At 32.1% G+C, this 113,797-nt stretch overlaps 13 protein-coding genes and 2 pseudogenes across 23 annotated transcripts in view; 5 read left to right on the top strand and 10 right to left on the bottom strand.

Annotated features, from left to right (window-relative positions):
- Positions 1–14,866: 14,866 nt before the first annotated feature.
- On the top strand, positions 14,867–16,387 carry LOC114421133 (zinc finger CCCH domain-containing protein 20-like). Its single transcript, XM_028386941.1, has one exon. The coding sequence runs from the start codon at positions 14,936–14,938 to the stop codon at positions 16,001–16,003; it is 1,068 nt and encodes a 355-aa protein (XP_028242742.1). The 5' UTR covers positions 14,867–14,935; the 3' UTR covers positions 16,004–16,387.
- A 6,204-nt stretch (positions 16,388–22,591) lies between these two features.
- Positions 22,592–24,037, top strand: LOC114422903 (annotated as a pseudogene).
- A 2,943-nt stretch (positions 24,038–26,980) lies between these two features.
- Positions 26,981–31,534, bottom strand: LOC114421132 (vacuolar protein sorting-associated protein 32 homolog 2-like). 7 transcript variants are annotated; one of them, XR_003668492.1, is made up of 8 exons: positions 31,292–31,534; positions 30,531–30,630; positions 28,890–28,975; positions 28,177–28,268; positions 27,859–27,973; positions 27,525–27,720; positions 27,381–27,443; positions 26,981–27,276 (listed from the first exon to the last, which is right to left on the bottom strand). XR_003668492.1 is itself a non-coding variant. In XM_028386938.1 (7 exons), the coding sequence occupies exons 1-6, from the start codon at positions 31,361–31,363 to the stop codon at positions 27,529–27,531; spliced, it is 657 nt and encodes a 218-aa protein (XP_028242739.1). In that variant the 5' UTR covers positions 31,364–31,534; the 3' UTR covers positions 26,981–27,276; positions 27,525–27,528. The 7 variants fall into 7 exon arrangements, 4 of the variants coding, with proteins under 4 accessions (XP_028242739.1, XP_028242740.1, XP_028242741.1 ...); XR_003668493.1 differs by having other exon boundaries at positions 27,381–27,436; XR_003668491.1 differs by having other exon boundaries at positions 27,381–27,720.
- Positions 31,535–35,306: 3,772 nt separating this feature from the next.
- LOC114421130 (asparagine--tRNA ligase, cytoplasmic 1-like) lies at positions 35,307–38,114 on the top strand. The gene is made up of 6 exons (XM_028386934.1): positions 35,307–35,936; positions 36,170–36,763; positions 37,013–37,269; positions 37,357–37,486; positions 37,563–37,621; positions 37,724–38,114. Exons 1-6 carry the CDS (start codon positions 35,457–35,459, stop codon positions 37,905–37,907), a joined length of 1,704 nt encoding a protein of 567 aa, XP_028242735.1. The 5' UTR covers positions 35,307–35,456; the 3' UTR covers positions 37,908–38,114.
- A 481-nt stretch (positions 38,115–38,595) lies between these two features.
- LOC114422964 lies at positions 38,596–40,849 on the bottom strand. Its single transcript, XM_028389539.1, has 7 exons — positions 40,642–40,849; positions 40,465–40,526; positions 40,294–40,377; positions 39,944–39,998; positions 39,610–39,745; positions 39,217–39,267; positions 38,596–39,126 (listed from the first exon to the last, which is right to left on the bottom strand). The coding sequence occupies exons 1-7, from the start codon at positions 40,733–40,735 to the stop codon at positions 39,027–39,029; spliced, it is 582 nt and encodes a 193-aa protein (XP_028245340.1). The 5' UTR covers positions 40,736–40,849; the 3' UTR covers positions 38,596–39,026.
- A 2,567-nt stretch (positions 40,850–43,416) lies between these two features.
- Positions 43,417–44,373, bottom strand: LOC114422373 (60S ribosomal protein L31-like). The gene is made up of 3 exons (XM_028388690.1): positions 44,227–44,373; positions 44,011–44,104; positions 43,417–43,863 (listed from the first exon to the last, which is right to left on the bottom strand). The coding sequence occupies exons 2-3, from the start codon at positions 44,088–44,090 to the stop codon at positions 43,584–43,586; spliced, it is 360 nt and encodes a 119-aa protein (XP_028244491.1). The 5' UTR covers positions 44,091–44,104; positions 44,227–44,373; the 3' UTR covers positions 43,417–43,583.
- Positions 44,374–46,834: 2,461 nt separating this feature from the next.
- Positions 46,835–54,441, bottom strand: LOC114421129 (zinc protease PQQL-like). 2 transcript variants are annotated; one of them, XM_028386932.1, is made up of 21 exons: positions 54,095–54,441; positions 53,742–53,988; positions 53,527–53,652; positions 53,244–53,381; positions 53,029–53,163; positions 52,663–52,920; positions 52,405–52,542; positions 52,256–52,325; positions 51,936–52,149; positions 51,198–51,303; positions 50,363–50,596; positions 49,829–49,993; positions 49,599–49,748; positions 49,428–49,519; positions 49,039–49,120; positions 48,806–48,889; positions 48,607–48,723; positions 48,414–48,524; positions 48,072–48,152; positions 47,396–47,590; positions 46,835–47,284 (listed from the first exon to the last, which is right to left on the bottom strand). In XM_028386932.1, the coding sequence occupies exons 1-21, from the start codon at positions 54,301–54,303 to the stop codon at positions 47,186–47,188; spliced, it is 3,051 nt and encodes a 1,016-aa protein (XP_028242733.1). In that variant the 5' UTR covers positions 54,304–54,441; the 3' UTR covers positions 46,835–47,185. The 2 variants fall into 2 exon arrangements, with proteins under 2 accessions (XP_028242733.1, XP_028242734.1); XM_028386933.1 differs by lacking the exons at positions 53,742–53,988; positions 54,095–54,441 and having other exon boundaries at positions 53,472–53,598.
- A 2,598-nt stretch (positions 54,442–57,039) lies between these two features.
- On the bottom strand, positions 57,040–59,802 carry LOC114421127 (F-box/LRR-repeat protein At4g29420). Its single transcript, XM_028386931.1, has 2 exons — positions 59,264–59,802; positions 57,040–58,574 (listed from the first exon to the last, which is right to left on the bottom strand). Exons 1-2 carry the CDS (start codon positions 59,724–59,726, stop codon positions 57,670–57,672), a joined length of 1,368 nt encoding a protein of 455 aa, XP_028242732.1. The 5' UTR covers positions 59,727–59,802; the 3' UTR covers positions 57,040–57,669.
- A 369-nt stretch (positions 59,803–60,171) lies between these two features.
- LOC114421126 (40S ribosomal protein S15a-5-like) lies at positions 60,172–64,094 on the top strand. 4 transcript variants are annotated; one of them, XM_028386927.1, is made up of 4 exons: positions 60,182–60,392; positions 60,791–60,951; positions 61,084–61,211; positions 63,659–64,094. In XM_028386927.1, exons 1-3 carry the CDS (start codon positions 60,263–60,265, stop codon positions 61,180–61,182), a joined length of 390 nt encoding a protein of 129 aa, XP_028242728.1. In that variant the 5' UTR covers positions 60,182–60,262; the 3' UTR covers positions 61,183–61,211; positions 63,659–64,094. The 4 variants fall into 4 exon arrangements, with proteins under 4 accessions (XP_028242727.1, XP_028242728.1, XP_028242730.1 ...); XM_028386929.1 differs by having other exon boundaries at positions 63,648–64,094; XM_028386930.1 differs by lacking the exon at positions 63,659–64,094 and adding an exon at positions 62,622–63,145.
- LOC114421125 (probable caffeoyl-CoA O-methyltransferase At4g26220) lies at positions 62,389–63,954 on the bottom strand. Its single transcript, XM_028386925.1, has 5 exons — positions 63,831–63,954; positions 63,672–63,751; positions 63,352–63,496; positions 63,145–63,276; positions 62,389–62,919 (listed from the first exon to the last, which is right to left on the bottom strand). Exons 1-5 carry the CDS (start codon positions 63,873–63,875, stop codon positions 62,629–62,631), a joined length of 693 nt encoding a protein of 230 aa, XP_028242726.1. The 5' UTR covers positions 63,876–63,954; the 3' UTR covers positions 62,389–62,628.
- A 2,213-nt stretch (positions 64,095–66,307) lies between the features above and the next one.
- LOC114421606 (probable caffeoyl-CoA O-methyltransferase At4g26220) lies at positions 66,308–67,684 on the bottom strand. Its single transcript, XM_028387624.1, has 5 exons — positions 67,550–67,684; positions 67,380–67,459; positions 67,027–67,171; positions 66,830–66,961; positions 66,308–66,732 (listed from the first exon to the last, which is right to left on the bottom strand). The coding sequence occupies exons 1-5, from the start codon at positions 67,601–67,603 to the stop codon at positions 66,442–66,444; spliced, it is 702 nt and encodes a 233-aa protein (XP_028243425.1). The 5' UTR covers positions 67,604–67,684; the 3' UTR covers positions 66,308–66,441.
- Positions 67,685–73,338: 5,654 nt separating this feature from the next.
- Positions 73,339–76,738, bottom strand: LOC114421122. Its single transcript, XM_028386924.1, has 3 exons — positions 76,584–76,738; positions 75,673–75,883; positions 73,339–73,758 (listed from the first exon to the last, which is right to left on the bottom strand). The coding sequence occupies exons 2-3, from the start codon at positions 75,852–75,854 to the stop codon at positions 73,572–73,574; spliced, it is 369 nt and encodes a 122-aa protein (XP_028242725.1). The 5' UTR covers positions 75,855–75,883; positions 76,584–76,738; the 3' UTR covers positions 73,339–73,571.
- Positions 76,739–84,153: 7,415 nt separating this feature from the next.
- Positions 84,154–86,269, bottom strand: LOC114424448 (1-aminocyclopropane-1-carboxylate synthase 7-like). Its single transcript, XM_028391299.1, has 3 exons — positions 85,845–86,269; positions 85,456–85,745; positions 84,154–85,332 (listed from the first exon to the last, which is right to left on the bottom strand). The coding sequence occupies exons 1-3, from the start codon at positions 86,019–86,021 to the stop codon at positions 84,477–84,479; spliced, it is 1,323 nt and encodes a 440-aa protein (XP_028247100.1). The 5' UTR covers positions 86,022–86,269; the 3' UTR covers positions 84,154–84,476.
- Positions 86,270–98,158: 11,889 nt separating this feature from the next.
- LOC114421121 lies at positions 98,159–103,812 on the top strand (annotated as a pseudogene).
- Positions 103,813–111,861: 8,049 nt separating this feature from the next.
- The window catches only part of LOC114422953 (protein NDL1-like), a 3,841-nt gene continuing 1,905 nt past the window's right edge, over positions 111,862–113,797 (bottom strand). The window contains exons 5-11 of the mRNA XM_028389522.1: positions 113,651–113,711; positions 113,439–113,525; positions 113,279–113,356; positions 113,134–113,190; positions 112,924–112,979; positions 112,679–112,814; positions 111,862–112,369 (exon numbers count right to left, since the gene is read on the bottom strand). Coding sequence (XP_028245323.1) covers positions 112,148–112,369; positions 112,679–112,814; positions 112,924–112,979; positions 113,134–113,190; positions 113,279–113,356; positions 113,439–113,525; positions 113,651–113,711 — 697 coding nt within the window. The 3' untranslated portion in view covers positions 111,862–112,147. The remainder of the gene's footprint in view (positions 112,370–112,678; positions 112,815–112,923; positions 112,980–113,133; positions 113,191–113,278; positions 113,357–113,438; positions 113,526–113,650; positions 113,712–113,797) is intronic.

Raw genomic sequence — 113,797 nt, 5'->3', positions numbered from 1 at the left:
AGAGTTTACTAAAAAAAGATTTTACTTAAGAATTAAGTCATAGAAAATAAGAAAACTCGTAAACTCGTAAAAGTTAAAGAGTTAACTCGAAAATTTGATAATCATGAGTCGAACACCCTAACAAGTTGGTGTAGAAATTTATTTTAGTAGTTTTTAATTAATTTTTTAGAAGTTATTTTAAGTTGTTTGTAAAAACAAGTTAGCCTATAAGTTTTTTTTTCATTTTTATCCTTATTAATCTAAGTAAGACTTTTTTTAGCTTTTTAATCAAATAATTAATTATCTTTTTGGTAAAATTGCAATATTTATTCTCCTATTATTTTAAACTTGTAATTTTAATCATTTTTTTTAATTCAAGACATTTAGTCCTTCTATTTAAAAAATAAGTAACTTTAGTCCTTTTGTCAATCAATCATTTTAAATCAAATATTAATTTTGACGTGATATATTGATATTAACATAAAACTTATATAAACTGGCGACATGATGATTATGTGAAAAAATATTAAACGAAATGAAAAATAATAAAAAAATGTCTTAATGAGAATTGAACTCATAACTCTTTATTAGTAAAATAAAACAATAAATCACCAAGACAATTGATTTGTTTAGTTTATTATATTAACATTATTTTCTATGTATCATTGGTCTAAGAGTTATTATTTTTTTTCTTCAAATTATCAAAACTTAAAAATTAAAGATATTTAATATATAAATATTTTTAATTTTAAGTAAATCATTAGAGTAAAAATAATTTGTATACTAAAATCAATTTACAAAAAAGTCATGTAAATAATTTACATACTAATTTATGAAATTTAATCATAAACGGGTAAATAAAAATTGTAAAATTCATTTAAAATAAAAACATATAAATAAAATTAAAAATATTTATATATTAATTTTTTAATTATTTTTTATATAATTTGAAGAAAAAAGAATTAACAACTCTCTCTTGACTAATGATCTATACAAAATAATATTAATATAATTAATTAAATAAAAGAAATATGTTAATGACTTATTGTATTGCTTATGAACAAAAGATTATGAGTTTAATTCATATTATGACATATTTTATTAATATGTCACATTAAAATGAATTTTAATTTGGATTAACAATCAAAATTATTTATTTTTTAAAATAAGAGGATCAAAGTTACAATTTAACTTATATTTTTTAAGTTAATTTACATTTATCAATTAATTTATGGATTAATCTTATTAAATACTTTCAATTCAATAAGTTTAATTATAAGTTAGTTTTACTGACCACATAGGTAAGTTTATTAATTTTTTTGTAACGACTACTTAAATGTTATATTAATGAAAGTTTTTTTTATTAATTAACGGTGTAAAATATTTATAGTAACATAACCATTAATCTTTTGTGCAGTTACTTCACACTCTTCTGTTTGCTATAACCTTTTGTTAATATTGTATTTGAGCATATGTACATAGAACAACAAAATTAGACTGAATGATTTCTGTTTTTGGTACATAGACGATGAAAATGATACCTTAGAGCAATTTTAAGGGAAGAATGCATAAAACTTAAAATCCCCCTCTCAATATGCTATGAAAATGTTACATATATAAATATTAGGTGTTAATAAATAATAATTTGATGCAACAAAAAAAATTGTTGTTTGGTTTTCAATGTTTTCTTTATATTTTTAGTAAAGAAGTTCTCAAAAAAGCTTATGAGTTGTACTCAACACTAAATCTGTATTTATATTACTTATTTTGAAAAGAATTATTTTTTAATTTTTAAGATAAATTTTGAAAAAATAATTATTTTGTCACAAATAATTCCACTCTAATATGCATTAATTTATCAAGTTAACAAATAATCGTAAAATATAAATAAATAAAAACTATGCTTAGTAATTACATGTTCATTAAAACTTGCTATATATCATATTTTATGTGGCTAATATGAAATTCTTTCCTAGACGAAACATTGAAACGAAATTGTAGCGTCAGTGCGTCTACCACTTTAGACGAACACAAGACCACGCACCCACAACCCTTGGCCGACTGGTCTATTTTATAGATTTTTATTTAGATTTATAAAAACAATTTGAAGTTCGTTATAATTATTTACTTATTTTATTAAATTTACAATCGATTTTACTATATATTTTAGAGAAAAAAGGTTATACTATAACAATATAAGAAATTTTACACAGGCATTAAATTACAATCCATCAAGTATAAAAAAATTGTTAATTTTTAAAATAATTATTTTGATGACTATATATAATTATTTTATATGCATAAACATTAACTCATATTTTAATATAAGAATCTATCAAATAAAATAATTTTCTAACCGGTATCAAATGAAATTTCAAAAGAATCAGGCAAAAATACATATATTTAGATATGTTTTAAAAATAAAATTATAATTTATCATCATATTTTGATGTGTATGTTAATAGTTTTAAAATTTAAATGAATACTTAAGTCACCACTTGCACTATCGATCAAATCTACATATATTTATATTTAGCATATATTATCTCTTTTATAATTGATGTATTATGTACTAATATGTATCTAATTATAAATTATCATAATAAATTTTTTAATTTTATAATAATTATTTTAAATATATAATTAATAATTTTTAATTAATTGGCATAATATTTTTTATATTTATAATACTCAAAAATTAAATTCAAATTAAACAAACATATATATAATTGAGCAAATCATAGTAATATTTCTTAAGATTTTATGTAATTATAGAAATACTCGTTTTTTTAATAATTACTTTTACTTTTATTGTAAAGAGTGTAAGGTTTAAGGATGTTAGTGTAATATTTTTAAATTTAAAGAATAATTAATTTAAGAAGATTCATAAAAAAAGTATGTGTAATTTAATAAAAACTTAGAAAGTATTGTAATTTGGTGCATATTGTGCTTGACTTTGCTTTGGTTCAATCACTTTCAGGTGGACAGGTAACGAGATCTTCCAAATCCCGCGAATGTTGACACCCCACAAGTAGCAAGTTACTCTCCCCACTGTAATATCGTCCAAAGGTCTCCCAGTTATTAATTCATTTATATTTTTATAAGTCAGAAGTTTAATTTCCATATCTTCAATAGAAAAAATATGGTTTATATAATACACAATTTAAATTAAATTTTACGAATAATATAACTATATTTAACGATTTCACATTAATTTTATTGAAATTAATTCTGTTAAACTCTAATTAATTAATTGAATCATAAAATGGGAATGAATAGGGACACATAGAGAGGGGATTTAATTTTTGAAAAATTATATACGTAAATTATGGTTTTTCTGTGGCTGCATTAATTTTTTATTTATTTACGTATGTACTTTTACTTTAATTTAATGAATCCCAAATTATCTAGTTATTAATTCTAAAAATTTCCAAACAAATAAATATAAAATTCATGAGTTTAATTTTAATATATTATATTAACTTAAATGATGGTTAACATAATTTATTTTAATAATTTAATTATCAATTTAAAATTTTTATCTCTTAAAATTATTCGTATTATAGTTTATCTCTCTAATAAAAGAATGCCTATACTATTATTAAACTCTGTTCTTCTCTCATCGTTTAAAGCTGATAATGTTTTTAATCTATATTTTGAATGTTATCTAATTTTAAAAATACATGAAACAAAACGAGAGGGATTGAGTACTAAAATAAACTAGTTCTTCGTAAGACCTTTTTTTTTATAATTTTTAAATATTACAGTGACGGATAGTAATAATTAAAAACTACATGCAACTATGTCAATTACGCTTAATTGCCAAAATAATTTCATACAAGTAAGGTTTTTTTATCAGTGAGTATATTTTTTTTTATCAATATAGAATGCCAGTAAGTATAGTTTTAAGATAATTTTTAATTTTCATTATGTTAAAATTATTAATAACGTTAATTTTAAATTTACGAAAGAATCAAATTGATATAAATTTAAAATATAAATGATTAATATTTTATTTTTAAAAGGAAGGACCGCCTATTATCTTTGTAATGCTTGATTCTACACACACATATAAGTTATCAGAATATTAATTATTTTTAAATAAATCCTTTTAAAATATATACATTTTTTCTCCTTAAATAATCTCAATTTTTATTACTTTTCATCTTTATATTAATACTCATTCCAACAAAGTTCAATATATAATTTGTAAATAGTTGAGTTGTTACGAAGAATTTTGTCACTTATATTATTTAAGTCAGATACGATTATGTGTCTCCAATAAAAAATACATATAATCTATCATTTATATTAAAAAAATAGTTGGATTTTTTAAACATATTATCAGAAATTCTATTAGTTTATATTATGATTATGTGAATAGCAAGAATTTTTGTTAGAAGAACCAAAACTTAATACCATAACATTTATGTCTAAAAAAAATTATTCTCCAACTATTGATTGAGGAATCTCCCTCATGCAAACCATAAAAAATACTCAAATTATTATTTTTTAAATGTTACTCTTTTCTCCTTATTCCTTAAGACCACTTACAATTTTACTCATTTATTTAAATTAATTATTTTACATAATAATTTCAAATGTTTTCTTTTAATTTATTTTTTAAATTATGTTAAAATTTTAAAAATATTCTATAAGGATGCATATATTTTTTAATCCAAACTTCAATGTATTAAAGTTTCAGTGGCAAGAGGAAAGCTATATTGAAGTAAGCTACAAACTGTTATAATTTAATAGTGTTGTACTTCATCCACGCAAAGAAATCCGATAAGAAAATTTAATCTAAAGCATAATCAGTTGATTCCATTCGATTTTCGATTTCTCTTCGTGCTTTGAAAAGTTTCTAAAAATTAAAAAACTTGCATAGATATTGTAAATTGATACACCTAAACCTGTACATATCTGCATGGTTAATTTATTTATTTTGGGTGCGGTTTAATTTATACCTTACCTTACATAGCAGGTAAGCAAACAGTACCCAATTAAAGCTCATCTCGCTAATCAAAAGTTAGGGTTCTGCATGTTTATTTATACCTTCCATAGTAGGTAAGCAAAACAGTATACCCAATTAATGGTGCATGTTCATATCTTTTGTCTGCGTTGAAATAAAGATAAGCTATATATCCAACTTACCAAGGCTACGTGAGCCTATGCTTAAATCTAAATCACAAATTAAAAATGGGAAAGCTACTCCCTACTATATTTAGACTCATAATTCAAGTCATATAGTTTGATAAAAAAACAAAAAAAACATAGGGCTATCAATCTGTCATGTTATTCTATCTTCTCGTGATACTATATTAACATGCTAAATATATATGTGTGCAATATGCTAAATAAAATGAGATTACATTAATTAAAATAAAATTGAGTTAAAAACAAATCATACTGCAAACACACCTCATTAATGATAACTCTAAAAGGTTCTTCGATCTCTAAAAAAAAATGATAAGTATAAAAGATTTAGTATTCAGTTGCTATCACTTTAGATGCAACCTATTTTAGGGTTTAACTTTGGTAGATTAAGAAAAAACTGTCAAGCCTTATCAGTGAAGGCAAGTGTAAATAAAATAATAATAAAATTATTATTATGGTAATTGAGACACTGTCCATTCTTTTTCATGTGGACGATAATATCAAGACGGTCAAACGAGTTTTTTTCAATAAAAAGAAAAAGACTGATTAAAAAAGAAAGAAAAAGAAAGATGGATAGAGTTGGGCAGTAAAAACAGAATTCACGCGAATCTCGAGAGCGGGAAAGAAGAAGATGCCGCGTGGCAAGAGTATGGACAAATGATGGGAGGAGTGGGGAAAAGGACAGGCCACACGTGTTTGGTCAAAAAAGGACGCGTGGATAGGGGATGAATCCGTACATGTGTCGCAATCGAAATCTGAGTTCATGGTACGGAGAGGGCTTCCATGTCCTTCGCAAAGGCTATCTGTCCCTTCCTCACGTGACTTCCTCCTCTCCCTCGCCACTATACACTCGTTCCAATCCAACCGTATCATTTTTATTTCTTTTCAACAAATGTTAGTCACCCATATATTTTTAATAAGTGTTTAATGTATTTTTATAATATTAATATTAATGTAATAATTTTTTGTTAAAATATTCTAGTTTTTAATTATTTGAAATCAGTTGAGGTACTGACGTTATTAAATAACCACGGACGTATTAAAAAATTAGTGTATATCATTTTATAATTTTATAGGCGATTTGATTCGTTTGTCAATGATAATTATCTTGTTGAAGTCATAATTTAAGCCTATTCAAGCTATGCACTTGAAGATGAGAAATTATATATCACATTGGATAGTGGTCAACCAACTTATTATTTTGACTATAGTCATTTCGTCTTAAACACCTGAGGTTAATGGATTATGTATTGTGTTGGTAGCTCATCGACCAATCCTTCAATCATCGTGTGAATGGTGACTCACATGTCGATTGTCATATCTCTAATTTTTTAATTTTTTGGTGACTCTTATACTATGACACTTGACACGATGAAATTTCATTCAACATTTTTGTTGGTCAGAATCCTTTATAGGTAATCATTTTTTAAACCTTAAAAATCAAATCGTCTGCTTTCATAATCAATGTGATCTCACAAACCTAGATAAAAAATTTCGACGTGTTTTATCCTTACTTACACGCTTTTTAGGAAACTTCCCAAAATGTTACTCATCTCATAATTACTCTAAGCAAAACACGATTAACTATGTAGTTCTTAAGTGATGGATTATTGAAAAATAAATGCATCTTGTTGGTATAGTACTACCAATTAATTCCTTTAAGTCTTCATCAATTGTACAGTCAAATACTTGCACAGCCTTTTAATCCCACTCTTTCCAGTGTGATTTGTCTGGAGTGTTACATGCCCACCAACTTCTGTCTGGCTCGTCCTCGAACCCCACCGTACTAGAAGAGAGATTTGCTTTGATACCATCTGCAACTCCCTTGATTGTCAACTTCTCGACGGTTCTTACACTACAATACTTCACGCGATGATACTTCATATAACATCCTTGTTGGTCAAAATCCTACACCGGTCAAGACTCTCCGTAGGTAGCCATTTATGAGATCTCGAAAATCAGTTATGTCTACTTTCATGATCAATAACTTACCTCACAAACCAACACAAGACTTTTTAGTGTGTTGTGTCTTCATTCACACGCTTTTCAGAAAACTTTTCAAAATGTCACTCATCCCATAACTACTCTTAGCAAAATACGCTTAACTATGAAGTTATTAAGTGATGAGTTACTAAAAAGTATATGCATCTTGTTGATATAGATAATAACAATTAATTATTTTAAGTCTTCATCAATTATTTATTTGCATACTTATATAGCCTTCAGATCCCTCTCTTTTTTATATGATTTGTTTGAGGTGTTACATCAGTTGTTTGAGGTGTTACATCAGTTATGCCATGAACATCATCTCCAATCATATTATACAACTCATACAGAACCACCACAAGATACATCAAATAATTTCAGGACCAACAAGTTAGATTAGGTATTAAAATCGTTCCTAGAATATCAGAATGTTTTTGGGGTACCATACAAGGTATATATAATCTAGCATTTAACCCTAAATTACACTTTTACACTTAATGTTTTTAGACTATATCTGATTATCCTAGGTACATCTAGCTACAATAACAACAAATAAAAACGGACGATAAATTAAAGGGTGTAACGCGAAGGGGTAGGTGGCGCTAGGGAGTGAAGACATATACTCTGCCACTGTTTATGGTTGCTGCTTCAAGTTTGGCAAAGCTATTGATGCTTAGCCTCCCCTACACTACTTATTCCTCCTTCAATTCGTCCTTTTTCACATGCCTAGCTGATGCTATCGCATTTCATACTCCAAAGCTGTCCACACAGTTGGATCCTCAATTCTAGAGCTACACATACACTTGTGGATTATCCTCCACGTCTGCAGCAACCCACACCCAGCATGATTCTCTTATTTATGACATCAATCATTATTCGTCACCAAAAGAGAATCACAAACGTATAAAGGCATACATATGAAACATTGTAAATGGAACAACCAACCTCCAATGCAAAGCGTAAGGATAACCCCCTAAAATGGAAACTTATCTCCTTTTATCATCACTGTATCTCTATGCTTTTATATATAATGACTATGACTAAGTTTCTTTTATTTTAATTTCAAATGTTATTATATTGTATTTAAGAGTTTAATTTTGATAAACATTTTTACATTTTTAATCAATTAAAAACCACCCTAAATATAATCTCTTAGTAGTGCAGTGTCTTGTGTTCTGTCTTCTTTTTTTTTTTTTTATCATTCTGAAATACCCCAAAAAACATACAATCTCTACAATAGGTACTACCTTTTTTACTTAAAAATTATAATCTCAATCCATTTGATTGATACCAATATTAAGTACGACTTAGTATTCACGGAACAGGGATAAATGGGACTTGGATATAAGTAGATCGATGATTTGGATAATTAAGGACTGGAGATTTGGAGTTGGTGTTGGATTCCAAATGAGAGGCAGTGCCAGTATCTACAATTGGAGGGTAGTTTTCTTGAATTTCCGAGTGCTCAGTAAATTACAATCACCAATCACAACAGATCACACACAAGCTAGTTAACATATAACTTTTGTATTGAGAATTGCAATTAACAATATATTTCACCAGCAATTCTAATAAGGGGTGGACCTACTTGCATGTACTTCTAAACATATTTTTTAAATTACTTATTGTATATAATTTCGTAGCACGTCCCTCCTCAAACAGAGATAAAATTTGCTCATTCTTAAAAAAATCTATTATATTTGCGTGAATAAGTTTGTATTGAACAGAGTAACCTAAAAATTTATAATTCCACCATATCTAGGGTGTTCGAGGATTAGATAAGAACTATTTTAAAGAAAAAACATTTAATTCAGTCTAAAATATTTTAGCAAATTCTTTTTAGGTGAAATTTAAGCAAAGTTATGTGTCATGAATATGTTACGAAGTAAAGTCGTTTTGGAGTATAAATAAAAGAGTAAATTGTCTGTGGTGTTGAGGTTTTCACTTATTACATTCAGTAATTTTCCATTTTGTAACTAAAAAAAAATCTTAATTTTTTCTCTCCTATAACACCGGACACCTCTCTAAGTACTCCATTTGCATCCCTTATGATTTTTTTGAAATGCATCCAATACCCCTTTGTTTTTTATTTTTTAGCTTCTACATTAATTGATGGTGTAACAATAATATTAACAATCCAATGACTTGGCATGTCACCAAAGACTTTTCATGGGCTGTTATTTTTTTGATAAACTTTATTTTTAATTTATCATTTGTGTTAGAACAATTGATGATGCAAGAAAAGTTGCTAAGCAATTAATTAAAAGCAAGTTAAAAAAAATCTGACTATTCTGTTGGACTTCTTAATAATATAATAAGTCAATCAACTCTTAACGTGATTAGTTGACATTGTTTATTAATAGCAAATAATAATGAATGGGTATCAAAGGCAATGTGCAATAAATAAAGGTGTGATTAGAGAGAGTAGGGGTGCCAAGAGTTATACTAAACAGAAAATTGTAGAGATTTTTTTAAGGTTAAAAATTGAAGAAGAATAAAGTGTAATAAGTACAAATCTCATCCAATATGTATAATTTACTCTATATAAAACACAAATTTAATGAAAAACACCTTTATAACCTTTTTTTATCATTTTATTTTTGCACCTCTTAAACTTTCCTTATTTTTTTTTTATGGATTATGGTGTTTTTCTTTTCTTTTCTGAACTGATGATGGCGCCCCAAAAGGAAAAGACAACTACGGCAGCCCGTCTAAAAACACCAAGCAGAGCTTAAGCACGATACTTTCTGTGGTTGATAAATTATGATTATTTTATTCACTTTTTCTTTTTTATTTCTTTCCTGTCTTGTTGAAAAATAATAGTCTTTTTTTTTAAAGCACATTTGCTTGTTATAAATCATTATTGTATTAAAAATTATTTTGGATAATTTGTATTTTATCCTTAGTCCTATCATTGGTTTAGAGAAAAAAAAATGAATTAAAGAGAAAAAACCTTTTTTAAAATTCATATTTTCATATAAAAATGCATCATTGTTTATATTTTTCTTTTTTCCTATCTTATTCTCACATAAACAAACTACATATCTTGCAAGATCTGGATGAAAATCAGAATGAGGTCAAGTTAGAAGGAGAGAAAAGAGAAAAAGTTGAAAGCAGATGCAATGATTTAACTCCACTTCCTCCTACGAGTGATGGATTAATAAAATAAAGGGAAATATAACAAAGAATATTAATTATCATTATTTAAATTTATTAAACAAGATAGATTAAAATTAAAATTATATTCCATTTCATTTTCATCTTAACAGTATGAAATAAAATATTAAAATATGATAAAATTACCAATTAATTTTTTACAATTTAATCATAAAAAATATTTTTATTTTATTTTACCTACTGTTAAATATTCGAACTTTGTTCTTATACAATAGTCATAATGTCCGGTGTAGTCGATTATAAGAGCAGCCATCACGAGACAAAGACAAAAATAAATAATAGTAATAATATCTATCCTAATGATAAAGACAAAATGGACGATTGTGAGGTAAAATTGAAACGATAAGATCGACAAGGTAAGAGGCCAAAGTGACTATTCATATGAAAGTCAAGTATTGGACTTCATCTCATATCATATGGCGATCATGCCCTCTAGTTTCCATCCTGGGAGGTATTGACCTGAAAAATAATTCCCACAGTATTTAGGATAATTTTATAAGATATATAAGTTATATATTTTTAATTTTTACTTTTTTGAATTAGTAAAATATATTGTATTTTAATTTATTATAGTATAAATAAATTTTTTTAATCATAATAAATAATCATAAACAAATATGTTTATCATCATATTTGTAAATTCGAGTAATATTTAACTTGATTCGATTTAAATAATGTCTCAAATCAAATTTTGTGAATGAAAAAATATAACTAAAAAATTAAATTATCATACACAAATTAATTAATCATCAAAAAAATCATAAATACTTCACAAATCAATGTCATGGTAAAAAAATATTTTTTTTTATAATTTTTTTAGTGTCATTGATTATTTTGATTGGATGTTGAGATTTGTATAATTCTGAGATTAATTTTGAAATTGAGGTTGATAGTCAACTCATTGAAAAGAACAGACTACTTTTTTTCTTCAGGTTTTTAAATATTTTATAGATTACAAGACTACTTTTAGTAAATATAAAAAATGATTAAACATTTAGACCGTTGTCACAAATATTGTGTTTAGGATTCCTTCAAAAAAAACAAATTGTTTATATTATTAACTATTTGTTTGCATGCACGTCATGGGAATGGGAATTTATCAAAATATCCAATATCAAAATACAGTGGATAAAAAAAATGCTGCTTGACGTTTTGAATATTGCATATACAAAGGTTTTGTAAAAATCAAATTATGTTATGATTATATCTTAATTTTTGTGGCTGTCTAAATTAGAAAAGCAGTTCTTCTCACATTTGGATCATTAAATTCAAATTTGTTATGTGCAGATTTCATCACTAGTAATTGATACTAATTGATGAATGTGTTGAAAAATTTATTTTAACAGTGAGGGAGTGTATCAATATCAACCAACCAAAGAGAGATGAGCAGGATAATAGTAGAATATTTCCAAGTCTCATCATAGCAAGCGTTACTTTCCAAGTCTTCAAACAACCCAAAGAAATCCAATAAACGACTTGAATGCCCATAAATAAAAATATACACTTCCTTTGCCCATCGGATTTTATTCACCTATTCTCTTCGCCCCACGGGTTTTCCCCCACTTTCCGGATAAAAATTAAGAATCTGACTAACCAGATCCTTAGAATATTAGTTAAAAATTAAAAGAAGAAAAATATTTATTATAAAAATTATAAAAAAATGATACAAAAGTCATGAATAATATAATTTTAATATTTTTATTTAATTTTTAATAAATATCTTAATACTTGTTAGCATTTGATAAAAAAATTAAAAACTATAGATCAAAACTATGTCCATTTATAAAGTTTTTTCATTATTTTATTTCAGTAAAATATTCCACTATTCTTCTTCTTATGTATTATTTTTTTATATTTTTTATACTAAAGATAGATTAAGATTTTATGTATACTAGCAAAAATACAGGCGGTCTCACGCTTATAAGTCTACATTTTTATTTTATTAATGTGCTTTTATGTTTTAAAATTGATATATTATTATGAATTCACATATATGCTAATTTTATTATTTGTTTTATTTTTTATTTGTTGTTTCCTTTGATTTATTTGTTGACTGTATTTCTAAAAATAATAAATAAATAGAAGTCAATTTGAAATTAATTATCTTTATTACTTTTTTAAGGGACTTAAGGGAGGCAAATAATTAGAAAAAAATGTTGAATAAACTGAAAATTTTTCAGTAAATTAAAACAATTATTTTTAAAGTAACACATAAGTATTTTTTACATAGAAAAAGGCTTTCAATTTTAAAGTATATATATTTTTCCACTTAAAAGTAAGTATCCTGTAATCTATCTCATTTAAATTGAGGATCCTTACGAAAAGAGCAAAAATAATAACAAATAACACTATAAACCCAACAATTACACATGAACAATCCCTACAAAATTATCTATTGAATTTTGTCACATGCATTGCTCATTATTTAACAAAGAAATTAAAAATAAATCAGAATTTTTTGTGTTTAAAAAAGTTGATTTCAAATTATAAATTAACAATAAAAAAAGTAATAAAAATTAGAGATTTCAAATTGAAAAACAAATTTTATTGTTACGATTTAGTAATATATTAAAAAAATTGATGAATATGAATAGAGGCCATAAAGTTGATAAGATAAAATAAAATAGATTAAGAAAAAAGATAAAATATTATAATAGATGAAGAATAAAAAGACATCAGAAATTTTTGGTGATAAAACAAAGTTGATTTCAAATTTAAATGAGAATAAACTAAGATTTTCAAATTAAAAATAAATTTTAAAAGAATAAAGGAAACTAAGATTTTCAAACTGAAAAAAAAATGATTATTATGAGTTAATAATATATTTTAGAACAACGTTGATTAATATGAGGAAAAAGAGTTGGAAAGTTGATTAGATAAAAAAAAGAAGAAGAAATATGACAATATATGATGATGAAAAAGATTAGAAATATAATAATAGATTTATTGAATAGAATGTTTTTTAATAAAATGATAACAAAATAAATGATGGAAAAAAATTAAAACAATAGGTCATTATTTCCTTCTTGTTTGAAGTGCAGACTTGTCTTTGAATACGAAAAAGAGTAAATATGTGAGATCTCAAATGAATTGCTTTGTTTGAATTATTCTTTTGAAGTTTATCCTCTTTATCATAAATTATCGGATTATTACGAAATGGCTTTATTCGATAGAAAAATCACAATTTATTAGATCTTTCATCACAATCAAATAGAAAAGCCCTAAGGACACCATATCCTAGGAGCCCAATCCATGTGATTGAAAAAATTATCCTCTATTTGGTCTCAGAACTCTCCCCTTCTTCAAACTCTGTTTCATATTTTTCATAGATAAATCTATTATCAATGATAGAATAATATCCATTTTAAATCATATTTAAGTAATTCCTTGGTTTGGACCGATCACGTATAAAAAAAATTATTTCCTTTACTACTTCTTTTTTGTTTGAAGCATAAAGTATGTAACCACATGTGATCATGGATGGATTATAGAAGTTTGAGTTGTATCGAATAGGTTGAGTTGTTTCCCACCATTCATCAATGCGATATCTAACAAACACGAAAACAATAGTAAACAAAATGGGTATTGAATGCATTGTTATAATTGATGCATTACAACTTTCATTCTTTAGAATCTAAACAAAATGAATTTTCAAATGACAATGAAAACCAAATTACAACCAAAAAGATAAAGTAAAAACATGAAGATACAATAAAAGAAAAAGAAATACAAATAACAAAAGTGAGAGACGAATGAAGAAGAGAGAATGACGTGTGCTCTTAAAAACAAATGGTTGCTTTATTTTTATTTTGTTTTTTGTTTTTGTGAGTAATTTATGTTTGATAGTAGAATTGTGGGTAGTTCAGAATAAAAATAAAATAATATTGTATAACTATAAGCGAGAGAAAAAAGTTTTTCAAAAAAGTAAAGAAAAAATAATAAACTTTTTAAATTTCTACAATTGTTTTAATTTCTAATTTTTTTTATTAGAGAGAAGAGATAAATTGAAAGTCAGCATGTATTGTGGGATTGCAAAATTTAAAATAAAAAGATCATAATAATTATGGGTAGTTATATATAAAAGTGACGTATTTTTTTTTTAAAAAAATTATTTATTTTATTTTTCAATTTGTATTCTTTCACTGGAGTTGAACTTGAGAGATATATTAAATTTTTTAAGAATAAGCAAGGGATAAAAATATGTATGTAAAGATGAAGATAAAAATAGTTTTTTTATTTATTTGGTATAGATATATGCCCGTCTTTTGTTTAGCGTATCATACGCTCCACCGCTTTGGGAAGACAAGGGGCGTTTGAAGAAAAAAAGGGGTGATCAGGAGCACGTGACAATCCAATGGCTCGTGCCTACGATTTCACCGCAGCAACAGCTGTTCACGTACGTGGCAAACGAGGACGCAAACCGTGAGTCTGTGACATAATTTGGAAGACGAGCGCGGTGAGTAAAGGAAAGCCCGCAATGGAGTTGGAATTCATTGATTTTAAAGTAAACCATGGTAAGAGTAAACCCAACCAGGGTTAAAGGCATGTAGTGAGGCAGTTTATAAAGAGGCACTAACCATGCCGGAATAGGCGTAAACATCGAATCCAAGTAAAACCGAAAACATCCATCAACACCATGATGTTGGGGGAGACCCACCGCGCAAATCCAACCGTACACGTGCCACCGTGGACGCCGGAGATCTTCTCACCGTACACCGGCAATGCCGATTACTCTCCGTACTCATTGCAAGAAGCACTGAGTGCGCTTCAGCACTACGAATCCACCGATGCTGAGTCAGACTCGGAGTTTCCGTCTCGGGAACCGGAAGTCCCGGTGGACGCTTACTCCTGCGACCATTTCCGCATGTTCGAGTTCAAGGTTCGGAGATGCGCACGTGGCAGGTCACATGACTGGACCGAGTGTCCGTACGCCCACCCCGGGGAGAAGGCTCGCCGCCGTGATCCCCGGAAGTACCATTACTCCGGCACGGCGTGCCCCGATTTCCGCAAGGGGAGTTGCAAGAAGGGTGACGCGTGCGAGTACGCGCATGGGGTTTTCGAGTGCTGGCTCCACCCCGCGCGTTACCGTACTCAGCCCTGCAAGGACGGCACCAGTTGTCGCCGGCGCGTGTGTTTCTTCGCGCACACGCCGGAGCAACTCAGGGTGTTGCCACAGCAGAGTCCGCGGAGTGCTGATTCATACGACGGGTCTCCTTTGAGGCATGCAATTGAGTCTTCGTGCGCCAAGACTCTGGCACCGGCACCGTTTGTGTCTTCTCCTGGGTCGGTGTCGCCGCCTCTGGAGTCTCCGCCGATGTCGCCGATGACTGTGAGTGTTAATGAGATGGTGGCGTCTTTAAGGAACTTGCAACTGGGGAAGGTGAAGTCTTTGCCTTCTTCTTGGAATGTCATGGGGCCTTCCGGGTTCGGATCTCCGAGAGGACCCATGATCCGACCCGGATTCTTCAGCCTTCCGACAACCCCGACCCAGGCTCCGACTCGCGGTGGGGTCAACTACTTTGACAAGTGGGATCAGAGTTGCGAGGAGGAGCCTGTTATGGAGAGGGTGGAGTCTGGACGAAACATAAGGGCGAGGATGTTTGCAAAATTGAGCAAAGAGAATCATCTGGACGGGTCGGATTCTGGATCGGGTCAAATTGGGGATCCGGATGTTGGATGGGTTTCGGAGCTTGTCAGTCGCTGATTTCATTTTGTTGCACTTCTCTCGGTGTGTATAGAATGCGGGGGAGAAAAAAAAAAGTAAGATTTATTTTGGAAGAAGGATATCATCAACTTGTGTTTTCTGTAAATAGCTCATTCTCAAGGTATGGTATGGGTGAAGAACAAGTTAATTAAGTGAAAGAGTAGAATCTTTTTTTTTGGGGGATTTTCTTGGACGATCAAGAAGTGATTTGCAAGAATCAGGATCCTAAGCTTTTGTATAGGTAGCAGCGGATGATGAAATTATATTATTCCCACGTGTTAACTACTGTGTTTATTATTATCACTAATCTCATCTCATTCATGTATAAATTTGAAATATTTCTCGGATATGTTATGAAGAAATTCAAACTTGTCTCCCTTATAATCTTTCTTCTTTACATATGTGCTTGAATCTTTCCTTATGCTATCAACGGTACGGACTATAATATGCTAGTATTTTGTTTAGGGTAATGTATGGTGATGCATGTTCAAATGCAATCTTAGCAGCGTGATTTTTAAAGAAGTTTTTTTATTTATTGATTTTTTAACTTTATTTCGTTAATCTCAATATAGTAAAATATTTCTGAGGGTTAATTGGAATGATCAAGAATGAAGATGAAATAAATAGGACGTGGAAATCAGGGGGTTGCCAAGTTGCAAGGCACAATCCAGGTGTCCAAAATGCTAATAAGCGTGTTGCGAGGTGCACGTATACTATTTGGTGTGAATCACGCTACGCTACAGAATATGCTGAGTTTGTGTGTCATGAAACTATTGAAAATTGTTAATCTGTAAGATTTGGCAGAGTCTATATCTATAAAAAAGTAAAATTGTGTTTGATTAATTTCATTATCTTAGTGACTGTATTTTAACATGAGGTCCACTTTGAAAGAGATTTGGAGTTTGGGTTGACAGCTTGCGTGTTAAGTGTGGCAAAGGCAAACAAAAGAATGGAATGGAATGGAGCAAACTACCATCCTTCTTCAATTGACATTAACGGCTGATGCAAACATTTGCCCTGATAAGCTATTTCAGGACACATGGTCCCCCCCATTTTGGTGCTTGTAGTGTATGACCCTTTTAAGGACCTCAACATTTTTTCAATTAAAAGATAATTTTGCTTTTAAAAAATTATAAACAAATGCAGAATATTAAGTACCGCGTAAAAATCAACAACCCTGGAAAGGGGAAAAAGAAAACGAGGGTAAAAATTACAAGTCATTGAGATTTTCTTCTTTTGCATCAAAGAGTATTTTTCAATCTATCATTGAAGATTATTTTCTTATAAAATAATTAAAGTGAATTTTATCTTTGCTGGTAAATTAATACACAATAGAGACTAGTCAATTATTTTTTCTTATTTAGTCTTGTCGGTTGGATTCCCCCCCTTCCCAAAAGTAAAGACTTCACCTACTACTCGGCTTGTAATTTGTATATTTTGGTATGTAGGACAGGTTAAGGACAGAAATATCCTAACTCACTGAGCCTGAATTAATTTGACCTGGTTTGCTGAATCTACCCATTCTAAGGAGTGAATTAATAAGAGTTTAGGACAGCATTTAATAGTCAATTATTTTTAAAAAAGGGGTGGTCAAACTTAACTACTGAAACCCAAGTTTTACATATTTAATATAAATTTTATTGGTAAAGAAAAGGATAAATGTATCCTTAATACATGTATTCACCATATAATTTAAGGTGTGCAATCACTCCCTAATATTCTCCGTCTATCTGGTGCATACTGACTTCAGTGTCAAAGAGTATCTTTATCCACTCCCTCGTCCGGGTGAGGAGAAAAATACTTGTGTTACTCAAGGAGAAGACCCTTGGCAACACTCAGTAGTAAAACAGCATTATAAATCTCTGAATTTGGCTTCTCTAACATAAGAGGATTATTTTAGAAAATAAAATACACGTGAAATCAAATACATATATAACACAATCTAAAGTTAATTATAATTTATCATTTAAACTAGATCGTCTTCACTTTAGAAGAATCAATTCCTAGATTTCTACTCAAAACTTATTTTACCATACAATTTTATTCATTACTAGTTCTATGTACAAAACTATAATAATTTTTATGAATATTAAAATCATTATAATTTTTTTTTAATCCCCAACTAATAATGGATGCATGGAGTTAGAGTAGGGAGTGGGTTAAACGGGAAGGAAAAGCTTGGTAGCATTCCCCGGGTTGAGGGAAGACTGTTGGTTCCGTGCCAACAGGTTTTTGCTTAGAGAAGAAAAGATATTGTTTGAAATTAATTATTAATACCACTTCAACAACAACAGACAAGATCATGGGGGTTGTTGCACTTTGGAGATAAGATTCTGATGGAATTGACTAATAAAATATAATACATTACAAGTGTATATTAATCTAAGTCCGTCACAGATTACCCTTTGAAACTTGAAAGAGAATATTAATATTCTTTTCATTATCCGAAAGACACAAGCCCCACTAAGATAAAAACCACTTTCTTGTGTTTTGGATTAGATTGAAACCTTCATATCGCTCTATGGAATTTACTGTACCAGCCATCATTTTCGCCCCCTATTCTTTAAATTAAAAACCAACACATGATGTTAAGTTTAATAAAGTAAAATTACCGAGTCAGCTCAGTTTGTTAAATCCTTGGATATGATTTATAAATGTTTAGGTTCTTTTCTTTCCTTTCTTTCTTGACATACGAGATAATTCTATTTGAATATAATATCATCATTATTGATATCAATTTTTTTTAATATTTAATATAATTACACACTTAAAACTGAAATTTAGAATTATAATTAAATTGAAATAATCTTTTGCTAGATAATTCACATGCTCAAACATGCGTAAAAACTTAGGTTTGACCATTTGTAATGCACTTCATTCCTTTTCCATTCACTTTATCCTTTCTCTTTTTATAATAGTAAAATCTATAGTGAACTTCATCTTCAAATAAATAATAATAATAAAGTTATCTATCACATACGAAGCCATATTCCCTTGTTTTTTTTTTTTTCCATTTAGGGAGTTTGTGAATGACTTTATTATGGAAATTGTTCTTCCACAAGAATATCAATTTACTATATGCAAATTATCAAAATTGCTAATGCTCTATAAATTATTCATTTGGCTTTTAGTCGTAAGATACATTGTTTTTCTGTTGGATTATCTTTTTAGATTTTCTGAGATATTGTAATCTTGAATTTTCGCTTAAGATAAGTATAATAATAAATAAATCAAATTTACCATGTTTACTTATAGTTTGCCTCTCCTTTCTTTCTTGTCATTCATTTACCATGTTTACCTGTAATAATTAATAAGTAGTTAGCTTTTTCTTATTGTTCAATGTATAAAAAAAATGCAAATCACTAGAACTTGAATCGCAAACGAAAATTGAGATGTTTGTCCTCAAATTATCTTCAAAGGTTTATCTATGTGGTGCGCAAGTTTTTAAGATTTAGCAAGTTTTTTCCAAGATAATTAAGGCAATAGAACTAGCAAGGTTTAATCATCAAAACCAAGTAACTCAAAATTTTAGAGGTGAGAAGAGACGAAGATACAAATGTCTTTGGAAAATCGGGGTTTGCGAGAAAATGAGATTTTATAAAACATTTAAATAAAATTTGAAAATAAAATATACATTCTCTGGATATTTTTTTTTTAACGTTAGAGGAGTTTTAAACACTTTCAAATAGGGGAATACTAAGTAAATAAATGTCGACACAAATATCTAAATTTTCTGGTAAACTTGAAACTTTGAAATGTAAACTACTTTTACAATAATTAATACAAAAAAAGAAGTTCGTGAGTCCCTTTATTGTGTGGACGAGGAGTGGGGGATCCACCGATTTGGATTTGCATTGCACCAAACTAATTACTGTTAGAAAATTAAAATAAAACAAAAGAAATAAATGAGAAGAAAATATAAATTTTTAAATTAAATAACAAAACAAAAATAATAAAATAACTTCAATTGAGAGAACATAAATCCACAATGCAATATATCATAAAATAAATATAAAGAAAAATAATTTAAAGGATAAATTTTTAATTAGTCTGATTTGAAATGCGATCCTTAGTTGTACTTCTCTTTCCTAAGTACAACAAGCTATTGATTTCGATCGTGTGGAGCGAAAGAATTTTTGAAACTTCTAACACAAATACATTTGCTCTCAAAATAATTTTTTTATAAGAAAGAAAAAGATAAAATTTAGAGAAAAAGAAAACAAAATGTTTATTCTGCTTTTGCAGTATTTTCTAGAGAGGAGGGAAGATAATATAAGGGTAGATCCATTTTACAACAACAAAAAATCTCTTAAAGTAAAACTATTTGATAGTTTAAATCAAATAATATGTGATTTTGATTTTCACCTTTTAAAATAGTCACATATACACAACACTTATCGTAACGTGAACATTTTTTTCACTATTTATTACTCTATTATAGAATTTATTATTGTGTTGGTCTATTTCTTCCTTCAATATGATCATAGGTCAAATAGTTCTCCGTCTTATGAATGGCCAAAGTGAATGTTGTAATGGTTATTTGAACAATCTAGGCAATAACTAATTGAAAGGGTTGGAGCCAAGATTGGACCTGATCCATTTTGGTTTTGGTAAATAATGAAAAACTTAAAAAGTTAAACCATTTCGCTCTAGATACTCTCATCATGGCCATCCTAACCAAAAAGGAAGGAGGGGTGACACGTGGAGGCCTGTTTCGAGCACTGGCCACTCTATCTTCTGTAATTGTAAACGTAACAATGCTACACTCTTGTTGTGCAGAATTCAATGTGTCTGTGTGTTTTGAAAACTCAAAATATATTAAACACGACACAAAAAGGCATGGATGGAACTATATAAAGAAACAAACGGGGATTGAAACATGATTCCATTGATAATCTGTCACAGAATATATTCAAACGACACAAAAAAGGCTAATTTATTTTAAAAGGTTTCTGGTTACCATTTTATTAAAATAGGCAATGGTAAAAAATGTAGTTTCATTTTTTAAAATTGAACGAAGAAAAAGAAAGGTTGTCAATAAAATAAAATAAAATGAATTTTATCCTATTTTATTTTTAAACTATGCATCCAACGAAATTCTACGAACCGGATCCAATGAAATTCTGCCTTATTTTATTGAGTTTTGTTAAAGAGCAATGATTAAAGAGAATTATATACATGATAATATTAAATGTTTTGAATTAAGTAGAGATGTTTGTTTTACGGATAGACTTTTTAGTCCACACAATAGAAAAAGAACAAAAATAATTCCATATTTATTACGGAATAATAAAATAATTAATTCATAATATATTTTTTACTTTGATAAGCAATATTTCTACCTTTACCCCATATTTAAGTCTGGTAGAGGGATTAAAATATCTATTTTCATGAGACAAAAAAAAAAATTGAGTAAAAATTCACTTATACCCTCTTTCTCTTCCTATCCAGTGTTACACTCTCCTTTCATCCCTTCAAGTTCTATAATTTTTTTCATTTTCAAAGTTTTTGTTCATGTATTAATCTTTATTTATCGTCAATCTTGTAAATTTTACTCATAATAATTTTTTGCTTTTCCTCTTATTGTTCCTTGCATGTATGATTTGGTGTGGACAAATATTTCTATATTTTGGGTGATACTCTAAGGAATAATAAATGAGTAGGGATATATTTTGTCATGAGAAAGTGAAATATATAACATTTCGAATTCAATTTGTTTGTCATTTGTTGGTATCATAATAAAGCTATTTGTTTTATGAAATAAAATATTATCTTTAACATAATAAGAATATTTTAGTAATTATAATATATATTTTTAGAAAAAAAATTTAACCAAACATATTTCTTAATTATTTCTCAGAATATAAAAAAATATTTCTAACTAATTTTATTATTAACAAATACATTGTTTTTATTAAATACCCAAAAATAACATTCTCATGTTTCATTCATGAGTTTAAAAAAGTTATCTGTCAAGTAAATATTCCCTTAATATTTTTTACTTGTAGAATAATATATAAATCACTCTTCATTTTTAACACTTCATCAAGATTTCTCATTTATGTTTATATCTCTTTTATATTACATCATAAATTTTATTATACCTATATATATATATTTTTTTCCTTTTTCCTTTTTCTCTCTAGATATAAGATAATATGGTGTGTATCAAATATTTACCTTTTACTTTATTGAGTTTTGTGAGAGACTAATGGTGAAAAAGCATTTTCCAATTTTAATAATCTGTCATAAATATAAAAATTACTCCATATAACCCATGCTAAGTTGAATGTAATCTTACATTTCATTTTCTTGGCCATAATTATTAATCTCGTTATTATTGGGATAGGTTAAACAATCCCTCCAAAAGATAGTGTTATTCTTATGGTAAATAAATGTGCACACGAATAGGACAGGTGGAATTGGGTCTTGGGCAGGGTTAATTCCTTCATCTTTGTTTGCTATGTCTGTGCAGAACGCAACCTGCAGCGTTGGTCCCAGTTTGTCTGTCCCTGCCCTTCCACATTTTCATGTTGAGCAAAGGACAGAACTAAGTAAAACAAAATCACAGAGGAAATTAAAAGAGCTTAATCAGACAAAGTCAAACGTTCCAACTTCCCTATCCATTCTAGTCTTCTTAAAACCATATTTTGTGGACTGCAAATTTACTTCTCTGTGAGTTCAGTGTCATGGGAAGAGCTCCATGTTGTGACAAAGCTAACGTGAAAAGAGGGCGTTGGTCTCGTGAAGAAGATGAAACCCTCAAAAAACTATCTCAACAAACATGCCACGCCACAAAAAGCAGGTTCATTTAGTATCAATATCATCCTTTTCTTCCACTTAAATATAGCTAGGTTGTTATTAGGTATTCTATATTCCTCCTATCTTGGCTTATTCAATGTTTTCTTTAATTTTAGGCCTTAAGCGCTGTGGAAAGAGTTGTCGTCTGAGATGGCTGAACTATCTCAGGCCTCATATCAAGCATGGAGACTTCACTCGTCAGGAAGACCAACTTATCTGCACCCTTTATGCCACCATCGGAACCATGCACGTTCATTCTTTCCTTCTATATCCTTAAATTTAACTCTCTCAAAATCAGGTTTCTAAGGGTAATAATTTGGTGTGATATGATAGATTTACATGTAAAATATTACTGTTTTGCTTGTTCATTCCTTATTAGTTATTCCACCAAGGGAAAATGCTAGCTGTTTTGGAAGAGGAATTCCGAATCCTTACACGGATGAGACTGATCAGTAAAAAATTCTGCCACCAATCATTTACGTATTACATCAAGAATTAATTGACAAGCGCATTAGTTTTGTAGTTGGCTAGGTGTCCCTTATTGCTGCTCAGCTACCTGGGAGAACAGACAATGATGGGAAAAATCATTGGAACACTAAGTTAAATAAAACTTTTTTGGCAGCAAACACCAATGCCATTGCCAGTACTGTTTTCTCAACTTCCACTTCTCAGCCTCAACTTGAAGACTACAGTGTCTTTGATGATCACGAGAACTCAGCTGAGTATCTTGTCTTGGGTTTGGAGCAAACACCATTGCCTTTAGGATCAGATGTTTTTGGTCTTGGAAGCAGTTGTAGTGTACGACTATCCAATGAAGCAGTTTCAGCTTCCTTGGTAAAAAAGGAAAATGAGAATGAGACCCAATGGTTTGCTGAAGATGAATCATTTTTGCTTGATTTTGTGTATGAAGATAATGGGTTTGTTTCTCAAGAAAATAGCAGCGAAGTTCCACCTCTCTAAGGTCCAAACACAGATAACAGCACCATTTCAGAAAAGAAAAAGAGACAATTAAGTCAAAGTGGCAAAGATTGATTTCATCATTATTGATTATATATAGTATTAGTACTAGTAATTAAATACCCTTCAAATGTGGACCGTGATTTGAATTTGATTAATTAGTTAGGTGTGTAAGAAATTATGTGATCTTTTTGCAGTTGAATTTCAAACATGATGATAGGAAGGATCACTGAAGTTACATTTTAGTCAAGAATTCTATGTATTGCCTTTTTACTTTTTAGAGGAATTGAAATCTTACCGATGGAAATCTCTATATGTCACGATGTAGAGACCTTAAACTAACATTCAAAGGTTCATGAGTGTGACAATGGGATCGCACGTAGTATTCTCAGTGGCCAGCTGTGGTCACGAAAGTTACGTTGGCTCTTGAAGAATTTCTAAGCGGAGAGAAAAAACAAATTAAGGGGTCCCCATCTGACAATAACAACTACATACATGAATTGTGATAGTGTGTGTCTTTTTCGCCATTATCACATACAATATATAATATGGTGAAAAAGAAGCCTGCATGATTTCTTTCACAAAAGCTTACGTTTAGTTGTTTACTGCAGAAGTTACTTTTTCACAAAACCATTTTTGTAGTAGGATCACATGAATTGGTCTCGGTCTTATGGCTTCCGGAATATTAATAAGATATTTGTACTAATATCATTTGATTAAATTATTAACTAAACACTATAAAGTATTAATATATGTTTTGTTAATTTATATCATTTGATTCACCTATGCATATCCCGTATATATATGTTAAAGATCATGCATCTTGGACCTCATCTAACGGGGAAGGTCCACAAGGAATTAATCATCGGCAAAACAGTTTGCGTAGTTTATTTTCTGATCCCCCAAATTGTGTTAGAAACACATGTTCCTTTTCATAACGTATAGTTGTTTCGGAAAAAGATGGGGTATGAAATTATGTTTACACAGGAAGCTCGCGAACATGCAGGTGGAATTTGGGTTCTATCTAATCGATGGATATCAACTTCACTCTTCTCCATTCGATGAATCAGTGTATTACTTTCTCCTTGAAAAAAGCAAATGCTATATGGGCTGGTTCAACAATATATGCCTCTCCTATACCAACAGTACCAGAGCTACTTTGGGATCATTTAGTTCATATCAGTACCCAGGTAACTAGCCCCTGGGTAGTTATGGGTGACCTTAATGAGATTACTCATCCTTTAGAAGTTAGAGGGAGGGTTTTCCATCAGATGGGAGAAAATCATTTCTATGGGACTTTGACGCAATTTGGTCTCATTGATTTGGAGATGATAGGAGGCGGTTTACTTGGCGGCGGAACATTCAGGGGGGGTGGTTATATCGACAAAAAACTTGACAGGTGTATGGCAAGCGCTGATTAGTGGTATTTGTGATAAGATTGATTCCCTCTTATACGATGCAGAACTTATAGATTCCCCAAGGTATTTGTGATAAGATTGATTCCATAATTAGGTGCTTTATTTGGGGTGGTAACCACAACCATTGGGTTGACTAGGGCACTGTCTCTAAGTCTTGGCAATATGGTGGATTGGGTTCACAAATGCAGACAAGTGAATAGGTAAGCATGTGTTGGTGCTTATGTTGAATCTGAATGTGTCTAAGGGTTGCTCCTATCCATGGTCCTCTATTATGAAAGCCTTGTCTGCTCTTAGATCCGGGTTCTCTATTCAAATAGGTGATGGGTCCTCTTCCCCCTGGTTCGAACCATGGCTTTATGGGGACACTTTGTATAATGGAGTTGAGGATATTCATGATAGGAATTTTCATCTACGGGTCTATGATGTATACTTAGATGGTGAATGGCATCTTGATGTTCTAACCACCAGCATTCTCGATGACATTCTGGATAAACTCCCAATCTTGTTCCTTGAATATACGATGTCAGATACTATCACTTGGAGTCATTCCTCTTTTGGGGAGTATGATACCAAGTCCGCTTATGTGTGGTTAAACCGTGAGCTCGCTGGTCATTTTACCTCCGCAGAATACTGGTCCTGGCTTTGGAAAACCAAGCTTCTTGAGAACATTAAACACTTCCTTTGGCCAACATATAAGGGAAGCCTTCTAACTAACTTCTTCCGCTTTACACAGCATATTTCATTTGATTCTTCTTGTTTCAGGTGTGGAGCAGCTACAAAAACGTGAATCCATACTCTACGTGATTGTCCTTTTGCTAAGAGTACATGGCACATGGTACACCTAGATTCAGAACCAACTTTCTACACCATGGATGTTGCCTTATGGTTACGTAAACACATCCAAGGAAGTAATCATCTCATCTTTGGCATCAAGTGTTGGTCAATATGGTGTGCTCAAAATGAAAGTGTTTTCAACGACAACAGCTGGCCACCGTGGAACATTCACAATCAGATCCTGACATTGTTGGTTTCAACGCAGAAGGCTCAAATGGAACCTCATCGCATGCCGACGTCTATCCTGGTTAGATGGATTCCACCACTACCCCAATTCGTCAAGGTTAATACAAATGACAGTTCTTGGTAATCTTGGGCCTTCCAGGTTTGGGGTGTGATTCGGGATAGCTTGGGACACTGGATATCAGGTTTCTATGGCAGTTGCGGTTTTACCAATAACTCAACAGCTGAGCTTTATGCTATCTATCAAATTTATCTCTGAAGGAATTGCAATATATCATCCTCATGCTACAGACGTTGCTGCAATTCGTTCCCCTGCATGCTTGTCCTGCTGGTCTTTATCATAGTGTTGCTGTGTTGCTGCAGATGCAGGGGGAACAATGTTCCCTAGGCAAGAGCCTCTTGTTTGGTTTTTCTTGCTTGTGTTTTTTAATGCTTTCTTACTCATAAAAAAAATAAAAATAAAAAGCTTCACCGGTAAAAAAAATGTTATTAATGAAAGAAGACGATCTTATTCCATGCACAAATATCAACAGAGGACCGGCGCCTAAAGCACCCAAGCCGAAACCTCTAATGTGATTCTTCTTAATATCAGAAAACTTTTCAATCAATTTTAACTAATTTTCTCTGAATCCCAATCCAACTGAACACACACTACACGTCAATACTTGTTCATTATTCAAATTTCAAACTCGCTTTTCGGTCAAAGCAGCCTAAAATACTATTGCATTTTTATTTCGGGACTAAAATATTTTTCCCTGCTTCAATGGCGCTTGTGATATTCCAATAAACTAAAATAATCTATTACTCAAGCATTGCCTCTCGATCAATCTTTTTCATTCGTTATTCTCCGCTGATCAGTCTGAATAACATTTAAACTAACAAACATTCCAGGAGAAAGTATAAATTTTGAAGGGCTATTGAATTTTTATAACATTTATATACATCCTCTGGTCTGTTTAATAATTTCATAGGTAAGCAAGCATGAGAGGGGGCAGAATTCTCCGTGTCACTCTTGATTTTAAAAGAGGCCACTTATAATGCACATCAATGCCTGCAAAATTCTGGCCTAACCAAAGCCAGCTGCAAAATCAATAAAAACAGCATAAAATAAGATTGTCAAACTTTTCCTGACAAGCAACTTTAGGGAATTCATTCCAAACTATTATTATACAAGTGAACTCAACTGTGCAAAGGTTGATATTTAACAAGAAACTGGTGCACACACAAACCATTCACTCAACTGCCACCTTAATTGCAATACCAACAAACTAGAACAGATTAATGAATAGATAGCATAAATCAATAGTGTCACAGCTGAGAAAATGGACCTGCTCAAAGTGCCATCTCAGCCTGCAAAGCCGCCAATTCATCTTCCTCAGCAGTGAGCTTCGAAGACACAGGGTGAGTGGGTTGCCGCCCAGCGGGAACATGCACTGGAGCAGCTGGAGCTGTAGTTGCAGGCTGAAGAAGCTGTTCTTCCAATTCAGCACCCTCCAACTCTTCAAGTTCTGCTTCCAATTCATCCTGAAATGGCAAACAAATTCAGATTTCAGAATGATGCCTAGATATGTGGCATACTTTATAGTTAGGCTCAATAACTAAAAGGATAAAAATTTCTCATTGGCATAGAGTACAAATAAAGTTAAAATTTGAGAAAATGACCTCATCAAAGTCGGCGGCTGCACCAATTGGAGTAGACAATGCTTCCTGGATTTGTCTCATGTTCTCTGTCTGTTCGTTGATCTCATCCATAGTCTTGTCAACATCATCAATATTCCTGAAAAATAAGCACCAAAACTCAACAATGTCACAATCAGCAGCCCATTAAGATGCATTAAACAATACATCTGTATATCCATGAAGATTTTCACATCACAAAAAACACAGTAAACCTGTCAGTTTTTAAAACAAGCCTAAAACAAAGATGTAAAAATAAAATATAGAAGAGCATTTTAAGGATGAAATCACAAATATACATACGTTGCTTTTTGCATAGCCCTCATAGCAGCTGCTCCAGTTCTCAATGCATCAACAGTTTCTGTGGTTGCCTTGGCACCTTCCAACATTATCATCTGTAACACAAATTATCAGCTTAAGATATAAATGCTACTCCAAACAATGAATTCATTATAATACTCATAATTGTCAGAACTAGAGAAAAGTGGCTGTTTGGACTAGAAAATCATCCAACCAATCCTCAAAGTTAAGATATCAAAAACAGATAAAAAAAAAATGGAAACACCAGTCCTGAACAAACTGATCCATGTGAACTAGTCACAGCGTACGTGACAGATTGAGCAGTCCCTTTTATTTTCTTTTGAAAAATTTTAAAAACTTTCTTTACATCATTTGATTATTTAGTTCCCAATTCAAAACCAAAACTCAGTTTTTCTTTTCCTGCTTTGTCCAATGTGAGTCAAATAAGAGCTTGTAATGCAATCATTTGGCTTACTATTTATCATGAGAAGTTTCACTTCTTCCTTCACCTTTTACCTATTCAATGCAAGGCTAGTATATTTTATAAAATTATGCCAACATTACTATACTCAATACTATTTTTAGTTCAATAATTATTAATATGATAATTTCTACATTTGTATACTCAACCTAAAACTTTTCATTTTAATGATTCAAATGACTGGTTTGGTTTCAAATCCCTTGTCATGACTGCTGAATATAAAGAGCATCCACACCTGGTCATGAATACGCAGCTGGAAATTTCCAAGCTGCTCTACATGCTGTTCATATAGCCTCTTCCTCTTCAAACATTGTATTGCCGCTGCATAAAACAGAAATTTAAAAACAATGTCACAAGGGATTAATACATCATTGATCATGAACCAGCTCCCATATTAATGAATTCCTAAAAGATGTGTAAATTTTTTTCTGAAAAATTGCATATAAGCTTTTATCCATATAAATTCAGTATAATGTGTCCTATAAATGGCAAGAATAATGGGGACGGAACCATGCTGAACAATTTAGGGGAGTTTCGCAATCAAGCTCTGTGACTACATTTCTGATTTCTTTATGTTAACACGAAAAGTTGAACAAAATTATAAATGGGTAATCCATTGCATTTTGACCTCCCAAGCGACCTGCATTCCCACCAGAAAAGCATTGTATGGTTGACTTGTTTTGGATCATTGTTCCAAGTCATGGAATCATAGGATTTTCGCACTCCAAAAATGAGTTTGCAAAAGTGAATGATCTGGGTTGGGTCAGACAATCCTATAGAAAGAAAGCCTTTTTGTTTGATTCCTTAAATTGTGTTGTGCTAGTGCAACCCTCAACTCTCCTCCGCTGTCATCCTTTGACACTCTTCTCTGGTTCTTCCCTCACTCTTTAGTTTGTCCCTATCTCTTTGGTTTGGTTCTCTTCTCAGACTCCTCTGTATGAGGCTGAGCGCTCTCTCCTTTGTTCCCCCTCTCTATTCAGGTTCTAAAGTTTGCTACATGATGTGTTTTGTCATCAAGGAAAATGGCTGTTTTGCTGTGTGCTCTTATGAGTTGCATAATATCTTATGAATTTTCAATTTAGTTTAATATCTGGTGTGATTTAGAGGTTATTTTTCTAATTTAAGTAATTTTTTATGCATATATATACACACATATGCACATACATATCTATAATTTTGCATATTATTTAGATATTAGTTACTACTTGCATTACAATCCTACACCCCTCTTCCATTCCAACATTGAAACTCAATTTTTAAAAGTAACAGGAAAAAGAGATAAAAGCTTAATGCCTAATGTCTCAATGTTTTAAGTGGTTAATTGCTACTTTTTGTATTTATAATGGGTGTATTTGCAACTCATCCAAAATTACAATTTGATTGCACTTCTGATGAATTAATACTGCCCACTAAAATGTTTTGCACAGACAAGACTGGAATTCATATTCCATTGCACACCAACTTAGATAAAGGAATATAACGAAAATTATCTGTTCAATGACAGTGATGGTCCTGTTGGGTGGAACAATGGTGCCCAGAAGTGGCAGCAATAATAGTAAAGGATCATTTAAAGAAAATAATATGAGTACATGGTAAATGTAATCAACCTTGGTGGAACAAAATGGCCATTTCCTACGAAGGTAGTCCCCTTAAAATTCGAAGGGACTATCCAATCATATAATGGAACCCAAGTCTTCTTGAGAAGCTTGACATATTATTCTTGATGAAACTATCATAACACAATTTTGACACCGGCATGCATTCAAATTTCAAAATCTCAGCAGTAACACAAACATAAGTGAAATAGGAAGGAGGGCAGCATTGTATGTCTCAATGATATTCTCTAGAACAAAAATAAATGAGTTTTGATGCATACCCCTTTTATTCTTTGCCCTAGTGAATTCTTTGGCTTTTTCAACTTCTGCAGCAGCCTTTTTTAGGAGTACTTTCTCCTTTTTCTCCAACATTTCAAGTGTCTACAGCATTCAAGGGGCAAAACATTCAGAATGGGAAAAAAAAGTTTCCTCAAACTGTAAATTACTGAAGAAAACAAACAATGAACTTTGCGCACATTGATCTTTGCATGATCTAAGAATGCTTAGAAAAACTAGGCAAAGTTACAGAACAGAAAAGATACAAAGTTTCATAATAGAACACAAGATTGAATAAGAAAAAATAAGATAATAAAAGCAGAACTAGGCTACTGAGGCTGTGTCTCCACTCTCCAACAACTATGTGAATATATGTAGACTGTAGTTTATTCACATAGTTTTAAGATCGAGCAATTTCCATAACACTAACATGAGAAAAGCTTTATAAATGGGACAAGAGGAAGATAAAAAAATGGCTTCTGCACTACACCTCCGAATTGTAAATAGCATAATCCATAATGCTGCAAAACAAATTACACGCATGAATAAACTCTTAATTGACATATGGAGTACATAGGAAAATCCTTTCTTAATAGTTCCAGCCTCCAAAGACAATAACGTTGCTTATGAATTAAGAAAAACAATAAAACTAGTCTGAATATGTGAAACACATAATTTGAAGAAAGAATAGTTATATTCATCAACAGCAATATTGGGTTGGAAAAAAAGAAGAATCCCCCAATTGGAACATCAAAATCCAATTTACCTCATTTAACTTATCCAAAGTGGTTAGAGTATTGGCTTCCTGTTTAGGTTTACCAAAAATTCGGGTAAACATGTTTTGATTAAGAGATGTGATACCCTTATTCGTCGAATTGGAAAATCAACGGGACGGTATCCCTGTTGAAAAAATTAGGGTTTATTTTAAATTTTTGGGATTAGATTAAATATGAAACAGAAATGGGGAGGGATCTAGCGAAAACGCGTACCGTGAAGGATATTGGGATTGGGAGGAAATTCAGAAATTGAATCGAAGAAATACAAACAGAAAAAAAAAAAGTCCACGTGGCGTCGAACTGATTGGTTTCTATATAGTGTGGGTCCTTGATCATTATTATCAAGAAAAATTGTTAGCTGCCCCATTTTTTATTATTTATTTTAAGGTTAACTGTTTTAGTTCGTGAATTTCAATATATGTTTTTTTTTTAATTTTTAAAATTTAAAAATGTTTTTTCAGTCTTCATACTTTATGATATTTTTTAACGTGATGATTTTTTAATATTATGATAATTTTAAAATACAAATTCAAACGATTAAAAAGTAAAAAATATTTTATGAAAACTAAAATTACCATAAAATATTAATTCATTATCCTATAAATTAAAAAGAATAATTTATCAAAATTTAAGAAAACAACAATTTTAAATTTTAGAGAACAAACTCAGAAATTAAAACAATAATTACACCTTATTTAAAACTAATTTTGATAGTAAATATCAACTTTTATACTTATTTTAATTTGTTGAAACTAGTTTGATAAGAAAATAGATTCATAAAATGGATTGATTTGCATTTTAAAATTATCATAAAGTGCTAAAGAAACCATCAGAGGATTAAAAATTGACATAAGTGTCAATTTATTATGTTAAAGACTAAAAAAATAATAGGTCAAAATTCAGAAATTAAAAAAAAGTATTTTTAAATTTCAGAAGAAAAAAAACACACGTTCTAAATTCAGGGAATAAGAAAATAATTATGTCTTTATTTTAGTAATACATATGCATGATTGCATTTCTTTTGTTTTTTTTCATATTTATTTTAGTAGTATATATGCATAATACTATAAATATTAAAATTATAAAATATACATGTGATTCGGGATAAAATAAAATAAAAAATATTTTAATGTGTAAAAATGTGATTATTTAAATAGTTTTAAAATTTAATTGACAGAAAAAGTTAGAAGTAAAAATATTTAAAAACACAAGTTTATCATAATATAATATATTATCATTTAATATACAAATTAAATTGTTAAAGATATAATGCCTACATTACAAATAATAGTTTACTGAAGATTATGGATTGAGTTTATTTACTATGAACAATATATATTGTGGTAAAAAAATATAATTTTAATTATTGATAATATTTAGAAAAAATAACCAGACTTAATTTATAGATGAACAATAGAAGACAGATTGAAAGGGATAATGGTTAAAACTATCAGATATGTAAATAAAGATTAGAAAGGTATTTTGAGATGATTAAAAGAAAACAAATGTTAGTTACAAAAAGTATTGTGTAAAATACACACTAAATCAAAGTCTTTATGTTGTATATTTTAATTTATAATATAAACATTAGTATTTTGAAACACTGAAATTTAGAGTGTTTGATGAACATTTTCAACTACTTTATAGAATTTTTACCTTCTAAAAAAATTGTTTGAGCTAAAGAGGATGACAAAATATTTATAATAACATATTTTTGCAAATAAAATTTGTAAATAATAGATCATTAAATGTTGTAAAAAATATATTATTAAATAATCACTTGTGGTGATATTTTTGGTTATGCATTTTCAACTTAATCAATTAGAAATTAATTTTATTGGCGAGTCGTGATGTATGAACATGTAGTAACTTAAATAAATATATTCGTTTTCATTAATAAATGAGGACAGTGACTAGGATAAATACTAAGGTACCATTTGGGTGAGTGCCTATTAAATATTTGTTATAATAAAATTATATAAATGTCCTAGTTTGATAAATGTATGAAATTGATATATTTTAATCTATCGATTTTTATTGCACTTATGAGATTGTTATACCTTATTAACTTTGTTTCGATTCATGGAATTGAATTATTTTAGTTCATAGACTTTTGTTTAGATTTATGGAATAGAAGTAATTTAACATTTAAACTTAGTTTCTAAATAACTAATTGGATAAGAATAAATGTGTAAAGTAATTAGGTAGAATATTCGAATAATTTTGATTTTAACATTTAAATTATTTTTAAAGAATTTGTAAAAAAAATGATAGTTTAAGTATTTATAAATTATTTTAGAAGATATCTTTTATTCTTTTGTAAAAATTCACCAATACTCGTATATACTTGTAAATACTGAAAGAATTCGTAGATATCCGATTAATGGATACATGTGTGGCAGGAGACAAATATTTATTTGATGAGGAGTAATGAGATATATTGGATTAAGATTTTAAATAATTTTAAAATATTTTTTTATAAAAAAAATCTTTTGGTATTTAATTTAATTTTTTTAAATAATATAAATAAATCTTGTGATATTTGATTAAGACTTTTTAAAAATTAAAAAAAGACAATAAAATCCGGTAGTATTAAAATAAAAAATGTTTTGATATTGAGTAAGTAATGTTTTGTAAGCAATTTGTTTGGTCATATAAGTAAGTAATGTTTTGTAAACAATTTTTTTAGTGGCTGGTGGTATTTTTTATACACTACTAGAGCATCTACCATCAAAGTTGTGTAGTTATGTTGTTTATTAAAAAAAAAATTGAAATACAAGTTTGGTTCATGTAATTTAGTATTTTTTTTATTTTTGTCTTTGTAATGTTTTTTCGTTTTAATCATTGTAAAATATGATTTTTTATTTTTTATCTTTAGAGTGTTTTAGATAGTATTTTTTCACTATTCAAAACATTTTTTCACTGTTCAACACATTATCAAAAACACTTTAAAGATGAAAAATAAAACAAATATATTTTGTAATAACTAAAACAAAAAAAATTTGCAATGACAAAATTGAAAAAAAATGCTTAATTGCAAGGACATATATCACTTTAAGCTTTGAAAATATTATTTTGGTGTGTCACATGTAATTTTAGGTTGTTTAAAATTTGAGAAAATTATTTATATAAGTAATTATTTCTACCAACAAGTTGTTAGTTGGTTCTAGTTCAAAGTGATTGAAGTGAGAGACATGTTAAAAATGATCAATTAAGTTTTATTACAAAGATTAATCATCAATAAAATTGATGAATATCATCATCAAAATTAATTTAAAATGAATAATTAATAAACCTTAATGCAATGCTATATAAAATAAAAAACGTATATGTTATTATATGATTGAGGCCAACCATAATTGGTTCAATTGCTAATAATAACGTATATGTTATTATATGATTGAGCCTCACCACCACTTCACTATTTGCTATTTTATTTTATTTTATAATATTACATATTATTATATATTAGAATATTGTAGCTCATATTATTATTTTAGGGTTTAATGTGTTAATAAGTTATAACATATTAAATAAAATATTATTTAAATTTTAAATAAACAAAAATATTTAAATAAAACAATATTAAAAAGATATAATATATTTTAAATAATAAAAAATTACAAAAATATATAACATATTAAATAAAACCATAAAAAATATATAACATATTAAATATAATTAATAACAAGTAAAATTAAAATTATTTATTTGATAATTAAATAAATAAATTATTTACTTTTATTTAACATGTTATAACTTATCAATACATTAAATCCTAAAATAATAATAAAGAGTTACAATATTTTAATATATAATAGTATGTAATATTATAAAATTAAAAAAAAAAAACAAATAGTGAAATCGTGGAGAAGCTCAAGACTCCTAAAAAAAAACACTATTTGCTTTTGCCCCAGCAATGAGGTCGATAAAAATGAAATCTTGAGGTTGGGTTTGATAAAACGCGCGTGAGTGAATCTTAAAACTGTCCAATTAATATAACCACCCAAAATAATAAAAAAGTAGTAATAGCAGTTGACATTTGACAAACACATGAGAAGAATTTCACACTCTAATTTAGGGTTCACTTTGTATTTGCAGTAGCACTTCCTCGCGCGCCACTACTTCCCGCCGCCTCCGTCGTCGTCAACAGCAATGGCAGACTCATCTTCTCCGCCGACGAACCAACTCGCTGCCACCACCCTCGACGAGGTTCCCAAAGCCAATTTCTCCGACCGCGTCCCCATTCGATCCATCATCTCCCGCCCCGACGGCGGCTCGGGCCTCGCCGGCAGCAAGGCGCGCGTCGGCGGCTGGGTGAAGACGGGACGCAAAGCCGACAAGGACGCTTTCGCCTTCCTAGAAATCAACGACGGAAGCTGCGCCGGCAACCTCCAGGTCATCGTCGAAGCCGCGCTCGGCGAACTCGGCCAACTCGTTCCCACCGGAACATGTGTCGTCTTCGACGGCCACCTGAAGCTCCCTCCTTCCGGCACCAAACAGAAGATCGAACTCCGCGCCGATAAGGTCCTCCACGTCGGCCCGGTCGATCCCGCCAAGTATCCTCTGCCCAAAATGAGACTCACTCTCGAGTTCCTCAGAGATTTCGTTCACCTTCGTTCCAGAACCAACACGGTACTTTCCTTTTCTGTTATCAAGGTTTTAAATTGCGTTCATTATCGTGCTTTCGTTGCATCACTTGATATTCTGAGAAATTCACCATGCTTTTTTTTTAGCACCAAACACAACACTATTAGTTTGTTAGACCTAACACGATTGCTGATTGATTGACAATTTAAAAGCTTGAAATTATTATAATGAAATTCGATTCATTAGAATTATTATAATTATGTTGTTTGTGATTGCAGATATCTGCTGTGGCTAGAATTAGAAATGCTCTTGCGTATGCTACACACACATTTTTCAACAAGGAAGGGTTTCTTTACGTGCACACGCCCATTGTTACCACGAGTGATTGTGAGGGTGCTGGTGAGATGTTTCAGGTGACAACTTTGCTGAGTGAGGCTGAGAGATTGGAGAAGGAGTTCTTGCAGAATCCGCCTCCGTCGGAGGCAGATGTGGAGGTGGCTAGGTTTGTTGTTCAGGAGAAAGGGGAGGTTGTGTCTCAGTTGAAAGCTGCCAAGGCGAGTAAGCAGGAGATCGGTGCTGCTGTGGATCAGCTTAAGAAGGCAAAGGAGAGTTTTGCTAAGGTGGAGGAGAGGTCTAAGCTTAAGCCTGGGATTCCCAGGAAGGATGATGGAAAGGTGGATTATGGGAAAGATTTCTTTGCACGTCAAGCATTTTTGACGGTTTCGGGTCAGCTTCAAGTTGAGTCTTATGTATGTGCTCTCAGTAGTGTGTATACCTTTGGACCAACATTTCGGGCGGAGAATTCTCACACTTCCAGGCATTTGGCTGAGTTTTGGATGGTAGAACCCGAGATTGCATTTGCAGAGTTGAAGGTATACTCAAGAGCGATCTTGATTATATTATATTCAAATGTGATATTTGTTGTTGGCATTTGGTAGTGGTATGCTTATCAGCTGAATGTTGATAAAAATATTATATTTTTTTAGTTAGGGCAATGAACTTGTTATATTTCTAGTGCAATGTTAAGCTGCCTACTTTCTCCCTGCTTGTAATGTTTGGTGCTCTTGCTTCTGTTGTGGTGGAATTAAAGTTCATGGTTTTGTATTTTTTTTTTTGCGTAGGATGATATGAACTGTGCCGAGGCATATGTGAAATTCATGTGTCAGTGGTTACTTGACAACTGTCTCGAGGATATGGAGTTTATGGCTGATAAGTTTGATAAAGGTTGCATTGACCGTTTGAAATTGGTTGCTTCCACACCCTTCATTCGAGTTACATATACAGAAGCAGTGGAATTACTAGAAGATGCTGTGAAGAATGGTAAGAAATTTGAAAATGAAGTGAAATGGGGAATTGATTTAGCATCTGAGCATGAAAGGTACGTTTAATTTAAATTTGCTTTGTCTAGTTCTTGTTCTTATCAATTTGTGTTGTTGTGATATCTTGGGGGTATGATGTTATGCAGATACCTAACAGAGGTGAAGTTTCAGAAGCCCGTCATTGTATACAACTATCCAAAAGATATCAAAGCATTCTACATGCGGCTCAATGATGACTTAAAGACAGTGGCGGCAATGGATGTGCTTGTACCCAAGGTATGTGTCCTGTATATTTTATTTTCAACATGTTTATGATGCATGGCATGATAGAAGCATGTAAATGTAATTTCAGGTTGGAGAGCTAATTGGTGGAAGCCAAAGGGAAGAGCGTTGTGATGTCATTCAGACAAGGTTCATATATCTGTTTACTTTGTCTCCTTTATTTTAAGTGATGCCCTTGGAAGTTATTTGATTTTTATTGTTTTTCATGTTTATATTGTATTTAAATTGCAGAATAAAGGAGATGGGTTTGCCTATTGAGCCATATGAGTGGTACCTTGATCTGAGGCGGTATGGAACAGTAAAACATGCCGGATTTGGGCTTGGCTTTGAAAGGATGATTCTCTTTGCCACCGGCCTGGAGAATATTAGAGATGTGATTCCCTTCCCACGATATCCTGGCAGAGCAGATCTATGATTACAAGTGGTTTTTACTATTCTCTTGCACCAAGTAATTAAGTTGATAATGGAAATTTAGTATTTAAATATAGCATTTTTTTTATTTTTTATTTTTGTGGCAACACCAATAGTAGCCGTATTAGGAATTCTTCTTTGCCGAACTAATTTATTTTGAAAGGATGTTGGGTTTTGAAATGTTATTTAATTTTTTTATTCCCCACTTTTATGCTGCTTGTTTTCATTCGTTTAAAAACTCTTTCCTGCAAAGGACCTGCATTCGATATTCTATTCATTATTGATTATGGATATGTTCTTCTACTTTTGACAAAATTGAATCGAGGTGCTTCTACGTTTGACAAAATTGAATCGAGGTGCTTCTACATTTTCCCTAATTGGATGCACGAATCGATCCAGCAAACAAACACAAGCTATGTCAACCTGGATTATGCATTTTACAGAACTTCGTTCATTGTTAGTATACAAATTATCCTTGTACGTCATCTAAATACACCTTTGTAATCTGAACATTAAAATATCGAATTTCACACCGTGTATCACAAAAATATTCTGCACTGTAATTTTGCATTCACATAATTTGTTTTATTAAAAGGTAAATATTTTATTGAAATTAAATAAAATAATATAATTATAGAATATCTAAAAAGTAGTATAAAGGGAGAATTTTATGAAATATGAACACCCTCAAGTGGTAGAAAAATAATACACGTCTCAACGGAATATTTCCAAAAGCAAATGCTACTTATTCATTGAAACATTGATAGATAAGTGATTTACTCGCTAACCAGTAAATGCTAAACTATTCTCATGTACAGGATCTAAAACTGTTACTAACTTATTCGCACAAAAACAAATGCTATTACCTCCAAACGTCACCTAGTAGCTGGTCTCTAATCTTAGTGACTTTCCTATCTTCAACTGCTTTTATCCAACCAAAGGAAATACGAAAAAAGAGTAACTGAATCCAAAAAAGAAATCATCTCTGGTTTGAGCTGTTGGCTGACAAAGATATTAGGCTCAATCCATATGATAGACGGAAAATAGTTTACAATTTATCTGGTCATTATGCTCCAAAATGCTTCTCATGTACATTCCTCCATCACTTAGGCATAACATCTTTCTAGCTTGCTTTGGAGGTATACATGTATCCACGAAGCTTTCTTACCTCTTCTGATGACTCAGTTAGTAAATGATCCACATAGAGGCAGATTGCAGATGCACTGCAGCATAGTAACAAAGCCATGCACTTATTTAGTTAATGCCCACAAAATAAAACAAAACAAAAAAAGCAGATGTGAGGTATGGCCTACCCAAGAGGACCAAATGGTAGCCATATAACATCCCAACGGAACTTCGGCAACCTACCAAAAAAATTATTATTATTTAACAGTAAAAGATGAGAAGCACCTACAGATAGCAGAAAACAAAACCGAAGAGTGTGCATGAAGCAGTTGTAAACATTTGTTTGTTCCTCCTTCCCACTACTACTGTGTACAAGTTTCTTTTATTGTTTATCCGCTTTATTTATTTGGGCCCAATAGTAGAGCCTCTAGATTGAGTAGCTAGAAAATCCAAACCGAATACCAATGTCCAGAGTTTTATAATATGTTTCATTTCACTCTATATTTACCAATACGCAGAATCCTGTATGGAGCATATAAAATGCTTCAATCAGTGGTTATCAGCTTATCTAGTAACTGTACCTCAACATGTAATATAGCCAGAAGATTGCCAGAATAACGCCAGTGTACCAGGAGTAATGGATCCATCTCCTGCGATGCATCGACTCATGAAGCAATCCTATGATGGCAAATGAGCATGCTAAAACAGCCACCCAGTCTGTTGAAGTTATTCAATTAAATAAGTTTACAGAAATGGTCCTCATAATTTGTGATATGTGGATAACAAGCAGATAATGAGGGCAAAGGGTGCAAACAGAATATAAAGGGACTAAAATCCCACAACTAATACAACAAGAATGAAGGAAAAAGTTCACAACATAAAATAGGAAGCAGAATCCTGACAAAAGAAGTGAACCTGCAGATATAATCATCCATGAGTAGATCTCCTCCATGAAGTAAGCGTGATACCGCTGTTTATCAAGAATAACAAAAGGCACAGCATATTCAATGCTATAAAATTCAGAAAATAATTATTAAAAAAAGAGCTAATGAATATTTCAATGTAATAAAACTGGAAAAGAGTAAAACACAGGCTTTCCACATAGCAAAAGCACTAAATCAAATGCAACCTTAAGACTCAGCTTTCTGGTAATAAAATAAAAGAATTGCACTAACAACAAAACGCTTACATGCAAGCTAAAGTAGAGTAGAGAGACCATTCGTTACAAGATAAATAAGGCTTCTTCAATATAATTTGAAACATACCAGTTCCCACGGAGAGGAAGCCTGATTGACGATGGAGTACATAAGGAACACGATGTAACAGAAGAATAGAGCAGCAAATACCCTCTATTTAACAACAGCAAAAAACAAAATAAAACTAAGGTGTTAACATGATGAGCCCAATATCAATGTTGTGTTGTGTTGTGTATGTACCCTCCATAAGCGACTCTGCTGAGCTTGACTCCTTTCTAGAGAACGAACCAGCTCTTCTTGCTCTGTGCATCAGAATCTAAATCTTCATTAATTAGATGACCCAATTCGAATTTATGAAACAAAATGAAAACTTTTAATTTTGTGTAATCGAAAATAGTTGAGGAAGATCGATCGTACCTTGAGGGTCCAAGGGACGAGAGTCTCCATCGTGAACCGGAAGAGACAAGTTTTTGTCTTCTTCATTGCGCAACTTCCTTGACAGCTTCTTCATTGCTCTATATTTTCGATTCCTTTCCCTGCGCCGATTACAAACGTTTCTCGAAAAATCTTGTTATTGAACGATTCTCCTGCTACAACATTTTTTACTTTTTTTTATTAAAAAAAAGACGTTTTTTTTTTTTTTTTTTTTATTGCTATTAGGTTCAGTTAATCACTTGCTCCTTTACCGACTCACTTCACATTTAAATCTCTGTACCTAAAATTCCTAAATTGTTACATTTTATACCTTGTGCTTTTATTTTATGAAGGTTTTACATCACCGATAAACTAATAATAGAACTGAAATATATAGAAATTGCTCCTATAAAATCTAAAAATGGAATTATTAAGTATAAAACTAAAATAAAAAATGATACAAGTATTAAACCTTATTATTATTCAATTAATTTTACAGATAATTTTCTTTAAATTAAAAAATAATACTCATTATTTTATAATATACAGAGAGTTAACTGAAAATACTTAATTATCTTGAGAAATAAAAAACAACAAAATTATCATTATATTTAAATAATTAATATATGAGTAAATAGTCTTAGTGTAAAGGTTTTTAATACTTTCAAGTTTCATCTGATCGAAAATTCACATATATAAAAATAATAATAACTTTTATAATAACTGTTTTATAAATTATATCATCAATTTTTTTTTTTGGCGTTGACAATAAATAAAAATTAAATTCTTTTTGGTAGAGACTCAAAAAGTAAAAAATCACTTATTAAGTTGAAACAAATTCAGTGTCAATTAATTCCTGTTTGGTGGTATAAAATTAAACTCCTACGAAAATGTTAGTTAATTTTAAGTAATTATTATATGATCTCTAATAGTTTATAGTTTTTTTTATTTGCCAATTTTTAGTTTTTACATTCGTAAAATGAGAATTATACTTATGTTTGTCTCTCACACTCATATCACGTATTAAGAGAAAAAACAATCGTTAGATTAGTAACTTCAGTTGCATGTTTAATTATAAACTATAATTCTTATGCAATTTCCACTGACAAAAAAAATTCTTATGTAATTTTCTTCCTTTTCTAATTATAGAGATCATGTGCAATTTTCTTAAAGAAAAAGCTATTAAAATTTATAATTAAACATTTAATGATTGTAATTTGTAACCAAGTTAATTAATTTTTTACACAAACTTTAGAGTTCTAACAATAATTAGTTATGTCAAAATGAGAACTATTTTTTTTAAGGCAAAATTTTCATTAAACTTGAGATGAGAATGGCCATAAGAAATTACCACCCCAATGACAATATGTACACAAAAACCAGTACAGCATATATCAGTACTTTCATCCCAAAGTTAGATCTATTTAAAACTAAAATTAAGTTACGCAATCATATTTTAAATTTAATTGAAATTCTTTGAACCTAATGAATTATTGATTGGAGTGATTTTACCTGCAGTCTGGGTACGCTTTATATCAAATGACAACGTACAACTTGGTCAGAAGAAAAGAAAAAAAAAACTTGCAGAATAAAATGTAATAAATTTTACTAACTTCCTAATTTATTCTACAAATTTTAATCTTAAAAAACACTAAAATTTTACAAAGGTTTTTGTATGAATAGCTAACAAATCTATGTGAAGCAATTTTAATCGTTAAATATAATAATTTACCCTCGTTTTAAAGGAACACAAAATACGAGAGAAGTTATTTATTAAAAAAATACGAGAAATAAAATTTAAAATGAAACTTTTAATAAAAATAATATTCTATAAAGTATTTTTTTATTCTCTTAATTAAACAAAAAATGTCAATATTCGTATTTTGTGGACCCCCTTTCCTCTCATCTTAACCTTAGAGTGTAAGGGGAAAAAAGGAGATGAAAGAAAATCAAGCCAACAGTTTTTGTCAGACTCATCTCATACTGAGATGGTATCTTCCCTGTTCTGCATAACCTACGTGGATGTAAGAAGTTGAACCTGACAATCGCAATGAATCAGCATACGTGTACACGATTGCCATGAGGGTAATCAACAAAGATACTACTGCATTAGCTTAAATACACAAAGCACAATGTCCATACATTTTAGGGGGGTGGATTTTGCTCTCTGATTTGAGGAGATAAAGACAACTTAGTTTGCAGGCATATATTTAGAACCAAGTTGCAGCTGTCTTGGCATTCATCAACATCAATGCCACGGCTGTAATGCAAATTAGGACCGCTAAGAAACTTCATGTTTATGTAGAATGTTACTAATCCTTGACCAAGTTGCAAGGAATACTACAGAAACTCTCAAAATTCAAAATTCATTATCCACACCTCACTGTCATCAATTTTAGCTTTTAAAACTCAATCCCCCAAAAAATGATACAGAGCAAGTTAGCTTGACCAGGTTTACACCCACTAATCATTGGATCAAAAGTACTGCTGCCCCTACCAACAGAGCAGAGTTCAACACCCAAAAGCATAGCTTCACTACGGTTAAAATCAAATAATAACATTCGTAATTATCCATTATCTCAGGCCTACAACAATGGACAAATGTTTGGTATCCTACGATAAAATTTTGTTCAGTATAGATTCATTCTGGCGGTTTCAGGTAGCAGTACCTCAAGGACTCAAGCTATTCCCTCTCCAAATTTAGTTATATCGTGTTCTTTTAAGAAATTATTTTCCTCATCACCCCCAGCAACAAAAAAAACCACAAGGAAAAAAGAGTGTTTAAACTCAAATGCATTGATGCTGATTAATTTTTCCAAGAATCAAAACAGAGGAAGGCAATCGATATTATCAAACTAAAATATCTCCAATGTCTCAACAAAATAAAAGATATTCGCAAATCTGCATCAACTATAAAATAAAACAGATATGTAAGCAATACATAATCAATCTTCATCATCAATAACCTTGGTTCCCAAACCTTTGAGCTCATCCTTGGGGATTTCGACAACAGTAACAAGGGAATATAGCTCTTCCTTTGCATCCTCATCGTCGTTCCTCTTTCGGGCAATGCGAACCCTAATCCTCCTCGGGACGCTCCGAATCCCCTGGCTCCACACAGCCTTGTTCAGCTTCACATCCACTCTCACATCATTCGTCCCCATCGCTTTCTGAGCAAACTTCCTTATCTCCTTAATTGCTTTAGGAGCCTTCTTCTTGAATGTGCTGTTTGTTTACGAATATTAGAAACAAAATCCAGTAAGGCATCTCGCAATGATAAAATTACAGATACAAAATATGAATTAAGAGTTAAGAGTGAGAATAATTCCAAAAACCCTAAATAGGTTTGAAAGAAAGGTTGTGGAGGATTACCAGCCATGCAAGCGTTTGTGGAGGTTGATGGTGAACTCTCGAGTGACGACCTCCTCTTTCCTACCCTTGGCCTCCACCATTGTTACTTACGTACCTGTGTACATAAAAAAAAAAAAAAAAAAAAAAAAAAAAAAAAAAAAAAAACTCATATTCGGTTTGTTTTGAACGAAACATATAAACACAAAGAGTTTGCCTTGGAGCAGAGATGATTGATACCTTTCGATTCGGAAAACGCAGCGATGCGGAGAGAGGAGGAAGAGACGGGGGCACTAGAGGCAAGTCAAGAGAGGGGTTTTCACATATATAAAACCCTAATGGGCCTAATGGGTGCAATCTACGGGCCTCGGCATCTAGTGTAAATGTTTTTTGTTATTATTATGGGAATTGGATGTCTAATTCTTTGATTTCTGAAAAATGATACAATATATCATGTTTTATTTTTATATTTATTTTAAAGGCTAAAATACAGGAATAGTCCCTTAACTTATTTTTTTGTTTTAAATTGGTCTTCTAATTTTTAAAAGTTTTAAAATGATCTCCTTATTTTATTCATGATAAATTAATCCTTTTGAAAAATTGACCGCTTTCAATTTTTGAACTTTTTTATGGATTCAAAACACAAAAATTGCTTCATTATATTTACTTACACATGAAAACTATAAAATTCAACTAATGTTTACAGAAAAAAAACATAAATGTAGTGGAAATCCCGTGAAAATGAATTTCATGAATAATAAGAAAATAATGTAATATTAGAATTTTATGTTCTCAGCTCATTATGAGACTTACTTTTTTATGTAATCGCATTTTTATCTAATTTATGTTTTTTTTGTCTGACCCTTAGTTGATTTTCATAGTTTTCATGTAGATGAATTTAATGAGAAAATTTTTATATCTTGAATGAATAAAAAATGTTCAAAATTATGTTAAAATGAAAAATGATAAATTTGTTGAAATGACTAACTTTTCATTAGTTAAATAAGTAAGAAGATAATTTTAAAAAATAGAGAACCAGTTTAGAACAAAAAAAAGTTAAGAAACTATTCCTATATTTTAGCCTCTTTTAAAAAAACAACTATTAATTTTTTTTAACCTTCTGATCTATTAGAATAAAGATTAGAAGATAAATAAAGTCTAATAAAAAATTATTTTTAACTCACGATCCAACCTTAATTATTAATTCGATTCGTATATCTGTCTACATTTTTAGTTCTTGAATGAACAAATTTCATGCCTTTTGATCCGTAATTTTTCTTAACTCTATTAACTTTGATTCGTAGGGAATAAATTTGGATATTAGAGTATTTAGGATAACTTACGCAACCAATTCGGCTAGACTTTCTTGGTAACTCCGTTAACTTTGGTTGTTATAACTAGATCTCAACATTCGGTTGAATAGGTCGAATTTGGACCCAAAAGGCACAACTGCCAGGAACCAAATTCTCAATTATATGGCCCATATCCAACTGATTTATCATCGAGTTGGTGCGGGTTTGGGTTAAACAGATAAGACCGGGTGGGTTAATTCAGGTTTGGACCTATGTTGGTTCATGTTTGTTATTTTTTTTTTTTTTATATTGAACCAAATATTTTTAATCAGTTTTTATAACATGAAATAAGCCTTTACTGGTCTTGCAATTGACGGTTTAAAATTTTTATTTTATTAGTCCAACATTTTTTAGGCATTATTGTCCGATTTCATAATTGTTTTAATTTATTGTAATTTTGGGCCACAATTATTATTTGAACCTTAGCAAATTTTTTTCTTTCAATTTTTACTCATTAAGTATGCCGTGATTCTTGAATTGAGCCATTCAAACATTTGATCATAATGAATTAGGAGTGAAACTACAAATACTGCAAAATTGCAGAAGAAATAAATCAAAATTATTACAAAATTGACAATTTAAAGAAAATAACTGCAAGAGTCCACAAATAAATTTCAGCTCATTCTCCTCACAATTATGATTCGTTCTCTTAAACAAAAAAAAATAAGAACAATTAGTAAAATATTTATAATAAAAACAAGCATATTGCAAGGGTAAACGACACTAGGGTTAGGGTAGAGTGAAAGCCAAAATAATTAGAGTAGCTTATATAGGAAAGGCTTTTTTTTAATGTTTAAGTGATGTAATCGGTCGGGTTCCGGTATTGCGGTTGACAATAATCTTGAACCGAGCCCGACCCTGTAAACCCGTTTTAATCCGAATATTTTAACGGACAATCCCGACTACCCGCTTTAAATCGCCCGCTACTCTAGGATTGGGCTTGGGTAGGTCGGTTTCAGACGGACCAATGTTTTTTGCTCACCCCCAGTTATAACCATGCTACAATCTTTTTTTAAAGAAAATATTCACAAAATATAAGTATTGTCGAAGAAATTTTAGTAACTTAAAATTGTCAGAAATATTTTACAATTGATTTGAACTCTGAAAAATAAAATAATTTTTTTAATAAAAAAGTGACTAAAAATTAATCTTTTATAAAAGTTAATTGGAATAATTTTTACTTTTACAAAAACCGTAAAAAAAAAATCTAAACACTGCCTAATTTTAAAAGTACATTTACATTTCTTTTTTCACTTACATTATTAGTTGAAAAGAAAAATTGATATCCAATAACATTTTGACAAAATATTATTTTGAATTGGCTTAAATATGTTTTAAATTCGTTTTGAAAAAACATATTTAAGCCAAAAAACTTTCTAAACGAATTTAAAACATCATTTTTTATATAATTAATTCTATCAAAATCTAAACCAAGTGAATACTCTCCTAAAAGTTAACAAATAAATTTCAGCTCTTTTCCCACACTTGAATCAATGTGCCTTGAATCACCAACCCTCTTATTCTGCATACTTGTTCGAGAACTGTCAACCAGAACTACTACTTTCGGAAGGATTAGAAAAATAACCAGAGTTATGGAAGCAATGTCGCGCCACCATCCGGTTTCCCGTTCCTTTTGTAAAAAAGCAAGAGTAGCTGCACGATACAATCCTCTGCAGCACAAATCAATGTACATTTGTTTCATTTCAAGCCTTCATCGGGGCCACGTAAACAGACCTAATTTGCCTCCTAAGTCATCACTAACCAATATATTACAAAACCTACTCTCACAATGTTATGTACGTTTGGTGTCTTGAGTGAAATAAAGAATTGCAAGTGTTGGAAAACTTCTAATTCGCGGCTCTGCTAAGCAAATGTCTGCTATTATTTTGGGCACGTCTCCACAAACTGAATGCCAAAACTGCTAGGCCAGTAACTCCTGCCAAAATCTGTCACAAAAAACTGTAATCTATTAATATGGTTGTTTCCTATACATCTATCTATCTATATATATATATATATATATATATATACCTACAAGAGGCTTGTATATAACTGACCTTTGCTTCTCTGCCATAGTTTGTTCGAGCAGATTGGATTACAGATTTCAGCAATTGTAAAGGAGAAGCCTTGGGCATTAGAATCACAACAGTATACTTGTTTTTGGAAGGAAAAGGCAATATTCTTTTTAGTGCAAACTGTGCAGTCGATGGTGTAAGGGATGATCTAACTTTTGATCGCCCTTCATCTTGAATCTGCAGCAAAGACAATTGCACAATTAATAACATTTATTTGAGTAAACATGATTCCATAAACTATGCAATCATCACAATATGCAGCATACAAACACTCAAACAGTTCATCAGTTAATTAAAAAAATGCAGCTTATGTCAGGATCCATGGTACAATTTTGATTTTGTAATATGATTATGAAAAGGGGGGGGGGGGGGATGATTATTTACTTAGATCATACCGTGCAAGCAACGTCTGTCACATTCAATTGTCAGAATCAAAATCAATTAAAGGAGACAGATTTTTTTACATATATTCATTCTAAATTTCATTTCAAACTAAACACTGGCCATAAAGCAACACACTAGAACTACAAGTTAGAATTAATTCCTTTCTGATAGTCTGAGGAAAACCAAAATGCAAATAGTAATCCTCATGATAGATAGCATCTCAATTTATTGAAATGGAAAATACAAATACAAAGACAGTGTAATAGTGACTAACCTCAAAAGAAGTGCCAACATCACCAGAATAGACTCTTGATTGATAGCTGTGCAAAATCCTATCCAACCAGTAATAATTTTCCTAAAAGACACGTGCAAATAAGAAAATAAGAAATCAAGAGGGTAATGTTACTTCCATCCCTTTCATCCATGAATCTGAATGCTTCTGTGGATACAAGAGATGTAAAGATACAGGAGCTTATAACTTTTATCATTGTTTACAGACGAGAATTCAGATGGGTGTTATTAGAATCCATATGTCCAGGTCTATCTATTTTGTTCCATTGACTCCATAGTAAAAGGCTACGATGCTAATAAGACAAACTTCAAGAGACTAACTAACCTGCAGTCCATTTTCATGAGCTCGTTGCTCAATTTCAAGTATGGTTGAAACATCCTGTTCTGAAGGCCCTTCTTCTTGAAGGCGTAACATTTCATCCAAAGCAATATCTACCTGTAAGAGATTTACAAGACAGTAATTTTCACCAAGTTATGTATTGAAAAGTTCACTTATTTTACATATGAAGGAAGCTTGCCAGCTTGGAAGATATCTCTGGATCACAAGAGAAATTTATGCTAATGTCTCCACGAACGTCACCTATTCTTGAGGGTTTATTACCACCAAGAAATACTGAAACACCTACAGAGTATATCTGATGCACAGAGGTAAAGCCTTAGAAATAGTAGAAAACCATATATGACAACTGAAGGAAAAAGATAGTAAAGCATATACACCTGCCCAAGCTTGAAACGGAGAACCTGCATTATTTTTGTTTCAAGAAGCTTGCTCAAGAACCCAACAAAGTGAATCTCTTCCACCTGCCAAATCAAGCCCCCAACCCCCACACAGGACCAAACACAGATTATACATGTTATTTGTAAGAGTCAGTAAATACATGTTATATTTATTATTTTATAGAAATTTCATAAATTCAGAAACTAGGGGGGGAGGGGGGGGGATAACACACCATGGTCCCATTCTTCAGCTCCACAGGAAAGCATATCTGCACCAAACACTGTGCTTCTACCATAGGACTCCAAACCACTTCTCTACAAGCACAATATGGTTTATTTAGAAGATGCATCCACTGAATCCTTCAAAAGTGTATCAGCATCCATGCACATTTGTTAATGTAGAAAAATGTTTGTAACATCCAGATTGTCAAAAAGATGCAATAGCGAAGTGAAAATACAGTCTTTTCCAAAATATGATGCCTAAGCATGGTCTATTTTTTTTTCTTTTGTAAAACATAGTACAGTTCATTTGAGAGCCTAATAAAATATTCACATCTTTTCCTGTTGGTACAACACAATTATCATAACACCTTTTGTTTGTGAACACAGTGCATTGATGTACCTATGGATTGACGTCGGAAAAGTGAAAGGTAATCCTTTCAGTTCATCGCGGTTAAAATGCATAATAGGTTCAGGAGGTTTTGGAATTCCACCCTGCATGGAAAGAAATCAATAGGTATAGAATAGAATAGTTCAAGGTCTCTTGGCTTTTGTTTAATGGATTCATACTCACTAGGTACTGCAATATCAAGGGCATTGCAATAGTGGGATCAATGTTCCCAACAATCACAATGGTAAAAGTTGATGGATCTTTGAAACATGTGCTGAAGAATTCACAAGCTTTCCGTGGATCAACCTTTTGCAAGTCACTTTTTCTAATAGGCTGCAAAACAGACAATATGCAGAAAGTCAAAAGTAGATCATTTAGTCAATGATTTAATTGATGTCAGAAAATAGTCATACCCGGAAGAAATAAGAGTTTCCATAGTTAAGCTCCTTTACACGGTTTGTAAAAGCAGTATATGGATCCCTATCTTGAGCAGATACTGCTTCTTCAGCCATTTGCATGACTATTTTAACATCTTCTTCACCTGGTGTTAAATTTGTTGTAAACAGCTGATAAACAAGCTGGAAAATAAAGAAATAAATGAATGACATCAGAATAGGTAGAAAGAAGATAAGCATAACATAAAATAGTGGAATTGACGTGTGTGTGTTGGGAATACAGAATAGAAAACAGAGAAAACAAAAGAAATATTAGGGCCTGCTTACTTCTGTTTTTTCTTGTTTTAATTTTCTTTTTCACTTTTAATAACAAAACTGATACACTGTTTTCAAAGCTTTGTACAGGAAACAGAAAAAATAAAGTTGTTTTCATTGTTTCCTGTACAAATATTTGAAAACAAGAAACAAATTGAAAATAAGGTGTCAATTTTGTAATTAAAAGCAGTAACAAAAAATGTTTTCCGAAAATTTTGCTAATTATATCAAATATACCTGCAAAGCAGTTTCTAGGTCTGAAGGTGAACAATCACCATAAAAAGTTCTCATATATGCACCAATCTTGGTACCTACTTCAGCTCTCTTGCCAGCAAGCATATCCATCAGGACAGATGGTCTATAACCAAACACACCAATTTCTCCAGCAATAGTAGGTCCCATTGAACAAGAGAAGTACTCATTCTCTGGGAGTTCAGATAAGCCCCCATATGAATACCCGGTGAAGATAACCTGTTAAGACACATCTATAGATTAGAACTGATATATTTATTCATGCTAAAATTCTAACATCACCATTAATAATGAGACACCACTCATGGAAGTATGAGTACCAGCTGATGCCTAATCATAAACGCATGTGTATGCTAATTAAAATTTTGAATTAGTAAAAAACATGGAAACTCAAATCTCTTGCACTACAGGCAGCATAAGAAGCTCTGGTTTAATTTTATTTTGGTTCAGATTACTTCTTTCCCTTTTCTTTTGGATTTTGGACAAATATGATTGACAGATTGCCCTTTCAAAGACATTTGAAATTTTCTTAGTTTCAGATACTAATGTAACAATGCTATATACTTTTAGGGACAAAAATAGTGATTTACACAATATCTTAATTATAGCTAACAAAACTAACATTTTCCGAATAAAAAAAAACACAATATCTTAATTATACTCTGTTAGGGTCACATCATATAATTTACCAAATTTGAAGCAAGTTGTCATTTGATACCGTAACCAGATTGATACAGAAGTTTGTCAATGTCTATTCAAGAAATATGTATGAACTATGACCATGATAAATTTTATAAGAAATGCCTATGAGGATTGGAACCTGGTCATCAAGAAAGTCTGTACGCTTATAGCAGATCCGCATGCCATTTGACAGAATCAGTTCAGTAGCTCCAATATTTGAATATTCCAATTCCTGCACAACATGCCTAATTTGAAGACGGGGGAGGGAATGAGATTAGAATGTGATTTCCTAAACATAAATTTAACTGGAAAAAAGACCAGACTAGTCATAATAATCATTGCACAGAAGAGGCCACATTCCAGAAGTTCATAGAAATTTGATCCATATGATAGTTTAATAACTGGTATACTAAACCCTTCATTACATATGGAGTATCAGCTGGTTAAACAGATGATACTGGTTATCAATACTTAGAAAAATCAAGATTTTAATGAAACAGGGTTTAACGACAAAGTAAATAAAAAGAACCATCAAAGGCTTCAAAGCTTAATGCTTTACACATTTGTAAGATCTTTTGATAACGACTAAAACTGTAAGTGTTAGCTCATAGGAAGAACAGGAAGAAACATGTCATTGCCAACCACTCTTTCATAATAGGATAAAGTTGCAAAGTCTGCATAAAACAGCTACCTAGGAGCTACTTAATAACAGCAGAGGGGAAACTTGATTAAGTGAATTGACAACAAGGATTACAAGGATATATGCACATGTGACTATATGGGGTGGGCCAGAAATCAGAGAGCAAAGAACTATATTGGCAAATGAAAATGTAATGTGCAAAATAGAGAAAGACATTCATGGTTGAATCGAACTCACCCCATATTAGGCTTTGTAGTGACAATTTCTTCTGGAACATGTTCATCGTCCCAAGGAGAGATTCTACCCTCTTCCTCAAGAAGATTGACTTTCTTAACAACATTTTTCAGATCATCAAGCACAGCAAATGGTTGGGGCTCGATAGTCTTTATGACACAGCTACACGATGTCCTTAATTTCTCAGAACACTTAGAGACCTCTAATGTTGATATATCTAATGGATATAAATAACTAATATAAGCTCAATTATAAGGCCTCCCAAACTTGATTTATCCAGAAATTTGATATCAAAAGAAAAAGCAGAAGATATATGAACTCACGTGGTAGAAGAGTCTTTTGGAGTTGAGCCTCATACTCAATCCCAACAACAGGTTCATTGTGGAGAAAATGCTGCATGAACATAGAGAACATTATCTCCAAAATCACCCATAGTTTGTTATGAGCCATTTTAATATGGAAAAAAAAATACTTGTAAATATTCATCTCTCAAGCTGGTAGATTGAATTTGATCACGCTCCAAATAAGCAGATTCAATCTCTGACATTAATAGGGCACGAACTACAGATATTTCACGCTCTGAAAAGCCATGAAGTCTTGCCCTTGCAACCTAAAATATAGCTGTCATAAATATCAAAATAAAAGGGGAGAAAAGAAGGAAACTGAAAGAAGAAAATGGAAAGAGAGAAAGATGAAGAAAATGCAACTTGGGTCAAGATGAAAAAAATACCTCTATTAACATTGATTCCAATGCTTCAATAGTTCCTTTTCTTTTACAAGATGAAGTCATTATATTGGCCTTTAATGGACGGACTAGAACATCAGCAGCCGCAGAACAGGAGAAATAGGGTGGATCATTTCTACGTGCTATTTTAAAGAACCTCTGGTTTAAGGCATAGAGGAACATGGATTCTGCAAGTAAATTACGGTAGTCTTTTACTGTTTTAAGCTCATCTGCTGGCATCTTATAACTAATCATCACTGCAGACTGTTATTAGGAAAACCCAAAGTAAAGTGTTATTCTCCAAGCAAGATAAAATTACCAACAAAAATCCTGTAACTTGCACTAAAAGTTAATGATTCATTACTTACTTACCCCAGCAGCTTCGGATTCAACAAAACATGAAAAACGTGGCTCATCATGTGATGGAACCTGGATTGTTGGTATAAGTGGAGGATCAGGATCGGGAATTTTCTGGCCAAAATGAGTCTTTATCAACTCAACTACATCCTGCAATTGTAAGAGGAAGAGCGATTACAGAAAGCACAATCATGACCAAACAAAACTGCCATATTTCCCATACAAAGCACCTGTGCATCAGAAAAATCTCCAACTGCTATAACCGCCATATTGCATAAATGGTACCACTTCTTGTAAAAATGCTTCACAGTCTCGGACGAAACTGTCCGAATCACTCTCTCTAGTCCAATTGGCAACCTTTCAGCATACTGAAATTCATTACAAACTTTATGAAATAATAATATCAATTGATAAAAAAAATAAAAAGAATTCTCAAACTCAAAAATACATGTTCTAACCATTTTAATTAACATTGACTAATAATAGCAAGTAGCAAGTGTTGGATACAGGCACCTTTGAACCTTCCATCATCAACATCCAATGAGCATCCTGCAGCCTCCCCGTGGCATTTCTGCTTCCTCTGTACTCTTCCATGACAGCTCCTCTTTCCTTCTCCAAGTCATCCTTCGAGACTCGAATCTACACACGTAGAACAATCTTAATTATAAAAACTAGAATAATAAAAAAAAGTTATCCAAACAGAGCATTCTGCGTAGTTGATACGATACTTCTGAACTGAACTCGGCTAAAACCGAAATGGCCTGAGACAACAGCTCCGGCTTGTCGACTGGAACGAGGAGCTCGTAAACGGTGTCGTCGGCGGAGGTGACGGCGTTCTGACAAGCGCCGAATTCGGCTCCGATACTCTCGAGGAACTTGATGATGTCGTGATTGGTGTATTTCTTGGTGGCACTGAAAGCGAGGTGCTCAACAATGTGAGCAACTCCGCGTTCATCCTCTTCTTCGAGAACTGATCTGCCGTGACCGAATTCACAAGCATCGATTCAGCATTGAATTTAATGATTCAGAGTTCAGAATATAGGAATGGAGAATTAGGTTAGGTTGGGTTATTGATTATTACCCGGCCCAAACGGCAAGAGCGAGAGCGGCTCGCATGCGAGGTTTGGAATTGCAGCGAACGTAGTAGCGAAGGCCATTGTCGAGTGTACCGTAGTCGACGCCGACGGGTTGGTCGGAGAGGAGTTGGTCCATGTCGGCGTTGACGAGCTTGAGGGATCGGAATCCTTGTTTCTTCGAGATCGGAGGTGCAGAAGCCGGAAGTAATTCCATTCTTGTTGTTCTTCAGTCTTTCCCGAGACGAGATGAAATATGATATTCTGCGCCACTTGACCACCAGTGCCAGTGACGTTACTACCCACTCTGTCTCTCTCTATGTAAGTATCTTCCTTCGCCTTTTCTTTTCTCTTTCTTTTTCCAAAATAAATAAACGTACGTTGGCAAACTTTCCATTAATTATTTTACATATAAGTGTGATTAAATTTGTATCTGAAATGTGGTTAAATATAAATAAACATAATCATATAGTAATTATTAGGCTAAAATACATATTTAGTTTAGTGTTTGTTCAAATTGATACTTTATGTTCCTAATATTTCCAAATTAACGTGGCTGACGGAAAGAATATTTATGTGTCTGTAGTGTTCTTTTAATAATTACAAAATCTTGTTAGTGGGGCTCGGAATTAGCACACCCCACTCAAAACCCACATTGAGGGGAATTGACTCAACAAAAATAGTAACTTGCTAGTTGCTACATACTTTATCTCTATTTTAGCTTGGTCCAAAGTCCAAACAAGTTCATTTTGGGAACTCTAGCTAGAATCGATGCTTTATATCTAGGATACTCATAGAACACTAGGGTCTATCAAATGAGCCAACCACTAAACTTAAAAGATAATTTATTGGTCTTCCAGAACAAAATAAAAAAGAAATTTCTTAATCAAAAGATGTGACCACTAAATTTTCTCTTAGCAGCAAAAACCATTCCAATGGCTGGTAAATGTCAAGATAAAAATTATTTATTATCAATATAAAAGGAACGAGTCTCTGGTATTTATTATTACATGGAAACTTATAATTCTCTTTTTCATATTATAAGTAAAGATGAGATGTGATCATCTAAGACGCACAATATTGCATGCTAAAATATTATTCTATGATGTCAGAGTTTAGATTATTTGTGATAGAGGAATAACAAAAGTCCTGCTCCATCGGGTACCAACTGTCCCGATGGACCTCTTTATTAGTTGTCCTATTTCTAACAATCTATTTCCATATTTTGATGGACATTTCTTCACTTGTTTCCCTTTTTGTTGTAGCATTCCTTTCGCATGAACAACAATGCACACGCTACAAGCGCGCTTCAATTGCCACCGCCCAGCCATCTCGCCAGTGTGACCCTTCGATTAGAAGTGTTTCTCTCCAGCAAATCCACTATCACCAATCTCGTAATCGTGCGATGTCGCATGTGCCCCCACACGTTACCTTTCTCCGGCGCATGCAACTCACACACTCACCACTAAACAATGTGTGACACTATTTTCGATGACACCCATCTTTGGCAACCTCCCCGTCGTGTTCCTTCTCCTTCGACAAAACTTGTTTGGCAACTTTGTGACACTATTTGGCCTCATTTTGTTCCTATTCCGTTGTGGTTTGGCTGACCCACAATCTAGCCTGCACCATCATGCTTCTCTTCCTCTGATGCAACCACACTATTAGCTTTGTCTCTTTTTAGAGACCTTTTTAAGCTTTTCTAGAAACCTTTCCAAAGATAATCACGTCGTGTGAAGTTCATGCACATAACCTGTGATGCAACTTTGACCAACGCACACTGATCTTCTCTCCCTCCACCTCAAGGCATCTTGCTGGATCTTTTTTGCTTTTTTTTCACGGGTGGATAGTGCCCATCGTCATCACCAAAGACTGTGACACCGTCCATGTGTGCAACCAACTCAAAACACCGCTATGTGCGACACCACACAGGGCCCTGGCGCACAAGGCTCACTCACACGATGCGTGACACATCTCCGACAAGCATCACACTGGTCACCATTGTCATTGCAAGCCTTCATTGGTTGCCGCTGAGCCATGTTTGTCCGGTGCAACCACATGCTCAAAGCAACTTTAGTTTCTATTAGGTTGACCACATTTATAACAAGCTCGATTCGATTCATATGACATATATCCTTGAGCTTGAGGGGAGTGTTAGATTATATTTATCTTTATATTATCTTGTATTTATTATTACATAAAAACTTATGATTTTGATTGATATGTAATTACCTAATAATCAATAATTGATTGATATGTAATCAATACTTATTCTGATTTTTTCATTATAAATAAAGATGAGATGTGATCATCTAAGACACACGATATTACACAGTAAAACTTTGTTATACTAATAAAAGCTTTAGTACTAAAAACTATTTGAAGAATAATGAGAGCCTACAAAAAAATGTTTTACAAAATTATTTGCATCCCATATCTTCCTAGTACTTCATATTGTCCATACATTTATTTAGCTACAAAGTAAGAGCATTTAGGATAAGGGGTTGAATTCTTCTATCAAGAAAAAAGGAAGGAAGAGTGTGAGATAGTGACAATGCAGGTAGGCCACAATAACAAGTTCCCTAGAATTGTAGATTATGCAAACATGAAACAAGTTTACACCATTTAAGGGAAAATATCCATATCTGTAAGCATACATCGAGTGCTGCTAAATGACTAATGACCAGGTTGGTATGACTGAAAACGTGACTTCTGCAGCCCTTAGATTAGACTGTGTCCTTTCACCCATGAAAATTTTGGCTGATAGCTTATATAAATCTAACCATTCCTCTGTGTCCTTTCAATGCAAAATAACGGCAACGACCTTGGTATGAAGACCATTTTGTAATGGGGCTAACCCCATGTCATTTATAAACTCATTCTGTTCATTGTTCAATGAACGAGGCAATAATTATGTGATCGATTTTTTACTTTTTTTTTTTAAAAAAATGTCTGCTACATAAAATAAATATTTATTTTTTTAATAGATCTCCAAATATACAAGTAATGAAACAAGGGGGATGAATAATGCAAAAATATACATGTGCTAAAACAAGAGCAAGACAAAGATCTATACAAAGAAATACAACAACAATGCCTAAAGATCTATACAAAGAAATTTGAGGAAAGAAACAACTATCCACAAGGTGGCTTCTTCCAGACAGTTAACTATTGTCATGATATTTTGCAATGCTGACCCACAGTTCATACACAAATCCAAAGAATAATGCTTTTTATGATGAGTGATGAATTGTCTGGTTTCTTCCAATTGCATCCACTTTGCCAACGCAGTTTGGAAAAACTTTTCCTGATACCAATGCAACCATAGTTCATACTCCCCTTTCTGACCCCTCATCTAGTTTCTTCCAACTTTCTCTAGTTTGCCAATACATCTGGGAAGTATTTTTTATCAATATTTTGTGTAGTTTAACATCTGATTTTTATTCGTCCTTCTTGGAGTTGCTTCAACAAAACATATTTAAAATCTGCCAATGTCCTTCACACCACTTGTCTATTCATAAACCTATAATACGGCAAATCAAAGACGACTACCTGTTCCATAAACAAGAAAGCAGTCTCTGAACTAGATGCCATCAGAGAACCAAGTATCTTTGATTCCTTCTTCCCATATTCCCCATCTCCATCTAACTCTTGGGAATTTGCTTCTGCACGCAGAGATCAGGCTGCCAGCAACATATGAATCAACATTACGGTGGATGAGCAGTGAAACATCAGATAATTCGGTGCTTTTATCCAAAACAGAGGAAATAAATGCAAGGGTAAGGGTAACCCCCATTTCATGGACCATTAGATGTGCAATAAGTTCTTTTATCATCTTCATCCCAATTCCATCTTCCAAACCTCCTCGGCTGAAAGAATTCTCCATCACACGCCAAGCTCTAGGACCTAAATTAAGATATGTTATGTTTGGAAAACAAACCAACAAAGTATCAATCCCAAACTCTGCCACATCAACCTGTTCTGTTCTTCCCACCAAATCCAAGGTAAGTCTCTTCACCGTGCTGCAATGGCGAAACATGCTAAACAAAAAACCAAGAGAAAGGCATTCTACACTAAGCTGAAGGCATTGTATATTAGCACAATTTTTCAACCTGAGCTCATCAGTATTCTCAAGGGATAGACTAAAATTGGACAGGGAAGGGGCTTCAAGGACAACCAACCTTGGTTTGATGCATCTGAGATCAAAATCAACAAGGCAAGGTGCACATATAATCAAAGAAAGTGGAGCATTTGAGACTGACCATTGACAAGTGGTGAGGTGTAAGAGATTAATCTTAGGCTCCTTTAGTCCACCAACCCCAATAAGATTGAGTTGTGTCAAGTTAGGGAAACAGGCATTAATCCTGCTTAAGTCCTCATCATCTAGTCTCACAAACTCAAGGGTCAAATATGTCAGCGTTGGCATCAAACACAAACCATCCACGGATAACCACGCGTTCCTCACAACCAATTTCACAAGATTACGACCTGCAGAAAATACATCACACATGTCCGTGAGAGACCAGGAAGACAAAAAGTAAAATGACAAAAGTTAGACACATATACTTATGGTATGTTTGGATGGAAGAAAAGAAAATACAGAGGAATACAGTGCATATTATTTTGCTTGATTGAAGATAAAGTGAGAGAAAAAAATGTTGACTTCTAAATAAACAAAAATTCAATTTTTTCTTTCTTTCCTCTTTCCGTTCTATTCAAATTTCTACATTTTTGGTATGTTTAGTATGGAGAAAAGAAAACAGAGAAGAAAGAAAACAGAATAGCACTGTATTTCCTTGTGCTTAATTGGAGAGAAAATAAAAAAAAGAGAGAAAAATTGTCTTCTTGAAACAAAAATTCAAAGTTTTCCTTTCTTCCATTTTCTCTTGAATTCAACTTTGAAATTTTGATTCTCTCTCATTTTTTCCACCTAAACAAATGGATCCTTTCTTACTTTCCTCAATTTCCATTCACCATACCAAACATACCATTGGGTACTTTCAATACTATTTTTCAACCAAAGTAAACGTGTGCTAATCTTTAATACAAACTACAAACTCTAATTTTGAATATTTAAAATACAAGAAAAGACACAAACTACGGATTAAAGACGCGAAACTCAAATTCTGATTGAAAGAAAACAAAATACAAAGGAAAATGAGAATTCAGAAGCTAACACGTGGAAGAGATGAGCGATAGAGCTTCGGATCGGCGCCAACAAGACTGGACCCAGAAATCGGAGACGGAGAAGGATTTGAGAGCGTCGGAAACAGAAGGAAGCCACTCTCTGATGAAGTTCATATCGGTGAGGTAGAGATCGTCGGCCTCGTCTTCGACGTCGTCGAAGGAGACGCCGCCAAGGGCGCGGTCAACGCCGAGCGACACGGATTCGAGGTTGCCGGAGCGGCGCACGAGGTTCGTAATGACGGTCTTGAAGGGGGTGACGAGGTGCTTGGTCTCCGGCGAACGAGACTTGAGGTAGCGGGACATGGAACACACCAGGTTCAACCACCGAACCTCGTACGACGCCGCGTTTAGGCTCTTCGAAACCACCCTGCACCGCGCCACATCCGTCGTGTCCGTAAAACGACTCAGAATTTCCGCCAACACCGAAGCTGGAAGATCCTCCATCGTCCCCATGGCAATTCCCAAATTGCATTCAACACACACACACACACACAAGAAGAGCGTCTTTTGTTTTCTTGCGCATTATATGACCGTGGAATTTTAACTATTTTATAATTTTTTTCGCGGATACATAATTAAACCCATTCATAAAACTGTGATACAATAATAAATCGGTCTCTTAAAAATAAAAATAAAATATATACAGAAAAAATATTATAATTTATTCTTTATAGTTAAATTTGCCACATCATTTTACTTATGATGTTTAAGAATTAATTAATAATAAATTAAATTTTTATAATTAATTTAATAATAAATTATTAAATTTAAAGATAATTTTTTTATTAAATTATTATATTTATTTTATATTCAGATTCTAAATTTATATTTTTCATGGTGACGAATTTTGTTATTTATTTATTTGACGTATCCAAAATGTTGAATATGTTTTTGCTTGTTAAAATTAAAACTTAAAATCCACTGTAGAGTATTTCGAAAACCCTAGAGAGAGAGAGAGAGAGAGAGAGAGAGAGAAGGGTTTGAGAGAGATGGGGAGGAGGATACTGAATGATGCCTTGAGGAGTATGGTGAATGCAGAGAGGAGAGGGAAATCTATGGTGGAACTCAAGCCAATCTCCACTGTTATGTCTTCCTTTCTCCAAATCATGAAACACCACGGTAATGGAATCTTTCACTCATTTATTACCCACTCTTTTTCAATTTTTATTCTTTTTCGAAAATTCGAAGCCCATTTTAATTGCCTGAGAGTTTCAAATCTGGGCAACAATGAAATCATATGAACCCCCTTTGTAAAAAAGATGGTTTTAGTATTCCCTAATATATATAGTCACTTTCTCTTTCTGCTGGATTTATGTGTTTGGACTTTGGAGGGCTTCCGTTGCTGATTTGATTACTGTTATTGTTCTGAATATGATTTTCTTTATGTGAAATATCTTCTTGCCTAGTTGGATGAAAATGAAAGTCCATAAACCTAACTACAATGCTCGAGTGTTTTGATAATTACTACTGCATAGTGTCACTGTTAGTGTAGCTAATTTGGCGTAAATTCCTTATAGGGTATATCAAGGACTTTCAAGTCTATGATCCGCATAGAGTGGGGAGGATATCGGTTGAACTACAAGGTAGGATTAATGATTGCAAGGCCCTTATGCACAGAAAGGACCTTAAGGCAAGGGACATTGAAGCCTACAGATTGCAGACTCTTCCAACACATCAGGTTCGTTAATTCTTAATTTGAATGAATGCCCTGAATGCTGATTTTATCACTTGCTACTTGTAATTTGTGTTTCAAGTACGAAAACAATCAGAGTAAAGTTATAAATGTGCCGTTCTCTTTCTCTGTGTGCAGTGGGGTTATGTTGTCATTACAACTCCTGATGGCATTTTGGATCATGAAGAGGCCATTAGGAAGAATGTAGGTGGCCAGGTTCTTGGTTACTTTCACTAAAATGATCATTACTGTGCTGTTTTGGCCAGGTATTAGGTTCTGCTATGTTTCCACATAAACATTCCATAAATGTTTTATGCGATTACAGAATTTTTTCTCTTCCTGTATGAATGTTATAACATGGCTGCTCATGCATGATGAGTATGATGGATTGGATTTGATGCTTTGTGGAAATTTGTCCTGTTTTTGATAAATGGTGTACTAGACATGGATGGTTATTATATCCTTAGTTTGTAATCTATTTCAAATTCAAATTCCATGTAGTCATCGGATAATTCAATACAACCATTCTATGCACTGGTTTCTTTTTTTCCAAAGAGTTGCAGTTTTGGACGAGAAGAATGTTTCTTATAGAGTATTTCAATGTTGAAGTTTATTCTCCATCCCTGTCACATAGTAGTCATTTATAATATACACCTAACAAATTCAGGCTCAGATATTTTTGCTAGATTTTTCTGCTCCTGTAACTAAACTTCACATGTCGAAATAGACGTTACAACTATATCTGTCGTCCAATTTAGGGTGAAATAAGAATTATCTTTGCTAGTGTTAAAAATATTGTGCTCCTGATTTCTAAGGACTACTGACTGTTAATATTTAATGAAAGAAGAAAAGCAGTGAGCATCAGTACCTCCGCACGGTTCATTCATCTTTATTTCTTGTCACTACAAAGGCTAGAAGGTTATTAGTAAAATAAGAAATTGTCAAAAAAAAAGGTTTAATTACATTTTATGGAAGAATCTGTTCTACATAGTTTGCCTTTCCACAGAAACATTTATGATGCATGAAAGTAGTTCACCTTACAAAAGGATCTACCACGACTTTTACCTAGTTTCATTTCATGTTTCCTTAATGGTTTATAAATTTTCAGTTTTACCGTTCAAGTAGTGTTATTTGTGTGTTTCAATTGTAAATTTCTTCTATCCTTGCATATAATGGCATTATTATCTACCAAAGTTAGTGATTGCTTGTTGGTTATGTGGAGCTCTGAACAACTCAATTTAATCTCTGAAAAAAATGATCAAATAGTCTCTCAAAATTATAATTGTGAGATATTTTTAGTCCTTTATCTATTGAATATAAGGATTAAAGTGTCTCATTTTATATTCTTGAGAAATTCAATGATTTGATTTTCTTTTTAGAGATTAAATGTCATCAATGTTATAGACTAATTTGAGTGTTCGCCAACATTCCATCAATAGAATATAGACACAACCTTTTATTTTATTTATTAATAGTAAATAAATAGCGACACTCCCAGTTTCACATTAGAGTCACAACATAGGGCATAAGCCCTAGAGTCGGAGGCAAATCAAATTACACCACAACTTATTACGTAAATTTAGTAAACCCCCCACCCCCAAAAGGAAAAAAAAGGAAACAAAAACACGAAAACATAGTACATGAAATTAACTTGAATCATAACACAACATTGGCAGATGATGTTCAATGAGCACGTCTGCAGATAGTGAAGCCATCACCAATTGAAACAGCAGAAATTTCAACACAAGAATCATCTGCAATTGCTTTGTTGAAAGCCAGTGCAGCCTGCCTGAATTTTCTTTTGGGTGCTGGAACATCCTCTTCCGGCCAGGCAACAGTTCCACCCCAGAGAGTGTTATCATAGATGATTAACCCACCAATCTTTACCAGTTTAAGAAGCCGCTCGTGGTAATTCCAATAGTTATCTTTATCAGCATCAACAAAGGCAAAATCAAAACTTTCCTTATTTGAAGGCTGCAACAAAACAAAATACAGATTCACTAGCCTGTAATACACTTGAAATATCAAACAAAAAGTAACTATAAAGTTGAACAAATCTTAGTATAGTAAGGGACTTAAATCCTCTTACGTACTAACATGATAATATTATGGTCTTATTATAGGTACTTTTTATGTCTTTTTCTTGTAATATGACATTGTTATGTTAGTAACATGAATGTAACAAAGCATCATGCTCACATCTTCTATGAGTTTATCAAGAACCGGTAGAGCTGGAGACTCTATGAAGTCGATCTTGTGCTCTACACCAGCCTTTTTAATGAATGGTAGTCCTATCTCGTAAGCTTCTCTGTCAGGATCCAGGGCAATAATCTACACACACAATGGAGTTGGTAACATAAAACGGATATATTAAATTGTACCAAATAACAATAAGAAAATGCAAACCTTTCCATCATCTGGAATGGTAAGTGCAGTAAGGAGAAGAGAGTATCCAGTAAAAACTCCCACTTCAATAGTCTTTTTAGCATTCAACAGCTTCAAGAGCAAGGTCATTAGCTGACCCGCATCGGGAGCAGCACCCATAAAGCCCCTAGTGAATGAAAATGGTATTATAGTACAGTGGTAAAACAATTCATTTAATGGATGGTTAAACAAAGTCATTTAATGTTTACATGTTGAACACAGACCGTTTCCTTTGTGTTAGACTTCCATGTTTATAATGTTAATGTGTCTTAAGCTAGAATTGTGGCAGGAAGAATAATTACCAAGGATGGCTTGCAGTGGCATTCCTTAGCTCTTTGAGAGTCTCTTCTTCTCGTGGGTAAACGCTGGTCTCCAGTATATACTGCCACAACATTGTTGGGTTAAACAAGTTATGAAATTAAATCCAAGGAAAATGCCAAAATAATGTATAAACAACAAACCTTGGTCAAGTTCTCACTCTGCAGTATTACTGGATTAGAGGACATTTTGTGCGTTGTTAAGCCTTTCCTTTTCTCTCAAATTTTTCTTTTTCTCTTGGACTTACAGTGCCTCTCCTGCTTCGGCCATTTTAAAAGAAGTGCTAAGAGGGGGGGTTACACGTTGCAACCTCCAACCTCCATTCCTTCACCAACAAATAATTGGGGGAGTGTGTATAGTGTGTTTCTTATATAATTTAAAAAATTGGATTCTTTGTCCTTATACCAGTATCTTAACCCGTGCATGCACCGGAAAGATTTAGACTTATTATATTATGATTATAATCTGTAATTTAAATATTGGATGTCTTTTTAAAATCTATCTAATGAGTTAGATAATTATACTTGCTTACAAAATAAAATTATTCTTATCCATACTTTTTTTTAATTTATAAAATTCGAATTCATAATTTTGCTTTAGTAGGGAATTTTCCTTTTTGTTTCTATAATTTTTATTGTTTAGGATCTCATGAAGTAACTCGGTTCACGTTTGTTGGTTCCATCATTTTTGTTGTTTCAATAATCTTTTTGGTTCTACTACATTTTTTTGCTTGGGTGGGTTACCAACGAACACCGTATTGATGAGGACATCTCATCATGACATTTACCCGATTTAGCAAATCCATGCGACATGGTACAGCAAACAAAGGTGGTTATAATTAGCAATTTAGGACTGATTATAATTAGTTTCTTAGAGTAATTAATGTGAGGTTTGTCCTTGATGGTCGACCGCAAGTAGGGACCATATCCATAGTCCACGTGATTTACATATTTAGCGGGCCTCGGGTGGATCACTATCTTATTGGATTTATGTTTGATCCAATTGTCTCCACAGGCCTAGACGCACCATGAAGTTGGTATAGACAAAATTATATATTCAAATTTTCAGATATGATAGAACATTTTGATAGATCATAATATCTCAACTCATGAATATCAGATGGAACATGTGTAATAAACAATGTTAAAAAGTCTCTCCTTTGACCTATAAAGATAACTTAAACAATATAAGTACTTTAGATTAAGTAACTTTCATCTACGAGAAAATTTTTCTAAATCAAATAAGTATTTCCGAAAAAGATGTTTATAAGTCATTTTAAATTTTGATTAATGTGTCACATAAGTAAACTTACTTTCAAATTAGTGCATATTTTTTAGTTTATAAAATTCAAACTTGGTAGTTTGCTTAAGCAAGTAATTGTCTTTTGATTAATATGAGACCATGAGTGTTTTTCAAGATAAGTAATTTTGTTTGAGTTAAATATTTTCATTGTAAGTAAAAAAAAAAAGTCTTAAAATACTAAGCAATTATATTCCTGAAGAGCTTAGATTCAAGACATTGGTAGAAATGAAACAATTTCATATCGATTGATTTACAAATTCAATGGTTATACAAAATTCAATTTTGAATTTTTATTCAAGAAAATCAAACATATATCACATAAATAACTTATTAATTTTCCTTGAGCAAAAAAAAAAAAAACTTACTAATTGGGTTTTATGTTTCTACATAAGATTTATGGTTGAGGGGACAAATTCAGAAATGTTAAAACACATTATATCATTGAAAGGGGTAAAATACTATATGATTATTTTCAATTCACCTTTTTTGCTCTTTTATTTTCTCAACAACTTTTGTTTACACACTTTAATTCAATTACAAATATTCATGAAATAGTACTGAAAATGCTATCCATTGTCATTACCAACTAGTCAACCTTAGCTACCACGCTGCGAATTGAATGTGAAATTAGATTGATAGGTGTTTGTTATATATTTAAGAAGTAGTTTATTTCAATGTTTTTTTTAAAAAAAAATTATATCGATTGAGATTATAATTAATGAAAAAATTATCGATCGGTTGTAACAAAAAACTTTCTAAATTAATTGTAACTTTATTTCAATATGAATGATTTGAAAGACTTGTTTATACTATCTCTAATTCTTTTTTATAGGGGATTTAATTAATTAATTTATCTAGATTAAAGAATTTAGTTAATAGAATTAAATTTGTTCTAAATTTAAATCCAACACTATCCTTAACATTAACGAGACACTCGTATTTTTTTAAAATATTTTAATTGACTTTGATTTTTTTAATCGCTCATCAAGAATACATTTATGCTCTAAGTATATGAAGGAATAAAGTTAGATTTTCAAAAAAGTTTAAAACATTAATGTATCTTACCTATTAATTTATAGAACTCAAAGAAATAATTCATAATTAAGAACATTTTTTTGACGGATTATAAGAACATTTTTGTAAAGTGACTATTAATGAGACATTTAGATTTTTTTAAAGAAAAAACATCTAGTATTAATGAGACAAAAACTTACAATAACTTATACATATGTTCAATGAAGTAAGTTAGACACACATATGTATATTTTATTTAAATGTAATCATGTACAAATTTAGTAAAATTATTATGATATGTTTTTTTAAGTATTTAATGCAAACTCGATTAAACTGTAACAATTTTGTACATGTTGATCTATGTTTTCAGAACAGATTTGCAAGGAAATGTAAATTTATCAATTTTCTGTTGTGGCTTAAATAACTGGTCATATCATATCAGCGAACACGCATGCAGATAATGACTCCGTCACCTATTGAAAGAAAAGCAATTTGAACACGACAATCCTTGGAAATGGCTTTGTTAAAAGCAAGTGATAATCGTCTCCATTCTCGTTTCGGTTCCGAAACTGCCTTTTCAGGCAAGGCAACAGTTCCTCCCCACAGCGTGTTATCGTACGCTACTAAACCACCAATCTTCACCAATTTTATAAGCCTCTCGTGGTAATTCCAGTAATTGTTTTTGTCAGCATCAATGAAGGCAAAGTCAAAACTCCCTTCATTTGCAGGCTGCACCAAAACAAACAACATCCAATTATCATTAGGAATATAGGAATCCAAGACAAATATCATTTACTCAATTAACAAATAAAAGATGCATGCTTACTTCTTCTAAGAGTTTATCAAGGACCGGTAAAGCTGGACACTCTATGAAGTCAATCTTGTGTTCCACACCAGCCTTTTTAATAAATGGCAGTCCTATCTCATAAGCTTTTCTGTCTGGATCCATAGCTATAATCTACATCATACATGGAGTTAATAACATACCATAAAAAAATACATATTGGAGTATAGTATACTAACCTTTCCATCATTAGGAATGGTGAGTGCAGTGAGGAGAAGAGAGTATCCAGTAAAAACTCCCACTTCAATTGTCTTTTTAGCATTTAAAAGCTTCAAGAGCATGGCCATTAGCTGCCCCGCATCAGGTGCAGCACCCATGAAACCCCTTTAGAATTAAAATAATATTACGTACATTGAAAAACAAAAGTTTACTATTGTCTGCTCAAAAGTCAAATTCAATTGCGTTGATCCATATGATATGTACATGTACTACTATACCACATGAATATTTTAAAGTGATCATATAAAAAAAAAAATGCTAATTTCATTGTTATTAGGTTTAGAAGTAGAACTATGTTACAAATAATACTTACAGAGGATGCTCTGCAGTTGCATTTCTTAGCTCTTTGAGGATCTCCGCTTCTCGCGGGTAAACGCCGGTCTCCAATATATACTGACATATAATTCTTGCATCCTTCAGTTAAGTAGAATAAATAAAGCTAAGAAATTAAATTTGGAAATTCTAAGAAATGTTTGATTTTACCTTCAGTAACCCCTCACTCTGCAATATTACCTCTGGCTTTGATATATTGTCCATTTCTCCCCAACCAACTTACTTTATGAAGTCCTGAAATCATTAAATATAATTAATCCTATTCAATACCAAAATTTCATGTTGTAGTCATCCTTTGGTTGTTGCCAATTTTCACCATATAACTTATAATTGAAAAACATATATAGCTTTGACAAAAGCTTCATAGGTATGGAAAATTTTATTTTATAAAACTTAGTTTTCGATCCCTATTACTTAAGACTTAAGTCACGCATGAGAAACATTGAGGTGGCAAGAAAGGGTTGAAAAGGGAGGCATACCTGAATTTCAAGGATGTTCAAAGTAGATATGTCCACGAGAGTGAGAAAGTAAGCATTAGAAACTAAGCTCTCAGCACTGCATTATTTTTTTAATTTGGGCTATTCCACCGTTCTTTAATACTCTGTATTAACGATATGCGTGAAGTACAATGGGACTAACGCTAACATCCAAAACATAGGAAGGGGTGTAGACCAGTTTTTTAATTAATAGTTTAATAAGAATTGCTTCTTTAGACTCATTCATGCCAAGAATACTTCATCAATTCCTTGTGTTTCGTTTTTTATAATGCCGACGTTAATGTGTTTCCATCTTGATGCTTCTTTAAGGAAACCGATATTTGGTAGTGCATTTCGGAGGACACGTGATTTTAATTTTTTTGGTACAAATACGTATGTCAAGTAGAAGAGAATTAGAATAGAATTAGTCACATAGTTCAATGTTAGGTACCTATTCTCTGCTTAGAAAATTATATATACAAAAGGGTAAAAATTAAGTAGTATACGTAAATAATAATTCTCTCATCATATTTAAACGAGAATAAAGTGAAATTCAGTTATTATTTAATAACTTACATGAAAAGCTTGTGATTCAAGGTTTTAAATTGCATTCCATGGCCACAAGTACTAATTACTAATACAATATTAAGTTTCTAAAAAGCTTTACTGCAATATATTAAAGTTTTGGAAGTCTTGTGTGTTAATAACATCAGCCTATATGATTAACACCACTCATTGTTTTTCTCCACAATTTCAGGAAAGCGTGCCAAGACTGCACAAGAATCCTATGTTATCATAAGCAAGCACATGGAATTTTATTGAAGACCCTTCTTACGAGACAGAAATTGGGCAGCAAAGGTATCATAGTCAGGTAGCTTTGGATGAACATGACTGGCCTTCTCCATAGAGGGCATATATCTTTATTAGAATTTGAAGATTTTGAAGCCTCTTCCTTATCTGGTATCATTGTTGTAGTAAGAGAGCTAGAAGGTTGCACCATTGCAGATAATATTATAATTTCCTCACTTTTAGGTTCTGAATTTGACTTAGATGCTGCATGTTCTGCTGATCCATGCCCAGAACTTGCACCAGAAGTCTTAGAAGCCTTGGACAAAGAATCATCCTTCAAAATGAAACATGTACCAGTTTTTGAAGGAGCTAACATCCTTCTAGACAATCCACTACCAGAATTGGCAAGAGTGACTGAATTTTGTTTAGGAAGTCCATCCTCAGACTCACTAGCATCAGAATCAAAGTATGCATTTGAGTCCCTTGTGCTTGATTTCTTGTTTGCTTCACCTTGCACTTTCTTCATCTGAGGATTATCAGCATTTGGATATATATCAGCCACTCCATATACATAGCCAAATGGTTTTTCTTCGCAAAAAGCATTATGAGATGTCAATGAAGCTGACTGGTACAGTTTCACCACATTCTCATTACTGTTCATGCGATGTTCATTGGGTGATCGCACCAGACTATGTTGTTCTCTTACAATAGCTTGTTCATTGTGTATCTCAAAACTGCTTCTTCGGAATGTGCTCTTAACAAAACCAGCAGAAAGATGTTTGGTAGCATGAAAGGCATATTTTTTAGGTAATTCACCAACAGAAGAAGAGAACTCTTCAATTCACTTGAACACTGACTTGTTAACTTTTCACGGTTAGAAAGGTCTGCAGCTGCTCTTGCGGACATGCTTGAACCCCAAATATTCGGCAATACAATTACCATCTTAAAACAAGATTTCTCAAGTGACCAAAAGAGTTACCTGAAGAATTTAAACTTGCATTCTTCTCATAAGAAATATTGTGCATCTCGTTAAGTTGATTAGAAGCATAAGCACGTAAATTAGGAGGTCTTCTTTCATCACCAACAGGTGGAACATGGAGTTGTGAAGGTTTCACATAAGTAGCCTTCTCAAAAGTATTTGGTCCAGCCATATATAAATAGTAGAAAATTAATCACCACAAACTTGTATTTAATAATGATATAAAATCAAGTCAAGATCATCCATAATGAACAAATTAAGCGTACCAGAAAATCTTGAGACGCATTCACATCGTTTTCTTCTAATGACGGTTGCCATTGGACATTATGTTCCTCAGCAATTGCAGTCGGTATTTTGATCTTGGTAGGACAATCGGGTGCATTGGTAGAAAATTTCTCAACCAACTGAAAAGACAATAAGTTAGAAAGAAAAAAATGATGAAAAATGATTCTTTAACATGATCCTTCCTCCCCAACAAGAGAGACTTGCCAAACGATTTACGGCACTGTCAGGGCGTAATTCAACAGCTGCTGAGACAAACTGTCGTCCATATTTAGCCATAATATGCTTCTTCACATCCACGAGCTCAGGTATATCTGAACATCTTGGGGGTGTAAATATTACGCTTGAAATCGCTTCTTTCAAATCGATAGGGCAGTTTCTGGAGGGGAAAAAAATAAAGAAAAAAGGCTCAACACACTGAGTCAGTGACAGTGGACAATCACCATGAACTAACTTTCTAGATTGCAAAGATCAATAGTTTCATAAAGCAAATGTAGTATTCAATTTCCTTAAGACTCACAAGTAAGGTCAAAAGTGCATGAAAAAATAAATACGTGTTATCGCAAATATACATGAATAATTGTATTTCACATGAATTCTCCGCACCATACACACGTTTCAATATATTTGAAATGAATTTGGATGCAAGAACATAGATATCAAATTAGCAATATACTCTCTCACATTGTTTCTAACACGCCACACTCTAATACTATTAGTTAAAATTTGGATATAATGATTTGAAATCAACTCTATCAAAATAAATTCTAGCTTTAAAACAAATTGACACCGTGTCTCTAATCCAGCCCCATTCATGACTACAATAACTTCTCAGCCGTACTATTGAAAGATATAAAAAATAAAATAAATAATAATCCAGGATAATCAATTTCACCATATCCCTCTAACATAGACAAGATCACAAGAATACGTATAGTAGATTTAAAAACGTGTGCTAAAGTTATATTTAGGTGAATATAAAATACCTTTGTGATTCAATCATCTGCATGCATGCTTCAATAAGGTCACAGTATATCTTAATAAGATCATATGATGCCATCGTCTTCTCTTCCTTGACTACATGTTCAACCAGAATGCAAAACAGGAGAAGTTCATTAATTGATAATAATAGATTGAGAAAAAAAAGAACATATTAAGAGTGAAAGCTCAAATTCAATAACCAAGTTACCCGCATGGCTGTGGCCAGAGTGAAGCAACTGGACCAATTCAGTCCGGAGCTGCTTCACATTGGCTTCTCTCTTATGCGGTTTTGCGGCAAATCACCAAAACCTTCTTCACTGATGAAACAGTACACAATCACTTCAATTATTAACAAACATAATAAGAATTCTACTCCACCAATCACCATCACAACCATACAAGTTTAATTTTCTGCCTTCCCAGAATCAAGTTTCATACCACTTTAGAGACTTGAAGCTTTTATGATGAAACATAGCCTGTACAACACAAAATTGGAATGAAGGAGAGAGACTCTTGTTTTTGGGAAAAAATGTAAATTATATTAAACCCAAAATGATACAATAATAAACGGGGCATACCCGCTGTTAAAGAAAATCAAAAGTCTCCCTAATACAAGAAGACCTATATCAATGCTAAAACAAATACAACAGGTGCGCTTGTCTATACATAATAAACTTAATCTTGCTAATAACCTCTATTACAGAAAATTGATAATCTTCAAAAATCAGTTTGTTCCTAGACAACCAAATGCAGTAGACTGTAATTGTTATAGCCAGACAACCTAATTTTCCTTGAACACCTGATGTGGATCTGCCCCTAATTAAAAAGTGAAGAGAGACTCTTGTTGTTGCGTGTATGTGTGAAATGTTTATCGGCTTTTGGACTGTACCTAGTAGATTTTATCTAACTGTTAAATTGGACAATTGGACCTTTACCGAAATCAAATGGTAAGAAACTTGAGAGAGAAAAAAAAAAATAGAAGCAAGAGCTATTTTAAAGATATGACATGATACAAGCCTCTTTTTATACGCGTAGTTACCTATAATAAAGAATCAAAGACATCAAATTCAGAATCTTTTTATTATTGATTTCATTAATGATCACCTTTGTTAGTCTAGTTTGAATAAGTTTCTTCATGGACACTTATAAAAAAGAAAATTAAAAAATTAAAATAAGCTTCACTCATAAGTTAAAAGTAATTTATGCATATATACATAAATAATAAATTAAAATCATTTTTTTTAAGAGAAGTTAAAATCATTTTTCTCTTTTTACTGCATCATTTATCGTGTTTAGATAAGTGTTAACAAAATTGATTATGCAAAATTAATTTTGTTTAAAATTAATTTTAAATTAATGTGATTAATACTTGAATGTTTTTATTATAAAATCTAATTAAGAATAGAACTCAGTAAAAAAAATTGGATCCAACACAAAACTACTCAAAATTACTTATACTCATAATTAATTTTAAATCAAACATATAAAAAATTATTTAAAATCAATTCTAAACTCAAAATTAATTCTTCAATAAAAAAAAATGAAACACACCCATGTATTAAATGGAGAATCTAGCACAACCTCGCCGGGTCGGCTAGCATACCTTATCACAATTAGAGAGCAAAAGCATGTTACGCACTATCAGACCTTGTTTTTTATTTGGGAGAAGATGGCCTCAATTGGGACTTGACTTGAATATAGTATTAGTCTTGTTGCTTGAGTGACAAAATGTTTTTCTTACTTTATTGCCTCAATTTCACTCGCATCTTTTGTAGATTAACTGATGGTAAGTGGGAATAGAGAATATTATTAATCACGCTCAACGAATCCAGTTAAAGACTAAATGCTCCTCAATTCATCTCCACTTTCATTCAAAATTTCAGAAAATAAAACCCCTAACTAAAAAAGGATGTCGGGTCTTCTCATATACACGTCCTTTTCTTGTGACTTTTAATTGCGTAGCCATTTTCATAGCGCTGTGGAATCTTAACTTCTGAAATTAGACATTATGCCATTTCTGACCGTAAAGGCCGAACCATTCAAATACAATTTACTGGATAGCTTAACCACGCTCTAATAACGACGTAGCTCCACTTTAATCCTTTGTATCTCATCACCAGGTAATTTTAACATACTCTAACACATTATTTTAATACACAAAGTTAAGTTGGATGTAAAAGTAAAAACCACAAATTTGGGATTTTTAATAAATTTCAATCAATCAATATAAAGGACATTATAAAAAATTGTGTTCCTATTTTAGTACTTCCGATCCAAAATGTCTTCAATTTATAATCAAAATTGTAGTTAAAAAAATCTAGAAAGAAAAAATGGATATCAATTCTCGGACATAAACTTTTTATTCTGGTTTTAATATTTTATGAGAATAACAGCAATATATTTTTTTTTTTAAAAAAAGCATGACAAAAATGTTAAAAGAATTGCAGGAGTATCATCACTGTGGAGTACCATCACTAGCTTTCCAACATGATAAAAGAACAACACAAGGTTCATCCCGCTTTCAACTACAAGGGGTTATTGAGGCTTATCATAACAAAAATTGCCATGCAGAATGCAATAATCCACACAATGTATAAATGACCAGAGCAGTTGGCTTTAGGAGTATATGGCCCTGATAAAATCTACACTTTCCAAGTGGTTATTATTAGACATAGTAACCGGTGAAAGTAAATCCCCTTCCAACAATCTCACCACCACAATACCATGCAAAGCATTCCAGGCCAAACAAAGCAGCAATGCCTGCATCTTCAACCTTTAGCTCTTTCCTGTTCTTCCATAAATTCTTGACATAATCAAGTTCCTTCCAAAAGGACTCATTACGACCCGGAATACTGCAAAAGATTCTAGAGTTATATGTAGCAGCAAGAAACACCTACAATTAAATTAACATAGAACAGACTTCGCCATGTAGAGAGACAGACAGGCAGATACGGCCATGCAGCACAAGTTTTCAGAATTCATTGTTTAGCTAATTCACAAAAGATCGTGGTGAAAAGTGAAAACTGACACAAAGGGATAGCATAGTTAGAGAGGCAGCATTGGCTTCAGTAATACCAAACAGAAGTGGGCTTCGACATAAAAACTACAAGCAGCATGTTGTTGTGGCATTGATGTAAGCAGAAATTGATGAGCTTAGGTTATTTCGTAATCAGAATTATTAACACGAGTACAGCAATTAACAAGATCTAGATTTTAACAATGGTGCTTATAATGTCTCACAAGCAAACTATGAGTTGCTCAAATTCAAGGCATGCAGTTGAACCGTGATAGATGGATTATGGGAAAACTTTGAAATATAGTGGCAATCAGATTGTTGATTAAAAAGGTTCTCTAATAGCAATATTCCAATTTTATTTAAAATACAAAAGTTACATTACCAATGACATGCTGATAACAAGCACCAGGTGTCAATCAGCATGTTCATATAGGCATCTACGGAAATTATTTGATGCAATGAGACTTATTAGTGCACATCTTGCTACTGTGACATAGACAATAAATACTTTTTAGTGTACATATAGTCAGTGTACATTGTTAAATTGTACAAGTCTATAACTGTTAGAGTAGTAGTTTAGTGTATTTGACAAGCTAATGAAGCCAATGAAAGTCAAAATTTGTAATTAGGGATCCAGTTAATTACACAGAATATATTTCTGCATTTCTTCCCAACACAAGAACAAAATTATGATTACATGACTTCTGTCTGAGGTGGACTCCTTCCACACAAACCCTATCTCCAATACCTAGTTACCTACCCAACCTATCCCCATATTTCCCTTGCTATCCAATCCTAATTATTATTGACTAAACAGATTCCTGGGCTGAATCATACTAACACTTCAGATCAAGAATGGTGAATTGTTGATTACATGACCCCTCCAACCTTTCATGCCACATCCTAGGTGTGAAATTTACCCAACCTATGTTCCTGGTAATTGGCTGACCAACTGACTTAGTTCATGTTTGGTTCAGCCTACTTTGGAAGAATAATTACTTACTTTTGTCAGCTTTATGAGAGTGCTTTTGAAAAATAAGCAATTATTTCCCAAAAGTAATCTATACCATACATACACTTAGTCAATTATAACCCTATGACCTTGGAATTATATATATCCTGAACCCATAAGATCATAGGAGACACATCAGATAGCAGTTTATAGTAAATATGCAAGAGAATCCCTCTTATCCCACTTCCAACACAATGAAAATAAACTCCCAATGAAGCTCCACATCATCTCCCATGACCGAGGAAATGAAGAAGGATCCCTTTCCTTACTATACTACTTTAGGACATTAACTCCATCTACGGTCGCACCGCCAGTCCGAGGTTCAGGTAAAGAAAAAGGGTTATGTTAGACGCTCGGTAATCAACAAAATATATATCCCTAACATGGATCACTAACAACAAATTTGTTGTACTTTAGGAAATTGATGATTGAGAGCTCATCTCTCAGACAATCCTTTGGGACTCTTTCTAAAGAGGGGCAAATTAACATGATTCAAAAGCATAGTAGGTTAAAACCTTGCAACCTCACCTTCCAGGACTTCATCCCTAGTCTATAAAGGAGTAGAAAAAGCCATTAGACATGATTGGAAACATCCAAGAGCATATTAAAGTATGTCAAAAACATTTGAAATCAATAAATGATGGCCAACAAGCATATACAATTAGTGAATTTCATATGGTGAATCCAGCCAGACACAACATCAGTAGGGGGGGAGGGGTGAGTTGGACAAAATATAACCTAGCAAGGCGGGTGTAAAACAATTGCTTTGCCAGCAGGTTGCATTTCTCTACTGTAGGAGGCTCCTGAATGTGTTGCTTGTTCTGTTCCAGCAATTGCCTGTAGTAGTTAGTTCCACGACTGGATACAAATTGAGATGCTTGACATGCTGCGGACTGCAACTTCTGCAACTTTGACGCCATCAAGTATGCAAGTCAAGTAGAACAAAACCCTGGCCCAAAACAAAAAGGCCAAATTTAGAATAAGGCACAAAGTCAACAATATATAACACTCCAGATCCATTGTTATTATTTGGAATTCCATAAATTCTTCTGCTCACACTGATTATAGCCGCGATAATAAAAATTAAGAGCAGAAGAAATAATCTTCAACTAATATCCAAAAACACACCATGGCCAAAAAAGGGTTTAAGATGGAGCTATTCATTGATATTAAATGTAAAGAACTTCAATTAAATACATGAACATACATGAGGAACAATAGCCTAATCGCATAAATCATAAAAGGTTTTAGTTGTTCATCATCCCTCATTACAACAAAGTAATCTAAACCTACCAACCGACCAAAAACAAATGTTCCAGCAATCGAAGTATCATCAACAATAGATTAAAAGTACAACTCAAGCAATAACAGCTCCAGTTTCTGGAAGAGTTAGTTTCACATAAACGAAAAAATGGGTTCGCGAACTATGTGAAAACCCTAAATTGTCAACCATTTGGCGATACAGCCAATAAAAAAAATAAAATTGGAAAGCATATACAAAATGAGAGTTTAGGGGAGGAAATGGAAGGATCGTAGTATGAGAGAAGAAGATCGGAAAAAGGAGAGAACGAGATCTGAAGAGGAAATGCAAAATGGAATAATATCTCAAGTGGGGTGATCGTAAATAAGGGTTTCGGGAAGAGCGTTACCTCGTCAACAGAACCAATGCAGTGATCGGAAATTGAGAAGATAGCTCTCCGTCGCCGCCGGTACCTTGCGACGCAGCAACTGCAAGCACTCAGTAAGTATTACTATGCTCTCTGTGTCTTCACTCTTAACCTAATGCCTTCTTTTCTACTATTTTTCTTTTTTTAATTTCTTTCGTCTTCTCCAATTTTCAGTTTGGTCTCAACTATTTTTGGGCCACATGGGCTAAAATTACAGTCCGCGATTTAAGCCCATGGAAATACCGGAGGGAATTGCAGTCAGTCCTATGGGTATTTCTACGTGCATGCAGTATAATTGTTGGTACACCCAACAAAACTACGAAATTCCATTTTTGTCCTTTCCGTAATGTTGATACGGATTTTTTAAATTCATGAGACTTATGGATAGATCAATCCATTTTGGACTTACAAATTTACCTATCCATATGAGGCCCAAACAATATCATACTGATTGGTGAATCTGTAAACCAATACGGATTGGTCAATTTATAAGTCTAATTCATATACAGATTGATTAATCCGTATGAGACCCAAATAGTTTTTTTAAAAAAATTCAAAAATATATTTTATGAATTAATTTAAAATTAATGGTCCATAGAAGAATTAAACATGTGACTTTTACATTACCAGTACAATGCTCTAATCAATTGAGCTAATAAACCAATTATATTATAAAATAAATAATATCGCTATAAAATAATAAAATTTCTAATGTATATTTAATACATATGTAAATTTAGATGATAAATTTTTGGACAATTAATTTTAATTTAATAATTAATTTATTTACATATATAAATTTTTATGTATGAGGATCGGAGAGAGAGAAGAATATTTGAAAGAGAAAAGTTATTTAAGTAACTTGAACTAAAATGGATATAGCAAAAACCTTACCTTTATATATCACAAATCCATAGTTTTCACATATGAATGAGTGAATAATTGTATATATTAAACTAATCAGAGCAATCAAAATTGAACAAATTAACTAATAGGAATTTAGTTTGGTGAAAGGGGTTAATCTCTCATAACATAACAAACAAGGTTTGAATTCCTATTAAGAGAGGTACTCATTTAATGTCTGATCGTATTTTTAAAAAAATTGTCCCTCACAAAAGATTAAGGATCACAACACAACAAAATAGGCATGGATAATAGCTACATGTCACCCCTCGTGTTGGACCCAAAACTCATTGCCTCATTAACAAAAGATTTAAGTGAATTAAAAACCCAAGGGAGATTCATGGCTAAAGGTAAAGATATGCGAGTAATTATTATTTTGAAATGTACTGATTGTGATAAAAAAAAAAGATTGTTAATAAGGAATTAACAGGTATTTTTAGATATATCACCAAAAAGAATCCACACAATACGTTTAGGTGATTGGAATTGAGAAAATTTTGTCCCCATTGTTATAAATATATAATTCACTCAGAAATAGATAAAATTGATGGCATGTGTTAACCTTTGCTATTACCCTTTTATAAAATTATTTGTGCATTTTTTTAATATCAGTGAGATCTACCAATACCATGGATAGTTCCCAAAAATGAATAAAAAATAACCAAAATATATTGACTAGTTATGGGCAATAATCTATCAATAATTATAAAAGTATTCTTAAAATATAGACTAGATAATATTTTTTGATTGTTGACAATTTTGTTATCCACAGTTATATAATTATTCCTAAAATATAAAATAAACAATACGTTATTGAGCGAATAAAAAACAAAAATAATCTTTTGGGTTTCTGATAATCAAAATGCGCCTCCTTGTTTTGTACAGACCCGTGTAAACAAGTTTTGCCTTTTGGTAAACAAACAAACGAATGTGAGCTGAGATATAATAATGCAATCAAATGTAGCAATTAAGATGGATACACCTCCATGGCATCCCCCATTCGGCATTATGGAGCAAATAAGCTTTTTCTCGTGCATTGCACTTTAACGTTATCTCATTTGCACCGCATTTGTCCCTACCACCGACTTCTCTATTGATGTTAATCTGGGGATAATTATGTGCATTTCTATTTCTCTGTATGCAGAATTCAAACAAGTTTTTCATTGCGTCTTTCACATTGGATTAGAAAGTGCGACTTACAAGTTGCAAATAAATAAATAAATAGCCAAGCTCGATCATGTTTGAAATGGGTTTTCCTTTCACTGATTATTTTTTATGTAGTTGTACTCATCATTTTCACTCATTCCTCATTCACTATATACTGACTTATTCCAATGTTCCTTTGTGTTTATTCTTTTTTGACCAACTTAAAAAAATGAATATATATACTTACTTTCCGATCTCAATGTCGGCATATTCTAATTTTGCTGCTCAGTGTTAACATGTTTGCCTTTTCGTAAGCAAACAAACTGACGACTTTGGAGCGTTCGGTTAACGTAATTAATCACACGTGTGAACGAGATTAGAGTGGCATACGTAAAGTGCGTTGGCTAATGTGGTTTCATTTTTTTTTCCCTCAAAGGGTAAGTAGGCGGTGACTCTCTTAGTCTTACCAGGCAATGCCTCAAAAGCATGCTAAGAAAAGCTGATAGAAATTCAACCTTTTCTTTTGAAGGAATAGAAATTCAACTTAAGGGATGATTACTAACAAACCTAAATTATAAAATTTTATTTTGTTTATGTTAAAATTTAGAATATCTAGTATCTACATGTTAAAAAATGATAACGTAATTTCAATATTTGAATTAAACTTAGTTCAAGGTGTGACATGATAAAAGATCAGAAGTACAAGATACAAATTAAATAACATAACCCAACATAAAAAATTTAAAAAATCATTTTTTTTATTAAATGATCATTTATGGGAAATCAATAACCTTTCAATATCTAAAAGAAAAACGACTGTTGAAAAATCATTAGGTATTTACATTTTGAGTGAGATCGAAAAGATGTGACAAATGATATATTGATATGATTTGTAATGTGATATGATAATATTCTTTTTAAAATGATAATGACTCTCTTAATTAACACTCCTATTTCTCTCTTTATATCTATCTATTTATCTATTTACACACTTTTTTTAATTTCTTGCCGACATAATGAGGCATGACCACAAAGTGTGTGTTTTGTTTGCTGGCAACACAAATTTCGAAACCGTTCTATGGAGATGTATGTGAGACGAATCTTGAAAATAAACTTACGCTGAGGGTTGTGGAACGGCAAACCAAACACAATGAAAGTCATGCATTTTGTCCTAGATGTAGAGTTCTCTTTGATAAGCTTATAGCAAAACAATTGAAGGAAACAATAATGAAAAAAATATTATCAAGATCGAAACTTAAGCAGGTTAAGACATTTTGAGTAGGGTAGGACATGCACTATATATTTCGGGGCAAGTAATGGTAAAAAGCTTTTGCCTTCTAAAAGTGTGCCAATAGCAAGTAGGTTCGGGGATAAATTTTAAAAGCTACGTAAGTGGGTTATCAAGTGCTCAACTTTGGAAGAACTCTCTCTATAGCCCCTTTATTTCATTCAACGGTAGGTAAAGGAATTAATCAGAGGCCAGGACACCATTTAGAATTATGCTAAAAGGTCAATAGATGAACATGTCAATCAAAGAAGTCTTTGGCTTATGCTTATCCTGTAGGAATTTATGCTCAAGGTCTTTAAGGAAATTGTTTTCAAAATTAATAACTGAAATGGAGAACTATCTAATCACCGAGACCTTTGAGTCTGCCTTTGATTATGACCTTGAGTCCATTTATGTTGTTATTTTAGTATTAGCGATATAGTATTTAAGAAATATTCGTAAAGAAAGAAATTGAGGCAGTGATTATGACAAGGATGACTTTTGCTATTATGTCTCAAATTGCAACAAGCAAAAATGCGCATTTTTCAAAAGTCATTTTTCGACGATGATGGAACTTATGAAACCATTATTCATTATTGCCTCATTTGATGGGAAATAGATATAAAAGTGTTCTTCTAAAAAAAAAAAAGATTAGAAAAGTGTTGGTCAAAATGGTGGCATTGTTTTAATTTTAGAACAAAAGCTTCTAAATATGGGAAAATCAAAGAAGGATTTACTTATAGTTTAGCTTCTAATTTACCAAGAGTTTTTATTTGATAGAAACAAATATTTCATATCTATCTTATAAAAAAAATTAAATTTATAATTACATCTAATGAAGTCTTAAAAAAATATATAAACGCGTGAATTAGTTTTGATAAGAAATTTATTTATTTTATATTGTAAATTTATTTCTCTCTGTATTCTTAAATTTGTGTTGTTTTAAGGTTTTTTCTCGTAGATTAAGAAAACAATATATAAAATATATGATTTTTAATACTTTATATTTTTCACGTAGATTAAAATGTCTTCATTTATTGCTTTGCAAATTTATATGTTAATTTTAATTATTTATTTATTTATAACTTACTCCAATTATTAGAATTATTGAGAATTCACTTTGAAGGAGATCCTTTCTGATGAGATATTGTTTCTTTGAATTCAACTAATTAAGAAGTAAAAGTAACATCAATATTTCATAATAAATATTTTTTGAAAATCAAATAAAGTCATTAGCTTATCTCTTTAATTACAATTTACACTGCTATATATATAAGGGTATAACTGAAAAAAAAATACACAATTACATGTTAAAATTCTAAAACAACTAAAGTTTAAGAACAAGAAATGCTGAAATGGTCAAAGTTTTGGGCGAAAAAATCAAGTTTAAGAAGGGAAGTGTATATATATTTATTGGGAAACTAGTACTAAATTAAAAAAAGTAGGTCTCGTGAGACTATGTAGAGGTGTATAATTTTCATGCACGCTTGAAAGACAGCTTCTTGCCACCTTCACGAGCAAAACGTACGGTCTGATCTGTGTGTGGCTTCTGTTTGTCACTTCCACGAGCAATTCGTAGGATATCATTGCGTTTGCCACCGAATAGTGTTTTTTTCAGACTTTCTGGGAACTGTCATCTAATTAATGATATATGATTGAACATCTTCACTTTTCTATCCAAAAGGAATCCAGAAATCACAAGTTTTGTTTTAGGTGCTATATATATCATCAGCCAGAACGTACAACACAGCTTTGCTCTTGTAAATTGTTATCATTGTTGTTCTATATGCATGTTTACATTTATATGATCCATCTATGCTTATACAGAAACAGAAGAAATAGAGAACAGAGAAATTATAAATGTAAAATTTATATGAAGTAAAAATAAAGAAAGAGAAAGAGAGATGAAAAGTAAATTAACTTATATATACGAATGAGTGTCTGTAACCTATCTATTAATTTGATCACAGATATTTTTTACTGTCTAGTAAACAAAAAATGATCAAGTATTACGTGATACCTATATATATATATCGTTCAAGACTTTTTTTTCACAGCAAAAAAGGAATATTAATAAACTCACTGGTTTGGATTTGTCACGAGGAGTGAGCAAAACACCAAACTGAATATCGTTCAAGGCTTAAATATATATAAGGTAATATGATCATAAATTCATAATTAAGCTGAAGTTGATTTTCACCCCAATTGAGATTAATTAAATAGCTTTTCACAAATGCTAAGAATTAGCTATTTAAGGAAATTAAACAAAATAGAAATCATTTAATAAAAAGAAAGTATTTATTATATTAAAAATTAAAAATATTTTCAGGATAATTAAAAAATTCATTAAAAAAGATTGAATTCTCCTTAATTAGTATGTTTACAACACTCTCTTTAACTGGATAATTTTTGTTCATCGGAAATTTAAGAATTCGAAACTAAGATTTTTTTTACTAACTTTTTATTTTTAGGTTAAATTAAGAAACTAGACTACTATTCGACACTATTAATGACTCCAATTGACTGGATCCAAACAATGATTTAGTATCATGCATGCTTGATTAATATGCGGTGCAAATCAATGGGTTTCGCATTAATTGACCGTATCGAATATTCTCCTACTATATGGCAAAACATTCAGTTCAATAAGGATATATATATATAGTTGAGAAGTAAATAAAACATGATCAAAATCAAATCATTCTCTAGCTTTAAAGTAATTACCAAAATGATTAAGGAAGCCCCTGATACCTCATTAATGAAGTATGTATGAAAATTACAAACGTTGACGGTATTATATACACGTACACCTTTTTATAATAAAATATTCGTTAGACCAGGTCCTACTAATTAATAACGTGTCTCATGCTAAACTCGATCTTTTCAGCTCTTGCGTCATAGTTATAAATCTATCATTTCTTCACTAGAAGTGTAGAAACTAGAAACTAAGGGCAAGAGTTTTGGAGTAAAATCATGTGTTAAGTGACTAAGTTAATATGTAACTTTCAATCATCTAATGGCGTAAAACTTCAATACATAGTATAGTTTAAAATCAAACGTAAATTTTCCTTAAATTAAAGATGTCACCGCCGTTGCTTGTCATGCCGTATACAATAAGGAATTGATGGTGTTAGCTCAAAGTTTGGTGGTGAGATTATTAATATAATCAAGCTTTATGTGAGTCAATAACTAGCCTAATTGTGGGATCTCAATCGAACGGTATATGGTGTAGTGGACCATTAATTAATTGTTTGGAACATCACGCGCACACCCAGAAAGCAAAGTAAATTATGTTTATCCAATTAAGTATCCTTAACCAAGTCAGATTATCCACAATTCCATATATAATAAGCATGACAATAACACGTAGACTTTGACATGAGAGTTGAATGAGAAGTTTCCTTTTCTAAATGATTCAAATATTGACAAAGAAGATAACAGCTATGTATATACTGTTTGGTTTGCTAGCTGTTGCGCGCAAACATACGCGCACACGTGTGTATAAACCTCTGATCACTCCGCAGCTATCTAATATAAGAGGACTTTTATTTAATATACAATAGAACTTTAAAATAAAACTCTATATAAGAAAAGAAGAATTGAGGTAAAAAAAAAAATGTAAACAGAAGTGTGTAAAATTGTTATATAAAAAGTTTGTTGTCCAAAAAAGAAAATTGTCAATGTACTAATATGTTTATGACAGCTGCAATTAATTAGAATGCACACAAAACAGCTTTAAAATAATAGAGTCACTATGATACTAAGAATATTTTAGGTGATTTTGTTTCAGTTTATTTGTTATCACTATATAATTAAAGTTTCAAGTTCTTTGTCCCTTCGTGGAAATTGAATTCAAGCTTATTTTTCATAAATTCAGCATGCATGCCAGTTCAAGGTCAAATGAGGCCTAAATCAATCTTTAAAAGAAATGTTTTACTTTAATTAAGAGAATAATATATTGGGTTTTTTTTACAAATGCTAACATTATTTTTATAAATGTGACATTTTTCACTTTACAAAACCTAAAAACAAATACTATTTTTATTGGTGGCCTAAAATTTAAATTCCTAAAAACATGGACCTAAAATTTAAATTTTAGTTACTTTATCTTTGTACCTATCCTATAGCACATATTACCAATTAAGTTATATTTATTGAATTTATAATTATTTTAGAGTTAATAGTGAAATGAGTTTAAGCATAAAGAGAAATGGAGAGAGAATAAATAACTAAAAGTATACATAATTTAGAGACAACATTTTTCATTAATAGATATTTCACTTTAATCATACAAAAGGAGTTTTTAATTAAGTAATCAACTTGCTTAAGTTAAGCAAGCAAACAACAACTAGGACACTTCACTACTTGAGGCAGCGAATCTGCTGTTCTACAGTATACATTTGCTTTTTCCTTACATGGGTTTTGGGTTTTGTTGCTACCCAAAAATAAAGAATTTATCAAAATGGCCAGAACCATTTAAAAATAAAGAAAATAACAAATAACAATATAGTACTATTATAAAAACAACAACATTCATAGAACTTATGATGACAGCACCATTAGTCTTTCTTCATTCGTTCCATGAAGTTACGTAGTCTCTCCAGTGCCACTCCCAGCGTCTGCTCACTCATATTTGCAAAACACACCCTGAACCAACCCGGTTCAGAACAATGACAAGAAGACCCCGGAGAGATATTGAGTTTCACTTCATGCAAAATAGCATTCCAAAGCTCCAATTCTCCTTCCCTAGTTGGCTTCTCCAACAGTGGACTCAGATTCATCCAGCAAAACAACCCTGCATTCCCTTTCAAACACTCTATGCCAACCCTTCTCAACCCTTCAATGATCATTTGGTACCTCTTCTTCAGCCTCTGCCTGTTGGTCTCAATGTAGTTCTCTGTGAACTTCTTATCAGACAACATAGACGCCAAAAGGTGCTGTGTCTGAGAGGATATTAAGGTGAAACTTGACATCCTTCTCGCTGTGGTCACAACCTTATCATTGTATGAATAAATAGTTCCAACTCTGAAACCAGGAAGACCAAGGTCCTTGGAGAGGCTATAAACAATGTGAACCCTTTCTGCGTTCTTGTATTGGCGAGCTTCGAGGATTTCTGCTACACTCACGAACTCGGAGGAGGAAAACACTGAGCCTGAGTAGATTTCATCTGAGACAAGGTGGATGTTCTTGCGAGTCACGAAGTCAAGAAGCTCCTCCAGAACCGACCGTTGAATTGTTGCACCTAAGGGGTTTGATGGGTTTGTGATCAACACTCCTCTTACTCTTGTGTTCTTTGCTTCTGCTTCTTTATATGCAGCCTCCAAAGCTTGAAGAGTGATTTGGAAGTTGTTTGAGCTGTCACAATGGATTGGAACTATGTTCACCCCAGTTCTCCACCTTAAATCTCTATCAAATCTGTAAAACAAAGACCCATATATATCTTAGTTTAAAACTTTGATCACGTTAAAAATTCACGTGAGACCATGTAAATATATAATTTTTTTTAAGGTGTTTTGATGTTGTGTAATTAGTTCTTACCCTGGATAGTAAGGCGTTGGAACAAGTAGAGCATCTCCTGGGTTTGCAAGAATGAAGGTTAAGAGTTCATTGGCTGCAGTTGCGCCTGCTGTGAGGACCACTCTATCTGGGTCAAATTTCGCTCTCCCTCCTCTTATTTGTTCCATGAAGCTTGCCATTGCTGTTCTGAATGATTTAAGTCCATGGTAGTCTTGGAACAAAGCGTTCTCTCTGAAACCAGGAGCTCCTTTTCCCCATGTTGAGGCCTCTGAGTGTTCCTCCAAGTACTTTTCCAGCAAATCAAATGAAACCTGAAGAATACAATTAATATAAGAAGATTAATAAGATGTACACTATAAACAATTCTTCTACTCTTCTACTATATATAAGTTAGTATGTTAATTACTTACTTGATTTTCTGCCAATCCCATTTGTATAACTCCGGAGGAGTTTGTTAATTCATCATAAGGGTTCTCGTCATAGGCTTTCCACCCAGCAAAATAGGGGGAGTCTTCACCATGAGTTTCAGAAACCGCAACTCTTGAAAGCTCAACACAAGGTTGCTCTTGCTCAATCTTGATACCCATAATAACTACTTGCAACTCTTTCCGAGAGGAAAAAAAAGGGGGTTGATGAGGAAATTAAAGGGTAACGAAAAGAGAAAGAAATTGAGAGATGTGATACGTTGGGAAAGAAAAATAAGTATACGTTAACAGTAGTGCAAAGTTAAAAATGAAAAATCTTGGATTGCAGAGAGGTCTTTTATGGGAAGCAAAAAAGCTTTTGTTAGTAGAGAGAAACTAGAGAAAGCTGAAAAAGGAAGCCGCTGATTGAGAGTGTCTAAACCCGCTCTATTTATAGGCTTTGAGCTTATGCGAAAAAAACTATATAGAAATATTAAACTATTGATAGCAAATCGGAGCTTTACCTTGGAGGTTTTAACACAGAGAGATTTATCTGACGTGACTTGTGACAACTGTACATGATGCCAGATCACACGGAAAATATATGGTTGTTGTTTTGGGGGGTTGGATTTCTTGCCATTATAGTCCCCTCTCCCTCTTTCTGTGTCGGTTTAATAGAGAAGTGTTTTAATACCATTTGTTAATGTGACTATATTTTATAGACGGTTTCGTTTTTTATTAAATTAAAAGTGGTTGAGCTCTCAAATAAGAATTTTCAACGACTAATTACAGGAAGAAATAAAAAAAAGTCCAAAAATTCCTTTGGGAATTAAAACCAAATTAACCATTGATTTCATTAAGATCGATCTGAATAGGTTGTACATTTCAGGATTTCCTAGAGTGTAGTTAAGTTTTAGTGACCTGACAATTGACAAAGATAGATCAAGTAACTGAAAAGATTGAACAAGATTTTGATGTGCAAGAGCAGCTTAACTGGATGAAAGAAAAGCTCTTTGGAGATCTTCTGACCCTACCCCTATAGCCGTACATATTTGACTGAGTGGCACATGAGAGAAAGAGCCAATAACAAACAACAGAATTTAACGACTACTTTCTAAGATTTTAACATCATTTCACTTTCATTCAACAGCTTAAGATAGTTATGTGTATAATTAGAAGTGATTTGTGTAATGATTGATTGATTTGTAAGGTTATCTTTTCAGTTGAAGACAATGGCCAATTAGCTAATGGCCACACTACAAATATACAATGGAATTAACACATAATGAGACCATGTCCATGCTATTCTATATTCAGTCACCTACTGCTACATACTTCCATTGATTTCCTTTTAATCATACTAAAGTATTTGAATTAAATTTAAATTTAAATTTAACTCAAAAAGGAGAAAACCCTTGATTATAATATTTGAGTTAGTGTGTGACTAATTAATTAACTTTTATATATTACTTACAGCCAAATATATTTGCATCAAAATAAAAAAAAATCGACAATTTTTTTTGTTATAGCTTAATTCATCTAAATTAATTAAGTTGCATCCAACACAAACACATATTCTTGATAAATATATAGCACAATCATATGAACTTATCATTATTATCAACAGCCGATTTGACACCTTATAATGATCATTCAACTAACAATTAAGGAAACTAAGAAGGTAATCTGTGGTTGGATTCTTTCGAAATCTCTAAATTAACAAATAATATGCCAAAACAAATTTTATTTAATTACTAACAGTGTCCTATTTATAGTCCAAACATGAAACATACCATAACTAAGCTATAAAACCAATGCTAATAATTAAATGCAAGGAACTTAAGTGAGTATAAGTGTCATCTGCATCCAAGATTAATTACTTAAGTATGATTTGACTTAATAAAATGGTTAGGTACGCTAGATGTGTGTGCGCACCATATATAAAACAGTGCGCATTATCTTTGCTCTTCTATTATTACTCTATTACTCTCCCCCACTCTCTCTCATTATATATATATCAGTTGGATTTGCTTGTATAATCTTGTCATCGGAAATATTATCTGCTTGTATGATTTGTATAAGTAATTTTTGCCATGTATACATATGCATGCACAACAAGGTTTAGAAGTTAGGAATATAAGATATTTGTCGAGATCATGTTGTTTTTGTGGATTTCAACTAACTCACTTGAACTATTAACAAGCATCGATCATGAGGCTAATAAGATTGAAAAATAATAAAAAGGGGGAAAGCGATTAAGATGATATGATAGGAAATGATGAGAAGAATATGTTCCCCTATAAACAAAGGACGTGGCTAGACATGTGCTAGAGAAGATCAACTCTAGATCTGCAGTTATTATTGTGAATCTTAATGCAAGAAAGAGAACGTGACTAGAGGGATCATATGACGACTGTGCGGCGACTTCAGCCTGTAGGGTAAAGACAGACAAGTATCAAACAAAGGGCTCACAAGATATGGGAATTCGTTATTTATTTTCATATATGGTGGATTGATGGTGTTGTAGTTCTAGACAAGTACATCTATGTTTTCTTACTAGAGTCATTTCATTTCTCTAACCCCAGATAATAAATATAATTAAATTAAATTCAGCATTATTGACTGAGTAACATTGAGATTGCTGAGTAAATTATACTAGTAAATAATAAAGAACAACCCACAGGCTTTCGGTTAGAACCTACATAATTAAATAGATGGCAAAACATTATCTATAGTCTATAGAGAAGAAATAAGAAGATCTAGACGGCGAACTTGTGATTTAAACTAAAAATATATCGTTCGAAATTTGAAGATGTATGTGTGAAAATGACTAGTAGTCTATTGTCCATGAAGGAAGTTTACAAGTATACTACTTCACTGGGCTCTCCTCCGACACCAAGTACTTTTTCTAAAGTCTAGAAAATCCACGAGTACGTGAGATAGGGGATCTTTTCTTAATTGTTAACAGCTAAGAGTGTCAACTCAAAGTGAAGGCCCAGGATTGTGTCACTTGACGTGAATGTTATTCACTTGAACTAATAACAACTAGAAGGTTTTGAAATAAATAAATAAATAAATTAAAAAGACATGTTGCAAGCTGTTTAATTTGCTGTATATTGCTTGGCTAATTAATTAGTACGTACAAAACCGAAATATCCCGTACAAATAAATAAAAATAGAAATATATTTTTAAATATCATATATACAAATATATGTAATTATTTATTTATCTCCTATGCACTTTTTATTTTTTTGCACTCAATGATTAGCATTTGTTTTGAGATTTTTATGTCTAGAATTTAAAGAAATACAAAATGTTTGGAAAATTTATAGAAACCAATGAATTGTAATAAGTAATGAAATAGAATGAAGAGGTAAAAATAGACAATTAAATAGAAAGGTACATCTCACTATTTTACTTGACTATTTAATAAAGAAAGAGAAAGCACTCCTACCAAAAATTTGTGTCATTTTCTTCTTAATTTCCAATTTAAAAGGACAAAATTTAGGGTTGCAAAATTCAACGAGGGTCGTGGAGTCCCTCCGTCGCATTTCATTCTTTCTGTATAAAATTTGTAGTATTATTCTTCACGATTTTATTGATGGTCATTCGTTCTAAAACTGAAAAAAAAAACATAAAAAAGAGCACATAGCCAATTATGTGTGGCTGAAATATTTTGTAATTCATGCAAGTATATGTTAAGCACATGGAATTAGGTATGGGAATGGAGTTTCAAAATGGAATAAAACAATGAAAATATAATTATGACCTCAAGAATTCTTTAAAGTTGAAATTACAAGTCTATTAAAACTAATTTAATGAGATTTTAGTAAAATTAAAACTAATATTTTCATTTCCTTATTTTTACCATTTGAATTAGAAATCCTAACCTCATTTTCATATTATACAATTATTCCCCCTTTTGTTTCTCACTTTCATAATCATCATTGTCATTATTATTTGTTACCATCATTTTTCACTCCTATTAACTAACTATTGTTTATTATTTCCATTTTTATCTATACCACTAATAAATATTATTATTATCATCATCATTATTATTACTGTCATTCTTCTTGTTATTTTCGTTATTGTTGTCATTATCACTCACCATCACCATGCATGTTGCATGTACCACTACCACACTATCAATTGTTATTTTTGACCCCACTATCAATATCATTGTTGTCACATTCACATGTAGATTTATTAATTTTTTTACTCAAATCAAAAGTAATCTTATTTATAATTATCCAAAATTTACTAGATGTGTCGAAATAGAATAGGATCTTAACCTATAATTACATGCTATTATTTTTTTTTCAACATAAATATAAGAATTGTGATTGGAAACGAATTCGAATTATCACAAAATTGATTTACTATTTTGAAATATAATTTCAATTTAATCGGCCCAAAGAACCTAGAAGATAAATAAATTTTGCATTAAATGGTACTGAAACAGATAGAAATCATGAAAGGAATCACTCCAAAGTGGTGGTAGAATGAAAGGAATATTGCATTCAACTAGTTATTGAGTAATTTATAACGCAAAATATTTGAGAGACATATATCACTTATATGCAAGTGCAGATGTAAGTTAGCTATAAATTTATAACTTAAAGAAAAGATGTTGTATTGATCCTATATATACGTATACAAAAGAAAAATCCTTAGTGTCTCGCTTTGCTAAGGTTTCATTGGTGAACAACAACTTGAGCGCTAATAGCAACATGCGCGTTGCTTGAGACAAAAAAAATGATAGTTCTCCCTAGTGAAAGAGATAAAAACAATAATAGCACTTGTTTATGTTTAGGTGCAAGAGAGAAAATGTACGGTAGCAATATTATAGGAAATCTATAAAGTTGCAAAGAAATGATTGTAAAGTGTGACAAAGCCTATTAAAGAAGTATTCTAATACCATGTTAAGTGGTATCAATAGAATTTTTAAGGGGAACATTAAAATTAGTGGTAGAATGAGAAAATAATAATTTCATTCAACTAAATATAACACAACATGAGAGTCATCGCTTATATAGAAGTGTTAGTGAGCTATTAATTATATACACAAGTAAATTACAGCTAACTGACTACACTATATAAGTTACGTAAAAAAAAAAAAAACTACACTATAAGTACATCTATTCATCTAACAAACTTCCAACTAAATTATTGATTTCTAATAAATTTGGACAACTAACAACCATTTCATTATCTGGTAACATTTTGCATGGTAAAATTTTACAATTTTATGTAAAATAGCTATTAAAAATAATTTCAACACTTGTTAAAAGTTTTGTATAGCTTCTATATAAAAAATGTACATATTTATTATTACCAAAACCTAGAAAATGATATATCTCATACATTAGAGGTATTTGGAAATATACATGAAATATGAAGAAAAAAAATACAATTTAAAAAATTTAAACATTATTTGAAGTATTAAAATAGAACAGATTCATGCATTTAAAATTTCTATTTTATATTTTAAATTAAGATTATTATAAATTAATTTAATTAATATATTATTATTTTTAAAATAATTTAAATTTATTTAATAAATTTCAGTATTAATTAAAATAACTGAGAAATTGATTTTTTTCATTACATAATTAATTAAAAAAAAATTGATTCAATATAGAAATTCATAAAACAAGTAATGAGGAAAACGTACACGTAGTCACTTGACAATGAGTGTTTGTATATAGATATTTTTTTTCCTTTTATAGACAAAATATTATTTGATAATTTGTCACCAAAACTTAACACAAGTGTTCAAGAGATGGCCACGAATAAGGAGAATATGGTAGATATTATTCGCCCCAAGGATGAACAGGAAGATTGTTTCGTTTTCAATAATATAAAAGTGATATATTGCAACAACAAAATGGACTAACAATAGGTATAAGAGAGTTTTGCATCAAATAACGCAGTTATTTATATATCACCGGTATTACCAATAATGCTTTTTTCAACAGGTATTTCAATATCTTAAAAGTAATTATAGATTAATATTATGCAGTGTTAAAATTATTATGTGTTGTGACCAAAAAAAAATATTATGTGTTATAAATTTTTTTGAAGATTAAATACTAAATATCTTCATTTGAAAAAAAAAATTACATTCATTATCTTCTTATCAATGTTTCCTCATTTCACTAAATTAAAATACTCTAAGACAAAGATAAAGTTGAAAAATATTTTTATTTTATTTTTTAGAGGGATAAATAATATTAAACAAACTAAAATTTATAAAGAGATTATACTTTCTCAAGACAAGGAAAGAGACATCAATATGGTCAACCATATAGTTATAGGTAAGAAAACTTCGAAATCCTCCTTTAACATTTTTCTACTTTCTTTGAATGGTAAGTATAAAATGTGTTATACTATATTATCTTACAACATGCGTTTTATATTTTTAGGACATTAAAATGCTTTAATTTATCATTTAATAGTTTTTTATAAGGTAGTAGGAAGATTTATAATATGAAAAGAGGAGAATTTGTCCTTAATTGAGATAATTTATCACTTAAAGAGGACTTTTTTTGTTTCTCAAAAGGTATATTTAGTTTAGGGAAGAAAGTGAAAGAAAAAAAGAGAAAATAAGAAAAAATTGAGATAATATTATAAATTGTTAGATTGTGTAAAAAGAAAAAGGAAAGAAAATATATATAAAACGACACAAATTTCTCGAAAAAAATATAATAAATTAAATAAGGATATCTTTGTGTTTAAATGTTGATAAACCTTTATATTTTTCCTTCTAAAAAGGAAGAAAAAAAAGTAATATTTTTCTTTCTTTCCTTCCTTCTCCATATCATATATATCCGACAGAAAAAGAAAAAAAAAAGGTTTTAGATCTTACTATTTTCCATCACAATTCCTTTATCTCCTTTTCTACAACACCAAGAACGAATGGTAATGTAGCATCTTCTGTCCCTAGATACTGTATTAACAATTGGTGCTAACTATTTACTATGTTGATTTGCTGGGAGAAAAATTAATGATAGTATGCCAGAAAGTATGAAAACATTTGAATTGGTTGTCTAGCGTTTGTGGAATGGAATTTTTGCATGGTGTGTGTATCCCCATCAAATAAGTAAGGCCATTAATCTTCTTGGAAGATGTAGTTCCAATGGTGACACGCCTCGAAGGAATCTTTGTTGTAATCATGATAGGATATTATGTCTAACAGAGAGATAAGTACAGAATATTGAGTAGGTCGGACGTTAAATACACTGACTTGCATTGCCATTGTCGTATTAATATTCATCTTTCTGTTTTTTCCCCACCCTACCTTCCGTCTCCTCCATTTTTTATTTCATTATAATACTCCATTTATATATTAAAATGATCGAAATTAATAGTAGTAGTAGTAATGTAGTATAATTGTATCCATTTGCATATGTTTATTTTACTTCCTACCGCGTTCGTACACACGTTTTTGAGAATATAAATTTGGAATACCCTTTTAATTTAAATATATATATATATATATATATATATATAAAAGTCTAACTATGGCCTTCAAATCTGCACGGACACGCATACCATTTAATTTGCCTCTGACTCTGACTCTGACTCTGTACATGTTAAGTTCTCAAGTACGTACGCACCGTTACTTCACTTTACTTCTTTGAGAATGCGTATACCGAATTTATTTTTATTTATAAAAATATCTTATGTTTTTAAACTTTTTTTATTTTTTTGATAAAATTTTTAAAATTAATTTTATAGTCAAAATTATAATATAATCTCTTATGTGGTGAATTTATTAAATAAATGTTTAATTAAATTGTTTATCCAGATATATACTGTACTCAGTAGATTATGGAGTACATTATTTTTTTGGTTAATTTCTTAATGGTTCTTGCTATAATTGTAAGGCGATAAATGTGACCCATTTTTATTTTATTTTTCTACATTTTACTTATCTCCATATATTTTCTCTGAAATTAAACAATATGCGTGCTTGTCTTGTAAATTTGCATGTTACTTCTGTGATTAATTTTAATTCACTCTTTCTTTTGCATGGTACAGTGTCCCATTTCATTTTTCCTTGCTCGGTCAAATATAGACCCATGAAAAAATATTTGGATTTTCGAGGAAGATGCAAATCTCTTTTTTTTTCAGAGATTATTCGTGCATTAACGCCGTGTTTGCTATAGAAGTAAAAAAAAAAAGTGAGAAATGTAAAAGAATAAAAATAGATGAAAAAAGCGTGGAAAGTGAAAATACTAAGGTTATTTAGTTGAGATGAAAAAATATAAAAGAAATGAAATATTTGAACTAAGTGATTAGGCAGGTAAAAAATATTTAAATTATTTTATTATAAATATATTCTTATTTATTAATGTCATGATTATTATTTTATTTCTATTATTATTATTATTTTTATAAATTTGTATTATTATATATTATTATACATAAGAATACGAGTTAGGAGGGAGGGGTGGGGTTTGAATAAATAAAAAAATAAAAAAGTGGGAAGAGGGTTTGTATAATCGATTATGCAAATTTTCATATGAAAACACGTACGTGGATCGGTGGATCGGTGGATCGGCGGATGCGGTGGGAATTTTATTTGGAAATTTTTTGCGTTCCTCTCTCATGGTCACTGTTTTAAAAAAAAAAAAATGCAAAAGCTCATATTATTTCACTTAGGATAATTTCACCAATACAACTTGGGATATAATTAAAAACATGAGGGTTAATATAGTCTGTATGTCCTAGCTAAAACATGGTCACGGTTAACTTTATCAGACTTTTGCCTTATTTTTGGATGCATTTTATGTGTTGTGGTGCTTTTTTTTTCTTTTTCTCTCTTTCATTCCTATCAAATCAAACGGTGCATAAACAGTGATTGAATTTATAAGAAATAATAGATTTAAAATTTTTATATCTTCTGACTTAAAAAAATAATTATGTCTTCTTAATCAATTTTCAGTATATTTTTAATTAATAATATTAATGTATTTTATTTTATGAAGATATTTTTTTTTTATTAAGAAATACTCTTAAGAAGATATATTGTTATTTTTATAAATTCTTTCCATATTAAGCTTTATTAAGTAAATACTAATTAATGTTCTGAAAATATTAAATAAATTTTAAAAATAAACTATATTAAATAAACAAATTTTTAAACTTTTCTACATAAAATGGAATAGCCATTTTTTATTTCCCAATAAATACGAGTATACTTAAAATAACAATATTTCTCCCGAAAAAATAAAAACAAAAAAGTCCTCCAATGATTGAGCTGACGTAGAACACGGATTCTGACATAATACAAGATACTGATAAACTCAACTTTTCTCACTTTGCGGAGTTTGCCTTTGACGCTGACGGTCGTGTCATAGAGATCGAAAATGCGTTGTATTTCTTTATTTATAAATATTTATTAAAAATATAATCTCTTTTACTACTATTCCGTTAAGACAGGCTTTGTTTGGTTTGTATAAAAGAAGCGATCAAAGTGAAAAGAAATGTAACGAGATAAAAGATAAAAGTGTAAGATGATGTGTGTTTGAAAGGGGGAAAGAGGGTGTTTTTTTTTTTTTTTTTTTTTTTTATAGTAAAAGCAATAAGTTCTATAATACATATTTTCATCTCAAAATGAGAAGAAAAAAAAGTAAAAATACACGCAGAACAAAGCCAGCATTGTAGAGCTTCTTTTTTTCCTTCCCGCATCAGATTATATCTCTATCACTATACTATATGTAAGTAGGTTTTGTTTGCTTTATAAAATTAAAGTTTGAGTTTCATCTATTATTTATTAAAAGATTTTTTTAAGTTTAATTTGATCTTTTTAAAAGTTTGATTTAATTTATTAATCTATTTAAAAGTCTATTTTATATTTAAATCTAAATTTTATATTTATTTTCAAAAGTGAAACTTACAATTTATATTAATTTTTCAATAACGTAATTGTGTTAATGTTTTTCCACGATAAAGCCAAACAAAATGATCGTCAACACCATAACTTCCCTGCATGTTTAATCCATGGACCATGTCTTTCGATTGGATTGGATGCAATACCACTCAGACTAATGTCTTGGAGGTCATTATTAAAGACATTAAGTTAAGCATAAAATATATTTTTTTTCTTCAAAATATTACATTTAGACTATATTTGACAAACCATTTAACTTAATTTTTAATTTTTTTCGGTAGTTGAAAAGTTTATTTGAGTGTTCCGTCAACAAGTTTTCTAAGTAGTTTTAGCATTTTTTAAAATGTTACTTGAAGTAGTACTTTTTAAAACACAAATTTCTAAATTTTTTTATATTTTATTTCTTTTTTATCATTAAAATATTTATTTAATTTTCATATTATCCTTTTTAAATATTTCATTTATGTTTATTTTATATTTTTGAGCTATTTCAACGGTTAGTTTTCATGTTCTCACTAACTTTTTAACTTTCATCTAATTTTACTAAACATAATTTTAGTTATTTGTTTGGAATTGAAACTTAATGTTTTTAATAGTACATTTATTAAAAGTTATATGGTTTAGTCTTTTTTTTTGTTTTCATGGTTTTATGTTATATACGGTAAAACTAATTGAAAGTTGAAAAATTAATTGATAGTTGGAAACTGAAAAGTTAGCTTAATAAATTAGAATTATTTGATAAAATTAGTTGTTGAAATAACTAAAAAGAGTAAAATGATAGAAAAATAACAATACCTTGATTTGTTTAAAAAATGTAACAAGAAAAATGAATAAATATATCTAGGATAAAAGTGAAAAAAAAATATAAAAGTTAGAAATTAGCGTTTTAAAAAATGATAGTTCAAGTAACGTTTTAAAATTGAGAAATTATTAAAAAAAAACTTGCTTATCAAACCGTCAAATGAGTTTTTTTAGCCAATAAAACAACTAAAAGCTAATTAAAATACATTGTCAAACATAACTTTAGTCTTTTTATATTTTTGATGGATTTTAGACTATGTTCAACAAAACTAGTTGAAAAATTAGTTGAAAACTAAAAGTTGAAATGTTGTAGTTGGAAGTTGAAAAACTAAGTTATTAAATTATAAGTATTCGATAAAACTAACGATGGAAGTAGATGAAAAGTATAAAATAATTGAAAATCAATAAAATCAAGATTTATTTAAAAAAGTATATAGAAAATTTGATGAATATATTAATGATAAAAATAAAAGAAAATATAGAAAAGTAAAAGTTAATATTTTAACTAATGTTACTTCAAGTAATGTTTAAAAAATGTTATAAACTATTTAAAAAACTACTAAAAAATTATTTATTAAACAAACAAATGAACTTTTCGACTATTAAAAATTAATTAAAATGTTTTTTTCGAGTATAACGCTTTATTCTTTTATTAGAAACTAAAAACATGGGTTGCTACTGATACTTAAAAATACTTATTAATAATATATTCAAAAATATTTTTATGAAAACAATATTAATGATTACATCATGTACCTTTTTCAAAATAAAAAGAAAAATGTAATATAAATATTTTTCAAGAGATAAAAGTTATTTATTCTTGTTGAAATGCACTCTTTGCCTCGAATGCATCCCCTAAGCAAGAGGCAAGAGCATTCATACTCTAGGAACTCCAATGTACTTTCCTCAGCATGCATACCTAGTTTCTTTTGCCTTATTTTATTTTCCCTGGTCGATTCTCTCGTCTTACTTGTGGCGTTCTAGAATCAGTGGGCTTTATTAAAATGTAATGTGGACTCAACAAACAGTTTAAAGGAAAGGAAAAGAAAATTATACCAATCTAAACTATAAATTTGATATAAGAACAAAAAAAACTCTATAAATTGAACAAAAATATTTCATTTTATTATTCTCAATGTAAAAAAATATTAATTAAAAATGAAAATTATTTGTTCATACCCTTTCTAACACATCCATTTAAACATACCAATTTAGCAGCCGATAGTAGAGAAATTTGCTATAAAATTAATGAAAATTATTTTCCTTCTGATTTTACATTTAACACGATTCGGATTGTAGGGTGTGTTCGTGTTAAAAATAGTTATTTTGTGATATATTCAAGTGCGGTAATTTGTGAAGGGATTTTCAAACTGTGTATCTAGTTATAGAATGAGAACGATATATAATGAAAAATGTTTGATAGATAATTAATGTGTTTTCCAACATATATAGAGAGTAAAAAAAGAAAGAAAATTATAGGTATAATAGATTTTTTTTGTTGAATGCTGTGATAAAAAGAAAAAAATAGAGAAAAATGAAAGATATTGACAAGATATTTAAAATAAAAAGTGATTTGTGTATACGTTGATGTTAATGTAGGTGCTGTCTGAATAGTTGTGCTAAATCGTATTCAATTTCATGGATATGATGATGAACGTAAGGAATTGGACCGTGTTATCGTCTGAGTTCTGAATATGGTTTTGTTTGGGGATGCTATTTGCACCTTTCTTTTTGCTTATTGCATTGCTTACCACATAAATTGTTAGCAAGAGTTGTAGTGTATGAGGGATGAACAAAGGTGTCGATGGAGCTTCATGTCAAAAACAGGGAGAAGCTCCTCACTTCCCTTCGTCAACACCTGTCCGAGTCTTCTCGTCCTCCTTCAAGATGGCGAAGAGCAAACGCGTTACGACACCGATCACTTGAAGCTCTTCATGTATCCTAATCCTGAACCTCGCCATTTCAATTTATCGATCCCTAATTCGATTTGCTTCGCGCTTCGCGGGCAGGAGAGTTTCTTCGCTTACTTTTTTGGAGTCATTGAGCCTGGATTCTATGCAGCTATTGTTCGTTCTCTTTCTTTTCTTCTCTTTAATTTAAATGCACGCTAAATGTTAAGCTTATCATCAATTAAGATCATTAAGATTGATCACTTTCCTAATAATTATTTGAAGTTATATCTAATTGGTTGGTAGTTCAATTATTACTATTATTATTATGCACACAAACGCGATCCATGTGTAGAAATCAGTGATTTTCATTGATGCTTGCTATTGGTTTTTGAAGGACGTTGCAACTGGGAATTCTATCCTATTTGCTCCCAGGTTACCTTCTGAGTATGCTGTTTGGTTGGGGGTGATTAAGCCACTCTCTTACTTTAAGGTCACCCTCCCACTCCCACTCATCAATTTTTTAATGGATTTGCATTTAGATGTAGTGTATGTTATTGTTTAGTGCTTCACATTTATGCATCTTCCTTTGCAGGAACACCTCATGGTTAGCACGTGTTGCTTCTCAGATTAAATTGCAAGTGTATTGCAGCATTGCCAGGGTTCTGGGAAACCTTTACTGTTTCTCTTGCATGGCCTTAAATACGGATAGCGATAATTACTCTAAACCAGCAGACTTTCAGGTTCTTAACTCTACTCTTCCTTTTCTTCCCCTTTGCTGGAAGCATTTTTATCTTTTTAATTTTTTTGACCAGGACAGTGAGTGATTTGTTGGATATGTATTATTTCCAACCCCCAAGTTGTCTTCTGAACCAATACTATTGTGTTATTTGTGATGACGTGGTAGTACTTACCAATTACCGCTATTAGAAAATTGATTCTCAGAACTGCTTGTATTGTTTATTTATAATTTTTATTTTTTCAGGGCATTGATAAGTTTGACAAGGATTTGACAGCTTTGCATCCTATATTGACTGAATGCCTGTCATCAAGTCAGAGCTGGAAATTGCTCTTATTCAGTATGCCAATGATATTAGCTCTGAAGCTCATGTTGAGGTAACTAATCTTAAAATGCCAAACCTATGCTTGTTTCTTGAGTACTTATTTGAACATTTATGCAAAATGTCCTGTATCTGTATGAATCAATATTATTACATTCCAAAATTCCTTCCCAATGAAGCTTATGGGAATGTATTAAGAGGAAATAGGCTTTAAATTAAATATTGCAATTGTGATGGTTTAATTTTTAGGATCTTTCTAATTTGAGGCTGTTTGTTTTGTTTTAGTTGTAAAAGGAAAGTGATTTTGGGAACTTGGGAGGTATCTTTTTGCTTTCCATTAATGATGATTTTGTCTTAGATGATAAGACCAAGGAAAATAACTAAAGTATAGATCTGAACAGATAGAAAATTTCACTATTTTCCTTTACATAACCTGCTGGTTATTGACCCATTTTTCGCTGTAACTATCTGGATTTATTTAGTTGAGTTTGGAACATATGAGGGTGGGGTTTACACAGGTACATTATCTATTAGTAGAAGAATCTATAATCTCAATGTATGAATGGCTTCATACTCATGTTTTGTGAAAATCCTTTCGTAATAGTTGCAATATGCATTACAATGAAACAGGTTATGAGAAACACCAAGGCGGGCATGAAGGAGTATCAGCTTGAAAGCATTTTTCTTCACCACACCTGCATGTATGGTGGATGCTGGCATTGCTCCTATACATGTATTTGTGCTACTGGTGATAATAGGTATACATTTCTGAATTCTGATATTGTAACCATTTTCGTAACAATAAATATGGTTCTCAGATACTTTTGGTTTAGTAAAATTTTACTCAATGCTCCTTTGTAAGAATGACATATTGGCTCCATTTACCCAAAGAGAATTAAAAGTTAAAACTGATTTGGTAAAAGAAAAATTATGTTTGATATGTTTCTGGCTTGCTGTCTGGCTGTCTGTAATTTTGTACTACCAACCACTGTACCATGTATAACACACACACACATATTATGCGTGTGTAATTATGTTTGATATGTTGCTGACTTGCTATCTGACTGCTTGTAATATTTTACTATATAGCCTACTGCCATACCATGCATAATGTTTATATATGTGTGTGTGTGTGTATTGGTTTTTAAATAGTAGCTACCTTCATCATAAAGTGGGCTGGCTAACTTGTATGTATTAATGCAGTGCTGTTCTTCATTATGGCCATGCAGCAGCTCCTAATGACAAGGTATGGTATAGAAGAACTTTTTCTTATTAGTATTTGTTTTTTTTTTTTTTACCTTTGAAGGTCATTATCATTGCAGCCAATGTGGTTGGTTGGCTATTATAATGTTGATGGTTTCAATTCATCTTTATAGATTGGTGATGTGACTTTTCTAACTTGTTTGGTGCATTCCTCCTATGAGAAATTGCATTGGGCACAACGCACAATTGCTGTGTTAGCTGTATACCTATTTATTATTTCCTACACTGAAACTTTAAATTAATTAACACCAAGCCTAGTCATCAGTATTGTTTCTTTCACTAGTAGGAAAAATAATTGGTTCTGGAATATGTAAAAATAGGAACATGGAAAAATACGACAAATAGTTTACTTTTTTTTTCTCGTTTTCAAAGAATTTTTCATAATTGTTTTTGCTATGGCTAGTCAACATATTAAATATTGAAAACTTCATTCCTTAAGAGACAAAATAAGATGAAGTTATAGGTTTGAATTGGATGACCAATGTTATTTATTTTTTTAGATGCTCAAGCTTCTTTCTAAAACCATGACTCTTCTGTAGACTTTGGAACATGGCACTGTTTGATATGGGAGCTGAGTACCATTTCTATGGGTCTGACATAACTTGTTCTTTGCCTGTGAGTCTTCACATAAATAGTTAATTTTTGTGTTTTTACTTAGTTTCCGTTACTTGCATTGCCATTTTGAGCAATTTCTCTGAATCATCAGGCATGCCTCTCTTAAAACTGCACCCCACTTGGTTCTTCCTGTTCGTGTGTTTATTTGTTATATTGCTGTAGTCTCATTATTATCTTTGTAATAAGCCCGACGTTTTTGTGTGTGTGCCAGGTATTCGTATTTTGGTAGTGTTTGACGTAGTTTTTGGGCTTCTCTTCTCCTTAAAAGGAAAAGGTGGGTCAAACACAATTTTAAATTAGCTCTAGAAAATAGAAGTAGACTTTTTTTTAATGAAGGAAAAATAAAAAAACAGAGCTTCTGTAGAAGCTAAGCTAGCTGGAGGGGTTTCTACATTTGTGGAGAAAAGAAGCCAAAAAAGGCTGGGTCAACACTATCTTATTATTTACTAACTAGAACAATAATTTTATGCTCAACTTTAATTTTGTGGTGCAGGTGAATGGAAAGTTTACGAGTGATCAATCCCTTATATATAGTGTAAGTGCTTTCTTATAAAACCTTTTTTATCAAAGGGAAATCAAAATTTAAGTTCTTTACTTAATGGGCAAATTGCACCAGTACAAATATTTGCAGTGTAAATCCCTAACAAACAAATGTAATAATTTTCTGTAAGGGCTCAACTAATTCTAGACGTTCATGTGCATGTTAGTATGGCCCAGCCAATGTACTTTTAATATACCTCAATGCCTTGACATTTATAGCTTTTCTTTCAACAATTATTTACACTCTCTTTCCATGTTCTGCAGGCTGTGCTAGATGCTCATAATGTCGTTATATCTGCAATGAAACCTGGAATAAACTGGGTTGATATGCACATGCATGATTGAGTGCAAGTATCTTTTTTTAAGCAACTAAAATGTCTGCCATGTTTGGTTTCTGCTTTCAAATGCTAATATATGTGAACATGTATATTATAATATTATATTAGTGCTTTACTTGAGAGAAGTATCTTGACTATTTAACTTAGTTGATGGATTGGAATATAACAGAAATGTAGCCTAGGCCCTAGCCAATTTGTGCACATGTATTGATTTTGCTGTCTGCAGCTTGATTGAGAAATTACAGTCATTGTCTTGAATAGGGGAATCTATGAGTAAATCTAATCTGATAGCCATCATTATTAGACTTCATTGTGAAACCAAAAATGCTGTTGTCCAATATTTGTACTAAGTTATTTTTTTAATAGGAACAACTGAACAAGTTTCGTGTTATTTTGCCTTGTTTCTGCTCATATCCTTTCTAAAATTGCAGATTAGCAGAAAAAGTGATTCTGGAGTCACTGAAGAGGGGACACATTTTATTGGGGTAACATATATTGTATTTTTCTATTTTGAGTGGGAAACTTTCATCTTGATACAGTCTCTAGGATCTTTTAAGAAGTTGCATATTTGTGGATTTTGGTGTAGTGATGTTGATGACATTATGGCTTTTCTCAGTAATCAGGACTTTTTTTTTAAGTAGCAAATAATATGAAGCATAATAATAGTTGATGTTTTGCTTTGGGTTATACTATATTAAAATTGTCACAACTATGATGCCCCTGAAACTCCCTGATTTATTTTGAGTGTTAAATTTTTCCGGTATTGAACCATCTAAGTTTTCTTTACATGTTATTCAGCTAAATCCTCACTTGAGTCCATGAGATTGCAAGCATTGATCTCTTTAGTCTCCTAACTTTGCAAAATGCCTTTCACTTTACTCATTTTTCACTGACATTAAGGACTAAATTAAATAAAGTTTTATATAATTAAGAATTAAAGTGAGGATCTTATAAAGTTGGAGACTAAATTGTTCGGTGATTACAATCTCATGGACCAAAGTGTGGGGATGCCCAATTTTTTTCACTGAAGTCTTCAATAGAATGATGGTTACCAATATTGTACATGTGGTAACACATAAAGCTAAAATCATAATGATTATTGCATTTTGTGAACCCTGGTTGCTTCAGTTGAGTTTGGGGTCTTCTCCTTTGATCTCTATTAGTTAATGCTCTGTTTTCTATTGTATGAACTAAAAATACAATTTTGATGATGAGATAACCTTGTTCATTAATATAGTCCAAAATAGAAAGCTGAGATTAAGCGTGTTTATAGGAAAATGAAGAATAAGTATGATGCACCTAATCAAAATTAGGGATGAAGAATAGGAAACTAACTGCCTAGCTGACACTTGTGAGGCAATTAAGAGAGAAGTGATTATAGGGTGGGAAGTGTAATAGAGGAAGAAGGACAAGCAGGAACTTGGTTGGAGTTGGACTCTTGATCTGGGAGAGACTGAGCACTCTCATACTGCTCAGATTTATTTTCCTCATTTCTTAATATACAATGCACATTTTCCTCATTTCTTATCATTGGTATGATCCCCTGATACCTATTATTTATACACTTGTAGGTTATCACTGTGGAGCCTGGATGCTACTTTATTGATGCTTTGTTACTTCCTGCCATGAATAGTCCAGAAACTTCCGAGTTCTTAAACCAGGAAGCAATTAATAGATTTAAATGTTTTGGTGGAGTCCGAATTGAGAGTGATGTGGTATTCCATTTACTGAACCTTATGAAGGATAACCTAGTTTTTAGTTTATTATTTCTATATCCTATTAATTTTTTTTTTCTTTCTAAACCCAGTATTATTTGCCCCAACATACACTGATTCAATACTATATTTTGAGAGGGGGCATGCTAACCTGCTCCCCTACTTGCCTTTTTGGAGTATGTTATCAATAACTTGATTAATATACTCCTAAAAATTATTAGATTAATTTGTGTATTTGATTATAAATCTCATGTGATTTTCTTTTTTAATTAAAGATCACATAAAACTTTTAAAAGATCGTGTGAGATTTGTTGTTAAATTGTAATCTAAAAACTGTTAATTTTAATATAATGGTTGTAACTAAATGTTTTTACTTCTCACAATAAATTCCCCCCCCCCCCCCCCCCCCCCTCTCTATTGATTAAAGAATACTTTTATGACTTTTTGTGTTTTAATCTTTAGCATTCATGATAATACTTAACAGTCTATATAATTTCTTACTTTCATATAAAAGCAAGTTTCTCGTTTGAAATGTCTCCTGCAGGGTGATTAACTTTAAACTCTTCACCCTTTCTTGTGATCAAACACTATATCATTATAAATGTGCATTGCTATTTTGGTAGATGAGCTTATTTGATTATTACTTTGTTTATTCCTCTATGATGTACTCAGCTTGTTACTGGCGCTGGTTGCTACAATATGAGCTAGTGTCCAAGGGAAATACAGGAGATTGAGGCAGTGATGGCAGGGGCACCATGGCCAGCTAAGAAGACCTCCACTCATGTTGGAAATGGATTACAAATCTTAGTTTGACCTCAACTGTCCTTGATCTAAATTGCTCTGCTAAGTTTGTAGTTTTTTTTTTACTAAATAAATATTAGTATAAAGTAACTCCACTCTACCCCACTCTCCCCTCTTTCTTCGGAATCATACACTCTAAATACCCACACACACACTCAAGAGAGGGAGGAGATCCTCGATGTAATCACGTGATTAGTAGCAAATATTTAAGCAATAAGAGCATTTCAATGCAAAGCTCGGCATTAGTAATGTTTTCTTTGACAAATTTTGCTGTGTTGTAGAGATGCAAGTTCTCAGAGCCAATTGAAAGTGCAATCATGAGATATTGAGATTGCTTCTAATCAACTTATCAATCAAATATTGATCATTCATTTCCTCGAGTATTAAAAAAAACAATACTGATTCGTGCTGATAAAAATGAAGTTGTAAATTGCCCCAAAAAAATTGTAAAAGTCATAATTGCAATAAATTTGATGAGTAATTAACTCTCGGTCCACAATAAGATTGAAACTTTGGTGTGCTTCTTCTATTAATAGGATACATGTAAACAAAAATTAAGTATTAGGGAGATATTGTATCAAGACAAAATTACTCCAAATTATATATATATATATATATATATATATATATATATATATATATATATATCTTTTTTTGTAAAAAGTTTCTAAAAATACCTTACGAGGGTGTTTGTTTCTTGGTTTAAAATTTCATAATTTCATTATTAGGAATGTGCATGTGCGAATGCAATTCATACCCGAAAAATGACTTTATTCCATTTTAATTCATGGTTAAGGATGAAAATGTTACATTCTCATGAGAATATAGTTTATTTTCTAATCCAATTATAACTTCTATTTATACTCTTTAATTTTTTTTATTTCAATCATTTTTTAATTTAAAAAATATTCTTGAAAATATTAGAATATAACTTAATATATTTTTGAATTTACATAGGAATAAAAATTTTAATTATAGTATTTCTGGAGATGTCATTCAAAATGTAATATTATACCTTAAAATAGAGATTATTTAAATATATAAGTAAAATAGACAAGACTAGTGAGTAAAACATCGTTTTCTAATCTGAAAAAAAAAAAAAACACCGTATCACACTAGTTTTTTTTGTTTTTTTACGATAATAAACTTAGCTTCTTTCATTATAATATAAGAGAAAATACAGTTTGGAATGCTATGATGAGGGTAAGGACTGGCATAGGAAGTGGCAGTTTTAGCAAATTTTATAGAAAAGTTTGGGTAAGCTAATTGTAGGGATCTGCACTCAGAAACAATAGACCCAAGCTCGGAAAAATTAGCTTTGGGGTCACTAATTTTATCCATTACCCCCTTACAATCTATATAAAAAATAACATGAGTCATATCCCAAAAAATAGCCCACTGGATAGTTCACCTTCCAATTCCAAACACTAAGACAAGGAGTTTGCGAACCTGTATTAGCCAAAATGAATTCGTCATTGCTGTCTAACACAAGCTCCCTAGCTGAATAAGTTCTAAGAATTGATGCAAGCTGCACCCACATTAATTTTCAGAAATCCTGGTGGTGGAGGTTCCCAATGAGGAAAGCCCGTTGCATGAGATTGAGGCGGATTAGAAATCTGGGTAATAACCCTTGCAGAGATCCAATCTGAGAGGGAATGAGTTGATAGGGAAACAATTTGCTTCGACTAAATTTGATTGTTCTCCCATAGTTTGGTGTTGCGACTTTTCCATCAAAACCCCACAATATAGTAGCAACCTTGGATGGGAGGATAAACAAACCTAGATATGAGCTCCACAACCACCTTAGAGTCACATTCAACTAAGACTCGCCTATGGGTTTCTTTAGGTTGAATAATATCCAGACTTGGATCGACCAACTTGTGCTGCAGAAAGATAGCTTTAGCCTCATTCAAGATATTAGAGTGAGACCAAGCGATATCCAAGAAGACCCACTCATTTCTAGCTTTCCATATTTGGTAAGTAACTTCAATAAACCAAATATGCCAATCCACAGAACCCCCATAACACCCTTTAAAGTTATATTCAGCTCCACCCATCTAGCCAAATCCATATTAAAAACATTGGGACAAAATTGGTCCACCCCACAAGCTTCCCAGACCAATCTAACTATAGGAGATGTAACTCAGACTCAGGCTCAAGGTCACACAAGGGCTAATCATTATGCTCAGCCATTCCCCGAATATGGCGATACTTATTCTTAGGCAAATCCCTAGCTCTAGGTCTACCAGGGATTTTCCACAGACAATTCCTCAAAGAGGGGTCACTCTGGACATTAGGGCAAGTTAAAAGATCGTAAGCAGACTTTGTAGAGAATCTCCCATCACTCATAAGGGCCCAAACAAACTTGTCCATCCCAAGGGCACTACTAGGGTGGAAACACACCATAATCTCATCTAGAATCATGTTAGGGAGGAAGGGCCGCAACAGATCAACCTTCCAATTCCCCTCAGTGTCAATTAAATCTATCAGACCAAAAGCAAATACTTTTACCATCCCGCAAAACCCACCTACCCCCTTGATGAACTTTTGGACACTATAGGGATAAGGTCATCGTGAATAGGGAGGAGAACGGATTGCATAGTATAAGTTTGAAGCACTGAAATCACCGCCTTAACAAGCGTAACTCTACTAGAAAAAGATAAGCTATAAGCTCGCCAATCACTAAGCCTTTTCTGCGTGTAATCCAAGATAATATTATAACGCTCAATCTTGTTCCTCCGATGCAGCAGAGGAACTCCAAGATACCGCTCCAAATCAGATGTCAAAGAGAATCCCGAGATCTCACTCAAAGTCTCCTCCACTCGTTGATTAACATTCTTTGAAACCCACAAAGAATTTTCTCCTGAAGTCTTCGAGAAGGTGTCAAGGCAATTCAAAATAATGTCCATCTTCTCAATATTTGCTTTTGCAACAAAAGAGAAGGTCGTCAGCGAAAAACAAGTGAGAAATCCCTGGGCCATTTGGACTAAGTGAGTTAAGCACTCCACACACAGAACAAAAATATAAGGAGACAAAGGGTCCCTCTGTCGAATACCCTTAGATATGCCGAAAGTCTCTGTTTTCTCCCTATTAATCAACAATGTCATACGAGCAGAAGCCATACAATGATAAAATCAATTTGATGAACTTGTCATCAAAACCAATATCCTTCAAGGTGTCAAGCACAAACTCTCGAGGTCCACCTTGATGGCCATCCAGCCACCCTTTGTCCCTTTCATATTAGCCATCAAATGAAAGATCTCCTGAGCAATGACTATGTTATCCAAGCCATGACGCCCAGGAACAAAGCTACATTGGCACTGGTCAACAAGGTCGCTCATATATGACTTAAGTCTAGTGGCAATCACCTTGGTCTAAACTGAGCCATCGAATCAGGGTTGTCACACTTTGGGATCAAGACCGGGTTAGTACTATTAATCTCCTAGATGCGGGTAAGATCCTTGTAGCACTCATTAACTTGATTAAAGACTGAAGTTTTAATCTTATCCCACTGAGAATGGAAGAAGATTAGTCGCAATCACCTTTAACGCACCCGTCGCAAAAATTGCTTCCTTAATCTCACAATCATTAAGCTGGCCTTGAATAATATTAATTAAGGTCCACCTCAGAAATCTGGGGAAAGCAGCCGCAAGGGCCCTCTTTAGAATAAAGATCCTTGAAAAAATCCACAGCCAACATCTTGATCTCATCAAAATCCACAGTTATAGATCCATCCCCTCTTTTGAGGGACACAATACGATTAGACTTCCTTCTGGCATATCAATCAAGGGCCCCCTACAACTTTTTCATTAGCATAGATATAGGAATTAAAGTCACCCGAGACCAACCAAGGGCCCCTGACTGAGGCATCAATCCTACACAAGCTCACCCAAAGCTTGTCCCTCATAGCCATGTTCGGGCTCCCATAGACAACCGTAAACAAGAAGGATGCCCCATTATTGTCTCGAACATCACAGTGAATGTATTGGATATCCGATTCTAGCACCTTAACATCATAGACATCCTTATTCCACATTAGCAAGATACCCCCCGAGAAGCCAATAACATCCACCTTAAATGAAGCATTGAGTCCTGCCTTCGAAATTATATTATCAGCCCTCACACCACTAACTCTCGGCTCAAGCATAGCCAACAAGCCAACTTTATTACGCAGAATAACATCTCTCATCATACGGGGAAAGGTAGAAGACCCCGCCCCGCGCACATTCCAGGTTAAGCAATTCATAAAAACCCAAAGAAAAAATAGAACATGTTCTTCAAACCTGCATGGAATTTGGAGCAACCACCTCCTGGTGAATCATGCTAGTAATTTAGGGGACACTCCCATAAGCTCCATTACCCTGCTGCGGGCTCCCCTGCTACTCATTAGCCCGCTGTAGAGGAAGGGTCTCCAGGGTCAGGATTCAACCATGCGTCCATAAAAGGTTGCATAAATCCCTCTCCCTCTTTACTATTTGAAGGTTGTCCCTGTTGGGCCTCCCCCACTTGATGTTGAAGAGGCTTACTAGGGTATCGTAAATCGACATGCATATCCTGCTTACCATCATTTATAACCACCCCCCTGTTCCTAGTCGCAGCTCTGGAATTTTTCGAATTGTAGCCGGTCCCCACTGGGATATTTTTGTTAGGCCCTTTATGTTCCTCAGTAGGTTTTTTTCTGACCTGCTTTACAGGTTTAGCAGATGCTTTACTACTTGTTTTCCCCTTCATCCCTTGAGGATTTACCTACTTACTCTTCTGACCTACTTCATTGGCATCCTCTCCCACTATCTAAGCATCCTCCTGATCTGTTCCGAACACCCTCCTCCTCAGCTAACACATGGTACTGAGACCCAGTACCAACTTTCTGTTTCACCTTCTAGAGGGTCTTTGAACCACCATCCACGGCCTAAAGGGTTCATTAGGAGCCTTGTCCATCGTGCTTGGTCCCAAAAGGAAGGGCTCCTTCCTTGAACTCTCCTTAGCCACCTTCTCCTTGGTCTTCGGTCTTTCCTCATCCAAAGTTATGCCCATATTTACCACACATAAAGCAAACCAGCTGTAGACCCTCGTATTCCACAGAGTATGTTTTATTATTAAGTTCGAACTGTGAACGCAATATTTTGTTCAAATCCACATCAATACACAGGCGAGCAAACTTTGTCCGTTCGGTAACAAACACATCTCCAAGCTCCTCATTCGCCCTTCTTGATGTATTAGCATCAACCTTCAAGGTTCTCCCCAAGGTGTCCCCAATAGTCCACAAAATCTTCTTATCATAGTACTCTATTGGCTGACCAAACAACTACCTTACTCAGTTGCCCCTCATGTGGAAAAAACTTAATTTGCCACCTCTGGATTAGGAGGTAATGACCTAGGATCATCCAAGGGCCCTCTTCAAAAACCCTAATAAGATCATCTGAGTTAGCAAAGCGGATAAGAAAATCCACCATAGTTATATAGGATAGATCCACTACTCACATCCATACCAACTGGTTCTTCTTCAATGCTATCCTCCTCATCAAAGTCACTATCAAAAATCCAGTCCATATGGTCAGTAGGGTCATTCTCCTTGTCTGCACCATTAACCCCAATAAATATATCTTCGTAAGAGACACACTTCATTTCCATGTTGTTGCAATAACAGTCGGGAATAGGGGAACATTCGTATTCCCTATAGGATGGGCCCCAGGCATAGGTGTTTCCGAGACCACCGTGTCATTGATGCTCTGAATAGGTTGCACATTTTCTGTTGGTGTTGTCTCCATTTTCGCTTTCTTGCGACTACGATCGTTGCTATCACTAATTGTTGGCGTTCCCCCCGAGGAAACCCTAGACGGCATAGCGGACGTCATAGGTACCACAAGAGAGAGGAGAGAGAACAAAGCGTTACTCTAGGTCATTTTTTTAAGCTTGGCCCTCAACTCTTTATTCAAAGACTGTAAAATCATGAACACAAATTGTTTAAAAGAGTCAGCTTGCTGCATTTTAGCATTAATTAAGAAGGCCAGCTTCTCTCTAACATTGAGAGCTGAGAGGACAATTCAAAAAAACATGTTAGGAATTTTCTAACCATGCATTACTTTGATATCAACTAAGTGATTAAAGTATTACCTTAATATCGACTAAGTGATTTAGTATGAATGGCAACTAAATTCAATGCTTGTGCAAGCCTAAATAACTTAATATCATAAGTTGAGAGAAGCTTAGCAATGGTGGATCTGAACCTATTTCCGACCAATAAAGTGCAAGTTAACACGTAATATGGTTTTGTATTTTTTTTCTTCCTTTTGAACCATCATGGTATATTATTATATCATGTTGTATTATGCAATTTTCCACGTTAATTTTAAAATTGCTACTAATACACAAACTATAGATCAATACCGGGGCTTTGTGTAACATCCCGATCAAAAGTTGTTCAAGTATGACATTATACCGTTGATAATAATTTAAAAGAATTAATTAATACTACTTATATCAATAAGATGCATATTTTTCAAGAATATATCACTTAAAAATTCTATAGTTAAATATGTTTGACTTGAAATAATAATAGGATAAATGATATTTTAAATATTTTTTTATAAAATATGAATGTTTGAAAATGATTATTTATAAAAAAATTTTAACCAACAAAAATATTAAATAAAGTATCATGGTATCATAACATGGGGTCATCAAAAAGTTAACAATTACACATGGTACACTTTGTACAATTGTACTTGGTATTAATAGGTAGGCAATAAAGTCAGGGTTAAAATATTAGTTACCGCGAGTTTTTGCTTGCTCTTAATGGTAACATAATTTTATGCACAAACTCTGAGGTTAACTTAATCCGCAAAATAAGAATAAATGCAAGTCAAAACTCCGATCCAGTCTGCTGCAAATGGGATCTCCATTCCCCACATTCACACATTGATTAAATTGTTAGATCAAGATCGGATTACTAATTTTTATTTTGGTAAATTAGACTTAAAATCGATATCTAAAATGTAACTATGCAAGAAATCCAAATGGAGGATGATATTGAATTAACCAACTCTTATTATCATGTTAGATGGATGCCACAGTTGAAAGAAAAGGAAAGATCATGTGTGTGCCTTAAAAAATCATAAATAAATTAAGAGTCCACGTGTACAGCTCAATGATTCCTTTATTGAAGATAGACCTACAAATGAATCAAGGCAACTTTTCCACCCTATAGTTTTTATATTATATTATATATTTCACGTATTCTGTCCATGCCCTTTTCTTTTTCTATCTACAACCCCCCTCCCCCCCCCCCTCCTACAACTTCTTTGTCTATCCCTCCCTTTTAAACAATAAAAAAAATTTAAGAATAAAACTGCTTTCAATTACAAAACTCAATGGCTTATCATTTTCAAACTTGTAGTGAAACACGGGTCTTTATAGGCTTTAGCTTCAATCCCATGCTTTCTGGAGAAAGGAGCTCTGGAGAGATGCAAGATGGGCTTAGTGGGCTTCTTGGGCTGTCGCTGAACTGGGTTGGTCTATACAACCCATACCCCATGAAAAAGTACTCCATAGGTATCAGCATTGCATGCGGCTGTTCCTCTGTAACCATTGATCCACAAGCCTGGACCTGCAAAATGAAAAACCCTTCTCAATGCATGTTCAGATTCACTTTGAATTATCTAAAATCATGATGAAATATCAATTAACATAATTTTAGGTAAACAGTCACATGTTTGGTCTGACGTTGAAAAATTGATTCCAAATCTAAAATTAATTGAATTATAGCAATTTTATATAACTTTTGTATTGAATTAAATCAATTTTGCAAATGCTCCCCTGAACATTTATAACAATATCCTAGTATTTGCTATGTTTTCTTGTCATCTGTACTACAACATGCATGCTGCACATCTACACCCTTACACATTACACATACCTCAACCAAGGCACTATATCTCCTATCAAGTTTTGAAGTCATGTATAGAGCCTCTGAATGGAAAGGAGAACTGTCCCCAACAAAAATAAGTGTACGACATTTTAATCTTTTCAATCCATCTGAAATGTCAGGCCTCCTACAATTTGGCAAAACAAAGTTGTAGCACATAAATTTTCCATTTCACATACTAACACTACATTTACACAAAATTAGAAATGGGGAAGCAAATATGCAGAGAGATTTACTGATTAATTGCTTCAAGAAACCGCAAGACATTTGTTCTTTTTCTCTCATCCAGCAGCTGGAAAAGAAACATGGCAAAGAACCAATGCAAAGCAACGTGAATACAACAAACATGGAAAGAGTAAGAAAAGGAATAGCAAATAGCAATCACATTCCAGCTAATAGCTATAGAGCAGTACAGGGTGAAGAAACTAAATTAGCTTAGCACTGACTTTTCTGCAAGCTTGAACTATCTCTGATTCTGCAACTTCAACGTTTCCACGAACTTCCTGTTAAAATTGACCGAGAAAACTCAACATATGAAATAAAGAGGGAATACAGCAGGCCTTAGAAACTTTCATAGTTGCATCATAATACCTTGCTGAAGTATCGCTGAAGCAAACACTCTTTCAGCAAGCCACACATACCGTAGAAATATATCAAATTTGCCATCACCTGAAATTTTCACAAGTGGTTCTGAGTATGTTATCATATCGGAGAATTCATAAAGGAAAATCTGCAAGGAATTGAAATGAACCTTGTTATAAAACCATTCCGTCCAAGAAGGTGCTTTGCATAAGGGAGATACAAGTATTAAACCAAGAACACGCTCCCTATATTTCATCTGTAAAAGCATACCAAAGAGAAATGAATCAATAAAGAACTGACTTCATAAGTTGATCACAAGACTGCAAAGCATTAAATATATTACACAGTTTTTCCTTTCTAAGTTAATGATGGTGTACATACAGCAAAAAGAGTAAGGATATAAGCACCGGCTGTCACTCCCATACACATCACTGCACCAAGCCTGGACAACAAAATAGTTCATGCCGTTAATAAATATAGCAAAAACATTGGATTTCACCAAAAAAAAAAGGACTTTTCTTCAACTTA

The sequence above is a fragment of the Glycine soja genome, chromosome 8 (assembly GCF_004193775.1).
Source record: "Glycine soja cultivar W05 chromosome 8, ASM419377v2, whole genome shotgun sequence".
Classification (NCBI taxonomy): Eukaryota; Viridiplantae; Streptophyta; class Magnoliopsida; order Fabales; family Fabaceae; genus Glycine; species Glycine soja.
Note: the sequence above shows the minus strand (reverse complement) of the source record. Positions and strands in the feature narration are given on the sequence as shown.

Excerpts from the sequence above, each read along its gene's own strand:
- LOC114421133 (XM_028386941.1), top strand. The coding sequence starts at position 14,936 with ATGATGTTGGGGGAGACCCACCGCGCAAATCCAACCGTACACGTGCCA.
- LOC114421132 (XM_028386938.1), bottom strand. The coding sequence starts at position 31,363 with ATGTTTACCCGAATTTTTGGTAAACCTAAACAGGAAGCCAATACTCTA. Across the intron at positions 30,631-31,291 it reads CTTTGGATAAGTTAAATGAG|ACACTTGAAATGTTGGAGAA; the intron begins GTAAATTGGATT and ends TGAATGCTGTAG. Across the intron at positions 27,974-28,176 it reads AGGGCTATGCAAAAAGCAAC|GAATATTGATGATGTTGACA; the intron begins GTATGTATATTT and ends CTTATTTTTCAG.
- LOC114421130 (XM_028386934.1), top strand. The coding sequence starts at position 35,457 with ATGGCAGACTCATCTTCTCCGCCGACGAACCAACTCGCTGCCACCACC. Across the intron at positions 35,937-36,169 it reads TTCGTTCCAGAACCAACACG|ATATCTGCTGTGGCTAGAAT; the intron begins GTACTTTCCTTT and ends TTGTGATTGCAG. Across the intron at positions 37,270-37,356 it reads TTAGCATCTGAGCATGAAAG|ATACCTAACAGAGGTGAAGT; the intron begins GTACGTTTAATT and ends GATGTTATGCAG.
- LOC114422964 (XM_028389539.1), bottom strand. The coding sequence starts at position 40,735 with ATGAAGAAGCTGTCAAGGAAGTTGCGCAATGAAGAAGACAAAAACTTG. Across the intron at positions 39,999-40,293 it reads CTTCCTCTCCGTGGGAACTG|CGGTATCACGCTTACTTCAT; the intron begins GTATGTTTCAAA and ends CTTGATAAACAG. Across the intron at positions 39,746-39,943 it reads ATGGATGATTATATCTGCAG|ACTGGGTGGCTGTTTTAGCA; the intron begins GTTCACTTCTTT and ends TAACTTCAACAG.
- LOC114422373 (XM_028388690.1), bottom strand. The coding sequence starts at position 44,090 with ATGGTGGAGGCCAAGGGTAGGAAAGAGGAGGTCGTCACTCGAGAGTTC. Across the intron at positions 43,864-44,010 it reads CACAAACGCTTGCATGGCTG|CACATTCAAGAAGAAGGCTC; the intron begins GTAATCCTCCAC and ends GTAAACAAACAG.
- LOC114421129 (XM_028386932.1), bottom strand. The coding sequence starts at position 54,303 with ATGGAATTACTTCCGGCTTCTGCACCTCCGATCTCGAAGAAACAAGGA. Across the intron at positions 53,382-53,526 it reads TGATGATGGAAGGTTCAAAG|TATGCTGAAAGGTTGCCAAT; the intron begins GTGCCTGTATCC and ends AATGAATTTCAG. Across the intron at positions 52,326-52,404 it reads TGAGAGATGAATATTTACAA|CATTTTCTCCACAATGAACC; the intron begins GTATTTTTTTTT and ends ATGTTCATGCAG.
- LOC114421127 (XM_028386931.1), bottom strand. The coding sequence starts at position 59,726 with ATGGGGACGATGGAGGATCTTCCAGCTTCGGTGTTGGCGGAAATTCTG. Across the intron at positions 58,575-59,263 it reads ATCGCTCATCTCTTCCACGT|GTCGTAATCTTGTGAAATTG; the intron begins GTTAGCTTCTGA and ends TATTTTCTGCAG.
- LOC114421126 (XM_028386927.1), top strand. The coding sequence starts at position 60,263 with ATGGGGAGGAGGATACTGAATGATGCCTTGAGGAGTATGGTGAATGCA. Across the intron at positions 60,393-60,790 it reads CCAAATCATGAAACACCACG|GGTATATCAAGGACTTTCAA; the intron begins GTAATGGAATCT and ends AATTCCTTATAG. Across the intron at positions 60,952-61,083 it reads AGACTCTTCCAACACATCAG|TGGGGTTATGTTGTCATTAC; the intron begins GTTCGTTAATTC and ends CTCTGTGTGCAG.
- LOC114421125 (XM_028386925.1), bottom strand. The coding sequence starts at position 63,875 with ATGTCCTCTAATCCAGTAATACTGCAGAGTGAGAACTTGACCAAG. Across the intron at positions 63,752-63,830 it reads AGAGTGAGAACTTGACCAAG|TATATACTGGAGACCAGCGT; the intron begins GTTTGTTGTTTA and ends ATGTTGTGGCAG. Across the intron at positions 63,277-63,351 it reads CCATTCCAGATGATGGAAAG|ATTATTGCCCTGGATCCTGA; the intron begins GTTTGCATTTTC and ends TTGTGTGTGTAG.
- LOC114421606 (XM_028387624.1), bottom strand. The coding sequence starts at position 67,603 with ATGGACAATATATCAAAGCCAGAGGTAATATTGCAGAGTGAGGGGTTA. Across the intron at positions 67,172-67,379 it reads GCAACTGCAGAGCATCCTCT|GGGTTTCATGGGTGCTGCAC; the intron begins GTAAGTATTATT and ends TTAATTCTAAAG. Across the intron at positions 66,962-67,026 it reads CCATTCCTAATGATGGAAAG|ATTATAGCTATGGATCCAGA; the intron begins GTTAGTATACTA and ends TGTATGATGTAG.
- LOC114421122 (XM_028386924.1), bottom strand. The coding sequence starts at position 75,854 with ATGGCGTCAAAGTTGCAGAAGTTGCAGTCCGCAGCATGTCAAGCATCT. Across the intron at positions 73,759-75,672 it reads TTTTACACCCGCCTTGCTAG|TATTCCGGGTCGTAATGAGT; the intron begins GTTATATTTTGT and ends AATCTTTTGCAG.
- LOC114424448 (XM_028391299.1), bottom strand. The coding sequence starts at position 86,021 with ATGGGTATCAAGATTGAGCAAGAGCAACCTTGTGTTGAGCTTTCAAGA. Across the intron at positions 85,746-85,844 it reads TGGGATTGGCAGAAAATCAA|GTTTCATTTGATTTGCTGGA; the intron begins GTAAGTAATTAA and ends TGTATTCTTCAG. Across the intron at positions 85,333-85,455 it reads CCAACGCCTTACTATCCAGG|ATTTGATAGAGATTTAAGGT; the intron begins GTAAGAACTAAT and ends TTTGTTTTACAG.